This window comes from Eucyclogobius newberryi, unplaced genomic scaffold (assembly GCF_026437365.1).
Source record: "Eucyclogobius newberryi isolate DKJ021-1_F unplaced genomic scaffold, fEucNew1.0.hap1 SCAF_17, whole genome shotgun sequence".
Taxonomy (NCBI): Eukaryota; Metazoa; Chordata; class Actinopteri; order Gobiiformes; family Gobiidae; genus Eucyclogobius; species Eucyclogobius newberryi.
This window is the reverse complement of record NW_027315801.1, coordinates 34,806,848-34,939,347: the sequence shown is the minus strand read 5'-3', so window position 1 is coordinate 34,939,347 and position 132,500 is coordinate 34,806,848. Positions and strand designations below refer to the sequence as shown.

The following is a 132,500-nucleotide window of genomic DNA, read 5'->3' as shown; positions in this document are numbered from 1 at the left end:
CTCCAGCCATGACACCACCACGACACCACCACAACACCACCACAACACCACCACGACACCACCACGACACCACCACAACACCACCACCACAACACCACCACGACACCACCACGACACCACCACCACCACCACGACACCACCACAACACCACCACGACACCACCACGACACCACCACAACACCACCACGACACCACCACGACACCACCACCACCACCACGACACCACCACAACACCACCACGACACCACCACGACACCACCACAACACCACCACGACACCACCACGACACCACCACAACACCACCACCACAACACCACCACGACACCACCACGACACCACCACAACACCACCACGACACCACCACGACACCACCACCACCACCACGACACCACCACAACACCACCACGACACCACCACGACACCACCACCACCACCACGACACCACCACAACACCACCACGACACCACCACGACACCACCACCACCACCACGACACCACCACAACACCACCACGACACCACCACGACACCACCACCACAACACCACCACAACACCACCACGACACCACTACGACACCACCACCACCACCACGACACCACCACAACACCACCACGACACCACCACGACACCACCACAACACCACCACGACACCACCACGACACCACCACGACACCACCACAACACCACCACGACACCACCACGACACACCACGACACCACCACAACACCACCACTACCACGACACCACCACAACACCACCACGACACCACCACAACACCACCACGACACCACCACTACCACGACACCACCACAACACCACCACAACACCACCATGACACCACCACGACACCACCACCACCCCCACGACGTCATCACCACGACACGTAGTATAGGGTTGACCCTTGACCTTAAACCCTACAGAATGGCGCGCCGCGGTTCAAACCGCTGGGTCAATTATTCTGGAAATTTTCTGCTGCAAAACAGAAAATATACTGCCCGTCACGAGGGCCGCCATATTGGATTCTGTAACTTCCAAATTCGTCACTTCCGTGAGTTATGAGTGTATGATCTAGTGCTGACCCTAAACAAATTACTCTGGTACAACACTTTTACTTTTGTACTTTGTAACTTTCTGCCATGAACAAAGTCTTTTAAAACAGATATAACTCGATGAATCCAATCCAAGTCTTTTCTCTGTATTTTGAAATGAAAAAGTACAAATACATTAGATAAAACACGGTTGATGGATTACTCCAGTACTGCACACGAGGCCACTCACAGGATTTAAGGTGATTAGTGTGGGAGTGTGACCTCTGACCTCGCTAGGCCCGCCCCCGTCGAGCGAGGCTCCGCCTTTTCCCTAGAAAGCTCCAAACACGTCCAGGAGCTCGAGCCGCGACTCAAACACCCAAACTCCAGTCACTTCTCAAATCATCACTTTGTGCCTTTTAAACGTCTTCTTCATGTTTACAAATGAGTGAAGCTTGATTTTTTGTTGTGTTTTGGAGCTTTTTCAGGACATAATTCTGTTGGAGAAATTTACAAAGTACAAAAGTAAAAGAAGAATATATATACATAAAGATTGCAGTACTTTAAAAATCAGAAAATACTAGATAAATGAAGGAAGCTTCCTTTGACCAAAAATAGTCTTTCTCGCAATGACGATGTGGGTCTGTGGGCGGTCCGGGCCTGACGAGAGCACGAGGGGTCAAACTCCAAGGGGAGGGGTCAAGCGGCCCCTTGTGAGTGAGCGTGTTGGCCCTCAACCCGCCTAAGGCCCAAAGTCACTGGGATAGGCTCCAGTCACCCGCCTAAGGCCCAAAGTCACAGAGAACGGCTCCAGTCTCACGCGCCTAAGGCCCAAAGTCACAGAGAACGGCTCCAGTCTCACGCGCCTAAGGCCCAAAGTCACAGAGAACGGCTCCAGTCTCACCCGCCTAAGGCCCAAAGTCACAGAGAACGGCTCCAGTCTCACCCGCCTAAGGCCCAAAGTCACAGAGAACGGCTCCAGTCTCACCCGCCTAAGGCCCAAAGTCACAGAGAACGGCTCCAGTCTCACGCGCCTAAGGCCCAAAGTCACAGAGAACGGCTCCAGTCTCACCCGCCTAAGGCCCAAAGTCACAGAGAACGGCTCCAGTCTCACCCGCCTAAGGCCCAAAGTCACAGAGAACGACTCCAGTCTCACGCGCCTAAGGCCCAAAGTCACAGAGAACGGCTCCAGTCTCACCCGCCTAAGGCCCAAAGTCACAGAGAATGGCTCCAGTCTCACGCGCCTAAGGCCCAAAGTCACAGAGAATGGCTCCAGTCTCACGCGCCTAAGGCCCAAAGTCACAGAGAACGACTCCAGTCTCACGCGCCTAAGGCCCAAAGTCACAGAGAATGGCTCCAGTCTCACGCACCTAAGGCCCAAAGTCACAGAGAATGGCTCCAGTCTCACGCGCCTAAGGCCCAAAGTCAGATGTTTCTGCTTCTTCTTTCAGCTCTTTGACTTTGATTACCGTATTTTCCGGACTATAAGTCGCCCTTTTTTTCATAGTTGTGGCCGGGCTGCGACTTATACTTATATACTTATACTTATACTTATACTTATATACTTATACTTATATTTATACTTATATACTTATACTTATATTTATACTTATATTTATACTTATATACTTATTATTATATACTTATACTTATATACTTATACTTATATTTATACTCATATACTTATAATTATATACTTATACTTATAGTTATACTTCTATACTTATACTTCTATACTTATACTCATATACTTATATACTTATAATTATATACTTATACTTATATTTATACTTATATACTAATACTTATATTTATACTTATATACTTATACTTATAAACTTATAATTATAATGATATACTTATACTTATATTTATACATATATACTTATACTTATATCTATACTTATATACTTATAATTATATACTTATATTTATACTTATATACTTACACTTATATTTATACTTATATACTTATACTTATACTCCGGAGCGACTTATATGTGAGATTATTTGTTATTTTCACAGCCGCATTTCATCCTCCAGTGCAACTTATACTCTGGAAAATACAGTATTTAAGGTTCAAAAGGAACAAAAGTGACAAAAACATCGATTCAAACATGAAAAATGTCTAAACTTCGGGTGTTTTGCTCGATAACTCGCTCCAGAAGCCACATTTCCACCTTCACCTGGATAAAAAGACCCAAAAGAAATAAAGTCGAGTCGAAGGCGAGAAACGTCTTTGAGCTTTTCCTTCTGACAAAGAGCGCCACGTTCTAATCTCATAATCCTCTCAAGGCCCAAGTGTTACCACGACGACGCTTCTGTTTCCCACCAGAAAACACCACCACAGAAAATTTAGAATAAGAATTAAACTAAAGGATAAAAGTCGAGTTGTGGAGCAATTACAGCCTAATTATAAGATTTATAATGACAAGATTAGGCCTTTGTCATGAGAATGTGACGATTCATTTAATGAGGTTAAAGCTTATTTCAGACAAACAATGTTTTTAGTTTAATTTGTTTAAACTTATAAAAGAAAATATGTGACTTTTTAAACTCAATTATTTTAACCAGTTTTTAACAGAAAATATTTCAAACCGCCGCAAAATACAGGCTCATTTTTCTACAAATTATTTTTTATTTTAAAGATTTTTTAAACACTAATGATAATGATGATAATAAAATAATAATAATAAAATAATGATAAAATAATAATGATAATAATAAAATAATAACAATAAAATAATAATGATAATAATAAAATAATAATAATAAAATAATAAAAATAATGATAAAATAATAACAATAATAATTATAATAAAATAATAATATATAATCTAAAAAAAAAGAAGAAGAAAAAGCTCCGTTATAGTATTTATTCACTTGGAGCTGCTTAAACTAAAGAGTTTAAAGTTTAACATTTGCATCAAAAGCACTAAATGTCGTTAAGTGCGTGAAGAAGTCAGAGCTCTGAGGTAAAACTTAGACATCGGCTCCAAAGTGTCGCGCTCCGAGCTGAAGCCTTGACCTCACCTTGATGGTGTCCAGCGGGTGTCCGGCCAGCAGCAGGCACGCGCCCCCGAACCCTCCGGCCACGAAGTTCTTGAGCGGGGACACCGTGTCAGCCGCGCGTGTCTCCGGCGCCATCCTCACTGTCCCTCATGACCGACCGAACACGCGCGCGCTGTCCCAGGGCCCGAGCGGCGGAGCGACGGCTTCTGTCCCGGCGCGCGCGTCCCGGTCCGGCTCTTTACGCACAGTTTACGCACACTTTACGCACAGTTTACGCACACTTTACGCACACTTTACGCACACTTTACGCACAGTTTACGCACGCTTTACGCACACTTTACGCACACTTTACGCACACTTTACGCACACTTTACGCACACTTTACGCACGAGGGACAGTCTCTGGTCTTTGGTCTTTGGACTTTGGACTTTGAGTTGACGCACGTTCACGTCAAGAAAAAAAAAAGAAAAGTGTAAGATTTGTATGAGATTCTTTCACCCAAATGGACGCGGGCTGTTTACTGACAGTTTTACAGTTTATGACGCAGACACTGCCCTTATGTCATTAGATATTTTGCGATGCGCGTTCTGCCCAGCGCGTCCATGAATATTGTCCAAAACAAAGAAACAGCGCCCTCGTGCGGCGAGACACGGAAAGCGTTTTTAAAATGTAAATGTTTCTGTGTTTTTTTTTTGCTCTCACAGCGTTTAAACGTGCATTCTGCCCCAAACCATTTTCAAACCAAGTCTACTTTATTTTATTGGTTTATTCTACGTTTTATTCATGCTCTTTTTAATATGTTTTGGTGTTTTTAATATTCATTGTTGTGTCTTCCTGTTCCTGTTTGTGGTTCTGTTCACTGAGATACACACATTCCCCTCTCTATATGTGTTTTTAAATCTAAATTGTTAAAAACGGACAGGATGAACCCGCCTAAGGCCCAAAGTCACTGGAACAGGCTCCTGTCACTAGCGCCCCCTGAAGGAACAAGCGAGAACTCTGGACTGAAGCTCGAGCCGATCACAGAGCTCCGAGTCAGCTCTGCGGATGCTTTAGTCATGAAGGGTGATTTCAATGTTCATGTGGATAATAGTTTTTGACCGAAACCGGCCTCCTGCTGGTGCCAGAGTCAGCACTAAACATGGACCGGCCTCCTGCTGGTGCCAGAGTCAGGACTAAACATGGACCGGCCTCCTGCTGGTGCCAGAGTCAGGACTAAACATGGACCGGCCTCCTGCTGGTGCCAGAGTCAGGACTAAACATGGACCGGCCTCCTGCTGGTGCCAGAGTCGGCACTAAACATGGACCGGCCTCCTGCTGGTGCCAGAGTCAGGACTAAACATGGACCGGCCTCCTGCTGGTGCCAGAGTCAGGACTAAACATGGACCGGCCTCCTGCTGGTGCCAGAGTCAGGACTAAACATGGACCGGCCTCCTGCTGGTGCCAGAGTCAGGACTAAACATGGACCGGCCTCCTGCTGGTGCCAGAGTCAGGACTAAACATGGACCGGCCTCCTGCTGGTGCCAGAGTCAGGACTAAACATGGACCGGCCTCCTGCTGGTGCCAGAGTCAGGACTAAACATGGACCGGCCTCCTGCTGGTGCCAGAGTCAGGACTAAACATGGACCGGCCTCCTGCTGGTGCCAGAGTCAGGACTAAACATGGACCGGCCTCCTGCTGGTGCCAGAGTCAGGACTAAACATGGACCGGCCTCCTGCTGGTGTTTTTCAGGCTGTGAAGTAGTTTTTAGAGTTATATTTCGCTTACTTCACATTCCCAAATGTTACATAAAAACAACATCTAAAACCTTTTGTTTTCTCTGACACATTTGGCATAAACTGAGACAGAAATCAAAACCAAAAGACGATAATTCTGTTTAAAATCTGTATTTAAATATTGACTGTATCGGCTCACAGTAAACAACACATTTAACAACCAAAGACAAGTAATGACAAGGGAGGTCAGAGGTCATGGTGGGGGGGTCAGAGGAGATGACAGGGAGAGGTCATGACAGGAGGTCAGAAGTAATGACACACGGAGGTCAGAGGTCATGACAGCGAGAGGTCAAAGGTCATGACAGGTGGAGGTCAGAGGTCGTGACATGTGGAGGTCAAAGGTCGTGACATGTGGATGTCAGAGGTCGTGACATGTGGAGGTCAGAGGTCGTGACATGTGGAGGTCAGAGGTTGTGGCATGTGGAGGTCAAAGGTCGTGACAGGTGGAGGTCAGAGGTCGTGACATGTGGAGGTCAGAGGTCGTGACATGTGGAGGTCAAAGGTCGTGACAGGTGGAGGTCAGAGGTCATGACATGTGGAGGTCCAAGGTCGTGACGGGAGGTCAAAGGTCGTGCCAGGGGGGAAACAGATGAGGACAGACGTGGAATAATAACAACAGATAACTTACTTATAAATATACTTAAGAGCACAAAATAAAAACAATAGAAAAGTGTGACATGTTTGTACTTTTCACCGAGTTCAACCTGAGAGAATATTCAGCCTCAAACCGGGTCTTATAGTACTTTCCGCACTATAAGTCAGGCTCCAGTCTTGTTCTAATCAGCTGCATGGTGTCTCTTTGGCGTGCGTTACCATGTGCACCGTGAGACCATTAGTTCGTGTAAAAGCTTTGCCACAGATGGAACAGCTGAAGGGTTTCTCGCCTGTGTGTTTTCTGACGTGTATCTTGAGAGAATAGCGATCTATAAAACGATGCGTACACATTGGACAGCTGAAAGGTTTCTCGCCTGTGTGGACTCGATAGTGTATTTGCAATTTACTTTTACAGTTCAGTATCTTGTTACAAACGGAGCACTGGTGTGTATTCTGCGTGGGAGACGGTTCAGAGCTTGGTCCGTTCTGGACTTGGTCGCGGGGACAACAGCTGAAGGGTTTTTCACCAGTGTGAGTCCTTTCATGTGAAATGAGTGTGCACTTTTGGGAAAATGCCTTTTTACAGATTGAACAACTGTAGGGCTTTTCACCTGTGTGGACTCTGATGTGTTTTCTGAGATTATGTGTCGTTGTAAATGCTTTGTCACAGATAGAACAGCTGAAGGGTTTTTCACCTGTGTGCATTCTAGTGTGACTTTGTAAATAACTTTTATATTTAAATATCTTTTTACAAACGGAGCACTCGTGTTTGTCCTGCTTAAGTGACAGTTCAGAGTTGGTTCTGTGACTTAACATGTGCACCGCAAGACTATCACTCCGTGCAAATGCTTTACTACACACAGAACAACTGAAGGGTTTTTCGCCTGTGTGCGTTCTCATGTGTACTTTGAGAGCATACAAAGATGAAAAATGACTCGTGCAAGTTGGACAGCTGAATGTTTTTTCCCCAGTGTGAGTCCTTCCATGTAATATGAGTGAGCCTTTTCGGGCAAATACCTTTTTACAGGTTGGACAGCCGAAAGGTTTCTCACCTGTGTGCATTCCACTGTGCCTTTGTAATTTACTTTTATACTTGAATCTCTTTTTGCAAACCGAGCACTGGTATTTAGTCTGCTTGAGTGACAGTTCAGAGTTGGTTCTGTGACGCATCATGTGCTCCTCCAGACTATCACTCCGTGCAAATGCTTTACTACAGACAGAACAGCTGAAGGGCTTTTCGCCTGTGTGCGTTCTCGTGTGTACTTTGAGAGCAGAATGATTTGAAAATTGACTCGTGCACGTCGGACAGCTGAATGGTTTTTCACCTGTGTGACTCCGTCCGTGTAAAATGAGAGAGCTTTTTTGGGCAAATACTTTTTTACAGATTGGACAGCTGAAAGGTTTCTCACCTGTGTGCATTCTATTGTGCCTTTGTAATAGACTTTGATACTTAAATCTCTTTTTACAAAGCGAGCACTGGTGTGTTTTCAGCTTGAGATATGGTTTGGAGTTTGTTCTGATCTGGACTTGGTCGTGGAGGTCTTCGTCAGACTCGGTCTCCATCTGTGCTCCTGAACAGCTGAAAGGGGCACTCCAGTCATCATCATTGTCTGTGTCAGAAGACCCTCCCTCAGTCTGTGGGTGTAAATGTGGCTCTTCGTCGTCGTTCTCTCCTCGTGTTTCCTCTTCGTCCTCAGTTTGGTGAAACACTCTCGACTCTTCTTCCTTCACACAAACTGCACTGGACTCTGGAGTGACTCTGAAACGAAAATAGAAAACATCTAAAAACACAGCATCTGACGTTATGTAAGAATGAGAGTTGATGTTGGCCTGCTTAGCTCAGGCTGCTGTAGATTAGATATCTCAGCAGGAACATGGCCCGGCCTAATATATCAATAATACATTTAGTAAATTAATCTATAATGTAGAGTTGACCGATCACTGGACTTCAGTAGAAGAGGTCTTGGACGCTGCTTCGGGGCCGGTTTGGGGGCCAGCGAGCGACGTGACGGTCAAGCTTTATTTTCTCAGTTTTTGTTGGAAGTTTTAGATATTCATGGATCCAGGTCTCCATAAACTCGTGTGCAGATGTTCTCCAGGTTGTGCAGATGTTCTCCAGGTTGTGCAGATGTTCTCCAGGTTGTGCAGATGTTCTCCAGGTCGTGTGCAGATGTTCTCCAGGTCGTGTGCAGATGTTCTCCAGGTCGTGTGCAGATGTTCTCCAGGTCGTGTGCAGATGTTCTCCAGGTTGTGCAGATGTTCTCCAGGTCGTGTGCAGATGTTCTCCAGGTCGTGTGCAGATGTTCTCCAGGTCGTGTGCAGATGTTCTCCAGGTCGTGCAGATGTTCTCCAGGTTGTGCAGATGTTCTCCAGGTTGTGCAGATGTTCTCCAGGTCGTGTGCAGATGTTCTCCAGGTCGTGTGCAGATGTTCTCCAGGTTGTGCAGATGTTCTCCGGGTCGTGTGCAGATGTCCTCCGGGTCGTGTGCAGATGTTCTCCAGGTTGTGCAGATGTCCTCCGGGTCGTGTGCAGATGTTCTCCGGATCGTGCAGTTTGTCTGGACCATGAGTGTCGCCCCCTGCAGGACACTCTGTCCCCTGCAGGACACTCTGTCCACTCTGGAGAGCAGCTTCAGAGACTGATCCACCCTCGCTGTGTGAAGGAGACGTTTCACAGGTCTTTCCTTCTGCTGCTGTCAGACTTTACAACAAACACGGTCATACCCATGTGCAATACTGTCATGTGCAATACTGTCATGTGCAATACTGTCATACTCATGTGCAATACTGTCATGTGCAATACTGTCATACCCATGTGCAATACTGACTTAATCATGTGCAATACTGATATACCCATGTGCAATACTGTCATACCCATGTGCAATACTGATATACCCATGTGCAATACTGTCATACCCATGTGCAATACTGTCATACCCATGTGCAATACTGATATACCCATGTGCAATACTGTCATACCCATGTGCAATACTGATATACCCATGTGCAATACTGTCATACCCATGTGCAATACTGACAAACCCATGAGCAATACTGACATACCCATGAGCAATACTGACTTAATCATGTGCAATACTGTCATACCCATGTGCAATACTGTCATACCAATGTGCAATACTGATATACCCATGTGCAATACTGCCATACCCATGTGCAATACTGTCATACCCATGTGCAATACTGATATACCCATGTGCAATACTGACTTAATCATGTGGAATACTGTCATACCCATGTTCAATACTGATATACCCATGTGCAATACTGCCATACCCATGTGCAATACTGACTTAATCATGTGCAATACTGTCATACCCATGTGCAATACTGACATACCCATGTGCAATACTGACTTAATCATGTGCAATACTGTCATACCCATGTGCAATACTGATATACCCATGTGCAATACTGCCATACCCATGTGCAATACTGTCATACCCATGTGCAATAGTGACAAACCTATGAGCAATACTGTCATACCCATGTGCAATACTGACATACCCATGAGCAATACTGTCATACCAATGTGCAATACTGACATACCCATGTGCAATACTGACATACCCATGTGCGATACTGACATACCCATGTGCGATACTGACATACCCATGTGCAATACTGTCATACCCATGTGCAATACTGACATACCCATGTGCAATACTGACTTAATAATGTGCAATACTGACTTAATCATGTGCAATACTGACTTAATCATGTGCAATACTGACTTAATCATGTGCGATACTGTCATATTCATGTGCAATACTGTCATACCCATGTGCAATACTGTCATACCCATGAGCAATACTGACATACCCATGTGCAATACTGACATACCCATGTGCAATACTGACTTAATCATGTGCAATACTGACTTAATCATGTGCAATACTGACTTAATCATGTGCGATACTGTCATATTCATGTGCAATATTCTTACATAATGTCGATCATCCTGGTGCAATATTCTCTCTCCATATAACTGCTGTAAATAAGAGTGTTACTATTGTTATTATTACTTTTATTAAGAGTATAAGAGTTTTTTTTATAAGAATCTTTCTACAAGAGTGTTTTTTATAAGTTATCTGTTTTTTATTATTTACTTCTGTACCTACTGTGTTGCAACACTGAAATTTCCCCATTGTGGGACAAATAAAGGCTTATCTTATCTTTAAAAAAAAAACACTCGTCTGGTTTGCCAATTCAGCCACTTCGTGTCCATCTTTATGTCCACTGTCTGTAATATAAAGTCGCTCTGATCTGTAAAAGTGCAGTTCGATGTTTAAAATGGTTGATCTTACACTTGCAGCTGGTCTTCCTCTGGCTCTTCTTTCATTTCCAGCTCCAGACCGGGTCCAGATTTCTTCTGGTCAGTTCTGAGATCCTCTCTGACCAGCACACAATGTTCCTCTGGTTCTTTTTTAATATGAAGACTCTCTGTGCATTTCAAGTCCAGACCCTTTTCCAGATTCTGGTCTAGATCCTGGTCCGGACTCTGGTCCAGTCCCTGGTCCAGACCGGGTCCAGGACTGTCCGTAGTCCTGAGATCCGCTCTGAGCAGCGCGACTCTCGGGTTCAGCACCGGGTCCAGCACCGGGTTCAGCAGCTCTCCTTCTCCTCCTTCTTCTTCTTCTTGTTTGACGCGCGGTTCCTTTGGTTCTTCTTTCATCCTTGGACTGTCTGTGGTTTCAGGCCGCGCATTCACCAAAGCTCTCGGCCTCTGACCTGCGGACATTTTTACATTTTTACTGTTGTTTTTAGCTTTAGCTCCGAGCTAACCGCAACTGAGCGACGCGCTGAAAGGGCGGCCGAGTTTGACGTCATCAAAACGCGCCAAGCGCAGGGATAAAAGCGGAAGCTAAACAAGAGCTGACGGAAGCCGAGCAGCCGCTTCACTCTCAATATTACACAGAATAGAAAGGGCTTTTGTGGGGCCCTCTCACGCAGGGGCCCTCTCACGTAGGGAAATCAGAGGACGCCACTACTTTGCACTTAACAGTATGTGTGTTTGTAAAGAGAGGACTGTGGCCCCCATCAGCGTGGGTGTGTTTGTAAAGAGAGGACTGTGGCCCCCATCAGTGTGTGTGTGTTTGTAAAAAGAGGACTGTGGCCCCCATCAGTGTGTGTGTTTATAAAGAGAGGACTGTGGCCCCAATCAGTGTGTGTGTGTTTGTAAAGAGAGGACTGTGGCCCCCATCAGTGTGTGTGTGTTTGTAAAGAGAGGACTGTGGCCCCCATCAATGTGTGTGTTTGTAAAGAGAGGACTGTGGCCCCCATCAGTGTGTGTGTGTTTGTAAAGAGAGGACTGTGGCCCCCATCAATGTGTGTGTTTGTAAAGAGAGGACTGTGGCCCCCATCAGTGTGTGTGTGTTTGTAAAGAGAGGACTGTGGCCCCCATCAATGTGTGTGTTTGTAAAGAGAGGACTGTGGCCCCCATCAGTGTGTGTGTGTTTGTAAAGAGAGGACTGTGGCCCCCATCAATGTGTGTGTTTGTAAAGAGAGGACTGTGGCCCCCATCAGTGTGTGTGTGTTTGTAAAGAGAGGACTGTGGCCCCCATCAGTGTGTGTGTGTTTGTAAAGAGAGGACTGTGGCCCCCATCAGCGTGTGTGTGTTTGTAAAGAGAGGACTGTGGCCCCCATCAGTGTGTGTGTGTTTGTAAAGAGAGGACTGTGGCCCCCATCAGCGTGTGTGTGTTTGTAAAGAGAGGACTGTGGCCCCCATCAGTGTGTGTGTTTATAAAGAGAGGACTGTGGCCCCAATCAGTGTGTGTGTGTTTGTAAAGAGAGGACTGTGGCCCCCATCAGTGTGTGTGTTTGTAAAGAGAGGACTGTGGCCCCCATCAGTGTGTGTGTGTTTGTAAAGAGAGGACTGTGGCCCCCATCAATGTGTGTGTTTGTAAAGAGAGGACTGTGGCCCCCATCAGTGTGTGTGTGTTTGTAAAGAGAGGACTGTGGCCCCCATCAATGTGTGTGTTTGTAAAGAGAGGACTGTGGCCCCAATCAGTGTGTGTGTGTTTGTAAAGAGAGGACTGTGGCCCCCATCAGTGTGTGTGTTTGTAAAGAGAGGACTGTGGCCCCCATCAGTGTGTGTGTGTTTGTAAAGAGAGGACTGTGGCCCCCATCAATGTGTGTGTTTGTAAAGAGAGGACTGTGGCCCCCATCAGTGTGTGTGTGTTTGTAAAGAGAGGACTGTGGCCCCCATCAATGTGTGTGTTTGTAAAGAGAGGACTGTGGCCCCCATCAGTGTGTGTGTGCTTGTAAAGAGAGGACTGTGTGGTCCTTGTACGGTGTAGTTCCCAGTTCACCCAGAGAGGCAGTACTATGCCTAGGGGGCCCCAGACTGCCAGAAATCACAAGAAGAACAGTTCAATCTGGAACCATCTGAAGCTTGTTCAGCAAAACTATAAAACTCAGTCCCATTTTCTGAAAAAGAAGAACTCGAGTCATTGACGATCATAACTCCAAAAAGATCAATAAAAGTGTCTATAAAACACAGTCATTTAGTCTGGTTTAATAAATAAAAATACCAAGAAATTACACATTTAGTTACACAAGCTCAACTGACTAAAAGAAATGCTGGTTTTGAAATTAAGTGGCCCCGATCTGAACAGGGGCCTCGCTACGTTCATTCAGGGAGGGCCCCCCGCCATCTATAACATTATAAATCCAAATGGCCAGAACATAAACCATCCCTAAAACGCTCGTCGCCATCGCCAGCGCGGAAAAGTTGGAAAAAACAATCAAAAGATTCCGCTCTAGTGACGTGGACTAAGCACCAAACCACACCCTGTATCAGGTTTCATCCAATCACACGTCTCACTGAGATGAAAGCACGTGTTCTGCTTCTGTCATTCTGACATGTCTAAGGTCTAAACGCAGGATATTGACAATGACATTAGTGTCTCACTCTCTCGTCCTCTTGAGACTATCTCAATGTGGTGAGGGAGTTCTCCACTTTAGGGAGAATAAAGACCAAGTCAAAAGTCAATTCACTGTCAACAAAGAGACTGAGAACCTGATGCTCTTGGAACTGAAGGTCCCAATAACCCTGATAGTGCTGGAACTGAAGGTCCCAATAACCCTGATGGTCCTGGAACTGAAGGTCCCAACTGAAAGTCCCAATAACCCTGATGGTCCTGGAACTGAAGGTCCCAATGACCCTGATGGTCCTGGAACTGAAGGTCGCAATAACCCTGATGGTCCTGGAACTGAAGGTCCCAATGACCCTGATGGTCCTGGAACTGAAGGTCGCAATAACCCTGATGGTCCTGGAACTGAAGGTCCCAATAACCCTGATGGTCCTGGAACTGAAGGTCCCAATAACCCTGATGGTCCTGGAACTGAAGGTCCCAATAACCCTGATGGTCCTGGAACTGAAGGTCCCAATAACCCTGATGGTCCTGGAACTCAAGGTCCCAATAACCCTGATGGTCCTGGAACTGAAGGTCCCAATAACCCTGATGGTCCTGGAACTGAAGGTCCCAATAACCCTGATGGTCCTGGAACTGAAGGTCCCAATAACCCTGATGGTCCTGGAACTGAAGGTCCCAACTGAAAGTCCCAATAACCCTGATGGTCCTGGAACTGAAGGTCCCAATAACCCTGATGGTCCTGGAACTGAAGGTCCCAATAACCCTGATGGTCCTGGAACTGAAGGTCCCAATAACCCTGATGGTCCTGGAACTGAAGGTCCCAATAACCCTGATGGTCCTGGAACTCAAGGTCCCAATAACCCTGATGGTCCTGGAACTGAAGGTCCCAATAACCCTGATGGTCCTGGAACTGAAGGTCCCAATAACCCTGATGGTCCTGGAACTGAAGGTCCCAATAACCCTGATGGTCCTGGAACTGAAGGTCCCAATAACCCTGATGGTCCTGGAACTGAGGCCTGATCCTGCCTTGAGCTAAAACTGTACATATTTACATTAATGTGTATTATACAGTGTCCATTAGTAATACATTGAAATTACTATGTCTTTGTGTATATTTATCATTTCCATTAAGTTTTGGAAAGTCAATATTCTATGTATACACCATGTAATAGTGTGTTTAGACTTATACGCCATGTAATAGTGTGTTTAGACTTATACACCATGTAATAGTGTGTTTAGACTTATACACCATGTAATAGTGTGTTTAGGCTTATACACCATGTAATAGTGTGTTTAGGCTTATACACCATGTAATAGTATGTTTAGACTTATACACCATGTAATAGTGTGTTTAGACTTATACACATGTAATAGTGTGTTTAGACTTATACACCATGTAATAGTGTGTTTAGGCTTATACACCATGTAATAGTGTGTTTAGACTTATACACATGTAATAGTGTGTTTAGGCTTATACACCATGTAATAGTGTGTTTAGACTTATACACCATGTAATAGTGTGTTTAGACTTATACACCATGTAATAGTGTGTTTAGGCTTATACACCATGTAATAGTGTGTTTAGACTTATACACATGTAATAGTGTGTTTAGACTTATACACCATGTAATAGTGTGTTTAGGCTTATACACATGTAATAGTATGTTTAGACTTATACACCATGTAATAGTGTGTTTAGACTTATACACATGTAATAGTGTGTTTAGGCTTATACACATGTAATAGTGTGTTTAGACTTATACACATGTAATAGTGTGTTTAGACTTATACACCGTGTAATAGTGTGTTTAGGCTTATACACCGTGTAATAGTGTGTTTAGGCTTATACACCGTGTAATAGTGTGTTTAGGCTTATACACCGTGTAATAGTGTGTTTAGGCTTATACACCGTGTAATAGTGTGTTTAGACTTATACACATGTAATAGTGTGTTTAGACTTATACACCATGTAATAGTATGTTTAGACTTATACACATGTAATAGTGTGTTTAGACTTATACACCATGTAATAGTGTGTTTAGACTTATACACCATGTAATAGTGTGTTTAGACTTATACACCATGTAATAGTGTGTTTAGGCTTATACACCATGTAATAGTATGCTTAGACTTATACACCATGTAATAGTGTGTTTAGACTTATACACATGTAATAGTGTGTTTAGACTTATACACATGTAATAGTGTGTTTAGACTTATACACCATGTAATAGTGTGTTTAGACTTATACACCATGTAATAGTGTGTTTAGGCTTATACACCATGTAATAGTGTGTTTAGGCTTACACACCATGTAATAGTGTGTTTAGACTTATACACATGTAATAGTGTGTTTAGACTTATACACCATGTAATAGTGTGTTTAGACTTATACACCATGTAATAGTGTGTTTAGGCTTATACACCATGTAATAGTATGTTTAGACTTATACACATCTAATAGTGTGTTTAGACTTATACACATGTAATAGTGTGTTTAGACTTATACACATGTAATAGTGTGTTTAGACTTATACACATGTAATAGTGGGTTTAGACTTATACACATGTAATAGTGTGTTTAGACTTATACACATGTAATAGTGTGTTTAGACTTATACACCATGTAATAGTATGTTTAGACTTATACACATGTAATAGTATGTTTAGACTTATACACCATGTAATAGTGTGTTTAGACTTATACACCATGTAATAGTGTGTTTAGACTTATACACTATGTAATAGTGTGTTTAGACTTATACACCATGTAATAGTGTGTTTAGACTTATACACCATGTAATAGTGTGTTTAGGCTTATACACCATGTAATAGTATGTTTAGACTTATAAACCATGTAATAGTGTGTTTAGGCTTATACACCATGTAATAGTGTGTTTAGACTTATACACCATGTAATAGTGTGTTTAGGCTTATACACCATGTAATAGTATGTTTAGACTTATAAACCATGTAATAGTGTGTTTAGACTTATACACATGTAATAGTGTGTTTAGACTTATACACATGTAATAGTGTGTTTAGACTTATACACATGTAATAGTGTGTTTAGACTTATACACCATGTAATAGTGTGTTTAGACTTATACACATGTAATAGTGTGTTTAGACTTATACACCATGTAATAGTGTGTTTAGACTTATACACCATGTAATAGTGTGTTTAGGCTTATACACCATGTAATAGTGTGTTTAGACTTATACACCATGTAATAGTGTGTTTAGACTTATACACATGTAATAGTGTGTTTAGACTTATACACCATGTAATAGTATGTTTAGACTTATACACCATGTAATAGTGTGTTTAGACTTATACACCATGTAATAGTGTGTTTAGACTTATACACCATGTAATAGTGTGTTTAGACTTATACACATGTAATAGTGTGTTTAGACTTATACACCATGTAATAGTGTGTTTAGACTTATACACATGTAATAGTGTGTTTAGACTTATACACCATGTAATAGTGTGTTTAGACTTATACACATGTAATAGTGTGTTTAGACTTATACACATGTAATAGTGTGTTTAGACTTATACACCATGTATGTTTAGTTTGGACACCCCTGATATAGACCATATACGTTTAAGAAACAATTTAAAGCAATAACAACCAAAACCTGCTTGTTTAAACCAAAATGTGTTCTAGACCATCGTATGGCTACAACATATTTAGATATAAGTATTTTTCATGACTTCAATCACATACAAAATTGTGCAAAATTAAAAAAGCATTTTGACAATTTATTACTTGTAAAACAAACCAGGAAATACAACCGGTTATGTTCTAACTCCAAGAGCGAAGAGGAGAGAGGAGGAGAGAGAGGAAGAGGAGGAGAGAGGAGGAGAGAGAGGAAGAGGAGGAGAGAGGAGGAGAGAGAGAGGAGGAAGAGAGCGGAGGAGAGAGGAGGAGAGTAGAGGAGAGAGGAGAAGAGTAGAGGAGAGAGAAGAAGAGAGAGAGGAAGAGGAGGAGAGAGGAGAAGCGAGAGAGGAAGAGGAGGAGAGATGAGAGGAAGAGGAGGAGAGAGGATGAGCGAGAGGAAGAGGAGGAGAGAGGAGGAGAGAGGAGAAGCGAGAGAGGAAGAAGGGGAGAGATTAGAGGAAGAGGAGGAGAGAGGAGAGAGGAGGAAAGATGAGGAGAGAGGAGAAGCGAGAGAGGAAGAGGAGGAGAGAGGAGGAGAGCGAGAAGAAGAGGAGGAGAGAGGAGGAGGAGAGAGGAAGAGGAGGAGAGAGGAGAAGTGAGAGAGGAAGCGGAGGAGAGAGAGAAGAAGAGGAGGAGAGAGGAGGAAAGATGAGGGGACATGTGCATAACAATGAGACTCTAAATGACGTCCACACCTGAACCAAACAGAAGCCCACGTACCACAGTTTGAGAACGTCACATGACCACGAACAGCCTGGTTCTGTTCAGCTGTAAGGTTCCTCTTTTCTGTGAGTTCTCGTGTGCACCACAAGATTACTACGTTGAGTGAACGCTTTACCACAGATAGAACAGCAGAATGGTTTAATGCCTGTGTGAATACGTACATGTTGACAGAGAGCAGAATAGTCTGAAAACCTCTTTGAACACGTTGAACAGCTGAAAGGTTTCTCGCCTGTGTGAATACGAATGTGTGTCTTGAGAGCCGATGATATATTGAATGTTTTCGCGCACGTTGGACAGCTGTAGGGTTTTTCACCAGTGTGAATCCTTTCATGTAATTTGAGTGCGCTCTTTTGTGAAAATCCTTTTTTACAGGTTGAACAGATGTAAGGTTTCTCGCCTGTGTGCATTCTAATGTGTACTTTTAAATGACTTTTACATGTAAATGTTTTGTTACAAAATGAGCACTCGAGTGTATTCTGCTTGAGAGATGGTTTGGAGTTTGTTCTGATCTGGACTTGGTCGTGGAGGTCTCCGTCAGACTCGCTCTCCATCGGTGCTCCTGAACAGCTGAAAGGGGGAATCCAGTCATCATCATTGTCTGTGTCAGAAGACTCTCCCTCAGTCTGTGGGTGTAAATGTGGCTCTTCGTCGTCGTTCTCTCCTCGTGTTTCCTCTTCGTCCTCAGCTTGGTGAAACACTGTCGACTCTTCTTTCTTCACACAAACTGCACTGGACTCTTGAACGGCTCTGAAAATAAAATTGAAACAATCTATAAACTCGTCTGAAAAAAACACACACTGCGTAACATTCTGAGTTAAAATTAGAGAAGGGAAGGACTGACTGGACTGTGCCTCATAGAGACTATTTCTATTCTGAATGTGTAATATCATTTATTCACCTCAATTATGTCCAAAAGAATGGAACAAATACTCACAAACTGAATCCACAAAGATCAGAAAGGATTTATTACCAAACGACAAACACAAGACGACATGAGGCCATCTTTACACACAATGAAACAAAGATGTAATAATAAGTCTGGACGGTAATAAAGTATTTGATTCTGTAGCTGGACTTGTTTATTTAAAGTGTTAAACAAATTTCAAATCGATGATTTAAGAATAAAAAAAAACATTGCGCTCTTTACGATGGTCCAAAATCAAGAATTAAAATGAATGGCCACTAGACAGATCCACACTTTGGAGAGAAGGGTGAGACAGGGCTGTGCTTGGTCCCCCCTCCTGTTTGCTTCGTATTTGAAACCATTGTCCCAATTTATTAGACAATCAGAAACAATTCATGATGTCTCAGGAAATACGACCCACTATATTCTTACTCCAAGAGCGAGGAGGAGAGAGGAGGAGAGAGAAGGAGAGAGAGGAGGAGAGAGGAGGAGAAGAGAGGACCACAAACAGTCTCCAGTCTGGTTCTGTTCAGCTGTATGGTTCCTCTTTTCTGTGAGTTCTCATGTGCACCACAAGATTACTACTTTGAGTGAATGCTTTACCACAGATAGAACAGCAGAATGGTTTCTCGCCCGTGTGAATACGTACATGTTGACAGAGAGCAGAATAGTCTGAAAACATTTTTGAACACGTTGGACAGCTGTAAGGTTTCTCGCCTGTGTGAATTTGAATGTGTCTCTTGAGAGCCGATGATACATTGAATGTTTTCGCGCACGTTGGACAGCTGTAGGGTTTTTCACCAGTGTGAATCCTTTCATGTAATTTGAGTGAGTTCTTTTGGGCAAATCCTTTTTTACAGGTTGAACAGATGTAAGGTTTCTCACCAGTGTGCATTCTAATGTGTATTTCTAAATGACTTTTGCGCGTAAATATTTTTTTGCAAAATGAGCACTCGTGTGTATTCTTCTTGAGAGATGGTTTGGAGTTTGTTCTGATCTGGACTTGGTCGTGGAGGTCTCCGTCAGCCTCGGTCTCCATCTGTGCTCCTGAACAGCTGAAAGGGGCACTCCAGTTGTCATGATTGTCTGTGTCTGAAGGCCCTCCCTCAGTCTGTGGGTGTAAATGTGGCCCTTCGTCGTCGTTCTCTCCTCGTGTTTCCTCTTCATCCTCAGTTTGGTGAAACACTGTCCACTCTTCTTTCTTCACACAAACTGCACTGGACTCTTGAACGGCTCTGAAAAGAAAATTGAAACAATATAAAAACATGTATGAAATGATTTAAGAAAAAATAATAATACTGCGTAACATTCTGAGTTAAAATGATAAATAAAACCTGCTAAACGTCGCTTAAGCTGAGGACACAATATACATCTTTTCCAGTTGTGAGAAATTTAGAATGTTGAGGTCGACACGACACGACTGGACTGAGTTTGATTATAAAGTCTGAGGTCGACATGACTGGATGTGATTACAGAGAAGTTTCAGTAAACTGTCTTTTGTACTGGAGCATGGCCAAAATCAGGCTGTGACTGGAGTCTAGTCGCATCTTTCTGTCGTCCACACTTTGTGATTCAAAGGAGATTCCAGTTGAAACTGGTCCAAACTACGAGACTGAAGCAGCTGCAACTGACTTCAACTAGAGACGACTGAGAGTGACTGAGCACATCTGAAAATATTAAGAAAAACTGGAATAACTGACATTGAAATACAAAGTGCAATCAAAAGATTTCAAAACAATAAGTCCCCGGGAGCGATGGGTTCACCTCAGAGTGGTATAAAGCTCCTTTGCTTTTAACACCTTTATACTGGGCTCTTGAAAAAGCTCAGATCCTTCTGAGTTGAAAGAGATCATCATATCCCTGATACCAAAAGACGGGAAGGACTGACTGGACTGTGCCTCATAGAGACTATTTCTATTCTTAATGTGGAATTTCGTTTATTCACCTCAATTATGTCCAAAAGAATGGAACAAATCCTCACAAACTAATGCCACTAAGATCAGACAGGATTTATTACCAAATGTCAAACACAAGACGACATGAGGCCATCTTTACACACAATGAAACAAAGATGTAATAATAAGTCTGGACGCTGAAAAAACTTTTGATTCAGTAGCTGGTCATATTTATTTAAAGTGTTAAACAAATTTCAAATCGATGATTTAATAATAAAAAAAAATTACGCACTTTACGATAGTCCAAAATCAAGAATTAAAATGAATGGCCAATAGACAGATCCACAGACTTTGGAGAGAAGGGTGAGACAGGGCTGTGCTTAGTCCCCCCTCCTGTTCGCTTTGTAATTGGAACCATTGGCCCAATTTATTAGACGATCAGAAACAATTCATGATGTCTCAGGAAATACAACCCATCATCTTCTTACTCCAAGAGCGAGGAGGAGAGAGGAGGAGAGAGGAGGAGAGAGAAGGAGAGAGGAGGAGAGGAGGAGGAGAGAGGGCCACGTCTCCAGTCTGGTTCTGTACAGCTGTATGGTTCCTCTTTTCTGTGAGTTCTCGCGTGCACCAAAAGATTACTATGTTTTGAGAATGCTTTACCACAGATAGAACAGCAGAATGGTTTCATTCCTGTGTGAATACGTACATGTTGACAGAGAGCAGAATAGTCTGAAAACCTTTTTGAACACGTTGAACAGCAGTAAGGTTTCTCGCCTGTGTGAATACGAATGTGTCTCTTGAGAGCCGATGATACATTGAATGTTTTCGCGCACGTTGGACAGCTGTAGGGTTTTTCACCAGTGTGAATCCTTTCATGTAATTTGAGTGAGCTCTTTTGGGAAAAAAACTTTTTTACAAGTTGAACAGATGAAAGGTTTCTCGCCTGTATGCTTTCTAATGTGTATTTCTAAATGACTTGTACGGGTAAATATTTTGTTACAAAATGAGCACTCGAGTGTATTCTGCTTGAGAGATGGTTTGGAGTTTGTTCTGATCTGGACTTGGTCGTGGAGGTCTCCGTCAGACTCTGTCTCCATCGGTGCTCCTGAACAGCTGAAAGGGGGAATCCAGTCATCATCATTGTCCGTGTCAGAAGACCCTCCCTCAGTCTGTGGGTGTAAATGTGTCTCTTCGTTGTTCTCTCCTCGTGTTTCCTCTTCGTCCTCAGTTTGGTGAAACACTGTCGACTCTTCTTTCTTCACACAAACTGCACTGGACTCTTGAACGGCTCTGAAAATAAAATTTAAAAAAATCTAAAATCACGTATGCAATAATTACAAAAAAAACAAAACACTGCGTAACATTCTGAGTTAAAATGATAAATAAAACCTGCTAAACGTCGATTAAGCTGAGGACACAATACACATTTTTTCCAGTTGTGAGAAATTTAGAGTCCGAGGTCGACACGACACGACTGGGTGTGATTATAGAGAAGTTTGCATGGAAGTTTCAGTAAACTGTCTTTTGTACTGGAGCATGGCCAAAATCAGGCTGTGACTGACTTCAACTAGAGACGACTGAGAGTGACTGAGCACATCTGAAAATATTAAGGAAAACTGGAATAACTGACATTGAAATACAAAGTGCAATCAAAAGATTTAAAAACAATAAGTCCCCGGGAGCGATGGGTTCACCTCAGAGTGGTATAAAGCTCCTTTGCTTTTAACACCTTTAAACTGGGCTCTTGAAAAAGCTCTGATCCCTCTGAGTTGATACCAAAAGAAGGGAAGGACTGACTGGACTGTGCCTCATAGAGACTATTTCTATTCTGAATGTGGAATATCGTTTATACACCTCAATTATGTCCAAAAGAATGGAACAAATACTCAAAAACTGAATCCACAAAGATCAGACAGGATTTATTACCAAATGTCAAACACAAGACGACATGAGACCATCTTTACATACAATGGCACAAATACAAAAACAATGAAACAAAGAGGTAATAAGTTTGGACGCTGAAAAAACCTTTGATTCTGAAGCTGGACTTATTTATTTAAAGCGTTAAACAAATTTCAAATTGATGTTTTAATACAAAAAAAAAAAACATTGGGCTCTTTACAATGGTCCAAAATCAAGAATTAAAACGAATGGCCAATAGACAGATCCACAGACTTTGGAGAGAAGGGTGAGACAGGGCTGTGCTTGGTCCCCCCTCCTGTTCGCTTTGTACTTGGAACCATTGGCCCAATTTATTAGACAATCAGAAACAATTCATGATGTCTCAGGAAATACAACCCATCATCTTCTCACTCCAAGAGCGAGGAGGAGAGAGGAGGAGAGAGGATGAGAGGAGAGAGAAGGAAAGAGGAGAGAGGAGGAGCGAGGAGGAGTAAGGAGGAGAGAGGAGGAGAGAGGAGGAGAGAGGAGGAGAGAGGAGAAGAGAGGACCACGTCTCCAGTCTGGTTCTGTTCAGCTGTATGGTTCCTCTTTTCTGTGAGTTCTCATGTGCACCACAAGACTACTATTTTTTGAGAACGCTTTACCACAGATCGAACAGCAGAATGGTTTCATTCCTGTGTGAATACGTACATGTTGACAGAGAGCAGAATAGTCTGAAAACCTTTTTGAACATGTTGAACAGCCGTAAGGTTTCTCGCCTGTGTGAATACGAATGTGTGTCTTGAGAGCCGATGATACATTGAATGTTTTCGCGCACGTTGGACAGCAGGCAGGAGCTCAATGATCAACAAGTTGATCATTGAGCTCCGGCCTGTCTCTTGTTGTCACGTCATCTGACCTCCGGCTGCGTGACTCGGACACTCGGGTGAAGAGAGGGGCGGAGCTGTAGAGCACCACCTGGTGATGTGTTGGATCCGCTGGCGGAGGATGAAGCCAGACAGACTTGGAAGACCCAATCGCATTGTGAGGGTCTGTTGGGAACGTCTTGCGGAGCCCTCTGTCGGAAGTGTCTTCACCTCACACCTCCGGGAAAGTTTCTCCAGATTCCAGGGGGAGGCTGGGGACATTGAGTCCGAGTGGACCATATTCTCCACCTCCATTGTCAATACGGCTGCTCGGAGCTGTGGTCGCAAGCTCTCAGGTGCCTGTCGCGTGGCAACCCCCGAACTCGGTGGTAGACACCGGAAGCAAGGGATGTCGTCAGGCGGAAGAAGGAGGCCTATCAGGCCTATTTGGCTTGTAGGTCTCCTGAGGCCGTTGAAAGGTATCGGCGGGCCAGGCGAGCCGCCGCTTGTGCTGTTGCCGAGTCAAAAACTCTGGGCTGGGAGGAGTTCGGGGAGGCCATGGAGGAGGACTATCGGTTGGGCCCAAAAAAATTCTGGGAAACCGTCCAGCGCCTCAGGAGGGGGAAGCAGTGCTTCACCAACACCGTTTATGGTGTGGGTGGAGACCTGCTAACCTCGACTGGGGATGTCGTCGGACGGTGGAAGGAATACTTTGAGGACCTCCTTAATCCCTCAGTTACGTCTTCCAAAGAGGAAGCAGAGACCAGGGACTAAGAGGCTGGCTCGTCCATCACCCAAGCTGAAGTCACCAGGTTGTTCGCAAACTCCTCGGTGGCAGGGCTCCGGGGGTGGATGAGATCCGCCCTGAGTACCCAAAGTCTCTGGAAGTTGTAGGACTGTCTTGGATGACACGTCTCTGCAAAATCACGTGGCGGTCGGGGACAGTGTCTCTGGACTGGCAGACCCGGGGTGGTGGTCCCTCTGTTCAAGAAGGGGGACCGGAGGGTGTGTTCCAACTACAGAGGGATCACACTCCTCAGCCTCACATAAGGGGTATTCCAGGTCCTGGAGAGGAGAATCTGACTGATAGTCGAACCTCGGATTCAGGAGGAGCAGAGTGGTTTTCGTCCCAGTCGTGGAACACTGGACCAGCTCTAGACCCTCCATCGGGTGCTCGAGGGTTCATGGGAGTTTGCCCAACCAGTCCACATGTGCTTTGTGGATCTGGAGAAGGCTTTCGACCGTGTCCTCGGGGTGTCCTTTGGGGGGTGCTCTGGGTTTCTTTGTCCGGTCCCTGTATGACCGGAGCAGGAGCTGTGTTCGCATTGCCGGCAGTAAGTCAGATCTGTTCCCAGTGCATGTTGGACTCCTCAGGGCTGCCTTTTGTCACCGGTTCTTTTAAATTTTTTATGGACAGAATTTCTAGGCGCAGTCAGGGGTCGGAGGGTGTGTTCAGGGGTCGGAGGGTGTGGTCAGGGGTCGGAGGGTGTCCGGTTTGGGGACCACAGGATCTCATCTCTCATCTGTTTGCAGACGATGTTGTCCTGATGGCTCCATCAAACCCGGACCTGCAGCATGCACTGGGACGGTTTGCAGCCGAGTGTGAAGCGGCTGGGATGAGAATCAGCACCTCCAAATCCGAGGCCATGGTTCTCGACCGGAAAAAGGTGTCTTGCCCTCTTCAGGTGGGTGGGGAGTCCTTGCCCCAAGTGGAGAGTTCAAGTATCTCGGGGTCTTGTTCACGAGTGAGGGAAGGATGGAGCGTGAGATCGACAGGCGGATCGGTGCAGCGGCTGCAGTGATGCAGTCGCTGCATCGACTGTTGTGGTGAAGAAGGAGCTGAGTCCAAAGACAAAGCTCTTGATTTACCGGTCGGTCTACGTTCCTACCCTCACCTATGATCATGAGGGGTAATCACTGAAAGGGCAAGACCGTGGATACAAGCGGTCGAAATGAGTTTCCTCCACCAGGTGGCTGGGCGCTTCCTTAGAGATAGGGTGAGGAGCTCAGTCACACGGGAGGAGCTCGGAGTAGAGCCAAAAGAATGGAACAAATCCTCCCAAACTGAACTGAGGATTTATTACCAAACGACAAACACATGACAACATGAGACCATCTTTACACACAATGAGACAAATACAAAAACAATGAAACAAAGATGAAATAATAAGTCTGGACGCTGAAAAAACTTTTGATTCTGTAGCTGGACTTATTTATTTAAAGTGTTAAACAAATTTCAAATCGATGATTTAATAATTAAAAAAAAACACCCGGATCTTTACGATGGTCCAAAATCAAGAATTAAAATGAATGGCCACTAGACAGATCCACAGACTTTGGAGAGAAGGGTGAGACAGGGCTGTGCTTGGTCCCCCCTCCTGTTTGCTTTGTATTTGAAACCATTGTCCCAATTTATTAGACAATCAGAAACAATTTATGATGTCTCAGGAAATACGACCCACTATATTCTTACTCCAAGAGCGAGGAGGAGAGAGGAGGAGAGAGAAGGAGAGAGAGGAGGAGAGAGGAGGAGAGAGAGGAGGAGAGAGGAGGAAAGAGGAGGGGAGAGGACCATGTCTCAGTCAGGTTCTGTCCAGCTGCATGGTTCCTCTTTTTTGTGAGTTCTCGTGTGCGTCCCAAGATTACTACGATTTGTGAACGCTTTACCACAGATAGAACAGCAGAATGGTTTCTCGCCCGTGTGAGTACGTGCATGTTGACAGAGAGCAGAACAGTCTGAAAACCTTTTTGAACACGTTGAACAGCTGTAAGGTTTCTCGCCTGTGTGAATTCGAATGTGTCTCTTGAGAGCCGATGATACATTGAATGTTTTCGCGCACGTTGGACAGCTGTAGGGTTTTTCACCAGTGTGAATCCTTTCATGTAATTTTATTGAGCTCTTTTGGACAAACCCTTTTTTACAGATTGGACAGCTGTAAGGTTTCTCGCCTGTGTGCATTCTAATGTGTACTTTTAAATGACTTTTATGTAGAAATTTTCTTTTACAAAATGAACACTCGTGTGTTTTCTGCTTGAGAGATGGTTCGGAGTTTGTTCTGATCTGGACTTGGTTGTGGGGGTTTCCTTCAGCCTCGGTCTTCATCTGTGCTCCTGAACGGCTGAAAGTGGGAATCCAGTCATCATCATTGTCTGTGTCAGAAGACTCTCCCTCAGTCTGTGGGTGTAAATGTGTCTCTTTGTCGTTCTCTCCTCGTATTTCCTCTTCGTCCACAGTTTGGTGAAACACTGTCGACTCTTCTTTCTTCACACAAACTGCACTGGACTCTTGAACGGCTCTGAAAATAAAATTGAAAAAATCTAAAATCATGTCTGAAATTATTTAAGAAGAAAAAAACAAGAACACTGCGCAACATTCTGAGGTAAAATTATAAATAAAACCTGCTAAACGTCGCTTAAGCTCAGAATCAGAATAAAGTTTTTTGCCATTTGTCAATGAGCAGGGTTCACGAACATAGTCCTGGTGCAACACAAACATCAAACACTGAACAATGAATACAAAAACAATGGACAATGAATAGCTACCAGATATTAAAAATGGGTAAGTAGAGTTGAAAATAGACATGATATGTACATAAATAAAATATGTAGTGCAATAAAAAGTGAACAGTGCAGTGATTGCAAAGGGCTTAAGCAGTGTTCATGAGTACAACGGCAGAGGGAAAGAAACTGTTCCTATGACGGGAGGTTCTGGTCCGGATGGACCGTGTCCTCCTGTCTGAGGGGAGCGGGTCAAATAGTCCGTGTCCAGAGTGAGAAGGGTCTGTGATTCGACCTGCTCGTCCCAGAGCCCTGGAAACGTACAGGTCCTGCAGAGATGGAAGTCCACGGCCAATCACCTTCTCAGCAGAGCGCACAATGTGCTGTAGTTTCTGTTTGTCCCTGGCTGTGGCTCCAGCGTACTACACGGTGATGGAGGAGGTGAGGATGGACTCAATGATGGCCGTGTAGAACTGCACCGTCATCTCCGCTTGCAGCTTAGCTTTCCTCAGATGCTGCAGGAAGTACATCCTCTGCTGGGCCTTCCCGGTGAGGAAGCTGATGGTGAGCCCCCACTTAAGGTCCGGGTGATGGTGGTGCCGAGAAAGCGGAGGGAGTCCACAGTGGAGATGGGGGAGTCCGAGATGGTGAGGGGGGGCATTGCCTTTCCTGAAGTCCAATATAATCTCCACTGTCTTCTGGGTGTTGAACTCCAGGTTGTTACCGCTGCACCAGGACACCAGCCGGTCCCACCTCCCTCCTGTAGAGACTCATCCCCATCCCAGATGAGCCCAAAGAGGGTGGTGTCGTCCGCAAACTTGATTAGTTTTACGGAGTCGTGGCTGGAGGTGCAGCAGTTTGTGTACAGGGAGCAGAGCAGGGGAGAAAGTACACAGCCCTGTGGACCTCCTGTGCTGATAGTCCGAGTGTCTGAGACATTCTTCCCCAGCCGCACGCACTGCCTCAGATCCGTTAGGAAGTCAGTGCTCCCCCTGCAGGTGGAGTCAGTGCTCCCTCTGCAGGTGGAGTCAGCGCTCCCCCTGCAGGGGGAGTCAGGCACGTTGAGCTGGGAGAGCTTGTCCCGGAGCAGAGCAGGAGGATGGTGTTGAATGCCGAGCTGAAGTCCACAAACAGGATCCTGGCGTAGGTTCCCAGGGAGTCCAGGTGGTGCAGGGTGAAGTGGAGCACCAGGTTGATAGCGTTGTCCACAGACCCGTTGGTTCTGTAGGCGAACTGCATAGGTTCCAGCAGGGGGTCCAGCAGGGGGGAGGAGATGGACTTGAGGTGGGGGAGGACCAGGCGCTCAAATGACTTCATGACTACAGACGTCAGCGCCACAGGTCTGTAGTCATGAAGTCCAGTGATACAGGGCTTCTTGGGGACAGGGACAATAATGGACGACTTGAAGCTGGGACATGGCATGACTCCAGGAGGTGTTAAAAATGTCAGTGAAGACAGGGGCCAGCTCGCCTGCACAGTGTCTTAGGGTGGCCGGGGTGACACCATCTGGTCCAGCAGCTTTTCGCGGGTTGGATTTGCAAAATAGTCTGCACACATCCTGTTCCTGAACTGAGAGAGGGGTGGGGTAGTTGGGGGGACCAGGGTTGGGTTGGCAGAGGTGGCCACAGTGGGGGAGGGGGTGTCAGATCTGCAGCAGAAAGTATTTAGTCGTTGGGCCAGTTTTCTGTCATCTACAGAAGGGGGGGCTCTGGGCTTGTAGTTTGTGAGAAGCTGGAGCCCACTCCACACAGAGGCGGGGCCACTCCACACAGAGGCGGGGCCACTCCACACAGAGGCGGGGCCATTCCACACAGAGGCGGGGTTGTTGTATGAGAACTGCTGCTTCAGACGTGTGTTGTACTGGGCTCTACCTCCCTGCTAAACCCGTACTTTGCTGAGGACACACTACACAATTTTCCAGTTGTGAGAAATTTAGAATGTTGAGGTCGACACGACACGACTGGGTGTGATTATAGAGAAGTTTGCATGGAAGTTTCAGTAAACTGTCTTTTGTACTGGAGCATGGCCAAAATCAGGCTGTGACTGGAGTCTAGTCGCATCTTTCTGTCGTCCACACTTTGTGATTCAAAGGAGATTCCAGTTGAAACTGGTCCAAACTACGAGACTGAAGCAGCTGCGACTGACTTCAACTAGAGACGACTGAGAGTGACTGAGTGCATCTGAAAATCTTAAGAAAAACTGGAATAACTGACATTGAAATACAAAGTGCAATCAAAAGATTTAAAAACAATCAAAGCCGCTTTAGCGGCGATGATGCCGACCACCTTCCCCGCGCGACCGCCTTCCCCGCGTGTCCATGTTTTCTGCTGCGTTTTGCGTCAGACCAAACGAAGCTCAGTAATTCACAGTTGATGATTGTGTAGTTTGCAATTCAATTAGTAGTTTGTCCTGACAAATTGCAAGATTGTGCTGAACGCAGACCTGAGCAGGGAGAAAGGGAGAGAGCCTCGGTGACCCGGATGCACGCCCTAGCAACAGAGACCCGCTGCTAATGCTAATGCTAATGCTAATGCTAACGCTAACGCTAATGCTAATGCTAAGACCGAGGCACGAGAGGGAATGTCCCATCAAAATAAAAGAGAAAAAGGAAATGAGGACATTCATTGCGCCTCTGCTGGCCAATTGTGAAAATACACAATATCTGTAATACCCTTTTTGCGTCTCAAGGAGAATATAAACCATGAGTTTCAAACAAATCAGACAATGTTGAGTGTTTCACACAATGGGGGCGCTATAGAGTAAATTTGTTACATGGGTATTTATTTCCACTCAGATCATAAAAACGCATTAGTGAGTGAAATATGAGCTCCGTAGATCATTTCCAATGGGCGTGACTTGTCCTTGAAAAAACAGGAAATTAAGCCTTTTTTGAGACCGTAAAGAATATTTAAAAAAAAAATTGGCTGATTATTAAATTTCAATGTCTTTAGATGCCAAAAGTGTTGTTTTGAGCTTGATTGGACAAAAAACCTAGGACAAGTACAATTTTGGAAAAAAAAAAAGTCAAGCGTGGCGGTGCCACTTTGATTCGACATGGCTGACTTCCTGTTTATCATAGAGCGATGCTCCAGGTGTGTTTTACTTGTCAAAGGTCAGAGGTCAAAGGTAGCTCTATCACTGTCCCAAGTCTCACGTGCCTAGGCCAAAGATTAAGCGTTTCATGTTTTTAAATTTTTGCTCTAGGTGGCGTTGTTGCGTTCTCGCAGCCTCCTTTTTATTTTATTTCGAGCCGATCGCGTCTATGACCCCATGTCGGTGTAATCCCTCATTCGTCCAGGCGTGTTCCATAGTAGAAAAAGCTTCAGTTGTAGTCATCTGGACTCAGTTTGAAAAAATAGACGTTTCGACTCTCATCCAAGAGTCATTGTCAATAAAAGAATTTAGATCGAGAACTCCGATATTAATACTGTTCTGTGGTAAGACCCGCCCATTGGGAGGAGCCTTCCTGAAGTAGAAAGAGTTGTTTGTTTCAACAGAAACTCCCCCTTGTATCTACCGAGCCTATTCAGAATTTTAATGGGCTATTAGAATCCTCTTTGTCTTTGTGAGACCCTGGCTCAACCACCCTGAGTACCTGATTAGCATCTACATGTCCTGGTCCTGGTCCTCTACCTTTCCAGGGGTTCAGTATACCATTATAGATACCAGGGAGATAGAATCTGAGCCCTCCATTCCTGTTTAAAGAAGGTCTTTCTTTTTTAACAAAAATAGCTTCCTTGACTCCTCTTTCAAACCATCTTTTCTCCTGCTTAAAACCTTCACCTCACCGTCTTCAAACGAGTGATTAGAGGCTTCAAATCCCCTGGAAAGGTAGAGGACCAGGACCAGGACATGTAGATGCTAATCAGGTACTCAGGGTGGTTGAGCCAGGGTCTCACAAAGACAAAGAGGATTCTAATAGCCCATTAAAATTCTGAATAGGCTAGCTCGGTAGATACAAGGGGGAGTTTCTGTTGAAACAAACAACTCTTTCTACTTCAGGAAGGCTCCTCCCAATGGGCGGGTCTTACCACAGAACAGTATTAATATCGGAGTTCTCGATCTAAATTCTTTTATTGACAATGACTCTTGGATGAGAGTCGAAACGTCTATTTTTTCAAACTGAGTCCAGATGACTACAACTGAAGCTTTTTTCTACTATTCTTCTATGACCCCATGTGTGACCTATGACCCCATGTGTGACTTTTATCGATGTTCAGGGGGTTAAAAATGCCCGAATTGTGGCAGAAAACCATGAATAATAATAATAAGAAACCAGGGGAGAACAATGAATCCTCGCATTCCATGGAATTAATTCCATTCCATGGCTCGAGCCAATAAGTCTCCGGGGAGCGATGGGTTCACCTCAGAGTGGTATAAAGCTCTAAAGACACACTTACTCCTTTGCTTTTAACACCTTTAAACTGGGCTCTTGAAAAAGCTCAGATCCTTCTGAGTTGAAAGAGATCATCATATCCCTGATACCAAAAGAAGGGAAGGACTGACTGGACTGTGCCTCATAGAGACTATTTCTATTCTTAATGTGGAATTTCGTTTATTCACCTCAATTATGTCCAAAAGAATGGAACAAATCCTCACAAACTAATGCCACTAAGATCAGACAGGATTTATTACCAAACGACAAACACAAGACAACATGAGACCATCTTTACACACAATGAGACAAATACAAAATCAAAGATGTAATAATAAGTCTGGACGCTGAAAAAACGTTTGATTCTGTAGCTGGACTTATTTATTTAAAGCGTTGAACAAATTTCAAATCGATGTTTTAATTAAAAAAAAAGAAAAAAATGCGCTCTTTACAATGGTCCAAAATCAAGAATTAAAATGAATGGCCAATAGACAGATCCGCAGACTTTGGAGAGAAGGGTGAGACAGGGCTGTGCTTGGTCCCCCCTCCTGTTCGCTTTGTACTTGGAACCATTGGCCCAATTTATTAGACGATCAGAAACAATTTATGATGTCTCAGGAAATACAACCCACTATATTCTTACTCCAAGAGCGAGGAGGAGAGAGGAGGAGCGAGGAGGAGCGAGGAGGAGAGAGGAGGAGAGAGAAGGAGAGAGAAGGAGAGAGGAGGAGAGAGGAGGAGCGAGGAGGAGCGAGGAAGAGAGAGGAGAGAGGAGGAGAAAGGAGGAGAGAGGAGGAGAGAGGAGGAGAGAGAAGGAGAGAGGAGAGAGGAGAAGAGAGGAGGAGAGAGGAGGAGAGAGGAGGAGAGAGAAGGAGAGAGGAGGAGAGAGAAGGAGAGAGGAGGAGAGGAGGAGAGGAGGAGAGAGGAGAGAGAAGGAGAGAGGAGGAGAGAGGAGGAGAGAGGAGGAGAGAGAAGGAGAGAGGAGGAGAGAGAAGGAGAGAGGAGGAGAGGAGGAGAGGAGGAGAGAGGAGAGAGAAGGAGAGAGGAGGAGAGAGAAGGAGAGAGGAGGAGAGAGGAGAGGAGGAGAGAGGAGGAGAGAGAAGGAGAGAGGAGAGGAGCGAGGAGGAGAGTCTAGGACAGGGGTGGGCAAACTACGGCCCGCAGGCCACATGTGACCCGTTTGTAAAAAAAAAAAAAAATATTATATCATTTTTATTTTTTGCCCTCAGGCATCTGTCTGCACTTGAATCGTTAATAAATAGGATGTGAAATGAATTAAATAATAGATTCAACAGCCTATATTTGACAGAAAAGTGATGTTTTATTTGATATTTCATTTTGTAGATTTTTTTTTCACACCAACGATCGCGGGTCGGCTCCGCTACTTGCCTAGATTTGAATATGGCCCTAGGAGGAAAATAATTGCCCACCACTGGTCTAGGACCACGTCTCAGTCTGGCTCTGTTCAGCTGTAAGGTTCCTCTTTTCTGTGAGTTCTCATGTGCGCCACAAGATTACTACGTTTTGCGAATGCTCTACCACAGATAGAACAGCAGAATGGTTTAATGCCCGTGTGAATACGTACATGTTGAATGAGAGCAGAATAGTCTGAAAACCTTTTTGAACATGTTGAACAGCTGTAAGGTTTCTCGCCTGTGTGAATTCGAATGTGTCTCTTGAGAGCCGATGATACATTGAATGATTTCGCGCAGGTAGGACAGCTGTAGGGTTTTTCACCAGTGTGAATCCTTTCATGTAATTTTATTGAGCTCTTTTGGACAAATCCTTTTTGACAGATGGAACAGCTGTAGGGTTTCTCACCTGTATGCTTTCTAATGTGTATTTCTAGATGACTTTTACGCAGAAATATTCTTTTACAAAATGAGCATTCGAGTGCATTCTGCTTGAGAGATGGTTCGGAGTTTGTTCTGATCTGGACTTGGTCGTGGAGGTTGCTACCAGCCTCGTTCTCCATCGGTGCTCCTGAACAGCTGAAAGGGGCACTCCAGTCATCATCATTGTCTGTGTCAGAAGAGCCTCCCTTAGTCTGTGGGTGTAAATGTATCTCTTCGTTGTTCTTTCCTCGTGTTTCCTCTTCGTCCTCAGCTTGGTGAAACACTGTCGACTCTTCTTTCTTCACACAAACTGCACTGGACTCTTGAACGGCTCTGAAAATAAAATTGAAAAAATCTAAAATCACGTATGAAATGATTTAAGGGAAAAAAAAAACACTGAGTAACATTCCGAGTTAAAATGATAAATAAATCCTGCTAGTTGTGAGAACTTTAGAATGTTGAGGTCGACACAACTGGATGTGATTATAGAGAAGTTTGCATGGCCAAAATCAGGAGATTCCAGTTGAAACTGGAGACTGAAGCAGCTGCGACTGACTTCAACTAGAGACGACTGAGAGTGACTGAGCGCATCTGAAAATCTTAAGAAAAACTCAAATAACTGACATTGAAATACACAGTGCAATCAAAAGATTTAAAAACACTAAGGGATGGGTTCACCTCAGAGTGGTATAAAGCTCTAAAAGACCCTCTACTCCTTTGCTTTTAACAACTTTAAACTGGGCTCTTGAAAAAGCTCAGATCCCTTTAAGTCAGGGGTGTCAAAAATACGGCCTGGCAAACGTTTTAACTTGGCCAGCCGAACATTTCAAATTTATATTTATAAAAAAAAAAATCTATGGATTCATAGAACCATAGTTACATCCGTAACTTTCGTTTTTAACGCGACGCACAGGAGCGTGTAAAAGTAGATTTAGCATGTTTTGCATCGGTAGAACAGACGCTTCTAAGTGTGCAGCCTTAGTCACGTCAAAACGCGCTGGAGAAAATGTGGTAAACGGGTTTAAAAGGTGTATTTGCGATATAAATTAGTTAGCGCTGCGCCTAGTAGACAAGGAAACAGGCATGCGCGTCTTCTCATGCTCTTCCCGGGGCCGCGAGCAGGGACGGAGTCGCTTCGTCCCAGACTCATGTAGACGTTTGACGAAAAATTGCTTCACGCTCTCTTATCTTTTGACTTAATACCGCTTTATATATTTAATTTAGCGCTATTTTGCGCTACTTTATTAAACAAAAGATAATAATTTATTTTATTTATATTGCAGAAATCAATAATCTAAGTGCGGCGGATCCGTAAACCAAGTAATAAAATAACTAAGGCCTAACGACGCACGTTTGCGCACTTTACAGCACTTACGCACCTCAGAGCAGAGGTCTGAGTGAGGAAAGAGACGTGTGGCTTTGGGAAACACATGGAAGAAAGAAAGAAGACGGTTTTGTGGATGTTAGAGCTGTGCTAAAAGTGGAGCTAAAGTGGAGCTAACAACAAAAAAAGTAACTTCAGTGATGATGCTCTGTGAGGAAAACATCCTCAACAAACCTGGAAAGATCAGGAGCCACAGGTAAAAACACAGGTCAGAGTGTAAAGTCTGAACATGACTGTGTCCACACTAATGCGACTGTGAACACACTAATGCGACTGTGACACACTAATGTGACTGTGTCCACACTAATGTGACTGTGTCCACACTAATGTGACTGTGACACACTAATGTGACTGTGAACACACTAATGTGACTGTGACACACTAATGTGACTGTGTCCACACTAATGTGACTGTGAACACACTAATGTGACTGTGACACACTAATGTGACTGTGTCCACACTAATGTGACTGTGTCCACACTAATGTGACTGTGAACACACTAATGTGACTGTGACACACTAATGTGACTGTGACACACTAATGTGACTGTGAGCACACTAATGTGACTGTGACACACTAATGTGACTGTGAGCACACTAATGTGACTGTGTCCACACTAATGCGACTGTGTCCACACTAATGTGACTGTGACACACTAATGCGACTGTGTCCACACTAATGCGACTGTGTCCACACTAATGTGACTGTGACACACTAATGTGACTGTGACACACTAATGTGACTGTGTCCACACTAATGCGACTGTGTCCACACTAATGCGACTGTGTCCACACTAATGTGACTGTGACACACTAATGTGACTGTGAACACACTAATGTGACTGTGTCCACACTAATGTGACTGTGAACACACTAATGTGACTGTGTCCACACTAATGCGACTGTGTCCACACTAATGCGACTGTGTCCACACTAATGTGACTGTGAACACACTAATGTGACTGTGAACACACTAATGTGACTGTGAACACACTAATGTGACTGTGAACACACTAATGTGACTGTGAACACACTAATGTGACTGTGAACTGTGTCCACACTAATGTGACTGTGTCCACACTAATGTGACTGTGAACACACTAATGTGACTGTGACACACTAATGTGACTGTGTCCACACTAATGTGACTGTGAACACACTAATGTGACTGAGCACACTACTGTGACTGTGACACACTAATGTGACTGTGAACACACTAATGTGACTGTGAACACACTAATGTGACTGTGACACACTAATGTGACTGTGACACACTACTGACTGAACACACTACTGTGACTGAACACACTACTGTGACTGAACACACTACTGTGACTGTGAACACACTAATGTGACTGTGAACACAAACAAATGACCTCATTTGAGTCAATACATGAATCATTTGTCACTAAGATCAGCTTAAACTATGAAAATAATGAGCTCATATTGAGTTTGAGCAGAAACATGTCTGTGATATGAACATTTCACATCAGAAATCACATCAAAAGTCCATGTTCCTGTTGCTGCTGCTGCATGAATATGGACTCAGTCTTTCACCTGCTGCAGTCTCCACAACTATTACTAGGCTGTAAAAAAGCTATTTATTTCTTATGGTTTTATTTTGTACATAATATTTGGCCCAAGACTCAGCTTGAGCGTCGAAATTTGACAAGAGTTTGGTTTGATGGACACCATGTGGCTCATGCACTGAGAAACTTAACCTCGTTAAACGCTCCACGTTTGTTTTTATTTTGTGGTGTTTCAGTTCAGGGGTACAGAGAACCACAGAGAACCACAGAGAACTGCAGATGACTGCAGATGACCGCAGATAACTACAGAGAACTACACAGACGTGGAAATGTTTATTAGTACATTTAAAAGGTTTTTTAGATCTTGAGAAGTTTATTTTGTTATAAAGTCAAATACAATATTTTTCAGTTCCAAATTTTTATTTCTGTAGATCAACTGTGATTTGAAGTTGTAATGCACATAAACTGAAGCACATTGTTGGTGAAATTACACTTGTTTTTCTTAATACATTTCAGTTTATGAGAACAAACGTTTTGTCATTTCTTTTAATCGATCCAGTGATTGCTTCAAAAACAGCGTAGGCTACATAAAGCTATATATTTCTTATATTTTTTATCGTTTTATGTTTTACGTTATGTTCGGTCCGCGACCCAAATGAGTTGAAGGAAGCCGTCATATCCCTGATACCAAAAGAAGGGAAGGACTGACTGGACTGTGCCTCATAGAGACTATTTCTATTCTGATTGTGGACTATCGTTTATATAACTCAATTATGTCCAAAAGAATGGAACAAATCCTCCCAAACTGAATCCACAAAGATCAGACAGGATTCATGAGCAAACGACAAACACAAGACGACATAAGACCATCTTTACACACAATGAGACAAATACACACACAACAAACCAAAGCAGTAATAATAAGTCTGGACGTTGAAAAAGTATTTGATTCCGTTTGCAGGACATATTTATTTAAAGGGCAGAACAAATTTTAAATTGATAATTTAATAATAAAAAAATATTTACGGTGGTCCAAAATCAAGAATTAAAATGAATGGCCACTAGACAGATCCACACTTTGGAGAGAAGGGTGAGACAGGGCTGTGCTTGGTCCCCCCTCCTGTTCGCTTTGTACTTGGAACCATTGGCCCAATTTATTAGACGATCAGAAACAATTCATGATGTCTCAGGAAATACAACCCATCATCTTCTTACTCCAAGAGCGAGGAGGAGAGAGGAGGAGAGAGGAGGAGAGAGGAGGAGAGAGGAGGAGAGAGAAGGAGAGAGGACCACAAACAGTCTGGGTCTGTTCAGCTGTTTGGTTCCTCTTTTCTGTGAGTTCTCGCGTGCACCACAAGATTACTACTTTGTGTGAACGCTTTACCACAGATCGAACAGCTGAATGGTTTCATTCCTGTGTGAATACGTACATGTCGATTGAGAGCAGAATAGTCTGAAAACTGTTTTGAACACATTGAACAGCTGTAAGGTTTCTCGCCTGTGTGAATTCGAATGTGTCTCTTGAGAGCCGATGTCATATTGAATGTTTTCGCGCACGTTGGACAGCTGTAGGGTTTTTCACCAGTGTGAGTCCTTTCATGCAATTTGAGTGAGCTCTTTTGGGCAAATCCTTTTTTACAGGTTGAACAGCTGTAAGGTTTCTCACCAGTGTGCATTCTAATGTGTATTTCTAAATGACTTTTACGTGTAAATATTTTTTTGCAAAATGAACACTCGTGTGTTTTCTGCTTGAGAGATGGTTTGGAGTTTGTTCTGATCTGGACTTGGTCGTGGAGGTCTCCGTCAGCCTCGGTCTCCATTTGTGCTCCTGAACAGCTGAAAGGGGCACTCCAGTCATCATCATTGTCTGTGTCAGAAGAGCCTCCTTTAGTCTGTGGGTGTAAATGTGTCTCTTCATCGTCGTTCTCTCCTCGCGTTTCCTCTTCGTCCTCAGTTTGGTGAAACACTGTCGACTCTTCTTTCTTCACACAAACTGCACTGGACTCTTGAACGGCTCTGAAAATGAAATTGAAAAAAATCTAAACACGTCTGAAATGATTTAAGAAAAAAAAATATCTGCTAAAAGTCACTTGAGCTGAGGACACAATACAAATCTTTTCCAGTTGTGAGAAATGTAGAATGTTGAAGTCGACACGACACGACTGGACTGAGTTTGATTACAGAGTCTGAGGTCGACACGACTGGATGTGATTATAGAGAAGCTTGCGTTTAAGTTTCAGTAAACTGTCTTTTGTACTACCAAACGGCAAACACAAGACAACATATGACAATCTTTACACATAATGAGCCAAATGCAAAAACAACAAAACAAAGCAGTAAAAATAAGTCTGGACGCTGAAAAAGCATTTGATCCTGTTTGCTGGACTTATTTAAAGTGCAAAACAAATTTCAAATTGATGATTTAATAATAAAAAAAACATTGGGCTCTTTACGATGGTCCAAAATCAAGAATTAAAATGAATGGCCTCTTTGGAGAGAGGGTGAGACAGGGCTGGGCTTGGTCCCTCATCTTGTTCGCTTTGTACTTGGAACCATTGGCCCACTTTATGAGACAATCAGAAACAATTTATGGTGTCGCAGTTGGGACAGAACATAAAAGTGGCTGCTGCAGATGAAGTTCTATTGTTTCTGACTAAACCAGAGATTTCCATGTGATGCATTTCCATGATAATGTTGGTCCAATGTCTGGATACAAATTGAATGTACAAAAAACCTGAAATCCTCGCTTATTGGTGACCCTCTTTGACTGAAAGGCTTAACCATTAAAATGGCAAATCAAAACCCTAACAAAAATCTATCTCAAAGTTCAAAGAAATAATAGAGCCAATATTCAGTGACATGTCATGTGATCCTGCTGAGAACAGCTTTAGTCCAGGGTAGTCCATGCCCGAAACAACTCCCCTGCTCCCTGAATTCATCTAGAAATTCTGTCCTATAAAAACTATGAACAGAACCGGTGACAAAGCGCAGCCCTGAGGAGTCACTCATGCACTCGGAACAGGTCTGACTTGCTGCAGTGAACACAGCTCCTGCTCCGGTCAGACAGGGACCAAACAGCCCTGAGCAAAGGGCCCCGGACCCCGTACTACTGGAGCACCCCCTAAAGAACACCCCGAGTGGACTGGTTGGGCAAACTCCCATGAACCCTGGAGCACCCGATGGAGAGTCTAGAGCTGGTACAGTGTAGTCCTGAATCCGAGGTTCGACTATCGGCCGGATTCTCCAGTACCCTGGAATAGACCTTAGCGGGGAGGCTGAGGAGTGTGATTGGGGTCGACTGATAGTCCTCCTCCATGGCCTCCCCAAACTAATCCCAGGCCCGGGTTTTTGCCTCTGGGATAGCACGAGCTGCGGCCCGCCAGGCCCGCGCATACCTGTCAACGGCCTCAGGAGTCCTACAGGCCAAAGTGGCCCGATAGGCCTCCTTCTTCAGCCTGACGACATCCCTTACTTCCGGTGTCCACCACCGGGTTCGGGGGTTGCCGCAGCGACAGGCAACTGAGAACTTGCGACCAAATCTCTGAGCTTCCGCATCGACAATGGAGGTGGAGAACATGGTCCACTCGGACTCAATATCCCCAGCCTCCTCTGGGATATGGCAGAAGCTCTCCTGGAGGTGAGAGTTGAATACCCTACTGACAGAGGGCTCCACAAGACGTTCCCAACAGACCCTCACAATGCGCTTGGGTCTGCCAAGTCTGTCCGGCTTCCTCCTCCGCCAGCGGATCCAACTCACCACCAGGTGGTGATCAGTTTACAACTCTGCCCCTCTCTTCACCCGAGTGTCCAAGACACACAGCTGGAGGTCAGATGACATGACAACTTGTTGATCATTGACCCCCAGCCTGTGTCCTGGTGCCACGTGCACTGATGGACCTTGTGCCTGAACATGGTGTTCGTTATGAACAATCTGTGACTAGCACAGAAGTCCAATAACAGTATCAACGTGAGATCTAAGATATGGACAATATATGGACAAGATATGGAGTATTTGACCAGATTGTAAAAGATAATCACATGAAAAGCTTTGATTCGATTCAATTTATTTTTTTAACGCCCAAAATCACAACGACGGTTGTCTCGGAGAGCGACAGTGAAAAACGGATTAAACAATGTCTGTAGGGACGAGGCGCAATGTCCCATCATATTTGATATGTTGAAAGAATCCTTTGGCCTGGAACAACAGTATTTCTATAGTTTTTTTTTTACAAATAAGGAATTATTATAACAAAGAAATAAAAACGAGTAACAATAATTAAAGCCCTCAGACTGACATCTTTATCAAGGCTTATAAATCAGAAGAATGTTCTCATTATTCACGGGGAGGGGCTGAAAGTTGGAGAAACATTGGCACCAGGAGACAACCCATTATCATGTGCTTTGGGACGGACCGCTCCAACGAATAAGGATTGGACTGATATCATAACCGCAATACTTTACCAAATCTGGAAATCCTATTGTCGTTACTCCAGTGCATGAGAACAGGGTCTATGATCAAGTGTTTCCCCTAAGTCCTTTACACAGTATGAAGTGTTAAATCTGTTGCTCTTTAAAGATCCAAAAAGTCCACTGGAGCTGAGTCTTGATGGTTTTTACCTCACAAATAGAGGGCAAGCCGTTTCTGCTGATGGATCTGAATTTTCTTACCCGAGCAAAGGTGTTCCTCAAGCGTCCGTCCTTGGATCACTTCTGTTCATCTTAACTCAATTGGTCATAATCTAAACATAGTAGCATCCACTTGTATTCAAGTGATGCGATTCTATATTATTATATATTCTACAAGTGCGTTAACTAATTTGAATCAAACAAAATGTTTGTACAGTTTTGTACAGCAACAGTCCTAAAACCTCTGAACTAAATTTTTCACTCAGCGCCAAGGTCCAGCTCCGAGGTCCAGCTCAGAGGTCCAGCTCAGAGGTCCAGCTCAGAGGTCCAGCTAAGAGGTCCAGCTCAGAGGCCCAGCTCAGAGGCCCAGCTCAGTTATACTCTGAAGTCGGATGTGAAGAGTGTTTCTAAAGCTCTCACTGGGACTTTACCTGATTATTTAGGACATTCTTATTTTAGAGTCTCGCAGACTCAACACAGAGACAGGGACTGTTTGTGGAACAAAAATGAGGCTTTTTAAATTGGGAGTGTCCGCAGAGCCGCGGCGTGCTGCCGAAAAAGCCATGTTATTTTTGTGCTGACCGCGCGCCGCGGCTCCTGAAACTGCGCCGCTATTTGACCACGTTTTAGCGCCGTTTTAGACCGCGCCGAGTTAAGGTTAGGGTTAGCCATGAGGCTATAACGGGCTATAAGGGAAATGCCGCGGTCCCAGAAACTGCGGCCATTTGACCGCGCTGCGGCTCTCCAGCCATGGCCTTTTAAATTACATTATTTCCTGCCTTTTAATGAATTTAAAGCACTCGTTAAAGTGCTCTTGTTTTAAATATATTTTTTTATCCAAATTGTTTTATTGTCACTTTTGCTTGATATTCTGTTACTGTTTGTTTTCATTTTCTTGTGTGTTTAACAGGGTCCTCGTGTAAGTGTATATAAATAAAAACTACATTTCCAATCTATTTACATTAAAAAAAGAAGCTAAATGGGAGACAAAAACATTTTTTGTCAGTACTTCTCTGTAAAACAAATTGACCCATTTGGCATTAACCAAGACATTTCATTTGAAGACAGAAATCAAAACCAAAAGCCGGTTATTCTGCTTAAAATCTGTATTTGAGTATCGACTGTGGTCAGCTCACAATAAACAACACAAACATTTAAGAACAAAACAGGCTCAGCTTTGACAGAACTATAAACCAGGTCAAACACATCTGCTTTTGAAACAGATTCTAAACTACGTAACCTTTCAGCTAAACAGTAACATGTCTGTAGAGCACCATGTGACTGACCCTCCAACATAAACGTTATAAAATGCACTTTCAAAACGGGTCTAAAACGGGACTGCACCGGGTCAAAAACGGGACTGCACCGGGTCAAAAACGGGACTGCACCGGGTCAAAAACGGGACTGCACCGGGTATAAATATAGCATAAATATAACTACTGCATTTGTCCGGAAGATCTAATCAAGGAAAAATAGTGTCCATGAAAATGACTCTAAACAATGTTCACATTTGAACTACTGTCATGTGACCACAAACGGTCAGTCTTGTTCTGTACAGCTGCATGGTGTCTTCTTTGTGTGAGTTACCATGTGCATTGCAAGATTGTAACTTCGTGAAAAAGCTTTACCGCAAATGGAACAGCTGAAGGGTTCCTCGCCTGTGTGTCTTCTAATGTGTATTTTGAGAGAATAACGATCTATAAAACGGCGTGTACACATTGGACAACTGAAAGGTTTCTCACCTGTGTGCGTTCTTTTATGTACATTTAGATGGCTCTGTTGGGCAAACGCTTTTTTACATGTTGAACAGCTGTAGGGTTTCTCACCTGTGTGAATTCTTTCATGTCGTCTAAGATCAGAACAATTTAAAAAATGTTTCATACATATTGGACAAGTGTATGGTTTCTCGCCAGCGCGAACTCTGTGATGCTTGAGAGATGATTCAGAGTTTGTGCTGATCTGGTCTTGGTCGTGGGGGTCTCTGTCAGCCTCGGTCTGCATCTGTGCTCCTGACCAGCTGAAAGGGTCACGCTGGTCATCAGCTGACTCTCCTTCAGTCTGTGGAAGAACATGTGGCTCTTCGTTGTCCTCTCCTCGAGTTTCACAAACTGCAGCGGACTCTAGACAGTGAGTTCTCATGTGAACCACAAGACTAGAATTTCGTGTAAATGCTTTTTCACAGATTGGACATCCGTAGGGTTTTTCACCCGTGTGGATTCTAATGTGATTCCTGAGATTAGCTCTTGATGTGAATGTTTTAGCACATATTTGACAGCTAAAGGGTTTATCACCTGTGTGCATTCTAATGTGACTCTGTAATATACTTTTATACATAAATCTCTTTTTACAAAATGAGCACTGGTGTGTATTCTGCTTGAGGGATGGTGAAGAGTTTGTGCTGGTCTGGTCTTGGTCGTGGGGGTCTCTGTCAGCCTCGGTCTGCATCTGTGCTCCTGACCAGCTGAAAGGGTCACACTGGTCGTCAGAAGACTCTGCCTCAGTCTGTGGGTGTAAATGTGGCTCTGGACGGTGAGTTCTCATGTGAACCACAAGACTAGAATTTCGTATAAATGCTTTTTTACAGACTGGACACCCGTAGGGTTTTTCACCTGTGTGGATTCTAATGTGATTTGCGAGATTAGATTTGGATGTGAACGTTTTAGCACAAGTTTGACACCTGTAAGGTTTCTCTCCTGTGTGCATTCTAATGTGACTCTGTAATTTACTTTTACAGTTAAATATCTTGTTACAAAATGAGCACTCGAGTGTATTCAGCTTGAGAGATGGTGCAGAGTTTGTGCTGGTCTGGACTTGGTCGTGGAGGTCTCGGTCAGCCTCGGTCTGCATCAGTGCTCCTGTCCAGCTGAAAGGGTCACTCCAGTTTTCATCATTGTCTATGTCAGAAGACCCTCCCTCAGTCTGTGGGTGTAAATGTGGCTCTTCGTCCTCGTTCTCTCCCCATGTGTCCTCTTCGTCCTCAGTTTGGTGAAACACGGTCGACTCTTCTTCCTTCACACAAACTGCACTGGACTCTGGACTGTGAGTTCTCATGTGCACCGCAAGACTATAATTCCGTGTAAATGCTTTGTTACAGATGGAACAGCTGAAAGGTTTCTCGCCTGTGTGCAGTCTAATGTGACTCTGTAATTGACTTTTATATTGAAATCTCCGTTCACAGAAGGGGCAATGGAGAGTGTTCTGCTTGAGAGAAGGGTCAGAGTTTGTTCTGATCTGGACAGTTTGGTGAAACACTGTCGACTCTTCTTCCTTCACACAAACAGCACTGGACTCTTGAGCGGCTCTGAAAAGAAAATCGAAATAAATTGTATAAACACAGCGTCTGAAACGAGGTAAGAAAACAAAAGCTCCAACAACACATTACAACCATCTCAACTTGTGGGAAAAACTAAGGAAAATTAATAACTTCGAAAAATTAACCTCTCAGCTATACATCTATATAGCTGATCTGATATATTATACTGATCACAAACCTAAAAATAACAATAACTCTCCCAACAACCAAGTTGGAAAATGACTTGGCGTTCTCTCCCAACCCTGATTATTGGGAACAAATCTGCAATAAAAAAAAATTCCATGACCACTAACACAAACCTACAACTTATACAATATAAAGTCATACATAGATCTCACATCACTCAAAGTCAAATGTTTAAAATGGGCTTCACCAACACCGATATTTGTTCACAATGCACTTTAGGTAGCAAAGACGATTATCTGCACGCCACGTGGCTCTGTCAACCAGTCTACTCCTTCTGGATCACAATCACTCAGGTACTCTCTACCATCCTGGACTCCAGAATCCCTTTATCTCCAACACTCTGTCTCCTTAATGACATCTCTACAGTCCACATCATGCAAAAAACCTTGCTCATCTCTCGAACTGTCGCTAAGAATGTCGTCCTCCAAACTGGAAGGCCAAGAAATCCCACAAAAATAAAAAAAAGCTCCCTGTAACCTTTGGAGCAGACCATTGGAACCTTTGGAGCTGACCATTGGAACCTTTGGAGCTGACCATTGGAACCTTTGGAGCCGACCATTGGAACCTTTGGAGCTGACCATTGGAACCTTTGGAGCTGACCATTGGAACCTTTGGAGCCGACCATTGGAACCTTTGGAGCCGACCATTGGAACCTTTGGAGCCGACCATTGGAACCTTTGGAGCCGACCATTGGAACCTTTGGAGCCGACCATTGGAACCTTTGGAGCCGACCATTGGAACCTTTGGAGCCGACCATTGGAACCTTTGGAGCCGACCATTGGAACCTTTGGAGCCGACCATTGGAACCTTTGGAGCCGACCATTGGAACCTTTGGAGCTGACCATTGGAACCTTTGGAGCTGACCATTGGAACCTTTGGAGCTGACCATTGGAACCTTTGGAGCTGACCATTGGAACCTTTGGAGCTGACCATTGGAACCTTTGGAGCTGACCATTGGAACCTTTGGAGCTGACCATTGGAACCTTTGGAGCTGACCGACCCTCAGAGCGTCTTGACTCCGCGGAGCCGCTTCAGTGCACACTAGATTTACTTCCGTTTGCTTCACTTTTGTGTTGGTTCTGTTCACACACGCCGCTCCTCAGTCACGCCCCAAACGCTCAGCCATGTGAGAAAGTGATACAAGAGAAGTAACACAGAGAGGAACTGATAATAAAGAGCTCCACAAGAGGATCCTGGGATATGTAGTCATCCTTTGGGGTTTTATCACTGAAGCAACATTGTTACATCCCTAGTTTAGAGTTATGCGTTTCCCAGCAGTGAAGCCGCGTATCCTGGAAAGGTCAGTTTGTCGTGTTTGAGTTATTGAATCATTGGTTCCCTTGTTGAATGAGTTCTTAGTAATAAAAAGTGATAAAAAGCTTTAAAAGTCCTGTTCCTCATAACCAAATGATTCTTTCAACATGTCAAAGCTTTTCATGTGATACTCTTTTACATCTGGTGAAAAACATTTAGACCTTTTGTACTCCAGACCTTGAGTCTCAGGGTGTGATTACGACAGAAGTGTGATTACAACAGAAGTGCTGAATCGTGGCAAAAAGAGAAAAAGTGAAGGGTAAAGTAAGGTTAATTTGTCTCATTGTGTAAAGATGGTCTTCTGTCGTCTTGTGTTTGTCGTTTGTCATGAATCCTGTCTGATCTTTGTGGATTCAGTTTGGGAGGATTTGTTCCATTCTTTTGGACATAATTGAGGTGAATAAACGATAGTCCACATTCAGAATAGAAATAGTCTCTATGAGGCACAGTCCAGTCGCTCCCTCAAGATTTTAACTCATTCCTTTAAGATAGTTAAGCGTGATATCATCTCATGGCCATGTATTAATAACACATTTCACATGCCAGGTGTTTGTACTTTTCATAAAACGTACAACGCGAGAGAATATTTAGTCTTCCGAGAACAGCCAGATCCAAACCGGGTCTAAAACAGGACTGCACCAGGTCTAAAACGGGACTGCACCGGGTCTAAAACTGCACCGGGTCTAAAACTGCACCGGGTCTAAAACGGGACCGCACCGGGTCTAAAACGGGACCGCACCGGGTCTAAAACGGGACCGCACCGGGTCTAAAACTGCACCGGGTCTAAAACTGCACCGGGTCTAAAACAGGACCGCACCGGGTCTAAAACAGGACTGCACCGGGTCTAAAACAGGACCGCACCGGGTCTAAAACAGGACCGCACCGGGTCTAAAACTGCACCGGGTCTAAAACAGGACTGCACCGGGTCTAAAACTGCACCGGGTCTAAAACAGGACCGCACCGGGTCTAAAACTGCACCGGGTCTAAAACTGCACCGGGTCTAAAACAGGACCGCACCGGGTCTAAAACAGGACTGCACCGGGTCTAAAACTGCACCGGGTCTAAAACAGGACCACACCGGGTCTAAAACGGGACCACACCGGGTCTAAAACGGGACCACACCGGGTCTAAAACGGGACTGCACCGGGTCTAAAACAGGACCGCACCGGGTCTAAAACGGGACCACACCGGGTCTAAAACAGGACTGCACCGGGTCTAAAACAGGACTGCACCGGGTCTAAAACAGGACTGCACCGGGTCTAAAACTGCACCGGGTCTAAAACAGGACCGCACCGGGTCTAAAACAGGACTGCACCCGGTATAAATATAGCATAGATATAACTACTGCATTTGTCCGGAAGATCTAATCAAGGAAAAATAGTGTCCATGAAAATGACTCTAAACAATGTTCACATTTGAACTACTGTCACGTGACCACAAACGGTCAGTCTTGTTCTGTTCAGCTGCATGGTGTCTTCTTTGTGTGAGTTACCATGTGCATTGCAAGATTGTAACTTCGTGAAAAAGATTTACCGCAAAATGGAACAGCTGAAGGGTTCTTCGCCTGTGTGTCTTCTAATGTGTATTTTGAGAGAATAACGATCTATAAAACGACGTGTACATATTGGACAACTGAAAGGTTTCTCACCTGTGTGCGTTCTTTTATGTACATTTAGATGGCTCTGTTGGGCAAACGCTTTTTTTACATATTGGACAAGTGTATGGTTTCTCGCCAGCGGCAACTCTGTGATGCTTGAGTGATGATTCAGAGTTTGTGCTGATCTGGTCTTGGTCGTGGGGGTCTCTGTCAGCCTCGGTCTGCATCTGTGCTCCTGACCAGCTGAAAGGGTCACGCTGGTCATCAGATGACTCTCCTTCAGTCTGTGGAAGAACATGTGGCTCTTCGTTGTCCTCTCCTCGAGTTTCACAAACTGCAGCGGACTCTAGACAGTGAGTTCTCATGTGAACCACAAGACTAGAATTTCGTGTAAATGCTTTTTCACAGATTGGACATCCGTAGGGTTTTTCACCCGTGTGGATTCTAATGTGATTCCTGAGATTAGCTCTTGATGTGAATGTTTTAGCACATATTTGACAGCTAAAGGGTTTATCACCTGTGTGCATTCTAATGTGACTCTGTAATATACTTTTATACATAAATATCTTGTTACAAAATGAGCACTGGTGTGTATTCTGCTTGAGGGATGGTGAAGAGTTTGTGCTGGTCTGGACTTGGTCGTGGAGGTCTCGGTCAGCCTCGGTCTGCATCTGTGCTCCTGTCCAGCTGAAAGGGTCACTCCAGTTTTCATCATTGTCTATGTCAGAAGACCCTCCCTCAGTCTGTGGGTGTAAATGTGGCTCTTCGTCCTCGTTCTCTCCCCATGTGTCCTCTTCGTCCTCAGTTTGGTGAAACACGGTCGACTCTTCTTCCTTCACACAAACTGCACTGGACTCTGGACTGTGAGTTCTCATGTGCACCGCAAGACTATAATTCCGTGTAAATGCTTTGTTACAGATGGAACAACTGAAAGGTTTCTCGCCTGTGTGCAGTCTAATGTGACTCTGTAATTTACTTTTATATTGAAATCTCCGTTCACAGAAGGGGCAATGGAGAGTGTTCTGCTTGAGAGAAGGGTCAGAGTTTGTTCTGATCTGGACAGTTTGGTGAAACACTGTCGACTCTTCTTCCTTCACACAAACAGCACTGGACTCTTGAGCGGCTCTGAAAAGAAAATCGAAATAAATTGTATAAACACAGCGTCTGAAACGAGGTAAGAAAACAAAAGCTCCAACAACACATTACAACCATCTCAACTTGTGGGAAAAACTAAGGAAAATTAATAACTTCGAAAAATTAACCTCTCAGCTATACATCTATATAGCTGATCTGATATATTATACTGATCACAAACCTAAAAATAACAATAACTCTCCCAACAACCAAGTTGGAAAATGACTTGGCGTTCTCTCCCAACCCTGATTATTGGGAACAAATCTGCAATAAAAAAAAATTCCATGACCACTAACACAAACCTACAACTTATACAATATAAAGTCATACATAGATCTCACATCACTCAAAGTCAAATGTTTAAAATGGGCTTCACCAACACCGATATTTGTTCACAATGCACTTTAGGTAGCAAAGACGATTATCTGCACGCCACGTGGCTCTGTCAACCAGTCTACTCCTTCTGGATCACAATCACTCAGGTACTCTCTACCATCCTGGACTCCAGAATCCCTTTATCTCCAACACTCTGTCTCCTTAATGACATCTCTACAGTCCACATCATGCAAAAAACCTTGCTCATCTCTCTAACTGTCGCTAAGAATGTCGTCCTCCAAACTGGAAGGCCAAGAAATCCCACAAAAATAAAAAAAAGCTCCCTGTAACCTTTGGAGCAGACCATTGGAACCTTTGGAGCAGACCATTGGAACCTTTGGAGCTGACCATTGGAACCTTTGGAGCTGACTATTGGAACCTTTGGAGCCGACCATTGGAACCTTTGGAGCCGACCATTGGAACCTTTGGAGCCGACCATTGGAACCTTTGGAGCCGACCATTGGAACCTTTGGAGCTGACCATTGGAACCTTTGGAGCCGACCATTGGAACCTTTGGAGCCGACCATTGGAACCTTTGGAGCCGACCATTGGAACCTTTGGAGCTGACCATTGGAACCTTTGGAGCTGACCATTGGAACCTTTGGAGCTGACCATTGGAACCTTTGGAGCTGACCATTGGAACCTTTGGAGCTGACCATTGGAACCTTTGGAGCTGACCGACCCTCAGAGCGTCTTGACTCCGCGGAGCCGCTTCAGTGCACACTAGATTTACTTCCGTTTGCTTCACTTTTGTGTTGGTTCTGTTCACACACGCCGCTCCTCAGTCACGCCCCAAACGCTCAGCCATGTGAGAAAGTGATACAAGAGAAGTAACACAGAGAGGAACTGATAATAAAGAGCTCCACAAGAGGATCCTGGGATATGTAGTCATCCTTTGGGGTTTTATCACTGAAGCAACATTGTTACATCCCTAGTTTAGAGTTATGCGTTTCCCAGCAGTGAAGCCGCGTATCCTGGAAAGGTCAGTTTGTCGTGTTTGAGTTATTGAATCATTGGTTCCCTTGTTGAATGAGTTCTTAGTAATAAAAAGTGATAAAAAGCTTTAAAAGTCCTGTTCCTCATAACCAAATGATTCTTTCAACATGTCAAAGCTTTTCATGTGATACTCTTTTACATCTGGTGAAAAACATTTAGACCTTTTGTACTCCAGACCTTGAGTCTCAGGGTGTGATTACGACAGAAGTGTGATTACAACAGAAGTGCTGAATCGTGGCAAAAAGAGAAAAAGTGAAGGGTAAAGTAAGGTTAATTTGTCTCATTGTGTAAAGATGGTCTTCTGTCGTCTTGTGTTTGTCGTTTGTCATGAATCCTGTCTGATCTTTGTGGATTCAGTTTGGGAGGATTTGTTCCATTCTTTTGGACATAATTGAGGTGAATAAACGATAGTCCACATTCAGAATAGAAATAGTCTCTATGAGGCACAGTCCAGTCATTCCTTCCCTTCTTTTGGTCTCAGGGACATGCTGATCTCTTTCACACTAGAAGGGGAGGAGTTTTAAGTGCCAGCTAAAAGTTGATAAAAGTGAAGGAGTAAGTGTGTCTTTAGAACTTTATACCACTCTGAGGTGTGTCTTTAGAACTTTATACCACTCTGAGGTGTGTCTTTAGAACTTTATACCACTCTGAGGTGTGTCTTTAGAGCTTTATACAACTCTGAGGTGCGTCTTTAGAGCTTTATACAACTCTGAGGTGTGTCTTTAGAACTTTATACCACTCTGAGGTGTGTCTTTAGAACTTTATACCACTCTGAGGTGTGTCTTTAGAGCTTTATACAACTGAGGTGTGTCTTTAGAGCTTTATACAACTCTGAGGTGCGTCTTTAGAGCTTTATAAACTCTGAGGTGTGTCTTTAGAGCTTTATACACTCTGAGGTGCGTCTTTAGAGCTTTATACACTCTGAGGTGTAACTTTAGAGCTTTATACACTCTGAGGTGTGTCTTTAGAGCTTTATACACTCTGAGGTGCGTCTTTAGAGCTTTATACACTCTGAGGTGCGTCTTTAGAGCTTTATACACTCTGAGGTGTGTCTTTAGAGTTTTATACACTCTGAGGTGTAACTTTAGAGCTTTATACCACTCTGAGGTGTGTCTTTAGAGCTTTATACCACTGAGGTGTGTCTTTAGAGCTTTATACACTCTGAGGTGAACCCATCGCTCCTGGAGATTTATTGTTTTTTTATCTTTTAATTCCACTTTGAATATCAGTAGTTGTTATTTCAGCACCTAATTTTTTGTTTTGCTCTTCGGTCATGGCGAGTAAACTGAGAACCGTATTTTTCACAAGAAAAAGCGCAAGGCGAATCTGTCAATAAAGGGTCTATTTTGGATCATTGTTCATATATAAAGCGCATTAAGTGAAACAAAACGGACGGATCAGTCAGTTGAGCTTTATTAAACGCGTTCAATTGGTTCAGATCAACATTGTTCAAACGTTCATGACTCTCGGCCTCGTTCAGTTATAACAGTCAGATACAACACGATACACTCACTTTTTCACTTCATTCCTCCTCCACAATTCCCTCCTCTTCATCTTCAGTGTCGGACTTTAACAGTTGTGCCTGAGGCTGCACATCCCACATCCCGGATCCATCTGGTCATTATCCGAGCGTCGCTGCGGTAACCTTCTGATGATTCTGGCCTTGGTGAAACCTCTGACCACAGTTTGGACTGATACTTGAGCCCAGAGTTTAAAGTCCGCGTCGTAAGCATGTCTCTTGGCAGGAGCCATCTTGGGGTCCTTCGTTCGGGGTCCTTTATTTAGGTGTCCTTATCACAGCCGTAATGTTGTAGTAATAATGTAGTTTACATTTTCTGTACCACACAAAATGTCTTCGAGGTCAGTAAACACAATAGAATGAATCCATATATAAAGCGCACAGACGTTTTTTGAGTGCGCTTTATAGTGCAGATAGTACGGTATCTAGAAAAAGATTGTATTTCTTCCTCATTGATATTTTGGTGAAAGGTTTTTCTAGAAGAAATCAAGCGATGATTGTATTTGGTCTTGTTTGGTTAAAATTTATTCATTCTCTTATCATAAAAATAGTTCTCTGTGCTAATAACTTTGAACCATTTTCAGAATTTTTGATTTTATTTTAGGCCAGGTCATTAATCTCACTTCGTCTTATTATTTCTATTTCCAGTAACATTTGAGGATCCTCGTTTTCTGCATGTTTTGCCTCCAACAGCTTTGTTTTTTTTCTGTAAATCGCCTTTGTTTCTTTTTGGCCGAGGTGACAGCAACAACCCTGCCCCTTAAAACTGCCTTAGCTGCATCGCAGAGAATGGGAGGAGACAGTTCAGTGATGTAAACAGAAGATCAATTGGATCTATTGTACCTGTGTCTGCCTCTGTCACTTTGGACATGTCTTTGCTGAAAAAAAAAAAAAAAAAAAGAAGTCTATTCTAGTGTAGATCTTATGTGGGTTGTAAAATCTGTTCATATTCTAACTCCAGGTTATTATTTTGAGAACATTTTTAAATTTAAGTGATATTTGAAAAGTTTTACCTTTAACTCCCAGAGCAGTACTTTTTACTGCTCTTTTCATTTGTCTGATGGAAGTTCCTCCCCTCAAATGGAGTTCTAGTGTTTATCACTCTCCAGATATCAAATAATCCAACATTATGTAATAGATTCACCAGTACTTTGTGAGTTTGTGTTTAAAATTGAGACGAAAAATTGAAAACAAAATGGATTAATAGTTAACACTTATTATATGGTAATGCTGAGGGACGGGGCTTAAGACTTTGAGAAAGTCCATTTCCTTTGGCTCAGGTCAACAACAAACAAATTGTGAACAATAAAACAGTGTGTGCAGGTAAGACGACGCTCTGGCACCACCTGTCTCCTCTTCTCCTTCAGAGACGACCTACAGCGGGAAGAGACGACCTACAGCGGGAGTAGACGACCAAAAGGGGAGGAGACGACCTAAAGCGGGAGGAGACGACCTACAGCGGGAGGAGACGACATACAGCGGGAGGAGACGACATACAGCGGGAGGAAACGACCTACAGCGGGAGGAAACGACCTACAGCGGGAGAAGACGACCTACAGCGGGAGGAGACGACATACAGCGGGAGGAGACGACCTACAGCGGGAGGAAACGACCTACAGCGGGAGGAGACGACCTGCAGCGGGAGGAGACGACCTACAGCGGGAGGAGACGACCTACAGCGGGAGTAGACGACCAAAAGGGGAGGAAACGACCTACAGCGGGAGAAGACGACCTACAGCGGGAGGAGACGACATACAGCGGGAGGAGACGACCTACAGCGGGAGGAAACGACCTACAGCGGGAGGAAACGACCTACAGCGGGAGAAGACGACCTACAGCGGGAGGAGACGACCTAAAGCGGGAGGAGACGACCTAAAGCGGGAGGAGACGACCTAAAGCGGGAGGAGACGACATACAGCGGGAGGAGACGACCTACAGCGGGAGGAGACGACATACAGCGGGAGGAGACGACCTACAGCAGGCAGGAGACGACCTACACCGGGAGGAGACGCCCTACAGCGGGAGGAGACGACCTGCAGCGGGAGGAGACGACCTACAGCGGGAGGAGACGACCTACAGGGGGAGGAGACGACCAAAAGGGGAGGAGACGACCTAAAGCGGGAGGAGACGACCTACAGCGGGAGGAGACGACATACAGCGGGAGGAGACGACCTACAGCAGGCAGGAGACGACCTACAGCAGGCAGGAGACGACCTACACCGGGAGGATACGACCTACACCGGGAGGAGACGCCCTACAGCGGGAGGAGACGCCCTACAGCGGGAGGAGACGACCTACAGCGGGAGGAGACGACCTACAGCGGGAGGAGACGACCTACAGCGGGAGGAGACGACCTGCAGCGGGAGGAGACGACCTGCAGCGGGAGGAGACGACCTGCAGCGGGAGGAGACGACCTACAGCGGGAGGAGACGACCTACAGCGGGAGGAGACAACCTACAGCAGGAGACGACCTACAGCGGGAGGAGACGACCTGCAGCGGGAGGAGACGACCTGCAGCGGGAGGAGACGACCTGCAGCGGGAGGAGACGACCTGCAGTGGGAGGAGACGACCTGCAGCGGGAGGAGACGACATACAGCGGGAGGAGACGACATACAGCGGGAGGAGACGACATACAGCGGGAGGAGACGACCTACAGCGGCAGGAGACGACCTACAGCGGGAGGAGACAACCTACAGCGGGAGGAGACGCCCTACAGCGGGAGGAGACGACCTGCAGCGGGAGGAGACGACCTGCAGCGGAAGGAGACGACCTGCAGCGGGAGGAGACGACCTGCAGCGGGAGGAGACGACCTACAGCGGGAGGAGACGACCTGCAGCGGGAGGAGACGACCTACAGCAGGAGACGACCTACAGCGGGAGGAGACGACCTGCAGCGGGAGGAGACGACCTGCAGCGGGAGGAGACGACCTGCAGCGGGAGGAGACGACCTACACAGGGAGGAGACGACCTACAGCGGGAGGAGACGACCTACACCGGGAGGAGACGACCTACACCGGGAGGAGACGACCTACACCGGGAGGAGACGACCTACACAGGGAGGAGACGACCTACACCGGGAGGAGACGCCCTGCAGCGGGACGTCAGCCTCTCATCCATCAGCTGGTCAGATGACACTTAGGTCACTGCGCATGCGCTAAGAGCAGAAACACTTGAACAAGCTAAAGCCAGTCAGGTTCCTTCACTCACGAGGTAATAAAAAAAATTGCAGCACCGATTTTGACACTAAACGCCGACATTCACTTGAAGTCCAGAGCTCACGGACAGTTTCATTCAAGTCAGGAAATGACGATAAATGTACATAGTTGTGCCACGTGGGCTCAGGTATGCACGGTACATCAACACGGTACACGCAGTAAATAGAAATGTAGTAAATGTGTGTTTTGCATTTTTGTATCAGAATCAGGAAGATCATTTTGACTCGGCCGTTTTAGAAGTAGCTCTCGTGCTGAAGAAGTGTGAATACTCATGATCTACTGTGTTTGTTTAGTGCAATACAAGTGGAAACTTTTTTGACAGGCAGTGAATTCATGTAGAGATGAGAAGAGAGAGAGAGATGTAGAAAAGGAGAAATAAAATGGTTGAGCCTACATTTGCAGCAGCTCTTCTTTTTGAGCGATGCGATTTTCCTCTGGCTCTTCTTTTATCCGTGGACTCTCTGGGAGTTCAAAATTCGGATCCTGGTCCAGGCCCTGGTGTAGGCCTTTGCTCAGACCCTGGTGAAGATCCTGGTGCAGACCCTGGTCCCGGCCTTGGTTCAGGCCTTGGTGCAGACCCTGGTGCAGAGCTAGGCCCCGGTGTAGGCCCTGGTGCAGGCCCTGGTGCAGATCCTGGTGTAGGCCTTGGTGCAGATCTTGGTGCAGATCCTGGTCCAGACCCTGGTCCAGACCGGGTCCAGGACTCTCCGTAGTCTTGAGATCCGCTTTGAGCAGCGCGACTCTCGGGCTCAGCACCGAGTCCAGCAGCTCTTGTTTCCTCTGGTTCTCTTCTCTGGAGCGGCGCAGTTCCTCCTCAAACTCCGCTGTCGTTCTTTCAAACAGCGCAAATATCTCTTCCGCAGCCGCAGTCAGCCGCGCATTCACCAAAACTCTCAGTGTTTGGTTTTTAGACATTTTTAGAGACGTTTTTTTGTTTGTCGCTCTAGCCTCGAGCTAACGGAACACGGGAGCGGCGAGCTGACGGGGCGCCCTAGTGTGACGTCATCAGACCGCGCCGCTCAAGCTGCATCTTTTGTTCTCTCGGGTTGTTTTTTTTCTTCTTAAAATAATAATCAATTTACAACAATCGTTTCACTTTTCGACTGTTGCGATGCAAAGAGTTTATTGTTCTTGAAGTTTATTTCAAAAAAGGGGAAAAGAGTGTTGCAGTTTCAGACATTTCTGTTTGTGAATAAAAAATGTACCAACGAACATGAAGAACAAACAGTATCTTTTAATATTAGACGATAACATATTTGACTGTTTATAAAAATATAGTTACTCAAATCAGCCCTACATGTTTTAACAGCGCTACAATAAAAAATAAGTGATCCATAATTTCTTCGATCGTTTGACAGAATGAACATTTCAGTAAACGTGGAGACAAAAGAGTTGACTGGGTACATTTTATGTGGAATTCTATCATTTATTTTTATTCATTTTATTTTGAATACAATATTTGTACGGTAATAGCCCAGTATCTTGTATTGTGGAGCAGTAAAAGATTTTCCCTCAAATATTTGATGGCGGTTATTACATTTTTTCTCAAGTAAATTCATGCAATTTACTTTGAGTTCAATTTAATTATTACCTCTGTCAAGAGGTTTGTAAATAAAAAAGATCAGTTACATTTCATAAGATGAAGCAGGGGAATGGTTTATATGACTCAAAATGGAACTGGAAAATTATACTTCATCATAAACTGTTCAAAAGAGCCATGTTCGTCCAGTAGTGATACAATGTTAATAATAACCACTTAGGGAAAACAAGGAATGATTCTTCTCTAATTGTTATGCGCTCATTATTCCACCAAAGATATGATATATACACATTTTACAAAACCTTGATCATGAAACAACCATTTTAAGATTGTAACATCTTTGTTTAGGTTGTGTGTCTTGATTGGCTCTTTCCAGGCAATAAGAACAGATTTTACCCCAGGATTTTCCACATCCTCAGAATGACTCATCTGCCAGTAAGGCCTGTATAGGAACCCCCGGCACCACATTACTCTCAGTATAAGGCCTGTACAGGAACCCCCGGCACCACATGACTCTCAGTATAAGACCTGTACAGGAACCCCCTTCACCACATTACTCTCAGTATAAGGCCTGTACAGGAACCCCCGGCACCACATTACTCTCACTATAAGAACTGTACAGGAACCCCCTTCACCACATTACTCTCAGTATAAGGCCTGTACAGGAACCCCCGGCACCACATTACTCTCAGTATAAGGCCTGTACAGGAACCCCCGGCACCACATTACTCTCAGTATAAGGCCTGTACAGGAACCCCCGGCACCACATTACTCTCAGTATAAGGCCTGTACAGGAACCCCCGGCACCACATTACTCTCAGTATAAGGCCTGTACAGGAACCCCCGGCACCACATGACTCTCAGTATAAGAACTGTACAGGAACCCCCTTCACCACATTACTCTCAGTATAAGGCCTGTACAGGAACCCCCGGCACCACATTACTCTCAGTATAAGGCCTGTACAGGAACCCCCGGCACCACATTACTCTCAGTATAAGGCCTGTACAGGAACCCCCGGCACCACATTACTCTCAGTATAAGGCCTGTACAGGAACCTCCGGCACCACATTACTCTCAGTATAAGGCCTGTACAGGAACCTCAGGCACCACATTACTCTCAGTATAAGACCTGTACAGGAACCCCCGGCACCACATTACTCTCAGTATAAGAACTGTACAGGAACCCCCGGCACCACATTACTCTCAGTATAAGACCTGTACAGGAACCCCCGGCACCACATTACTCTCAGTATAAGGCCTGTACAGGAACCTCAGGCACCACATTACTGTCAGTATAAGACCTGTACAGGAACCCCCGGCACCACATTACTCTCAGTATAAGAACTGTACAGGAACCCCCGGCACCACATTACTCTCAGTATAAGACCTGTACAGGAACCCCCGGCACCACATTACTCTCAGTATAAGGCCTGTACAGGAACCCCCGGCACCACATGACTCTCAGTATAAGACCTGTACAGGAACCTGAAGCACCACATTACTCTCACTTTGAGAACTGTACAGGAACCCCCGGCACCACATTACTCTCAGTATAAGGCTTGTACAGGAACCCCCGGCACCACATTACTCTCAGTATAAGGCTTGTACAGGAACCCCCTTCACCACATTACTCTCAGTATAAGGCCTGTACAGGAACCCCCGGCACCACATTACTCTCACTTTGAGAACTGTACAGGAACCCCCGGCACCACATTACTCTCAGTATAAGACCTGTACAGGAACCCCCGGCACCACATTACTCTCACTTTGAGAACTGTACAGGAACCCCCGGCACCACATTACTCTCAGTATAAGGCTTGTACAGGAACCCCCGGCACCACATTACTCTCAGTATAAGGCTTGTACAGGAACCCCCTTCACCACATTACTCTCAGTATAAGGCCTGTACAGGAACCCCCGGCACCACATTACTCTCAGTATAAGGCCTGTACAGGAACCCCCGGCACCACATTACTCTCAGTATAAGGCCTGTACAGGAACCCCCGGCACCACATGACTCTCAGTATAAGAACTGTACAGGAACCCCCTTCACCACATTACTCTCAGTATAAGGCCTGTACAGGAACCCCCGGCACCACATTACTCTCAGTATAAGGCCTGTACAGGAACCCCCGGCACCACATGACTCTCAGTATAAGACCTGTACAGGAACCCCCGGCACCACATGACTCTCAGTATAAGGCCTGTACAGGAACCCCCGGCACCACATTACTCTCAGTATAAGGCCTGTACAGGAACCCCCGGCACCACATTACTCTCAGTATAAGGCCTGTACAGGAACCCCCGGCACCACATTACTCTCAGTATAAGAACTGTACAGGAACCCCCGGCACCACATTACTCTCAGTATAAGAACTGTACAGGAACCCCCTTCACCACATTACTCTCAGTATAAGGCCTGTAGAGGAACCCCCGGCACCATATTACTCTCAGTATAAGGCCTGTAGAGGAACCCCCGGCACCATATTACTCTCAGTATAAGACCTGTACAGGAACCTCCGGCACCACATTACTCTCAGTATAAGGCCTGTACAGGAACCTCCGGCACCACATTACTCTCAGTATAAGGCCTGTACAGGAACCTCAGGCACCACATTACTCTCAGTATAAGACCTGTACAGGAACCCCCGGCACCACATTACTCTCAGTATAAGAACTGTACAGGAACCCCCGGCACCACATTACTCTCAGTATAAGACCTGTACAGGAACCCCCGGCACCACATTACTCTCAGTATAAGGCCTGTACAGGAACCTCAGGCACCACATTACTCTCAGTATAAGAACTGTACAGGAACCCCCGGCACCACATTACTCTCAGTATAAGAACTGTACAGGAACCCCCGGCACCACATTACTCTCAGTATAAGACCTGTACAGGAACCCCCGGCACCACATGACTCTCAATATAAGAACTGTACAGGAACCCCCGGCACCACATTACTCTCAGTATAAGGCCTGTACAGGAACCCCCGGCACCATATTACTCTCAGTATAAGACCTGTACAGGAACCCCCGGCACCACATGACTCTCAGTATAAGGCCTGTACAGGAACCCCCGGCACCACATTACTCTCAGTATAAGGCCTGTACAGGAACCCCCGGCACCACATTACTCTCAGTATAAGAACTGTACAGGAACCCCCGGCACCACATTACTCTCAGTATAAGGCCTGTACAGGAACCTCAGGCACCACATTACTCTCAGTATAAGAACTGTACAGGAACCCCCGGCACCACATTACTCTCAGTATAAGAACTGTACAGGAACCCCCGGCACCACATTACTCTCAGTATAAGACCTGTACAGGAACCCCCGGCACCACATGACTCTCAATATAAGAACTGTACAGGAACCCCCGGCACCACATTACTCTCAGTATAAGGCCTGTACAGGAACCCCCGGCACCACATTACTCTCAGTATAAGGCCTGTACAGGAACCCCCGGCACCACATTACTCTCAGTATAAGGCCTGTACAGGAACCCCCGGCACCACATTACTCTCAGTATAAGAACTGTACAGGAACCCCCGGCACCACATTACTCTCAGTATAAGAACTGTACAGGAACCCCCGGCACCACATTACTCTCAGTATAAGGCCTGTACAGGAACCCCCGGCACCACATTACTCTCAGTATAAGGCCTGTACAGGAACCCCCGGCACCACATTACTCTCAGTATAAGAACTGTACAGGAACCCCCGGCACCACATTACTCTCAGTATAAGGCCTGTACAGGAACCTCAGGCACCACATTACTCTCAGTATAAGAACTGTACAGGAACCCCCGGCACCACATTACTCTCAGTATAAGAACTGTACAGGAACCCCCGGCACCACATTACTCTCAGTATAAGACCTGTACAGGAACCCCCGGCACCACATGACTCTCAATATAAGAACTGTACAGGAACCCCCGGCACCACATTACTCTCAGTATAAGGCCTGTACAGGAACCCCCGGCACCATATTACTCTCAGTATAAGACCTGTACAGGAACCCCCGGCACCACATGACTCTCAGTATAAGGCCTGTACAGGAACCCCCGGCACCACATTACTCTCAGTATAAGGCCTGTACAGGAACCCCCGGCACCACATTACTCTCAGTATAAGGCCTGTACAGGAACCCCCGGCACCACATTACTCTCAGTATAAGAACTGTACAGGAACCCCCGGCACCACATTACTCTCAGTATAAGAACTGTACAGGAACCCCCTTCACCACATTACTCTCAGTATAAGGCCTGTACAGGAACCTCCGGCACCACATTACTCTCAGTATAAGGCCTGTACAGGAACCTCAGGCACCACATTACTCTCAGTATAAGGCTTGTACAGGAACCCCCGGCACCACATGACTCTCACTATGTTTCCATTGAGCTTCACATTCAGGATCACACCAGCAATGCTCTGATTTGACCTGAAATTTTGCTTTTGATAATTGCAGAGTTTTGAATCGGATACAAGGTTTTTTACCATGTCATATAAATCTTGAGACTGTTTTGTTTCACTCCTCAAACACTAAATGTAAATCGGGAGATTCTGGAACATTCATTTTTATAGTTTTCATTTGACTTAGACATGGATCAGAGTCCATTGAGGTGTATTTTTTCTCCAAAATTGTTCATTGGTCTTTATGGAGTGCTACACCGAAATATCTAAGATATTCCATTTGGCAAAGTATTTCTAAAGGTCATTTAGGAAGGGGGATGCCAGAATTAGATAATTTCAGTTTTATGAACATTATATTTGTATTCATAAATTGGACAAATTTTTGAGGAAAATGGATATGGACATTTCTGCTTTGGTCAAATACAATAGAACATCTGCAGGCAATTTTATGTTCCGTCCCATCAATTGTAACGCAGTGAATTATTTTTGATTTTCTAGTAAATTTGGCCAATTGTTCAAGTACAAAGAGAACAGGAGGAGGGACCAGGCACAGCCCTGTCTGACCCCTCTGTCCAAATTCAGTGGCTCTGTCATGTGACCATTGATTTTAATTCTTGATGTTGGACCATTGTAAAGAGCCTCAATATTTTGTATAATTAAATCGTCGATTTAAAATTTGCTCAGTACTTTAAATAAATAAGTCCAGCTACAGAATGAAATCCTTCTCCTCGTCCAGACATATTCTTCCATCTTTGTTTAGTTGTGTGTATTTGTTTCATTTTGTGTAAAGATGGTCTTATGTCGTCTTGTGTTTGTCATTTGCTCATGAATCCTGTCTGATCTTTGTGGATTCAGTTTGGGAGGATTTGTCAATCAACACTGCAACTCCTCTCCTGTGTTTGTCTCTGTATAAGGTTTTAAAACTAAATATGGTCAGTTTTTGACGTTTAATGTCGTTCAAATGTGTCTCTCATAAATATATAATGTCTATTCTTTCTCTTTTAATTTGTGTTAACATTTTGGATCGATTGGGTTCAGTATGCTGTTTAAGTTAAAGGACGTCACTTGTAAAACCTCCGATGTCACTGGGTTGATTGCTTTTGCCATGGATCATTTTCAAACACAAGAACCACAGAAACAGGAAACAGACGAAGAGATAAAATCAAAAACACATGTATTTTTTTAATGTTCCCACAAATCCAATCACCTACATTTGGCACTCAAATGACTGGATGGAACTGGGCACAGAGTCCTAAAGCAGACAGCCAACATGAAGCATAAAGTCAACCAGTTCAAGTCGTCCATCATCGTCTCTGTCCCCAAGAAGCCCCGGATCACTGGACTTCATGACTACAGACCTGTGGTGCTGACAATTGAAGTCATGAAGTCATTTGAGCGCCTGATCCTCCCCCACCTCAAGTCCTTCACCTCCCCCTGCTGGACCCCCTGCTGGACCCCCTGCTGGACCCCCTGCAGTTCGCCTACAGAACCAACGTTGTGGATGACGCTATCAACCTGGCCTCTCCACTTCACCCTGCAGCACCTGGACTCCCCGGGAACCTACGCCAGGATCCTGTTTGTGGACTTCAGCTCTGCATCAACACCACCTCCTGCTCTGCTCCAGGACAAGCTCTCCCAGCTCAACGTGCCTGACTCCCCCTGCAGGGGGAGCGCTGACTCCACCTGCAGGGGGAGTAGTGACTTCCTGATGGATCAGAGTGTGTGCGGCTGGGGAAGAACACTGGAACCATCAGCACAGGAGTTCCACAGGGCTGTGTACTTTCTCCCCTGCTCTTCTCCCTGTGACAAACTGCTGCACTTCCAGCCACAACTCCATGAAACTGATGTCGTGGCAAAAATCTCTCGGTAAAACAAAGAAACAGAGTTGTCTTGTCTCAAAAGTAAAATGTTTAATCTTGTGATTGAATCAGAAATAAACTCTTGTCTGCTCCTTTGCTCCCCAAAATGTGTATATAAACAGATGGTCACATGACCCATTCCACATTTACAATTCACAGGCAGGTCTATATAGGCAGAGATGCAAATGGCACAGGCAAAAGGAGAACAAGAGATACAGGGTTTACATTTACATTTTGATCGCCGACACCTTAGAGAGACAACAGGCACGTCCTGGACACCCGTGGTTCCTTCTACTCGAATGGGGAGGCGGAAAGTTTACCGGCTCTGAAGAACAAAAGCAGCTTATTGCCCTGATGTGAAGGCCTGGCCCTGCCTGGGGTGACCAGGATGTCTAGACATGTACATTTCCAGGCACCGAGGGGTCTATGTCCCACTTGTCACAGCCTCAGAGGCAACAGCTGTTGTGACTGTTTGGGCGTTACAAAAATTAAATGAACTGAAATTGAAACAAGGCAGAAGGGCCAGATTATTATTATCATTTTTTCATAAAACTGATCAAGTTTGCGGATGACACCACCCTCATTGCCATGACGAGATCACACTCATCGGGCTCATCTGGGACGGGGATGAGTCTGCCTACAGGAGGAGGTGGACCGGCTGGTGTCCTGGTGCAGCGGTAATAACCTGGAGTTGAATGCCCAGAAGAGTGGAGATGATCGTGGACTTCAGGAAAGTCACAGCCCAGCGAGCTGCTCTCTCTGCCTCACACAGACACGTGTAAAGCTGCTGCTCGGAGCTGCAGGTGATGAAAACCAGCAGCGTCCTGAGTCCTGTTTAAAGCTGACAATGTAGTGAGGCATTTTAACTCATTTGACCTCATTACCAAACTGAATATGTAAGTACTGAAGAACAATAGATCTATAGTTATAACATATTTGAAAATAAATATAAAATAGAAGACTCAATAAATACATACAATGTTAATAAACCCTTATTTATTCAAAATCACATTTTGTTTACATTGTTGAACAGGTATAAAAAGAAGAATTAAAGGGGCAGTGGGAGAGCGAGGGGTCCGGGACTCTGGACCTGAATGTTAGATTCAGACTATCAGCGTACCACACTTTGAGAACCACTGACACAATGAACTGACCACAAGTCTTCAGTCTTGTTCTGTAAAGCTGTATGGTTCCTCTTTTATGTGTGTTCGCATGTGCTCAGCAAGACTATAACTTCGTGTAAATGTTTTATCACAAATAGAACAGATGAAGGGTTTCTCGCCTGTGTGACTTTTCACATGTCGTGTTAGAGAGGAACCACAGGAAAATCGTTTTGGACATGTTGGACACTCGAATGGTTTTTCGCCTGTGTGTTTTCTGATGTGTATTCTTAGACCGGAACGATCTACAAAATGACTATCACACATTGGACAGCAGAAGGGTTTTTCCCCTGTGTGAATCTTTTCATGTGAATCTAGGTTTTTCTTTTGGATAAACCCTCTTTTACACGTTGAACAACTGTAGGGTTTCTCGCCCCTGTGAATTCTTTCATGTCGTCTGAGTGCAGAACAATCTGAGAATTTTCTCGTACATATTGAACAGCTGTAGGGTTTTTCGCCAGTGTGAACTCGAATGTGCTTCTTGAGTGTCGATGCTAATTTGAATGTTTTCGTACACGTTAGACAGCGGAAAGGTTTCTCGTCTGAGTGGACTCTTTTGTGTATTTGTAAATAACTCTTGTACTTGAATATCTTCTTACACACTGGGCACTGATGTGTATTGAGAGATTCTTCAGAGTTTGTGCCGATCTGGACTTGCTCGTGGAGGTCTCCGTCAGCCTCGGTCTCCATCGGTGCTCCCGACCAGCTGAAAGGGTCACACTGGTCGTCCTCATTGAGTGTGTCAGAAGACCCTCCCTCAGTCTGTGGGTGTAAATGTGGCTCTTCGTCGTCGTTCTCTCCTCGTGTATCCTCTTCGTCCTCAGTTTGATGAAACACGGTCGACTCTTCTTCCTTCACACAAACTGCACTGATCTCTGGACTGTGAGTTCTCATGTGCACCGCAAGACTATAATTCCGTGTAAATGCTTTATTACAGGTAGAACAGCTGAACGGTTTTGAGCCTGTGTGAGTATTTACATGCCGTCTGAGGACAGATAAATCTGAAAATGGTTTCATACACGTTGGACAGCTGTAGGGTTTTTCACCCGTGTGAATTCTAATATGTACTTTGAGGGCAGAAGAATTTGGAAAACGTCTCGTACATGATGGACAGCAGTACGGTTTTTCACCTGTGTGTTTTCTCATGTGTACTTTGAGGGCAGAACTACCTGGAAAGCGACTCAAACATGTTGGGCAGCTGAAGGGTTTTTCACCAGTGTGAGTCCTCTCGTGTGAAATGAGGGCGCCTTTTTGGGTAAATGCTTTTTTACAGGTTGAACAGCTGTAGGGTTTCTCACCTGTGTGGATTCTAACGTGCGTCTTGATCTGTGATACTGAGCTGAATTTTTTCTTACAGATTGGACAGCTCAAAGGTTTCTTGCCTGTGTGCATTCTATTGTGCCTTTGTAAATGACTTTTGCACTTAAATATCCTCTTACAAACCGAGCACTCGAGTGTATTCTGCTTGAGAGATGTTTCAGAGTTTGTGCTGATCTGGACTTGGTCGTGGGGATCTCCGTCAGCCTCGGTCTCCGTCTGTGCTCCTGAACAGCTGAAAGGGGCACTCCAGTCGTCATAATTGTCAGAAGACTCTCCCTCAGTCTGTGGGTGTAAACGTGGCTCTTTCTCGTTCTCTCCTCGTGTTTCCTCTTCGTCCTCAGTTTGGTGAAACACTGTCGACTCTTCTTCCTTCACACAAACCTCACTAATCTCTGGAACGGATCTGAAAAGAAAATAGAAATAAAATGTAAAAACACAGCATCTGAAATTATGTAAATCACCCCACTCTTGGATCGAAAGCCCTTTTACGGTAACCTAATTGATGGCAGTTGGAGGATATCCATTTTTAATAACGTCTTACCATCATACGCTCGCTCGTTTTATTATGCCACTAAATGCACAGACAACCAAGCGAACGCTTAACCGCAAAGAGGCTCTCTGTCTTTTGACTTGCTCAGTCTAATTTTTCCAATTCAAGAACGATCCCAGCTTCCTCAGACACAGTGTATGAAAGCGTGAGCGGCTCCTGGACCTAAAGGGCTCGAAATGTGACCTACGCTGCCCTACGAGACACTATAAGATAAGATAAGCCTTTATTTGTCCCACAATGGGGAAATTCCAAAGTTGCAACAGAAAGTAGTTACAGAACTGAACACGATAATGTGCAATGGCTGAAGCAATTGCTAGTGTCTTCATTCTTGTGTAAAAGTACTACATGTGTGTAAGAGTACTACATGTGTGTAAGTAGTACTACATGTGTATAAGAGTACTACATGTGTGTAAGTAGTACTACATGTGTATAAGAGTACTACATGTGTGTAAGTAGTACTACATGTGTATAAGAGTACTACATGTGTGTAAGTAGTACTACATGTGTATAAGAGTACTACATGTGTGTAAATAGTACTGGTAATACTACTGAGAAACAAATTACATTAAAGCCGCACTAGCAGCAATGATGGCTCTCGCCTTCCCATCCGTCCATGTTTTCTGCTGCGTTTTGCGGCATACTCAGTAATTCTAATGCTAACTAGCATTAGCAGGAAATCAAGCCTTTTTTAAGGGTATGTTACGGAATATACATTTTTTTAAAAAAAATTTAATTAATTTTCAATGTATCTAGATGAAAAAAGTGTTGTTTTGAGCTCGATCGGACGGAAAACCTAGGACAAGTACAATTTTGAAAAAGAAAGTCAAACGTGGCGGCCTTAATGCACCATTAATTTAAATGGGAAAAAGTATTGATACTTCTGCAAATAGTGAAAAAAGTACAAGTTGTTCAAATGTGAAAAATAATAGCACCCCTAAGACAGTTAAAGCGACCGTACAGAGGTATAACTTGTTGAAATCTTCAAGGAAACGGCTGCTGTGATTTCAGACGTTGTAAAGTGAAAAGCCAAGTAAACATCACAGGACGTGAAGGCTAAACGGATGTAAGACTTCAAAGCGCGGCTCGAGCTAAAGTGGGCGTGTCAAATTAGATATGTGCACATATTCTTATTATTTTTATAATCAACATAATGTCAGGTTCATATCCACTTGTTGGGAACCTTTAAATAAACTTCAGGTTCTTTGTAATACATAAAGTTCATTATTTTGAGGCCTCATTTGTGCTGAGACTCTCAAGACGCTGCAGTACCAAAGGACTGGCCACTGGGGGGCGACTCACGACCATTAAACTAACAACAGTAGATATTTTAATGGATCCATGGTTTACACAGGTCCACTTCTGCCAAGAGGAATAATGAGAAGGTTAATACAGCAGAGAGGAGGTCCTGAGGGAGCACGTCACCCATCAAAGGGGGAAAAGCTTAAAACTATATTTATGTGCACAGAAGATTTGTTAATATGAATGTTTCAAGAAGTAGGTCTATTTTAAAGTAGGAAAAAATATGAATGTAAATTGCTTTAACGGGCATTTAAAGAAGAGGACACAAAATGGCCTCTTGAATGAGTGCGATTTTTTTTTCTTTTTTCTAACGGTAAAGTGAGAATTAAAATGGTTGCGCCTACACTGGCAGCAGCTGCTCTTCCGGCTCCTCTTTAATCCAAGAACTCTCTTTGATTTCTAAATCCAGTCCCTCGTCCAGTCCCTGGTCCAGACCGGGTCCAGGACTCTCCGTAGTCCTGAGATCCGCTTTGAGCAGCGCGACTCTCGGGTTCAGCACCGAGTCCAGCAGCTCTTGTTTCCTCTGGTTCTCTTCTCTGGAGCGGCGCAGTTCCTCCTCAAACTCCGCTGTCGTTCTTTCAAACAGCGCAAATATCTCTTCCGCAGCCGCAGTCAGCCGCGCATTCACCAAAACTCTCAGTGTTTGACCTGCGGACATTTTAACGCTGTTGTTTTTAGCTTTAGCTTCAGACTAACGGCACAAGAGAGAGCTGAAAGGGCGGCCCAGTTTGACGTCATCAGAACGCGTCGATGCGAGTCTACATTGTCCGGAAGTTGGATTTGGAACATCCGCAAAACAAAACAAAACAAGACTTATTTTAGATTTTTTTTGTCGTGATATTTTTGAATTGTCCAGCCAAGATGATATTTATGAACGTATATCCCAAAATGCGGAACCATACATATATATAAGAACAAATAAATAAAACAACAAAATCACAGACTTTAATGGGATTTCCGGGGCTGTTTATTACATGAGTGAAACAGCCTCTTTCAGCTTCACATTAGTTAAAACACAAAACATGCTCTCTATTTTATCAAAATCACGTCATTTTAATAATATCAGAATATGTTATATGTACAGGATTTTATGATGAAGTGTATTTCTCAAAACCTTTTTTTTATTACACTAAAAAGTGGAGGGTAAATCAAATGCCCAGTTTTCAGATTTTGGGCAGAGTTCTTCAAAAGCACTCGGACCACGTGAGGGTCCAAATGTTCAATCGGATTTGGTTTTAAGATATTTTACTTACAGCTTGAATTAAAAAAAAACTCCAAAAGGGCTCTTGCCATAATCGCAGTGTCTTCCCTGCTGGAGCGGCGACCTCTGCACATTTAGACACGTGGGTGGAGCTACATTCATGAGTCTCAGTCATTTTGACATCTACACATGCTGTTGCCTCGCCGCTGTTGGTCATGAAAAACAGCACGGAAAACTGAAAATGAAAAGGACAGAACCTGAGATGGAAATGAGTTGGAAATACCGGCAAGTAGGCTAACGTTTATCAGCATAGCCGCTAGCATTAGCCAGCTGCTAACGACCTGAAACAAACAGCTCAGCTTCAGTCTGGAGTGAGTTCTGTGAGTCCACTGGTCCCTCCTGACCAGTCACACATTTCTGGACAAACAAGGTCTTTGGGGGCGTGACAGAAGAGAAAGAATACTTTGTTTTGAGACATCCCACGGTGAACATGCAGCTTTTGTCCTCTAGATGGCAGGAGAGTGTGTCACGTCACTTCAGACTCAAGGATAGGTTAGAATCTGTTGATGTCATGATCTCAGTGGCAGAACGCCGATGTAACTCTGCAAAGACCTTTCAGCTGAAAACAGTCCCATCTTTGGAGTTGAATGGCACCGCTTGAATCATATACACGTGTTCATAAACCATAAACCAGGTCAGCAAATCTGAAATCTGACAGTTAAACAGCAATTTCCAACATTGAAATCTGACCAGCTCGAACTCTGTTTTAAACTCGGAATTCTAGAATGTCACGTGAACACAAGCCATTGCTAAAACACACACAAAATGGAGGACATGGACATTTGAACACGACTTGGATGACGTGGATGCCTTGCCACGCCCAGCTCAGACCAAGGCCATGTCTATAACTGGACTATACCAGGTCTAATCTGGGCCTAAAGCAGGTCTAAAATACGACAACCAGAGGTTCTTCACAAGGAGGATAAAAATGTGCATAAAATGGACTGTAAATTGAACGTACCACCAGAACAAACTCTCGTAACAAAAGTGGTACACATACCATTCTGAGAACCATCGCTTTAGAACGTTAGTGTATCACTTGAACACAACCAGTTCTGTTCAGCTGTGTGGTTCCTCTTTTGTGTGAGTACTCATGTGCGCCGAACGATGATGACCTCGTGAAAATGTTTTATTACAGATTGAACAGCTGAAGGGTTTCTCACCCGTGTGAACTCTTAAATGACGTTTGAGGTCAGAACCATCGGAAAATTGTCTCGTACATATTGGACAGCTGAATGGTTTTTCACCAGTGTGAACTCTCATGTGTTTCCTCAGATTCGACGTTGATATGAATGTTTTTGTACAGATTGGACAGCTGAAAGGTTTCTCATCTGAGTGGATTCTTTTGTGTATTTGTAAATAACTTTTGTACTTGAATGTCTTTTTACAAATTGAGCACTGGTATCTATTCTGCATGAAAGTTGGTTCAGAGTTTGTGCTGATCTGGTCGTGGGGGTCTCCGTCAGCCCCGGTCTGCATCAGTGCTCCTGACCAGCTGAAAGGGGCACTCCAGTTGCCATAATTGTCAGAAGACCCTCCCTCAGTCTGTGGGTGTAAAAGTGGCTCAGTTTGGTGAAACACTGTCGACTCTTCTTCCTTCACATAAACTGCACTGGACTCTGGAACGGATCTGAAGAGAAAATAGAAATCAAATGTAAAAACACGGCGTCTGAAATGAGGCAAGAAAATAAAACCCACCTCTAACATCGAGTTGAAATTATAAATGAAACCTGCTTAGAGCATTTTCTTGCGGCATGCACACACATATATACACATATATAATTTATATATAATATATACATGTGTATATTATAGCTGGGGTCCTCTGGGAGTTTGAGAGTTCTTCAGTATCTTTGCTGTTCCTGTACTTTTCTGGACCGAGATGTCTAATGTTTTTCCCGGATCTGCTCAAGCCATTCCTCCAGTTTGGGGGTCACACCTTCAGTTTGGGGGTCACTGCCCCGAGTGCTCCGGTCACTACGGGCACCACTGACACCTTCACGCTCCAGACCTTCTCCAGCTCCTCTCTGAGGCCTTGGTATTTCTCTAAGGTCTCATGTTCCTTTTTCCAGATGTTTCCATCCCATGATGCACTGCAATGTCCACCACCACGGCTTTCCTCTGACCCTGGAGACCACCACTATGTCCGGTTGGTTCTCCACCACCATGCGGTCTGTCTGTATCTGGAAGTCCCAGAGGACCTTGGCTCGGTCGTTCTCCACCTTTGGAGGTGTGTCCCACCTGGTCCTTAGGGTCTCCAGCCCGTGCTCTGCTCAGATGTTTCTGTACACTATGCCAGCCTCTAGGTGGCGCTCCATGTATGCTGTCCCTGCAGCATCTTACACCTGCAGTTGGGAGGAGCCTTTATGCTGATGATGGCGCTCTATGGGTGAGAGGGAGGAATCTCCGGTTTTACGAGGCGAAACTGCAAAGGGCAATACAGCAGGTGGAGCAGTGGGCCCTGAAGTGGGGGATTAAACTGTCCGTACGGAAGTCTCAAGTGATCTGTTTCTTCAATGGGCATAGGGACGTCTCCCTTCGACTGCATGGGCAGGTGCTCGAACAGGTCAGGGAGGTGAGGTTCTTGGGGGTCACCTTTGACGAGAGGCTTAGTTGGCGTCAGCACATTGATGAGGTCAGTGGTAAATGCAAAAGGGTGAATAACTTGCTTCGTTGTCTATCCGGCCAGGACTGGGGGGCCAGCAGAAGGTCGCTCCTGGGTATTTATCGGGCCGTCATGAGGGCGGCTATTGATTATGGCTGTATAGCCTACATGTCTGCGGCTGAGACTAACTTAAAGAAGCTTGATGTGGAGCAAGCCCAGGCCTTGCGCATCTGCTGTAGGGCTTTTAGGACCTCCCCTGTCTCGGCGCTGCAGGTTGAGTTGGGGGAATTGCCGTTACGGCTCCGGAGGCTAGAACTTCTGTTGGCTTACTGGGTGAATGTGCAAGGTCATACGAGCTCTCACCCGGTGAGGGACTTTCTCAGGGTTGATGAGGGGCAGAATGAGGCTGGCAGTATGGTTTTCAGCCAGGTAGGAAATGCGAAGGCGCGGCTTGCGGGGGTTGGTGATCTGCGTGTGAGCCCGTCGGTGGCTTTGTCTGCTATAGCTCCGTGGAAGTTTGTCCCGGCTCCTGTTGATGTTAGCTTGCATGGCAAGCTTAGAGGAGTCGCTGGGAGGGCACCGCAGTTTGCCGTTCAAGCGCTCATCGATAAGCACTCAGGTGATGTGTTTATTTATACCGACGGGTCTAGGGATCCTGAGAGTGGGCGTACTGGCGCCGCTTATTTTGTGCCTGACCTGGGGCTGGCGGTCAAGAAGAGGTTGACAGATCGCCTTTCTGTTTTCACGTCGGAACTTATAGCGATACGGTTGGCGTTGGAATGGGCGGAATCTGCTTTGCAGTGTTGCGGCATTGTGGTGGCCTCTGACAGCCTTTCTGCATTGCAAAGCATTAAATCTGGGAAATCGGATTGCAGACAGGATGTGTTGAATGGCATCTTCTGTCTGATGCTCTCCCTGTCCAGGAAGGATGTGAGGGTTTCCTTCATTTGGGTCCCTGCGCATGTGGGGGTGGATGGTAACGAAATGGCTGATGCACTGGCTAAACGTTCCCTTCGGCGGCCATCAATTGATGTGGCGGTTGAGTTGGGCAAGTCTGAAATCAAGCCCGTTATCAAGAGTCATGTGGTCGGCCTTTGGCAGGAATTTTGGAGCCACTGTGTTACTGGACGGCATCTCTATCACATACAGGGTAGTGTGGGTCCTTGCGGGTCTATGGGCAGGAACGCGTGGGAGGAAAGGGCCTTCGCCCGCATGAGGATTGGCCATACTGGACTCAATTGGTCACTGAGTAGAATAGGCAAACATCCGACCGGTCTGTGTGGTCACTGTCGGGTGCCAGAGACTGTCGAGCATGTGCTGATTTGCTGTGAGGCTTATGATAGAGAAAGGGCCGGGTTGGCCTTGTGGTTTCGGAATAATGGGCGGGAGTTCAATCTGCGGAACGTTCTGGCGATCCAGTCACAGGGTTTGTGTCAGGCTGTGGTTGCTTACTTATGTAGCACAGGGCTGGGTAAACGTTTATAGAGTTGGGGGGTGTCGGAGACTGAGCCGAGGATGAGGAGCAAGAGGATGTTCTAACGCGCTTTGGCTTCATGGGCCTAGAAACGACAAAGTGATGGAAGAAGGACTTCTAAAGGATAAAACGACAAAGACGTCCCATGACCTCATGGGCTTTGTACTCCCAAAGCAATGGAATAAGATTTTTTAAAGGACTACGACAAAGTCTGAGGGGAGGAAGAACTTCTATAGGATACAATGTTGTTGTTGTTGTTGTTGTTTTATGGCGGTTGGCATCCAAGTGTTGCATTACCGCCAGACTTTATTCCTCAGACTTTGTCGTAGTCCGTAAAAGTACTCCTTCCATTGCTTTGGTGTTACAAAGCCCATGAGGTCATGATATGTCTTTGTGACTAGAATGTTGTTGTTGTTGTTTTATGGCGGTTGGTATCCAAGTTGTTGTTGTTGTTGTTGTTGTTTTATGGCGGTTGGCATCCGAGTGTTGCATTACCGCCAGACTTTATTCCTCTGTGTTACATCACTGCCACCTACTGTAGTTGTACATCTTAGACTTTATTCTTTAGGCTTTGTTCTTTAGGCTTTGTTCTTTAGACTTTAGACTTTATTCTTTAGACTTTATTCTTTAGACTTGGTTGTTGTTGTTGTTGTTGTTTTATGGCCAATTGTTGCATTACCGCCAGACTTTATTCCTCAGACTTTTCGTAGTCCTCAGACTCTGTCGTAGTCCGTAAAAGTACTCCTTCCATTGCTTTGGTGTTACAAAGCCCATGAGGTCATGATATGTCTTTGTGACTAGAATAGTTGTTGTTGTTTCAGAGACCAACCGGCTTTATTCCAGGGAGACTCTTCTTCATCTTCCTCTCCTTCTTTGACGTTCGGTGCTTCCACCGTACAGCTTTATTCTTCAGGCTTCATTCTATAGGCTTTAATATGTCCACTGATGTCGCCGCTTGGTAGCCGTGCGTCTACGAGACTGGGCGAGGACAGGAGACCACCCCCACCCCCATCTCGTCACTCTGACTCCCCACAAGCAGACCCCCATCACTCCGACTCCCATTTAGCGCCTTTAGCCTGTTTTCTATATCTGCCCAATCAAGTTCCTTTGTTCCAAGGAATCTCCCTGCAGCTTTAGCAATGATCCTGATCCTTTCAGTTCTGCTTTGAGTCTGAGCAGCACAGTTTACAACATCCACCATAAAGAGTACAAAATCCTCTCTATCCACAACCAGGGTATTCTCATTAATTCTGGAACCTGCACACTTGGGACCTCCACTCTTGAAACCTTCACACTTCTTGGGAGCCACGCTGGCCTCTCTCATTTCGCCCTGGCTGGGAGCAGCGCTGGCTCCTCTCTCTGTATTTACTCTAAACTCGTTACTTGAAACTTTCTTGACTGCATCTGCATAGGATATACCTTGAGAGACCTTTATTTTCTGCACCTCAGCAGCTCTTTTGCTAAACCTGCATCCCCCGTAGGCAGAGCTATGTTCTTCCTCACAGTTACAGCACTTCAGTTTTGCACCCACGTCACACTTCCCATGCTCATGATCTCCTGCACATTTACCACATCTTTGCTTCCCTCTACAGACCGCTGCAATATGCCCAAAGCGCTGGCACTTAAAGCAACGCAGGGGCGGTGGAACATATGGCCTGACGCTATAGCACATGTACCCAATGAACACCTTACTAGGCAGGCACCTCCCTTCAAGTGTTACCATTACCGACAAGCTGTCACATCTTACCCCAAACCGGGTCACCTTCAAACGCCTAGCGTCCACCACCGTAACTCCCGTCAAATTCTCCTTAACTTCATCCACAGACGTCGCCGTAGGGACACCTACGATAACTCCTCTGACCGTGTTTCTTTCAGCATCAGACACAAGAATGTCCTTTCCACCCAGACGTTTAGTTCCAATCGCCTTCCGTTGCTGAGCCGCGTCCTTGCACACGACCAGCAGCGAGCCATCTCTAAGGACACTCGCACTCTTGATCACTCCCACAGCTACAGTTAGGCTCTTTGACAATGCCACTGAATTCCACTCCTTAAAGGATGCACTATCCTGTGCAAGCTTTATGATCACCTTACAGTCTCTGCTCTCACCCCGGATATCAATAGCTTCAGCCTCATCCTGCTGCTCATTCCCAGAACCCTCGGACGAGCTAAGGGACTTTTTACGTTTCCGGGCCCGTGCAGGCAGAAAAGGCTGCTCCTCCACGCCGTCCAGAACGTCTTCCATCCCCGATCCACTCTCCTCCGCCATCTCCCGTCTCTCCAGACCGGGTGTTGAGCAAGGTCTCCTCACAGTTTTAGTCCAGGGCTTGTTCTTCCTGCGGCGGATAGTGTTTACAATGACAAAGGCATCTCATGACCTCTTGGGCTTTGTCAAAGCACTGGAGGTCAAAGCACTGGAAGAACAACTTTTAGGACTATGACAAAGTCTGGGGAATAAAGTCTGGCGGTAATGCGACACTCGGCTGTCGACTGCCATAAAACAATAACAACAGCAACAACAGTCTAAGGAATAAAGTCTAGCGGTAATGCAACACTCGGATGCCAACCGCCATAAAACAACAACAACAACAACAACCTGCAGTTATGTGCGGGATTGTCTCAGGGACCCCTTTGCACGGCCTACACCTTGGGTCTTGTCTAGTGTAGTATTTATAGATCGATATGTATACGATAGGTTCCTCCTTCCAATGTGCACCGTCCTGTCTCAAATAAATATAACACACTTATAATTTGATCGCTCACTGCACAGTTCACTTTCTGCACTACATCTGTAAATTGTATTGTAAATTATGTGTACAATGCATGCCATATTTTCTTTGATATTGTTCAAAGAACAATTGTTGTTCATTTTGCATCGAATCACCAAAGTCAGTTCCAGTTCTGTACATTTTGTTCACTGACAATGGCAAAAAAAAACTTCTAGTCCTAATAAAACTACTCAGCATCCACCTCCTGCTGGTCCTCCTCCTCTTACACAACAATGTCAGTAAAAGTGCAGTTAGATGTTTGAAATGGTTGAGCTTACACTTGTAGCAGCTCTTCTCTTAGCTCCTCTTTAATTTCCAGGTCCAGTCCCCGGTTCAGTCCCTGGTCCAGACCCTGGTCTAGTCCCTGGTACAGATCCTGGTCCAGTCCCTGGTCCAGACCGGGTCTAGGACTCTCCGTAGTCCTGAGATCCGCTTTGAGCAGCGCGACTCTCGGGCTCAGCACCGAGTCCAGCAGCTCTTGTTTCCTCTGGTTCTCTTCTCTGGAGCGGCGCAGTTCCTCCTCAAACTCCGCTGTCGTTCTTTCAAACAGCGCAAATATCTCTTCCGCAGCCGCAGTCAGCCGCGCATTCACCAAAACTCTCAGTGTTTGACCTGCGGACATTTTTACAAACGGCTTTGTTTTTAGCTTTAGCCTCGAGCTAACGGAACACGGGAGACACGAGCTTGTTTTTCCGGCAGACGAGGCGCGGCTTGCGCACTGCTGCCCTCTGCTGGTCAGGCGATAAAACACTAAAATACTTCAGATTAGCTGCACTTTCTAGATTTTATAATATCCTTCAGCTTCTCTCAAAATATATATATATATATAAATAGCCCTCTCTGTTTGGAATTTCTTAATATTGTATTCTCTAGTTTTTAAGTTTTTAAAGACTTCTAATTCAGAAAGCCCTGAGAACAAAAAACAGAGCTGACTACTTCCTGTACAATTCCAATCTGGTACAAAAAGTATGACAAATGACACAAAAAGATATTTTAAAATATTTGAAGATTTATGTTAATGTTTGCCATGTTTTTTTTTGTCTACCATATTTATTATCAAACCAAAACAGTTTCTCGTTTTTATTTTATGAACAGCAAAATGGATCATTTGCATTAATTTGTAGTGAAATCAAAAGCACTTTTTCAGTTTTAATTCTGTAAATGTTTTACAAAGGCTCAACTGAAAAAACACAAAAATCAACTTTTATATGTATTTACAAATGAGTTATTAAAATCAAGCAATTAAGCAAAACAAGGACCACAGTAACCACCTGACTAAAATGTTTATTGAAGTTTAAAAATCGTTCAAGAGAAATAATATTTAAATTATATAAATGCATGGATTAAAATAAGTAGGAACAAGAGGGTTATTTTATTTTGACAGATGAAGGGGAGAAATGTACATCCAGAGAACCACAAAGTCTCTGCCAAGTAGTCCACATTACCAAGTGGCCCACATTACCATGTGGCCCACATGTGATTTGGGCCTGTCCTGTTGGAGTGAGAGCAATAGAACAATGTTTTTAACCATAAACCAGGTCAACGAGTCTGACAGGTCAAAGAGCACAGGTTCTGTTCACTATTTGATGTCATAATCTCAGATGGAGACTAACCCATGTCATAGGTTAGGGAAAAACAGATCATCCCCATGGAGAACATCCCCGTGGAGAACAACCCCGTGGAGATCATTCCTGTGGAGATCATTCCTGTGGAGATCATTCCTGTGGAGATCATTCCCGTGGAGAACATCCTCGTGGAGACCATCCCCGTGGAGATCATTCCTGTGGAGATCATTCCGGTGGAGAACATCCTCGTGGAGAACTTCCTTGTGGAGAACTTCCTCGTGGAGAACATCCCCGTGGAGAACATAAAGACTGGAACAAGACTTGAATGACGTGGATGCCTTGCCACGCCCAGCTCAGACCAAGGCCAGGTCTATAACTGGACTAAACCAGCTCTAAAATAGTTCGACGAGAGGTTCTTCAAAAGGAGTCCATGTACCAACAGAACAAACTCATGTAACACAAGTGGTACACACACCATAGTTTGAGAACCAACACTTTAGAACATTAGAACGTTGCATAACCACAACCAGTCTTGTTCTGTTCAGCTGTCCGGTTACTCTTTTGTGTGAGTTCTCATGTGCTGCGTGTGACGATAACTCCGAGAAAATGTTTTATTGCAAACAGAACAGCTGAAAGGTTTCTCACCCGTGTGAACTCTCAAGTGTCGCATGAGGCTTGAACGGATCGAAAAACAACTCTTACATGTTGGACAGCTGTAAGGTTTCTCACCTGTGTGGATTCTAATGTGGCTCCAGAGAGTTGATTTAACTGCAAATGTTTTCATACATGTTGGACAGCTGTAAGGTTTTTCACCTGTGTGTTTTCTCATGTGTGCATTAAGGCCAGAATGATTCGAAAATTGACTTGTACACATTGGACAGCTGTAAGGTTTTTCACCTGTGTGTTTTCTCATGTGTGCATTAAGGCCAGAACTATTTGAAAAACAACTCGTACACATTGGACAGCTGTAAGGTTTTTCACCTGTGTGAGTCCTTTCATGTAATATGAGTGCGCTTTTTTGGGAAAATGCTTTTTTACATGTTGAACAGCTGAAGGGTTTCTCACCTGTGTGGCTTCTAATGTGACTTTGCAATTGACTTTTATACTTAAATCCCCTTTTACAAATTGAGCACTGGTATTTGAGACATTGTTGAGAGTTTGTGCTGATCTGGACTTGGTAGTGGGGGTCTATGTCCGACTCGGTCTCCATTTGTGCTCCTGAACAGCTGAAAGCGGCACTCCAGTCATCATCATTGTCCGTGTCAGAAGACCCTCCCTCAGTCTGTGGGTGTAAATGTGGCTCCTCGTCATTCTCTCCTTGTGTTTCCTCTCCGTCCTCAGTTTGGTGAAACACTCTCGACTCTTCTTCCTTCACACAAACTACACTGGACTCTGGAGTGACTCTGAAAAGAAAATAGAAAAAAATCTAAAACTACAACTTCTGAAATTACTGTAAGAAAATAAAACCTTTAACATTGATTTGAAATTGTAGAAAAAGCTTCAGTTGTAGTCATCTGGACTCAGTTTAGAAAAAATAGATGTTTCGACTCTCATCCAAGGGTCATTGTCAATAAGCGAATTTAGGCCGGGAACTCAGATATTTATACTATTCTGTGGTAAGTCCAGCACATTGGGCGGAGCCTCCTGAAGTGGAAAGAGTTGTTTGTTTAAACAGAAACTTCTTTGTTTCTAACGAGCTACACCATTTGTCCTTTAATGGACTATTAGTATCCCCTTTGTCTTTGTGTGTCCCAGGCTCACGCCCTGAGGACCTGATTAGCATCCGAATGTCCTGGTCCTCTACCTCTCCAGGGCTTCAATATTCCATTATAGATTACAGAAGGTTGAATCTTAACCCTCCATTTCTGTTTAAAGACGGTCTTTCTTTTTTTTTTTAAACAAAAATAGCTTCCTTGACTCCTCTTTCAACCCATCTTTTCTCCCTGCTTAAAACCTTCACCTCACCGTCTTCAAACGAGTGATTAGAGGTTTCAAGATGAAGGTTCACGGCGCTCTGTGGTCCTGAACTTGTATTTCTTCTGTGCTGAAAAAGCCTCTTGTGCAGAGGCTGTTTAGTCTCTCCTATGTAGCGTTCTTTACAACATTTTTTTCTAAACTGAGTCCAGATGATACAACTGAAGCTTTTTCTACAATGGAACACTCCTGGACAAATGAGGGATTACACCGACATTGATTTGAAATGATAAATTTAATTGTCTGTGATGGTGAGGGTGTAGTTCAAGTAGTACAAACAATCTTGAAGCTGACACCATGCCATTATATCAGACCCAAGCAAAAGCTTTATAAACTATATAAAACGCAGTGAAACTGTGGAAGGAGGAGCTCAGCTACAATACAAAACAACAAGCTCCTGTTTAGCCTATTTTTCCCCGTTTGCACCAAATAAAGACCTTGAGAACGATCCTCACCTCTTGCAGTCGGTTATAGACTAAACATCGACACGAGAAACCTCGAATCTCAAAAATGACTTTATTTCAGGTCAAATCAGAGCATTGCTGGTGTGAGCTTGAATCTGAAGCTCAATGGTCTCATCCTGAGAGTAATGTGGTGCCTGAGGTTCCTGTACAGGTCTTATACTGAGAGTAATGTGGTGCCTGAGGTTCCTGTACAGGCCTTATACTGAGAGTAATGTGGTGCCGGGGGTTCCTGTACAGGCCTTATACTGAGAGTAATGTGGTGCCGGGGGTTCCTGTACAGGTCTTATACTGAGAGTAATGTGGTGCCTGAGGTTCCTGTACAGGCCTTATACTGAGAGTAATGTGGTGCCGGGGGTTCCTGTACAGGCCTTATACTGAGAGTAATGTGGTGCCGGGGGTTCCTGTACAGGCCTTATACTGAGAGTAATGTGGTGCCGGGGGTTCCTGTACAGGTCTTATACTGAGAGTAATGTGGTGCCGGGGGTTCCTGTACAGGTCTTATACTGAGAGTAATGTGGTGCCGGGGGTTCCTGTACAGTTCTTATACTGAGAGTCATGTCGTGCCTGGGGTTCCTGGACAGGTCTTATACTGAGAGTCATGTGGTGCCGGGGGTTCCTGTACAGGCCTTATACTGAGAGTAATGTGGTGCCGGGGGTTCCTGTACAGGCCTTATACTGAGAGTAATGTGGTGCCGGGGGTTCCTGTACAGGTCTTACTGCAGATGACAGACACTTGAGTCTGACGGAGGAAGTGAAGAATCCCTGGGTAAAATCTGTTCTTACAACATGGAAGGAGCTGATCAGAACTAAACTAAACACAGATGGTACAATCTTAAACTGGTAAATATGACCAAAGGTTTTGTACCAAATAGAACTGAGCTGAGACTCAAGGTCTGGAGGACAAAAGGTCTAAAGGTTTTTCACTTTTATAGGTATGTATAGGTATTTACACACAAGGAGTTATTATAAAAATGAAATTAGAGTAAGTCATGACCATTAAAACCCTCTGACTGAGGGTTATAATGGTCCTCCACCAAGATCCCCAGACGCTTCACTTCAGCTTCATCTCGTAAAATTTACTACAAATGTTTCATCACGTGACTTTTTCATTCTTAAATCGATTAATCAAAAGAATCATGGTTAGACTAATTGATTAGTAAAATGATCGTTAGTGGCAGCCCTGAAGAAAAGTCAAATGAATATAGACCAATAGATATTGATCATAAGGAATTAGTGAATGTTATTCTTTCTTTTTTGTTTCTTTGTCCCATCGCCCCGCCCACAGGCAGACAATTACAGTCACTTTGATGTTTCAAATGGTTCAGCTCACATTTGCAGCAGCTGCTCCTCTTGTTTGACGAGCTGTTCTTCTGACTCCAAGTCCAGATCCTGGTTCAGTCCCTGGTCCAGACCGGGTCCAGGACTCTCCGTAGTCCTGAGATCCGCTCTGAGCAGCGCGACTCTCGGGCTCAGCACCGAGTCCAGCAGCTCTTGTTTCCTCTGGTTCTCTTCTCTGGAGCGGCGCAGTTCCTCCTCAAACTCCGCTGTCGTTCTTTCAAACAGCGCAAATATCTCTTCCGCAGCCGCAGTCAGCCGCGCATTCACCAAAACTCTCAGTGTTTGACCTGCGGACATTTTAACGCTGTTGTTTTGAGCTTTAGCCCCGAGCTAACATGAGCTAACATGAGCTAACATGAGCTAACTGCACAGCGGAGAGACGGAAGCTAGTTTTACTACTTCTTCTTCTTTTTCTTGGGGTTTGCGGGTTGCAAACATAATAAATTGCATTAGCGCCACCATCTGGAGCTGAAGATGCTTCTTTGTGAATTTTACAATCTCCGAAGTGAAAAAGTACGGAAGCCTCGAGCGGCCAATGGTGCTTGAATCGGTCTAAAATATATTATTATTTTATTTATTTTAGTCAGTTTCATGTTTCAACATGAACACACGATTTAAGAAAAATATAATGATAAAAATAACTTTTTAAAAATGAAGTTAAAGTTATTATAACAAAAACAAGTTTTAATGTTAAACGGGGAAGGATCAGTCACTTCTGTTTGAACAAATGTGGATCTTCTATGTAGTACTAGTACTAGTACTGTATTAGTATTCTTTTGGGTGAAAGTTGATTATTCACAGGTTAGTAGTCGTTGGGACTGCATGTCCTCCCTTCTCTTGTCCCCATTTCACACTAAACTGTCCGGTCTAATAAAGGCTTCAGCCACAACAATCCTTTAAAGAAAATTATAATAAATAATAAAAATGTGTCAAACGACACTAAACATAAACTGTATCTGAAACAAGAATGAATTGAATATATGTTATTGTTTGCCAAGTTTTAATTTGACATATTAACATATTTAATTTGTGGTGAAATCCAAACCAAAAGCAGTCGGTGAGTTCGGGACGAGCCAAAACTGCACCGGCCCGGCTCGTTCCATCAACGTAACAGTCACATTTTCACTTGGGCCTGAAAATCAAAAAGCTCTCGCAGCAGAGCCAGTTACACGCCACAATCACTGGATAAACACGCAAAAGAGACTTTATACATTTTTAGTGATTCATTTCATAACCTTTCATCGATCAATCTTATGTCTGATCATGTGACTTTGGTTTATTTCTAAAACAGAAACATTTTGAACTTTGTGCCAGTTTTTTGTTTCATGGAGAGAACATAAATCAGGTCTAATCTGGGCCTAAACCACATACCAACAGAACAAACTGATGTAACACCAGCTGTACACACACCACAATTTGAGAACCAACGCTTTAGAACGTGAACACACACAACACATGAACACAACCAGTCTTGTTCTGTTCAGCTGTAAGGTTCCTGGTTTGTGTGACTTCCCATGTGCAGCTTGAGTTGCTGACTTAGTGAGAATGTTTTATTACAGAAAGAACAGCTGAAAGGTTTCTCTCCTGTGTGAACTCTTAAATGTCGCTTGAGGGTTTCAGGAACTGCAAAACCTCTCTGACATGTTGGACAGATGTAAGGTTTTTCACCTGTGTGTGTTCTCATGTGTATTTTGAGGGCAGAACCATTTGAAAAACGACTCGTACACGTTGGGCAGCTGTAAGGTTTCTCACCTGTGTGGGTTCTCACGTGTCTCGAGAGGGCTGATGGATCTGCAAATGTTTTCTTGCACATTGTACAACTGCAAGGTTTTTCGCCTGTGTGCGTTCTCATGTGTAAATTGAGGCGAGAACTAACTGAAAAACAACGATTACACATTGGACAGCTGTAGGGTTTTTCGCCGGTGTGCTTTCTCATGTGTACTTTGAGGGCAGAATTAATTGAAAAACAACTCTTACATATTGGACAGCTGTAAGGTTTTTCGCCAGTGTGCGTTCTCATGTGTATTTTGAGGGTATTCCTAGTTGAAAAACAACTCGTACACTCTGAACAGCTGTAGGGTTTTTCGCCTGTATGAATCCTTTCATGTATTTTGAGTCCGCACTTATCGGAAAATGTTTTTTTACATGTTGAACAGCTGAAAGGTTTCTCACCTATGTGGGTTCTAATGTGACTCTGTAAATTACTTTTACGTGTGAATCTCTTTTTACAAAACGAGCACGGATGTGTTTTCTGCTTGAGAGATGGTTCAGAGTTTGTTCTGTCCTGGACTTGGTCGTGGAGGTCTTCATCAGACTCGGTCTCCATCGGTGCTCCTGAACGGCTGAAAGGGGCACTCCAGTCTCCATCATAGTCTATGTCAGAAGACCCTCCCTCAGTCTGTGGGTGTAAATGTGGCTCTTCGTCGTCGTTCTCTCCTCGTGTTTCCTCTCCGTCCTCAGTTTGGTGAAACACTGTCGACTCTTCTTCCTTCACACAAACTGCACTGGACTCTGGAGTGACTCTGAAAAGAAAATAGAAAATATCTATAAACCTGTGCAGGCCTTACTGGCAGACGACAAATGCCTGAATCACTTGGAGGAAGTTGAGAATCACTGGGTGAAATCTGGGCTTAAGATCAAAACATATTAATTGAACAAAGATTTAAAAAATTTAAAATATAACCAAAGCTTTAAGCCAAACGGCATCGAAATGAGATGCAAGATTTGAATAACAAAAGGCCTTTTTTTTTTTACCACATTCAAAGAAAATCTCATGAAAAGCTTCGATATGTTGAAAGAATCCTTTGACTTGGAGAAACAGAACTTTTATAGGTTTTTACAAATAAATTATTATAACCACGAGATTAAACAAATAAACAGCCGTTATAACCCTCTGAATTAAATCTTTATCAAAGCATTAAATATCGTAACTTTCAAGGGGAATAATATCGACAGCATCGATGTGTCAATGACGGCCAAACTAAATATATTCAAATTAAATGGGAAAAGGAAGTAATTTTGTTTTGACGGATGAAGAGTGGGAAAGTGTGTGCACATCATGGTCACATGTTTGGAGAGAGTTCTGTTGGAAGAACGTGACCCGTTTTTTCATATCACCAGGTCAAAGAGCTCAAATGTCTAATATATGTATATAGATATATAGATATGTGACATGTCAAGGTGTGGGCACCTTTAAGGTTCTTTGGGGGCGGCGTGCACGCTACCCTCAAATGCAGGTACGTGCAGCGCGCACGTGCAAACCCACCTGTGTCTCGAGTGGGCTTTGCGGTGGCAGACGTTTCCCATCTAGTGTGCGCGTTGACAGTTTTTAATCAGGTTGGTCTCCACGGTTTCTCGTGCGTTGTTTAAGTTTTTGCCCTAGTTAACCCCATCTCCCGTTCAGGGCCGTACCCGCCTGGCGCTACTGCGCCCGTTCCCCTCCGTGTCGGGAGGGTGTGTGCCTTGGGCACGCTTGTGTGGTCTTGGGGCTCTCTTCGGGTGAGTATACACGTTGTTCCGCTGGCGCGTTGATCTATGGGCCGCGACTCATTAATTATTCTGATACAGACCCTGGGCTGTTGGGATCAAGCCGCAGGTAATCTGCGGCTCTTCCCCTTTTTGCTGCCCGGGGGTGCGCGCTCCTCTGCCCGACAGGTAAGCCCAGTCTACACCGTAGCCTATGCACTGCTTTCATTAACGCCTTTGTGTAATTTTTAGGCACGAGACGCTTGGCGCGCGGCCGCCCTTCAGGCTGCCACCTCCTGTGGGAGGCCGTTGTTTTGTCCACTGTTAAAATACATCTACTTCTTGTTGTTACCCACCTTTTTAGTAATTCAAATTAGACCGTTTATAAATGCATGGGCATAGGCACAACGCACTTTAAACGAAAGGGATTTCACAAATAACACTGCTGTGTGTCTCCACTTACATCTGGTTAAGTCCCGCCTGTGTGTGTTGCATGTGTTTTATCATCTATTTTGTTGCTTTGTTTTGATTTTGTTTGCCTATTTTTCATGGCTTGCCGTGTTTGTTTGCGTTGTTTGAATTTTGTTTAATTAATTTTGTTTGATTTACATGTGTGCTTGTCCCATTCACTGAATTTGTCTAACTTGCATTTTAACCTGTTTTACTATGTCTATTTTTAACTTTTGAAATATTTAAATAAAACAATTTTACTCTGTAATAAATCTACCTCTCTCATTGTCCAGACCTAGCGTGGCCTTATTTTAGTTAAATCTGTAGTTTAATTTGTGGTCCCAGGGCCCCATTCCCTGGGTGGCGTTGTTGGTTCCACTAGTTTAGCACTGCTATCTACCGCTCATTATATTATATTTCATTATATTATATTAAAATATATATATATATATATATATATATATATATATATATATATATATATATAACAGTCACTTTGATGTTTCAAATGGTTCAGCTCACATTTGCAGCAGCTGTTCCTCTTGTTTGACGCGATGTTCTTCTGACTCCAAGTCCAGACCCAGTCCCTGGTCCAGTCCCTGGTCCAGACCCTGGTCTAGTCCCTGGTACAGATCCTGGTTCAGTCCCTGGTCCAGACCGGGTCCAGGATTCTCCGTAGTCCTGAGATCCGCTTTGAGCAGCGCGACTCTCGGGCTCAGCACCGAGTCCAGCAGCTCTTGTTTCCTCTGGTTCTCTTCTCTGGAGCGGCGCAGTTCCTCCTCAAACTCCGCTGTCGTTCTTTCAAACAGCGCAAATATCTCTTCCGCAGCCGCAGTCAGCCGCGCATTCACCAAAACTCTCAGTGTTTGACCTGCGAACATTTTAATGCTGTTGTTTTGAGCTTTAGCCCCGAGCTAACACGAGCTAACACGAGCTAACACGAGCTAACCGCACCATGAACCACACGTAAGATGGTTGTTTTGGATCAACCCCCCGCTGCCTCACGGAAGTGACGCAGCGGAAGTGGACAACGAACAATTCCAAAATGGCGCGGATGCAAACGTAAACAAAGCAGGTTTTGGTCCGGCTGATGACCGCATTCGTGATTTTTTGTGCTTTCTATTTGAATTCCTGTAATATACTTGTATTACGTATGATTAGCCGAGCCAGGTACGAGGCGAGAGTGTCTTCAGACTTGGTTTATTGAACCCCGAAAGTACGGGTACGGATAGCAGTAGGGACCTAATAGGCGATTGCGCAATTGACAATACATTACAATCCCCAATGATTATGAGTTTGATATTGATGTTAACCCGAGATCATAAAGGCTAATGACAGAACAGACACAGAACTACCACCGGTCACTTTGTCCTACACGAACAGGCCCTACTCACTTTGTCACTTTAACCTTTAGTTTCGATTATAGTATATATTCGAGTCGATTAGTATCGGCTGATCAAACTAAAATGAACCAAGATTACTTTAAAAAAGGGCCTGGTCTGGGTCAGCTTACTTTTGTAACAATAATTGTCAGGCCTACAATTTTATGACATTTCACTGCACATATATACAGTATTGCACATGGGTATGACAGTATTGCACATGGGTATGACAGTACTGCACATGATTGTGTCAGTATTGCACATGATTATGTCAGTATTGCACATGGGTATGACAGTACTGCACATGGGTATGACAGTACTGCACATGATTATGTCAGTACTGCACATGATTGTCAGTATTGCACATGGGTATGACAATATTGCACATGATTATGTCAGTACTGCACATGGGTATGACAGTACTGCACATGATTATGTCAGTACTGCACATGATTATGTCAGTACTACACATGGGTATGACAGTATTGCACATGGGTATGACAGTATTGCACATGATTATGTCAGTACTGCACATGATTATGTCAGTACTGCACATGATTATGTCAGTACTACACATGGGTATGACAGTATTGCACATGGGTATGACAGTACTGCACATGATTATGTCAGTACTGCACATGATTATGTCAGTACTACACATGATTATGTCAGTACTGCACATGGGTATGACAGTACTGCACATGATTATGTCAGTACTACACATGGGTATGACAGTATTGCACATGGGTATGACAGTATTGCACATGTTTATGTCAGTATTGCAAATGAGTATGATAGTATTGCACATGATTATGTCAGTATTGCACATGGGTATGACAGTATTGCACATGGGTATGTCAGTATTGCACATGGGTATGACAGTATTGCACATGGGTATGTCAGTATTGCACATGATTGTCAGTATTGCACATGGGTATGACATTATTGCACATGGGTAGGACAGTGTTTGTTATAAAGTCTGACAGCAGCAGAAGGAAAGACCTGTGAAACGTCTCCTTCACACAGCGAGGGTGGATCAGTCTCTGAAGCTGCTCTCCGGAGTGGACAGAGTGTCCTGCAGGGGACAGAGTGTCCTGCAGGGGGTGAGACTCATGGTCCAGCCTAGATGTGAGTTTAGCCAGGACCCTTCTGTCCCCCACCTCCTGCACCGAGTCCAGAGCACAGCCCAGGACGGAGCTTTGTCCAGCTTCTTCCTCTCCCTCTCTGTGATGCTGCTGCTCCAGCAGGCCACACCCTACAGGAGTTGATGCCACCACAGAGTCGTAGAAGGTCTTCAGGAGTGGCCCTGTCACTTCAAAAGACCTGAGTCTCCTCAGGAGGTAGAGCCGTCTCTGGCTCTTCCTGTACAGTGCGTCTGTGTTATGAGTCCAGTCCAGTTTGTGGTTCAGATGAACACCCAGGTACTTGTATGAGTCACTCTCTCAATATCCCGTCCCTGGATGTTCACTGGTGAGGGGGGCAGCAGAGTGGCCTCTGTGGAAGTCCACTACCATCTCCTTGGTCTTCCCCGCGTTGATGAGGAGGTGGTTCCGCTGACACCAGCCCACAAAGTCCTGCGCCAGTCCTCTGTACTCCGCATCATCGTCTTCCGTGATGAGTCCGATGATGGCAGAGTGGTCAGAGAACTTCTGCAGGACAAAGCTGTCCGTGTCGTGTCTGAAGTCTGCAGTGTAAAGAGTGAAGAGAAAGGGCGCGAGGACAGTGCCCTGGGGCGCCCCCACACTGCAGGTCCGAGTGTCAGATACACAGTCCCGGGCTCTCACAAACTGGGGTCGGTCTGTGAGGTAGTCCAGGATCCACTCTGCAGGTTGTACTCCACACCAGCCGTCTCCAGCTTGTCCCTCAGGAGCTGCTGGTGTTGAAGGCGCTGGAGAGATGAAAGAACAGGATCCTCACAGAGCTGCCAGGTTTCTCCAGGTGAGAGAGAGCGGTGCAGCAGGGAGATGAGGGCGTCCTCCACTCCGATGCCAGGACGGTATGCAAACTGCAGCGGGTCCATGGCTGAGCTCACGGTGGAGTGGAGGTGGTCCAGGACCAGCCGCTCCAGTGTCTTCATCAGGTGGTACGTGAGAGCCACCGGCCTGTTAATCGAAAGTTGATCGAAAGTTAGGCCGACTTGAATGGGCCCTAGTGCCTCTTATCCAGTCATATCCAGCAGGCATAATAGATTATGCCTACTTATTAATCACAATCATGAAATAATACAGAAATAAATTAGACAACACTTAATGTTACAGTCATTGAATAATTCTCTATTGTTTTTAACCCACATGGGACGAGAGCTTTCTTTTCTCTTTGAGTGATTTCCGGTGGGCCGTACGCAAGAAAGAGAAATGCTGCCACCCACAGGCAAGATCAGTTACTACCAGTAAACGCTTAAATTCTTGACTCGAGGTCTGTGGAGAAAAGCAGCTTCTGTAGCATTCTGTCAATGAGCGAGAAGCAACTGATTCAGGGAACATTGTGGTCTTTGAAAAGCTTTAAGCCTCAAGTCCTTCAAGTCCTTTGTGTCCTTCAGGTCCTTCAAATGAGGTGCAGGAACAGGAGTGCCCTAAACGCACCGCTGCAGCTTCTCAGCGCTCTTGTCTGGACTTCTGCCCCATAAACTAAGTGTGCAAAAGTGTACCAAAGTGGGTAAGTGTGCTAAAGGGTGTGCAAAAGTGTGTCAAAATGTGAGAATGTTCACATTAAACTGTCCGGTCTAATAAAGCCTTCGACCAAAACAATCCTTTAACCTGTTATCCACCTATTTGGCCTTGCGCACAATTGTTGGACCCAAAGGGCATTGCTTATTAAAAGAGGATCTTACAGCCCACATGCAAGTGTGATGCATCATTAGAAAGCTTAGGCCTTCTAGCTTCTGCAGATGTGCATATGACATATAACTCTCACTACAGAAGCCCAAACATAAACAAAACATCCTTTTTTTAGTCTTGCCTGAATATTGTCAATTTGTAATGGTCCTGAGCATGACATATTTCATTGTGTGCTTATGCTGTTCACTGTTCATGATGTTTATCTTGTTGACAACAACTGTGTAAAGTTTCAGATCTCTAGGAACAGGCATTTTGCTGCTGTTGACCTTTTTGTATCAAAAAGTATATTCGGAACAAGTGATCAAAATATGTGCCAACTGTGCCAAACTGTTTTATTACAATTTTAGCTCCTATGATCATAAAACATACATTTTGATGTTTTGTAGGCCACTAATACCTATTATAACTGGTAAAAACCATGTATGTGAAAATGTGTAAATATGAGTTTACCCATGAATTTCCCATATAGAGGTAAAAAAAAAAAAAAAAAATATATATATATATATATATATATATATATATATATATATATATAGTTTATTTTTATCCTCTCCTTGAACCGACACCTTAACGTGGTGGAGGGGTTTGAGTGCCCTAATGATCCCGGGAGCTTTGTTGTCGGGGGCTTCAAGCCCCTGGTAGGGTCTCCCAAGGCAAACAGGTCCTAGGTGATGGGTCAGACAAAGATCGGTTCAGAAGCCTCTTATGATGACTACAAGAACAAGGCAGTTTACGTCGCCCGGATCGGCGTCACCGGGGCCCCATCCTGGAGCCAGGCCTGGGATGGGTGCTCCATGGCGAGCGCCTGGTGGCCGGGTCTTACCCCACGAGGCCCGGCCGGGCACAGCCCGAAAGAGCGACGTGGGGCCGCCCTCCCGTGGGCCCACCACCCGCAGGAGGATCCATAAGGGGCCAGTGCAGAGAGATCTGGGCGGCAGTCGACGGCAGGGGCCTCGGCGACCAGATCTCCAGACACAGAGACTAACTCTGGGGACATGGAATGCCACCTCGCTGGGGGGGAAAGAGCCTGAGCTTGTGCGGGAGGTTGAGCGATACCGACTAGATATAGTCGGTCTCACCTCCACGCACAGTTTGGGCTCTGGAACCCATCTCCTCGAGAGGGGCTGGACGCTCCACTTCTCTGGTGTTGCCCGCGGGGAGAGGCGGCGGGCTGGTGTGGGCTTGCTTATAGCCCCTCAGCTCAGCCGCCACGTGTTGGAGTTTACCCCAGTGAACGAGAGGGTCGCGTCCCTCCGCCTTCGGGTGGGGGACAGGTCTCTCACTGTTGTGGCGGCCTACGGGCCGAACAGCAGTGCAGAGTACCCGGCCTTCTTGGAGTCCTTGGGAGGGGTACTGGACAGTGCACCGACCGGGGACTCCGTTGTTCTACTGGGGGACTTCAACGCCCACGTGGGCAATGACAGTGACACCTGGAGAGGGGTGATCGGGAAGAACGGCTTCCCCGATCTGAACCCGAGCGGTGTTCAGTTATTGGACTTCTGTGCTAGCCATGGATTGTCCATAACGAACACCATGTTCAAGCACAAGGGTGTCCATCAGTGCACATGGCACCAGGACACCCTAGGCCGGAGGTCAATGATCGACTTTGTTGTTGTGTCATCTGACCTCCGGCCGCGTGTCTTGGACACTCGGGTGAAGAGAGGGGCAGAGTTGTCAACCGATCACCACCTGGTGGTGAGTTGGATCCGCTGGCGGAGGAGGAAGCCGGACAGACTTGGCAGACCCAAGCGCATTGTGAGGGTCTGTTGGGAACGTCTAGTGGAGCCCTCTGTCAGTAGGGTATTCAACTCGCACCTCCGGGAGAGCTTCTCCCATGTCCCGGGGGAGGTTGGGGACATTGAGTCCGAGTGGACCATGTTCTCCGCCTCCATTGTTGATGCGGCTGCTCGGAGTTGTGGTCGCAAGGTCTCCGGTGCCTGTCGTGGCGGCAACCCCCGAACCCGGTGGTGGACACCGGAAGTAAGGGATGCCGTCAGACTGAAGAAGGAGGCATATCAGGCCACTCTGGCTTGTGGGTCTCCGGAGGTCATCGACGGGTATCGGCAGGCCAAGCGAGCCGCGGCTCGTGCTGTCGCAGAGGCAAAAACCCGGGCCTGGGAGGAGTTCGGGGAGGCCATGGAGGCCTGCTGACCTCGACTGGGGATGTCGTCGGACGGTGGAAGGAATACTTTGAGGATCTCCTTAATCCCTCAGTCACGTCTTCCGAAGAGGAAGTAGAGACCGGGGACTCGGAGGCTGGCTCATCCATCACCCAAGCTGAAGTCACTGAGGTTGTTCGCAAACTCCTCGGTGGCAGGGCTCTGGGGGTGGATGAGATCCGCCCTGAGTACCTAAAGTATCTGGATGTTGTAGGACTGTCTTGGTTGACACGTCTCTGCAACATCGCGTGGCGTTCGGGGACCGTGCCTCTGGACTGGCAGACCGGGGTGGTGGTCCCTCTGTTCAAGAAGGGGGACCGGAGGGTGTGTTCCAACTACAGAGGGATCACACTCCTCAGCCTCCCGGGTAAGGTCTATTCCAAGGTACTGGAGAGGAGAATCCGACCGATAGTCGAACCTCGGATTCAGGAGGAGCAGAGTGGTTTTCGTCCCGGTCGTGGAACACTGGACCAGCTCTATACCCTCCATCAGGTGCTCGAGGGCTCATGGGAGTTTGCCCAACCAGTCCACATGTGCTTTGTGGATCTGGAGAAGGCTTTCGACTGTGTCCCTCGGGGTGTCCTTCCGGGAGTACCGGGTCCGGGGCCCTTTGCTCAGGGCTGTCCGGTCCCTGTATGACCGGAGCAGGAGCTGTGTTCGCATTGCTGGCAGTAAGTCAGACCTGTTCCCAGTGCATGTTGGACTCCGCCAGGGCTGCCCTTTGTCACCGGTTCTGTTCATAATTTTTATGGACAGAATTTCTAGGCGCAGTCGGGGGCCGGAGTGTGCCCGGTTTGGGGACCACAGGATCTCATCTCTGCTGTTTGTAGACGATGTTGTCCTGATGGCTCCATCAAACCCGGACCTGCAACATGCACTGGGACGGTTTGCAGCCGAGTGTGAAGCGTCTGGGATGAGAATCAGCTCCAAATCCGAGGCCATGGTTCTCGACCGGAAAAAGGTGGCTTGCCCTCTCCAGGTGGGTGGGGTGTCCTTGCCCCAAGTGGAGGAGTTCAAGTATCTCGGGGTCTTGTTCACGAGTGAGGGAAGGATGGAGCGTGAGATCGACAGGCGGATCGGTGCAGCGGCTGCAGTGATGCAGTCGCTGCATCGGACTGTTGTGGTGAAGAGGGAGCTGAGCCGAAAGGCAAAGCTCTCTATTTACCGGTCGGTCTACGTTCTGACCTCACCTATGGTCATGAGCTTTGGGTAGTGACCGAAAGAACAAGATCGCGGATACAAGCGGTCGAAATGAGTTTCCTCCGCGGGGGGAGCTCGGAGTAGAGCCGCTGCTCCTCCACGTCGAGAGGAGCCAGCTGAGGTGGCTCGGGCATCTGTTCCGGATGCCTCCTGGGCGCCTCACTCGGGAGGTGTTTCAGGCATGTCCCACCGGGAAGAGGCCCCGGGGAAGACCCAGGACACGCTGGAGAGACTATGTCTCTCGGCTGGCCTGGGAACGCCTCGGGATCCCCCCGGAGGAGTTGGAGGAAGTGTCTGGGGAGGAGGAAGTCTGGGAGTCCCTGCTCAGACTGCTGCCCCCGCGACCCGGCCCCGGATAAAGCGGCAGAAAATGGATGGATGGATGTTTATTTTATTTTTGTATTGGTATAATAATACATACAGCTAACAAAATGCGCGTCCAAAAGGCTAATAAAATCAGAAAACGTGATGCGTAAAATCTAGGCTCTGACAGCCTTTACGCGCGTGAATAGAGACGATTCTGTGTGTGGGACCCCTAAGTCCCACCCACCATTCTAAAGCTATTCTTATTGGCTAGAATAATGTGTCAATCAAAGTTTTCTACGTCACCGCATGCTAGCGCTATCTCGATGTAAACAGAGGAATTTCGTGCGTTGGAAGCGGCGCATTCTTTTTGCGGAGGCTGTAAAATGGATGGCTCATTCTGTAGGTAACAGTCTGAAGAAAAGATCGATGCCAAACACCATCTTATAAGTCAAAAAGGTCATTTGTTATGGACGGAGAAATGCACCGGACGAGCTTTCATGTGAATATTTTCACTGAAGAAAACTTTGTTTACTTGACAATATCTCTAAATTGGATAACTTCAGGAAAAATACAAGTGGATATTGTTGTTCAATGATTCCTTAAGGGCAGACTGAGTACAAGAATGTACAGATTGAAAGCCGTTTCGTCCGTCATAAAAAGCAAACAGGTAGGACATGCGTTTGTAAAAGTTGAGACTTTTACAAACTGTTGGTAATTGCTTATTGGGGCATATTAGTCAATGTAAATCAATGACATATTCGTTTTGTTGAGAAAATAACCTTTAAATTTATGTATAACTTGCGGGTATTGACCACGGAAATAAAAGTGATGATGTAAGAGAGCTTTTCTAATTTGGAAAATGCGCGCCGGCGCACAGGTGGATGGTAACAGGTTAAAGAAAATTATAATAAACAATAAAAATGTGTCAAACGACACTTAACAGAAACTGTATCTGAAACAAGAATGAATTGAATATATGTTATTGTTTGCCAAGTTTTAATTTGACATTAATTAAACCAAAACATATTTAATTTGTGGTGAAATCCAAACCAAAAGCAGTCAGTGAGTTCGAGACGAGCCAAAACTGCACCGGCCCGGCTCGTTCCATCAACGTAACAGTCACATTTTCACTTGGGCCTGAAAATCAAAAAACTCTCGCAGCAGAGCCAGTTACACGCCACAATCACTGGATAAACACGCAAAAGAGACTTTATACATTTTTAGTGATTCATTTCATAACCTTTCATCGATCAATCTTATAATGTGACTTTTTTATTATATTATTTGCGCTGACAGAAATGTTGAACTTAAATAGTTTGAGCAGAAGTTCTTCACAGAAGTCCACGTACCAACAGAACAAACTGATGTAAAACCAGCTGTACACACATCACAGTTTGAGAACCAACGCTTTGGAACGTGAACACACACAACACATGAACACAACCAGTCTTGTTCTGTTCAGCTGTAAGGTTCCTCATTTGTGTGACATCTCATGTGCTGCTTGAGTAGCTGATTTCGTGAGAATGTTTTATTACAGATAGAACAACTGAAAGGTTTCTCACCCGTGTGAATTTTTAAATGTGAAGTGAGGGTTGCAGGAACTGCAAAACCTCTCTGACATGTTGGACAGATGTAAGGTTTTTCACCTGTGTGTGTTCTCATGTGTATTTTGAGGGCAGAACCATTTGAAAAACGACGCGTACACTCTGGACAGCTGTAAGGTTTCTCACCTGTGTGTGTTCTCATGTGTCTCGAGAGGGCTGATGGATCTGCAAATGTTTTCTTACACGTTGTACAGCTGCAAGGTTTTTCGCCTGTGTGCGTTCTCATGTGTAAATTGAGGCTAGAACTAATTGAAAAACAACGCTTACATATTGGACAGCTGTAGGGTTTTTCGCCGGTGTGCGTTCTCATGTGTACTTTGAGGGCAGAATTAATTGAAAAACAACTCTTACACATTGGACAGCTGTAAGGTTTTTCACCCGTGTGCTTTCTCATGTGTATTTTGAGGGTATTACTAGTTGAAAAACAACTCGTACACTCCGTACAGCTGTAGGGTTTTTCGCCTGTATGAATCCTTTCATGTATTTTGAGATCGCCCTTATCAGAAAATGCTTTTTTACATGTTGAACAGCTGAAGGGTTTCTCACCTGTGTGGGTTCTAATGTGACTCTGTAAATGAGTTTTACGTGTAAATGTTTTTTTACAAAACGGACACTCGTCTGTTTTCTGCTTGAGAGATGGTTCAGAGTTTGTTCTGTCCTGGACTTGGTCGTGGAGGTCTTCATCAGACTCGGTCTCCATCGGTGCTCCTGAACGGCTGAAAGGGGCACTCCAGTCTCCATCATAGTCTATGTCAGAAGACCCTCCCTCAGTCTGTGGGTGTAAATGTGGCTCTTCGTCGTCGTTCTCTCCTCGTGTTTCCTCTTCGTCCTCAGTTTGGTGAAACACTGTCGACTCTTCTTCCTTCACACAAACTGCACTGGACTCTGGAGTGACTCTGAAAAGAAAATAGAAAATATCTATAAACCTGTGCAGGCCTTACTGGCAGACGACAAATGCCTGAATCACTTGGAGGAAGTTGAGAATCACTGGGTGAAATCTGCGCTTAAGATCAAAACATATTAATTGAACAAAGATTTAAAATTTTTTAAATATAACCAAAGCTTTAAGCCAAACGGCATCGATCTGAGATGCAAGATTTGAATAACAAAAGGCTTTTTTTTTTTTTACCACATTCAAAGAAAATCTCATGAAAAGCTTTGATATGTTGAAAGAATCCTTTGACTTGGAGAAACAGAACTTTTATAGGTTTTTACAAATAAGTTATTATAACCACGAGATTAAACAACTGCGAAACGTCTGAGGAATAAAGTCTGGCGGTAATGCAACACTCGGATGCCAACCGCCATAAAACAACAACAACAACAACAACATTAAACAAATACACAGCCGTTATAACCCTCTGAATTAAATCTTTATCAAAGCATTAAATATCGGAACTTTCAAGGGGAATAATATCGACAGTATCGATGTGTCAATGACGGCCAAACTAAATATATTAAAATCAGTTCTGTTGGAAGAACATGAGCCGTTTTTTCATACATACATACACATACATATATAATATTTGATATATATTATTATAATATTAGATATATATAAGATAATAAGATAAGCCTTTATTGTCCACACATGGGGAAATTTCATTGTTGCAACGCAGGTAGATACAAAGGAAAAGGACAGATCACTTATAGGAAGTTTGAAAAACACTCTCAAAAGAAGATCTCTTATAAACAAAAACTCATATAGACAAAATCTCCCATTTCCCAACAAGGGATGGAGGGGAAAAATAAAGATAAAAATAAATAAAAAAATAAATACAATTGCATGTGATCACGACAGTAATTGCACATAATTTGCAGTTACTAATATATATATATATATATATATATATATATATATATATATATATATATATATATATATATATATATATTAGAAAAAGCTTCAGTTGTAGTCATCTGGACTCAGTTAGAAAAAATAGACGTTTCGACTCTCATCCAAGAGTCATTGTCAATAAAAGAATCTAGGTCGAGAACTCCGATATTTATCCTATTATGTGGTAAGTCCAGCCCATTGGGCGGAGCCTTCCTGAAGTAGAAAGAGTTGTTTGTTTCAACAGAAACTCCCCCCTTGTATCTACCGAGCCTATTCAGAATTTTAATGGGCTATTAGAACAACTCTTTCTACTTCAGGAAGGCTCTGCCCAATGGGCTGGACTTACCACAGAATAGGATAAATATCGGAGTTCTCGACCTAAATTCTTTTATTGACAATGACTCTTGGATGAGAGTCGAAACGTCTATTTTTTCAAACTGAGTCCAGATGACTACAACTGAAGCTTTTTCTACTATGGAACACGCCTGGACCAATGAGGGATTACACCGACTAATATATTATATATATATATATACATATACATATATATACATATATATATATACATATACATACATACAATTACAGTCACTTAGATGTTTCAAATGGTTCAGCTCACATTTGCAGCAGCTGTTCCTCTTGTTTGACGCGATGTTCTTCTGACTCCAAGTCCAGACCCAGTCCCTGGTCTAGTCCCTGGTCCAGATCCTGGTCCCGATCCTGGTTCAGTCCCTGGTCCAGACCGGGTCCAGGACTCTCCGTAGTCCTGAGATCCGCTCTGAACAGCGCGACTCTCGGGTTCAGCACAAAGTCCAGCAGCTCTTGTTTCCTCTGGTTCTCTTCTCTGGAGCGGCGCAGTTCCTCCTCAAACTCCGCTGTCGTTCTTTCAAACAGCGCAAATATCTCTTCCGCAGCCGCAGTCAGCCGCGCATTCACCAAAACTCTCAGTGTTTGACCTGCGAACATTTTAATGCTGTTGTTTTGAGCTTTAGCCCCGAGCTAACACGAGCTAACCGCACCATGAACCACACGTAAGATGGTTGGTTTAGATCAACCCCCAGCTGCCTCACGGAAATGACGCAGCGGAAGTGGACGACAAAAAAATCCAAAATGGCGCGGACGCAAACGTAAACAAAGCAGGTTTCGAGTGTAGTCGAGACTTGTCGAGTCGATTAGTATCGGCTGATAAAACTAAAAAGAACCAAGATAACTTTAAAAAGGGGCCTGATCTGGGTCAGCTTACTTTTGTAACAATAATTGTAAGACCTACAATTGTATGACATTTTGTTTCTCCAGTTAATCGAAAGTTAATCTAAAGTTAGGCCGACTTCATTGAATAGTCCCTAGTGCCTTTTATCCAGTCATATCCAGCAGGCATAATAGATTAGGCCTACTTTTTAATCACAATTATGAAATAAAACAGAAATAAATTGGACAATACTTAATGTTACAGTCATTGATTAATTCTCTCGTTTTTATTTGTCGTCTGCTTCTGCTGCGTCACGGGGGCAGCGGGGGTTGATCTAAACCCAACCCACATGGGACGAGAGCTTTCTTTTCTCTTTGAGTGATTTCCGGCCACAGGCAAGATCAGTTACTACCAGTAAACGCTTAAATTCTTGACTTGAGGTCTGTGGAGAGAAGCAGCTTCAGTAGCATTCTGTCAATGAGCGAGAAGCAACTGATTCAGGGAACATTGTGGTCTTTGAAAGTCTTTCGGGTCCTTCAAGTCCTTCGGGTCCTTAATGTCCTTTTGGACCTTCAAGTCCTTCTGGTCCTTTGTGTCCTTCGGGTCCTTCAGGGACTTCAAGTCCTTCGGGTCCTTCAAATGAGGTGCAGGAACAGGAGTGTCCTAAACGCATCGCTGCAGCTTCTCAGCGCTCTTGTCTGGACTTCTGCCTCATAAACTAAACTGCCATTGCTCTGTGTATGATGAGCATTTTTGGCCTTGTGTGCAAAAGTGTGTCAAAATGTGCGAAAGTTCACACTAAACTGTCCGGTCTAATAAAGGCTTCAGCCACAACAATTCTTTAAAGAAAATTATAATAAATAATAAAAATGTGTCAAACGACACTAAACAAACTGTATCTGAAGAAGAATGAATTGTTATTGTTTGCCAAGTTTTAATTTGACATATTAACATATTTAATTTGTGGTGAAATCCAAACCAAAAGCAGTCAGTGAGTTCGGGACGAGCCAAAACTGCACCGGCCCGGCTCGTTCCATCAACGTAACAGTCACATTTTCACTTGGGCCTGAAAATCAAAAAGCTCTCGCAGCAGAGCCAGTTACACGCCACAATCACTGGATAAACACGCAAAAGAGACTTTATACATTTTTAGTGATTCATTTCATAACCTTTCATCGATCAATCTTATGTCTGATCATGTGACTTTGGTTTATTTCTAAAACAGAAACATTTTGAACTTTGTGCCAGTTTTTTGTTTCATGGAGAGAACATAAATCAGGTCTAATCTGGGCCTAAACCACATACCAACAGAACAAACTGATGTAACATCAGCTGTACACACACCACAATTTGAGAACCAACGCTTTAGAACGTGAACACACACAACACATGAACACAACCAGTCTTGTTCTGTTCAGCTGTAAGGTTCCTGGTTTGTGTGACTTCCCATGTGCAGCTTGAGTTGCTGACTTAGTGAGAATGTTTTATTACAGATAGAACAACTGAAAGGTTTCTCTCCTGTGTGAACTCTTAAATGTCGCTTGAGGGTTTCAGGAACTGCAAAACCTCTCTGACATGTTGGACAGATGTAAGGTTTTTCACCTGTGTGTGTTCTCATGTGTATTTTGAGGGCAGAACCATTTGAAAAACGACTCGTACACATTGGACAGCTGTAAGGTTTCTCACCTGTGTGTGTTCTCACGTGTCTCGAGAGGGCTGATGGATCTGCAAATGTTTTCTTACACATTGTACAGCTGCAAGGTTTTTCACCTGTGTGCGTTCTCATGTGTAAATTGAGGCTAGAACTAACTGAAAAACAACGCTTACATATTGGACAGCTGTAGGGTTTTTCGCCGGTGTGCGTTCTCATGTGTACTTTGAGGGCAGAATTAATTGAAAAACAACTCTTACATATTGGACAGCTGTAAGGTTTTTCACCCGTGTGCTTTCTCATGTGTATTTTGAGGGTATTCCTTGTTGAAAAACCGATCGCACACTCGGGACAGCTGTAGGGTTTTTCGCCTGTGTGAATCCTTTCATGTATTTTGAGTCCGCACTTATCGGAAAATGCTTTTTTACATGTTGAACAGCTGAAAGGTTTCTCTCCTATGTGGGTTCTAATGTGACTCTGTAAATTACTTTTACGCGTAAACGTTTTTTTACAAAACGGACACTCGTCTGTTTTCTGCTTGAGAGATGGTTCAGAGTTTGTTCTGTCCTGGACTTGGTCGTGGAGGTCTTCGTCAGACTCGGTCTCCATCGGTGCTCCTGAACGGCTGAAAGGGGCACTCCAGTCTCCATCATAGTCTATGTCAGAAGACCCTCCCTCAGTCTGTGGGTGTAAATGTGGCTCTTCGTCGTCGTTCTCTCCTCGTGTTTCCTCTCCGTCCTCAGTTTGGTGAAACACTGTCGACTCTTCTTCCTTCACACAAACTGCACTGGACTCTGGAGTGACTCTGAAAAGAAAATAGAAAATATCTATAAACCTGTGCAGGCCTTACTGGCAGACGACAAATGCCTGAATCACTTGGAGGAAGTTGAGAATCACTGGGTGAAATCTGGGCTTAAGATCAAAACATATTAATTGAACAAAGATTTAAAAAATTTAAAATATAACCAAAGCTTTAAGCCAAACGGCATCGAAATGAGATGCAAGATTTGAATAACAAAAGGCCTTTTTTTTTTTACCACATTCAAAGAAAATCTCATGAAAAGCTTCGATATGTTGAAAGAATCCTTTGACTTGGAGAAACAGAACTTTTATAGGTTTTTACAAATAAATTATTATAACCACGAGATTAAACAAATAAACAGCCGTTATAACCCTCTGAATTAAATCTTTATCAAAGCATTAAATATCGGAACTTTCAAGGGGAACAATATCGACAGCATCGATGTGTCAATGACGGCCAAACTAAATATATTAAAATTAAATGGGAAAAGGAAGGTTGTTTTGTTTTGACGGATGAAGAGTGGGAAAGTGTGTGCACATCACGGTCACATGTTTGGAGAGTTCTTGGAAGAACGTTTTTCATATCACCAGGTCAAAGATATATATATATATATATATATATATATATATATATATATATATATATATATATATATATATATATATATATATATATATATATATTACAAACACAAACACACACACACACACACACACACACAATTACAGTCACTTTGATGTTTCAAATGGTTCAGCTCACATTTGCAGCAGCTGCTCCTCTTGTTTGACGCGATGTTCTTCTGACTCCAAGTCCAGACCCAGTCCCTGGTACAGATCCTGGTTCAGTCCCTGGTCCAGACCGGGTCCAGGATTCTCCGTAGTCCTGAGATCCGCTCTGAGCAGCGCGACTCTCGGGCTCAGCACCGAGTCCAGCAGCTCTTGTTTCCTCTGGTTCTCTTCTCTGGAGCGGCGCAGTTCCTCCTCAAACTCCGCTGTCGTTCTTTCAAACAGCGCAAATATCTCTTCCGCAGCCGCAGTCAGCCGCGCATTCACCAAAACTCTCAGTGTTTGACCTGCGAACATTTTAATGCTGTTGTTTTGAGCTTTAGCCCCGAGCTAATACGAGCTAACATGAGCTAACATGAGCTAACCGAACCATGAACCACGCGTAATACGGTTTTTCTGGATCAACCCCTCGCTGCCTCACGGAAGTGACGTAGCAGAAGCGGACAACGAAAAAATCCAAAATGGCGCGGACGCAAATGTAAACAAAGCAGGTTTTGGTCCAGCTGATGACCGCATTAGTGATTTTTTGTGCTTTTGATTCGAATCCCTGTAATATTCTTGTATTGCATATGATTAGCCGAGCCAGGTACGAGGCGAGAGTGTCTTCAGACTTGGTTTATTGAACACGTAGGGGAACCCGGAAGTACGGGTACGGATAGCAGTAGGGACTTAATAGGCGATTGCGCAATTGACAATAAATTACAATCCCCAATGATTATGAGTTTGATATTTATGTTAACCCGAGATCATAAAGGCTAATGACAGAACAGACACAGAACTACCACCGGTCACTTTGTCACTTTAACCTTTAGTTTCGAGTGTAGTCGAGACTTGTCGAGTCGATTAGTATCGGCTGATAAAACTAAAATGAACCAAGATGACTTTAAAAATGGGCCTGGTCTGGGTCAGCTTACTTTTGTAACAATAATTGTCAGGCCTACAATTTTATGACATTTTGTTTCTCCAGTTAATCGAAAGTTAATCTAAAGTTAGGCCGACTTCATTGAATAGTCCCTAGTGCCTTTTATCCAGTCATATCCAGCAGGCATAATAGATTAGGCCTACTTTTTAATCAAAATTATGAAATAAATTGGACAACACTTAATGTTACAGTCATTGATTAATTCTCCTGTTTTTATTCGTCGCCCGCAGTGATGCAGCGGGGCGTCGATCTAAACCCAGCCTACGAGAGCTTTCTTTTCTTTGCAAAAGAGACAAACTTTATAATTTTTTAGTGATTCATTTCATAACCTTTCATCAATCAATCAATCAATCAATCAATCTTATGTCTGAGCATGTGACTTTGGTTTATTTCCAAGACAGAGACATGTTGAACTTTGTGCCAGTTTTTGTTTCATGGAGAGAACATACATCAGGTCTAATCTGGGCCTAAACCACATACCAACAGAACAAAGTCATGTAACACCAGCGGTACACACACCACAGTTTGAGAGCCAACGCTTTAGAACGTGAACACACACAACACATGAACACAACCAGTCTTGTTCTGTTCAGCTGTAAGGTTCCTGGTTTGTGTGACTTCTCATGTGCTGCTTGTGACTATAACGTTGTGAAAATGTTTTATTGCAGACAGAACAGCTGTAAGGTTTCTCACCCGTGTGAACTCTTAAGTGTCGCTTGAGGGTTGCACAACTTGAAAAACAACTCGTACACATGGGACAGCTGTAAGGTTTCTCGCCTGTGTGGATTCTAATGTGTATTTCTAAATTACTTCTACAGTTAAAGATCTTTTTACAAACGGGGCACTCGTGTTTATTCCGCTTGAAAGACGGTTCAGAGTTTGGTCTGAACTGGACTGGCATCAGTTCTCCTGACCAGAGGAAAGGGGCAATCCACTTGCCATAATTGTCAGAAGACCCTCCCTCAGTCTGTGGGTGTAAATGTGGCTCTTCGTCGTCGTTCTCTCCTTGTGTTTCCTCTTCGTCCTCAGTTTGGTGAAACACTCTCGACTCTTCTTCCATCACACAAACTGCACTGGACTCTGGAACGGATCTGAAAAGAAAATAGAAAGAAATTTAAAAGACAAAACAGTGTCTGAAATGATTTTAAGAAAATAAAACCTCCCTCTAACGTAGAGTTCCAACTGTAAATAAAGCCGGCACACCAGCAAGAGGCCGGTCCATGTTTAGTGCTGACTCTGGCACCAGCAAGAGGCCGGTCCATGTTTAGTCCCGACTCTGGCACCAGCAGGAGGCCGGTCCATGTTTAGTCCTGACTCTGGCATCAGCAGGAGGCCGTTACAGTCTAATCTCATGGACTTTTGATGTTTTTTTTAGACGGTCAAGGTCATATCTCAGAATGTGGCGCTGGGGAGATGTTTGCATTTTTCCATACGTCAAAGACAAATTTAACAAAAAAAGTCAAAGAAAATGTTTATTATTTCTTTTAGATTTATATAATTAAAGATAAGTTCTAGCTTTACAGACCACATAACAATCAATGACCTTGATCTTGAACTATTAGTCGGTAAAAGTGCAGTTCGATGTTTAAAATGGTGATCTTACACTTGCAGCTGGTCTTCCTCTGGCTCTTCTTTCATTTCCAGCTCCAGACCGGGTCCAGATTTCTTCTGGTCAGTTCTGAGATCCTCTCTGACCAGCACGACTCTGGGGCTCACCACCGAGTCCAGCAGCTCTTCTTCAGGCTCCACACAATGTTCCTCTGGTTCTTTTTTAATATGAAAACTCTCTGTGCTTTTCAAGTCCAGACCCTGGTCCAGATCCTGGTCCAGACCGGGTCCAGGATTCTCCGTAGTCCTGAGATCCGCTCTGAACAGCGCGACTCTCGGGCTCAGCACCGAGTCCAGCAGCTCTTGTTTCCTCTGGTTCTCTTCTCTGGAGCGGCGCAGTTCCTCCTCAAACTCCGCTGTCGTTCTTTCAAACAGCGCAAATATCTCTTCCGCAGCCGCAGTCAGCCGCGCATTCACCAAAACTCTCAGTGTTTGACCTGCGAACATTTTAATGCTGTTGTTTTGAGCTTTAGCCCCGAGCTAACATGAGCTAACACGAGCTAACATGAGCTAACCACACGTGAGACGCTCGAGTTATACGTCATCAGAACGCGCCTAGTCCAGCGGGAATTTGACTGCTCCGGAAAATGCGTTTTGTTCACCTTTTGCCTCCGATTTCGGTCAAAGTTTCTCTATAACCAGGTAATAATCGATTAATATCCCACCTAGAACAACTTTACACCTTTTAAACTGCTTGGCCCGTGTCGTCTGAACGTAAAACAATCGACACCGCCTCTTCCTTTTTATTCTGCGCCTTTTTTTTTTCAAATTTAAACCTTTTTTTTTGTTCCTCGATCACATTTCAGCTTGTGCCAGTCCGACTCGACCATGTCCCAGAGGAAAAGGGTGTCGGCCTCGCAGGGTCAAAACAAGGTACGAAAGTGGCGGGAGTGTTTTGGCGATTGTCCCGCGGTTCCGCTAAAGCCAGTGCGGCGCTTTTTTCTTTTGTCGTTTTAGAGACGCGCGGATCCTCTGGGAGATGATGATGATGATGGCGACGCGACGTTCACTCAGCCGAGCTCCTCACAGGCCCAGAGAGGGATGGAGAGGCTCACCAGCTCTCAAGTGGACCAGAAGGTGAAGGACGTGGACTTTTGGGGGGTTCCGTGTAACAACAAGACAAGGAATCTATTTGTGACGTCACAGATGAGCGTTGGCCTTTTGTTTTACTCATATTAAGTGTTCTGACTCTATTTCAAACTCTGTGCACGTTTAGCGCACACACCGGCAACAAACATGATAACGGACGTTTGTGGTCACATGTTGCAGTCGTTCTAGAGTCATGAAAAACAGAGCGTAGAAGTGAAAGGTCAAAGTTCAAATCTGCTCTTCCACCTTTAAACTCTGCGCCAGACACGCCCTCTGAGCTGTCAAGAGCACGGACTTTGTGTCTGATCCTAAAATATAAACACCCGCACAGTTGGAAATGAGGCTCCTTAAAACTGTCTGCAGTAGGCTAACTTTTATTAGCATAGCCAATAGCATTAGCCGGCTGCTAACGACCTGAAACAACTCATCCTCAGTCGTGAGTGATCTCTGTCAGTCCACTGGTCCCTCCTGACCACAGGGACACAGTTCTGGACAAACGGGCTCTTTGGGGGCGTGACAGACGAGAAACAGCCCAGATTGAACATGCAGCGTTTGTCCTCCAGATGGCAGTAGACACAGTGGACATGCAGCGTTTGTCCTCCAGATGGCAGTAGACACAGTGAACATGCAGCGTTTGTCCTCCAAGTTTAAAATGACAGGAAGTAGTAGCAAGCCCTCCGTCTACGTCATCAACAAGCGACTTTCCGGCAAACAAAGGATCGGGCACATTTTTCCGTCCGTTCAAACCGTAATTTGACAAAAGAAAAGCGTTGTCGGGTTTTATTAATTATCAAATCATAACCTAGAAGCACGTCTCACCTGTTCTTGTCCAATCAGGAAGTCCCATCATGCACTGCATCAAACTGGGTGCATGATGGGACTTCCTGGAAGTTATTTACGCAACACGTAAATAACTTCAATACGATCTTGTTCTCGTATGGCTGAAACGTTTGTACAGACGGCGGAGGTGATTCAGTTCATCCTGGTGAAGGACCAGAAGAAGGTTCCTGTTCGCAGAGCGGGTGAGCGCACAATGACACGCCTCCGGCTCACGCACAATGACACGCCTCCGGCTCACGCACAACGACACGCCTCCGGGTCACGCACAACGACACGCCTCCGGGTCACGCACAACGACACGCCTCCGGGTCAAATACTGGAAATACATCTCTTTAATATTTAGAGGTTGAAGAATAAAACGTTTAAATTTGTGCATTTTAGAAACTTCACGTCAAAAGTTTGTAGCTTCAGCATTTTATCTGGTAATTGTGTGGATTAATTGGATATTGACTTTAATCATTGTATTTGGCGGAGGAAACTTTAAATTGAATTATGAAATATTAGTATTTTTAGGAGAATTGCTGAAGGAGTCGGCAAGTTTCACCACTCGAAACCAAACTCTTGACATTTTAAAAGATGAATAATTCGGCACATCTGGGTTTTGTTTGTCTTTATGCTCTGTATAAACGAAACTGTTGCATTTATTAAAATTCAATCAATTTAATATAATATTTTAATCAATGAACGACGAAAAATAACATTTCTGCAGCCTATACAAATATTTTGAACAATGAAGAAAAAGCACTGAATGTTCTTAGTATTCTCCATTTTCACCATCTGCACTTTGGGGGGTTTGACGCTTATTAAGAGATGTTTATGTAGATGAAGATGACAATAAAGTACGAGCTCAACGTTTCCTAACGACACAAACGACTCTTCTTTTCAGATCTGGTGAAACACGTGTTCAAAGAATACAGAAACGTTTACTCCGAGATCATGGAACGAGCGCGCCTCACGTTTGACCAGGTGAGTCCACATGGGGCGGGTCCACCACACGGGGCGAGTCCACCACACGGGGCGAGTCCACCACACGGGGCGAGTCCACCACACGGGGCGAGTCCACCACACGGGGCGAGTCAGTCCACCACACGGGGCGAGTCAGTCCACCACACGGGGCGAGTCAGTCCACCACACGGGGCGAGTCAGTCCACCACACGGGGCGAGTCAGTCCACCACACGGGGCGAGTCAGTCCACCACACGGGGCGAGTCAGTCCGCCACACGGGGCGAGTCAGTCCGCCACACGGGGCGAGTCAGTCCGCCACACGGGGCGAGTCAGTCCACCACACGGGGCGGGTCCACCACACGGGGCGGGTCCACCACACGGGGCAGCAGCGCCTTTAATCCTGTTATTCATCCGGTCGGGTGTTTTGTTTTGCTCTATGAAACATTTATGTATTTGTTTCTCTCCTTTAACCTTAAACCTGATGAGCTGAAACTCGAGGGCGATAGATAAAGTTTCTCATGACGTTTCCAGGTTTTCGGTCTGAAACTTGTGGAGATCGACACCAAAAACCACCTGTACATCCTGATCAACGGCCTGGAGCCCAGCGACGGAGCCACGCCCACGCAGTGAGTTTAGTTTCTTCTGAGTTTAGTTTAGTTTCATCTGAGTTTAGTTTAGTTTCATCTGAGTTTAGTTTAGTTTCATCTGAGTTTAGTTTAGTTTCATCTGAGTTTAGTTTAGTTTCATCTGAGTTTAGTTTCATCTGAGTTTAGTTTAGTTTCTTTTGAGTTTAGTTTAGTTTCATCTGACAGAAGAACAGATTTAGCTCCAGAATAATCTTTGCATTGGAAAAGATGAAATCGTTCCTCATGTGTCCTAAAGAAGAGATGATCTGATCTGATCTGGTTTGTTTGTTTGTTTGTGTTCCCAGGGGCCCCGCGAGCCCAAAGACCGGCCTCCTCTTCATCATTCTGAGCGTGATTTTCATGAAACGCGGAGCCGTCAAAGAAAGTGAGTCTGCTGCACGTTTATGACAGCGTCGTCCCGTACGTCAGAGGCCCTCCCACAGCCTCATCCTCGTCCCGTACGTCAGAGGCCCTCCCACAGCCTCATCCTCGTCCCGTACGTCAGAGGCCCTCCCACAGCCTCATCCTCGTCCCGTACGTCAGAGGCCCTCCCACAGCCTCATCCTCGTCCTGTACGTCAGAGGCCCTCCCACAGCCTCATCCTCGTCCTGTACGTCAGAGGCCCTCCCACAGCCTCATCCTCGTCCTGTACGTCAGAGGCCCTCCCACAGCCTCGTCCTCGTCCTGTACGTCAGAGGCCCTCCCACAGCCTCGTCCTCGTCCTGTACGTCAGAGGCCCTCCCACAGCCTCGTCCTCGTCCTGTACGTCAGAGGCCCTCCCACAGCCTCGTCCTCGTCCTGTACGTCAGAGGCCCTCCCGCGGCCTCGTCCTGTACGTCAGAGGCCCTCCCGCGGCCTCGTCCTGTACGTCAGAGGCCCTCCCACAGCCTCGTCCTCGTCCTGTACGTCAGAGGCCCTCCCACAGCCTCGTCCTCGTCCTGTACGTCAGAGGCCCTCCCACAGCCTCGTCCTGTACGTCAGAGGCCCTCCCACAGCCTCGTCCTCGTCCTGTACGTCAGAGGCCCTCCCACGGCCTCGTCCTCGTCCTCTACGTCAGAGGCCCTCCCACGGCCTCGTCCTGTACGGCAGAGGCCCTCCCACAGCCTCGTCCTGTACGTCAGAGGCCCTCCCACGGCCTCGTCCTCGTCCTGTACGTCAGAGGCCCTCCCACGGCCTCGTCCAGCCTCGTCCTCGTCCTGTACGTCAGAGGCCCTCCCACAGCCTCGTCCTGTACGTCAGAGGCCCTCCCACAGCCTCGTCCTCGTCCTGTACGTCAGAGGCCCTCCCACGGCCTCGTCCTCGTCCTGTACGTCAGAGGCCCTCCCACGGCCTCGTCCTGTACGGCAGAGGCCCTCCCACAGCCTCGTCCTGTACGTCAGAGGCCCTCCCACGGCCTCGTCCTCGTCCTGTACGTCAGAGGCCCTCCCACAGCCTCGTCCTCGTCCTGTACGTCAGAGGCCCTCCCACAGCCTCGTCCAGCCTCGTCCTCGTCCTGTATGTCAGAGGCCCTCCCACAGCCTCGTCCTCGTCCTGTACGTCAGAGGCCCTCCCACAGCCTCGTCCTCGTCCTGTACGTCAGAGGCCCTCCCACAGCCTCGTCCTCGTCCTGTACGTCAGAGGCCCTCCCGCGGCCTCGTCCTGTACGTCAGAGGCCCTCCCGCGGCCTCGTCCTGTACGTCAGAGGCCCTCCCACAGCCTCGTCCTCGTCCTGTACGTCAGAGGCCCTCCCACAGCCTCGTCCTCGTCCTGTACGTCAGAGGCCCTCCCACAGCCTCGTCCTGTACGTCAGAGGCCCTCCCACAGCCTCGTCCTCGTCCTGTACGTCAGAGGCCCTCCCACGGCCTCGTCCTCGTCCTGTACGTCAGAGGCCCTCCCACGGCCTCGTCCTGTACGGCAGAGGCCCTCCCACAGCCTCGTCCTGTACGTCAGAGGCCCTCCCACGGCCTCGTCCTCGTCCTGTACGTCAGAGGCCCTCCCACGGCCTCGTCCAGCCTCGTCCTCGTCCTGTACGTCAGAGGCCCTCCCACGGCCTCGTCCAGCCTCGTCCTCGTCCTGTACGTCAGAGGCCCTCCCACAGCCTCATCCTCGTCCCGTACGTCAGAGGCCCTCCCACAGCCTCATCCTCGTCCCGTACGTCAGAGGCCCTCCCACAGCCTCATCCTCGTCCCGTACGTCAGAGGCCCTCCCACAGCCTCATCCTCGTCCCGTACGTCAGAGGCCCTCCCACAGCCTCATCCTCGTCCTGTACGTCAGAGGCCCTCCCACAGCCTCATCCTCGTCCCGTACGTCAGATGCCCTCCCACAGCCTCATCCTCGTCCTGTACGTCAGAGGCCCTCCCACAGCCTCATCCTCGTCCTGTACGTCAGAGGCCCTCCCACAGCCTCGTCCTCGTCCTGTACGTCAGAGGCCCTCCCACAGCCTCATCCTCGTCCTGTACGTCAGAGGCCCTCCCACAGCCTCATCCTCGTCCCGTACGTCAGATGCCCTCCCACAGCCTCATCCTCGTCCTGTACGTCAGAGGCCCTCCCACAGCCTCGTCCTCGTCCTGTACGTCAGAGGCCCTCCCACAGCCTCGTCCTCGTCCTGTACGTCAGAGGCCCTCCCACAGCCTCGTCCTGTACGTCAGAGGCCCTCCCACAGCCTCGTCCTGTACGTCAGAGGCCCTCCCACAGCCTCGTCCTCGTCCTGTACGTCAGAGGCCCTCCCACAGCCTCGTCCTCGTCCTGTACGTCAGAGGCCCTCCCACAGCCTCGTCCTCGTCCTGTACGTCAGAGGCCCTCCCGCGGCCTCGTCCTGTACGTCAGAGGCCCTCCCACAGCCTCGTCCTCGTCCTGTACGTCAGAGGCCCTCCCACAGCCTCGTCCTCGTCCTGTACGTCAGAGGCCCTCCCACGGCCTCGTCCTCGTCCTGTACGTCAGAGGCCCTCCCACGGCCTCGTCCTGTACGGCAGAGGCCCTCCCACAGCCTCGTCCTGTACGTCAGAGGCCCTCCCACGGCCTCGTCCTCGTCCTGTACGTCAGAGGCCCTCCCACGGCCTCGTCCAGCCTCGTCCTCGTCCTGTACGTCAGAGGCCCTCCCACGGCCTCGTCCAGCCTCGTCCTCGTCCTGTACGTCAGAGGCCCTCCCACAGCCTCATCCTCGTCCCGTACGTCAGAGGCCCTCCCACAGCCTCATCCTCGTCCTGTACGTCAGATGCCCTCCCACAGCCTCATCCTCGTCCCGTACGTCAGAGGCCCTCCCACAGCCTCATCCTCGTCCTGTACGTCAGAGGCCCTCCCACAGCCTCATCCTCGTCCCGTACGTCAGATGCCCTCCCACAGCCTCATCCTCGTCCTGTACGTCAGAGGCCCTCCCACAGCCTCATCCTCGTCCTGTACGTCAGAGGCCCTCCCACAGCCTCGTCCTCGTCCTGTACGTCAGAGGCCCTCCCGCGGCCTCGTCCTGTACGTCAGAGGCCCTCCCACAGCCTCATCCTCGTCCTGTACGTCAGAGGCCCTCCCACAGCCTCATCCTCGTCCCGTACGTCAGATGCCCTCCCACAGCCTCATCCTCGTCCTGTACGTCAGAGGCCCTCCCACAGCCTCGTCCTCGTCCTGTACGTCAGAGGCCCTCCCACAGCCTCGTCCTCGTCCTGTACGTCAGAGGCCCTCCCACAGCCTCGTCCTCGTCCTGTACGTCAGAGGCCCTCCCGCGGCCTCGTCCTGTACGTCAGAGGCCCTCCCACAGCCTCGTCCTCGTCCTGTACGTCAGAGGCCCTCCCACAGCCTCGTCCTCGTCCTGTACGTCAGAGGCCCTCCCACAGCCTCGTCCTCGTCCTGTACGTCAGAGGCCCTCCCACAGCCTCGTCCTGTACGTCAGAGGCCCTCCCACAGCCTCGTCCTCGTCCTGTACGTCAGAGGCCCTCCCACGGCCTCGTCCTGTACGTCAGAGGCCCTCCCACAGCCTCGTCCCGCCCTCCCACGTCGCTTAAAGGTTGAATGGACGATTTTTTTTTACCAAAATCTGAGTCTTATTTCCTCGTGGCGTGGACGGCCGATTAGTCCTGCCACATATCAATCAGAAAACGCACCTACCGCTCACCTGCAGCCGCGTGCGGATCGTACCAAATTTCCGTGTGTCTAAGCGCATTGATCTATCATAATATAGTTCCCTCAGTGTACGGGACAAAATGAAGATGGAGAAAAACTGTTCGAGCTCAGAAGAGACGGAAATCTACGGGAGACGAGAGATGCAATGAGATCCGTTGTGCTGATAAACAAACGCACGCGTGTTGTATCAGTCCACACGGGGGAGTGGCATGTGCACGGGGGAGTGGCATGTGCACGGGGGAGTGGCATGTGCACGGGGGAGTGGCATGTGCACGGGGGAGTGGCATGTGCACGGGGGAGTGGCATGTGCACGGGGGAGTGGCATGTGCACGGGGGAGTGGCATGTGCACGGGGGAGTGGCATGTGCACGGGGGAGTGGCATGCGCACGGGGGAGTGGCATGTGCACGGGGGAGTGGCATGTGCACTTCCGCCTGCGTTCTCAAATCGCCAAAAAAAATTTCATTGCACCTTTAAGGGTTAAAAACAAACGAGTGAAACTTCCTCTGTTGTTTATCCACGTAAATGTAGCAAAGAAATGTAATAAAACTCTCGGACAGAGACAGATTTATATCTTACTTCATTTAGTTTCCATGTAACTATTCAAAAACATTTACTAACGACATTTAGGATTTGATTTAAAGTCAATTTGATTGAAAACTGGCATTTATTTATTTTTATTTTTTTTATGAAATTTTATTTATATATATATATATATTTAATTTAATTAGTTTGTTTGTTAAAACTTAAATAAAAAAGTTGAACCAGGGCCCAGGATTATGAAGTTCGAATTATGAAATAATAATAATTTGACTGAACCTTTGCTGTTGTGAATTCTTATTATTTATCTTTAGAATCGTGTCTTAAATGGTTCGTGTGACGTTTCAGGTGTCGTTTGGAGCACGTTGAAGAAGCTGCGCGTGGATCCTGGGTACGACTCTGGACTCTAAACTCTGGACTCATCCAAGACTCGGACTGAAACAAAGTCGATATAGAAATATTGATTGTTTTTTTTTTTTTTTGTCGTTTTATTACACATTTTGACTTGAGATAATATTTAAAAATGTATCATTTAATATTTATAAAAGACGTGAAAATCGTAGTTTATTATCGATCTCGGGGCTGATATTGCAAATTGGAATAATCACAACTAATTTTCCGTCTTTGTTTCTGTCAGGAAACCAAACATTGCTCTCAGACATATCAAAAAGTGAAACTGAGACGAACAGATTTGACTCTTTCTGTTCTTTCCAGAGAACGACACGAACAGTTCGGCGACGTGAAGAAGCTGTTGACGGACGAGTTTGTGCGTCAGAAGTGAGTGTGGCTCAGTGGGTTGAGCCGCTCGGCCCGCGACCGGGAGGCGGCCGGTTCAATCCTCGGTGTGTTCAGAGCCAGTGTCTGTCAGACCATAGACTCAGGTTTATACCACACCGCAGAGGAACAGGAGCGTGGACTCGACAGGGCGCTAAAGAGGCGTGTCTGGATCCACCCACTCCTCACAGTCATAAGTTGCATCTAGAGTCGTTTGTTTGTTTGCGGGAGATTTATTCTTCTGCATTTGCCCGTTTTACGCTACGCTAATTCTGTTTTTGTTTGTTTATTTTCAAAGGTAAATCAAGATTACTTCCTGAATAGAGTTGCGATTACTTCCTGTTTAGAGGCATGATTACTTCCTGAATATCCCTGCAATTACTTCCTGAATAGAGCCGCGATTGCTTCCTGTATTGCGTGATTGCTTCCTGTATTTCGTGATTGCTTCCTGCTGTTCACACTTGTAACCGTGACGTTGTCCGTAACTCTCGGGCGTGGCAGATACCTGGAGTACGTGCGGATCCCTCACACGGAGCCGGTGGAGTATGAGTTCCACTGGGGCCAACGCGCCGAGATCGAGGTCTCCAAAGACAAGATCCTAGAGTTCATGGGAGAGGTAAGTCATACTGTCGGGGGTCAGTGCCTGGAGCGGGGGTCAGTGCCTGGAGCGGGGGTCAGTGCCTGGAGCGGGGGTCAGTGCCTGGAGCGGGGGTCAGTGCCTGGAGCGGGGGTCAATGCCTGGAGCGGGGATCAGTGCCTAGAGCGGGGGTCAGTGCCTAGAGCGGGGGTCAGTGCCTAGAGCGGGGGTCAGTGCCTAGAGCGGGGGTCAGTGCCTAGAGCGGGGGTCAGTCCCTGGAAGGGGGTCAGTGCCTGAACTTTCCAAGATGGCGAACCACTCTGAGGGAACCCAAATCTGTGGCGGTGACTTTAACCTCCACGTACAGCTGACATTCGAGGTCTTAAATTCACCAAGCATTAGTAAAACGATGAATAATACATTTTGCAAATTAATTAAACAACCCTTTGTTCGATCACGTTGTGAGGAAAGCCAAAGCAGTCTTGAGAGGTAAAATTATTGCCGTAGCCAAAAAGAAACAAAGGCAGAAAAACTAAATGATCTGCAGGACAAACTGAACCAAATGTTACAGGACATAAACCTGATAAACTGATAGTTTTGTGGTACAGGTGGTTGGGTGGGCATGTGGGATGGTTTGATGTTAATTGTTACATTTTATGCACGAAAAGCACTTCATAAACATGGATTTCATTGAATATCCTGTGCTGTATGTCTCACTGTTCAGGGGCCTCTCCAGGGGCCTCTCCAGATGTAAAGACGCTCTGTTTTTTAATGGTCGGTTTGTGTATTTCAGCTTCATGGGCAGGACCCGCAGACCTGGAGCCAGCAGTACAGGGAGGCCCATGCTGCCCCCGCCGCCCCAAGTACCTCACAACCACACGCCAGCCCCTCCCAGCCCCGTCCCAGCCCCTCCCAGACCCGTCCCAGTACCTCAAAACAACGTCTCAGCGGCTCACAGTCTCGTCTCAGCCAGAGATGAACCTCCTTGGCCTCCAGCCCCTCTCTTCCTCGTCCCAGTACTTCAAACCCTCGTCCCAGCTCCTTACAGCCTCGTCCCTGTACTTCAAACCCTCGTCCCTGTACTTCAAACCCTCGTCCCAGCTCCTTACAGCCTCGTCCCTGTACTTCAAACCCTCGTCCCTGTACTTCAAACCCTCGTCCCTGTACTTCAAACCCTCGTCCCAGTACTTCAAACCCTCGTCCCTGTACTTCAAATCCTCGTCCCGGTTCTTCAAACCCTCGTCCCAGCTCCTTACAGCCTCGTCCCTGTACTTCAAACCCTCGTCCCTGTACTTCAAACCCTCGTCCCTGTACTTCAAACCCTCGTCCCTGTACTTCAAACCCTCGTCCCTGTACTTCAAACCCTCGTCCCTGTACTTCAAACCCTCGTCCCTGTACTTCAAACCCTCGTCCCAGTACTTCAAACCCTAGTCCCTGTACTTCAAACCCTCGTCCCTGTACTTCAAACCCTCGTCCCAGTACTTCAAACCCTCGTCCCAGTACTTCAAACCCTCGTCCCTGTACTTCAAATCCTCGTCCCGGTTCTTCAAACCCTCGTCCCAGCTCCTTACAGCCTCGTTCCAGTACTTCAAACCCTCGTCCCTGTACTTCAAACCCTCGTCCCAGTACTTCAAACCCTAGTCCCTGTACTTCAAACCCTCGTCCCTGTACTTCAAACCCTCGTCCCTGTACTTCAAACCCTCGTCCCTGTACTTCAAACCCTCGTCCCAGTACTTCAAACCCTCGTCCCAGTACTTCAAACCCTCGTCCCTGTACTTCAAACCCTCGTCCCAGTACTTCAAACCCTCGTCCCTGTACTTCAAACCCTAGTCCCAGTACTTCAAACCCTCGTCCCTGTACTTCAAATCCTCGTCCCGGTTCTTCAAACCCTCGTTCCAGTACTTCAAACCCTCGTCCCTGTACTTCAAACCCTCGTCCCAGTACTTCAAACCCTCGTCCCTGTACTTCAAATCCTCGTCCCGGTTCTTCAAACCCTCGTCCCAGCTCCTTACAGCCTCGTTCCAGTACTTCAAACCCTCGTCCCTGTACTTCAAACCCTCGTCCCTGTACTTCAAACCCTCGTCCCTGTACTTCAAACCCTGGTCCCAGTACTTCAAACCCTCGTCCCAGTACTTCAAACCCTCGTCCCAGTACTTCAAACCCTCGTCCCTGTACTTCAAACCCTCGTCCCTGTACTTCAAACCCTCGTCCCTGTACTTCAAACCCTCGTCCCAGCTTCACTTGTGCTTTCGTTCTGGATTCAGAATGTTTTGTTGAGTGTATTTTATATTATATTAATTTCATTTTTTACCGTGTGATGTTTTGTTCATCAGAAACAGTGTCTTAAATATCAGCGCTGACAGCTATTGCTTTTAACCTGATTCCACTGACTCCACTTGTTGCAGCGTGTGGAGTCCTTGCGCCTCCTGCTGGCGTCTCTGTACAAAGTAATAATGTTGTTTTTTTACAGACGTTTGAATTCACAATAAATATATTTTAGAACACGTTGTCACATTTATTTTATTGCACGTCACATTTATGAAACATGAAACATTTATCTCCAGTTTTTCTAGGAACAGAAGTCGGGATCAATATTGCACTGTTTAGTCCTGGTTTAGTCCTAGTTCAGACCTGCTTTAGTCCTGGTTCAGACCTGGTTCAGTCCTGGTTTAGTCCTGGTTCAGTCCTGCTTTAGACCTGGTTCAGTCCTGCTTTAGACCTGGTTCAGACCTGGTTCAGTCCTGGTTTAGTCCTGGTTCAGTCCTGCTTTAGACCTGGTTTAGACCTGGTTTAGACCTGGTTTAGTCCTGGTTTAGTCCTGGTTCAGACCTGGTTTAGTCCTGCTTTAGTCTTAATTTTTCTAACTCCTGAGGACGTATTGCTTCTCATAAATCTACAAACGACATAAACGTCACGTGAACAAAGATAGTGCACTTGACCAGGTTTTCGCTGATTCTTTTTGTCAAAATGTTTAACAAAATAAATCTAAAATGGATTAAAACGGGTAAAAAAGAATCGTTCACGCCCTGTGCAAAGATTGTCTATTGTGCTGTTTGTGAACGAGGCACAAGTTGGCGTTTTGGACTTTTAAGGAACCACTTTGTTTTATCATGTGTCTTACGTCATAACATCGAGACTATTGCACCTTAGTTTATCTGCGCCGAAAAGAGAAGACGTCGAGCTTTGAGTCAGTTTTTGTTTCATGTGGATCGGCCCAGCGATTACGGAACCGTGAACTGTGAACCGTGAACCGACGTCAGCATTTTTAACGGTCCAAATCTTCCTCAGAGACGCACTTTTACGCTGGACCGGCCGCGGAACGATTGTGAGAACGTGATTTTGAACGGTTTTGAAAGAATACATGGAGGCGCGGTTTCGGTGGCGTCGAGCCCAGCGTCGCCATGGAAACGAACACTTTGAGGTCACAGTTCGGGAGGGTGGGGTCAGATGTGTTCCGGGACCGTCTCCAGGGCCTCCTCGGGCTCTCGGTCCACGTCCACGTTCTGGAAGCAACAAGAACGATACGGAAGTCAGAGAAAGCACGAGAATCCAGAACGTTCTACACTTTAGACTCAGATGTTTATGTGTATGAACGTGTTTAAACTGTGCACTTTAAACATGCTTAAAACATGTTTAAAACATACTTAAAACATGCTGAAGATATACTTAAAACATGTTCAAAAACATGCTCAAAACATACATAAGACATGCTCAAAACTAGAGCTGGGTTGAAATAATCGATTTTCTGATTTTTAATCGATTCGCATATTAATGACCGATTATCGATTCGTTCGTCCAAAGATCGATTTTTTTTATTATTATTTTTTTATTAAAAAAAATACAAAAATAATAATTATTATTTTTTTATTAAAATTATTTTCTACATTTCCCTCAGTGAACTTCAATCTACTTTCAAGAAAGATAATTTAGGACTCCTGGATTATCTTTCTTGAAAGTAAATTGACCCTTAACCTTTTCATCAGTCTTCCATCAGTAACTACCAATACTTGTAAGATTTGCTGTTTAATATTGATAAAATACTAGTTTGAATATGTTGCTTCTCTACACAGTCATGAAGTGAAGGAAACGGTTCAAATACATTTTTCATTTTTAATAACATTAACCCCCGGATCGAATCGAAATCGGATCGAATCGGAAATCAGATCGAAATCCGAGCGAATCGGATGGGATCTGAGAAATCGGAAAAAAAATATTTTGAAACTTAAAAATCGGAATCGAATCGATTCTCAAAATTTGAATCGAAACCCAGCTCTACTTAAAACATACGTATGTTGAAGACATACTTAAAACATGCTTAGAACATACTTAAAACATGCTCTAAAACATGCATAAGACATGCTTAAACATACTTAAAACATGCTGAAGACATACTTTAAACATGCTCAAAACATGCTGGACATACTTAAAACATGCACAAAAACATGCTCAAAACATACTTAAAGATGCTTAAAACATGCTCAAAACATTCATAAAACATGCTTAAAACATGCTTAAAACATACTTAAAACATGCTCAAAACATACTTAAAACATGCTAAAAAAATACTTTAAACACTTAAAACATAAAGCGCTAAACTCAATGTCTATTTGTGGACTACATGTGTCAGAGGAGACTTGAACCAGCAACCTTCCACCTCATAGACCAACACTTAATCTACTAACTACAGCAGCAGTGGTGGAGCAAAGTACATCTGTACTTTACTTAAGTACATTTACTTCACTCTAGTTAAAAGACTGAACAGCTGAAAGTACTTTTCTGTCGGTTTTCGAGAGCTTTTTGTGCATATTTATGATGATGTTCTGATGAAAGATTTTGAGTTTAAGTCCTAGGTTTGAGCAGACGAGAAAATCTGAACAAAAATGAAAAAATCAATGTCGTCACTTTTATGACTCTCGAGAGCTCTTGGACTCGCTCTTGGTCTCCAGAGCTCTTGGACTCCAGAGCTCTTGGACTCGCTCTTGGTCTCCAGAGCTCTTGGACTCGCTCTTGGTCTCCAGAGCTCTTGGACCCGGTCTTGGTCTCCAGAGCTCTTGGTCTCCAGAGCTCTTGGACTCGCTCTTGGTCTCCAGAGCTCTTGGACTCGCTCTTGGTCTCCAGAGCTCTTGGACTCGCTCTTGGTCTCCAGAGCTCTTGGACCCGGTCTTGGTCTCCAGAGCTCTTGGACCCGGTCTTGGTCTCCAGAGCTCTTGGACCCGGTCTTGGTCTCCAGAGCTCTTGGACCCGGTCTTGGTCTCCAGAGCTCTTGGACTCGCTCTTGGTCTCCAGAGCTCTTGGACTCCAGAGCTCTTGGACTCGCTCTTGGTCTCCAGAGCTCTTGGACTCGCTCTTGGTCTCCAGAGCTCTTGGACTCGCTCTTGGTCTCCAGAGCTCTTGGACCCGGTCTTGGTCTCCAGAGCTCTTGGTCTCCAGAGCTCTTGGACTCGCTCTTGGTCTCCAGAGCTCTTGGACTCGCTCTTGGTCTCCAGAGCTCTTGGACTCGCTCTTGGTCTCCAGAGCTCTTGGACCCGGTCTTGGTCTCCAGAGCTCTTGGACCCGGTCTTGGTCTCCAGAGCTCTTGGACCCGGTCTTGGTCTCCAGAGCTCTTGGACCCGGTCTTGGTCTCCAGAGCTCTTGGACTCGCTCTTGGTCTCCAGAGCTCTTGGACTCGCTCTTGGTCTCCAGAGCTCTTGGACTCGCTCTTGGTCTCCAGAGCTCTTGGACTCGCTCTTGGTCTCCAGAGCTCTTGGACCCGGTCTTGGTCTCCAGAGCTCTTGGACTCGCTCTTGGTCTCCAGAGCTCTTGGACTCGCTCTTGGTCTCCAGAGCTCTTGGACTCGCTCTTGGTCTCCAGAGCTCTTGGTCTCCAGAGCTCTTGGACTCGCTCTTGGTCTCCAGAGCTCTTGGACTCGCTCTTGGTCTCCAGAGCTCTTGGACTCGCTCTTGGTCTCCAGAGCTCTTGGACCCGGTCTTGGTCTCCAGAGCTCTTGGACCCGGTCTTGGTCTCCAGAGCTCTTGGACCCGGTCTTGGTCTCCAGAGCTCTTGGACCCGGTCTTGGTCTCCAGAGCTCTTGGACTCGGTCTTGGTCTCCAGAGCTCTTGGACTCGCTCTTGGTCTCCAGAGCTCTTGGACTCGCTCTTGGTCTCCAGAGCTCTTGGACTCGCTCTTGGTCTCCAGAGCTCTTGGACTCGCTCTTGGTCTCCAGAGCTCTCGGACTCGGTCATTACGTGTTTTTGCTCCTGTACGTTTGCTTGAGGAAGACCGTTGAGTACTTGTCACGGTCCTGCTCTGCTCTTTTCTCCTGCTCTACATAAATGAGGTGCTTGGACTCACCACAGGCCGGTCCCGGTGCGTGTTCACCGCTTCCACGTTCAGATAAACCGACTCCACTTTACAGCCTGAGAAAGAGCGAAAACACACGGTCAGAAAACACACGGTCAGAAAAACATACGGTCAGAAAACACAGGGTCAGAAAACACACAAGGTCAGAAAACACGGTCAGAAGACACAGGGTCAGAAAACACACGGTCAGAAAAACACAGGGTCAGAAAACACACGGTCAGAAAAACATACGGTCAGAAAACACAGGGTCAGAAAACACACACGGTCAGAAAACACGGTCAGAAAACACAGGGTCAGAAAAACACAGGGTCAGAAAACACACATGGTCAGAAAACACAGGGTCAGAAAATACACGGTCAGAAAACACACATGGTCAGAAAACACACGGTCGGAAAAACACACGGTCAGAAAACACACGGTCAGAAAAACACAGGGTCAGAAAACACACATGGTCAGAAAACACAGGGTCAGAAAACACAGGGTCAGAAAAACACAGGGTCAGAAAATACACGGTCAGAAAACACACGGTCAGAAAAACACAGGGTCAGAAAACACACGGTCAGAAAACACACGGTCAGAAAAACACACGGTCAGAAAACACAGGGTCAGAAAACACACGGTCAGAAAAACACACGGTCAGAAAACACAGGGTCAGAAAACACACATGGTCAGAAAAACACAGGGTCAGAAAACACACGGTCAGAAGACACAGGGTCAGAAAACACGGTCAGAAAACACGGTCAGAAGACACAGGGTCAGAAAACACAGGGTCAGAAAACACAGGGTCAGAAAAACACAGGGTCAGAAAACACACGGTCAGAAAAACACAGGGTCAGAAAACACACTGTCAGAAAAACACAGGGTCAGAAAACACACAGGGTCAGAAAAACACAGGGTCAGAAAACACAGGGTCAGTCGAGGTGCCGGACGAGCGGACGAGGAGCTTGAACGCACCGTAAGCCACCGGCGTGAGCTTCAGGACCGTGTGGAGCGGACACTTCAGGTACGGGAGCTCGTCTGCCACAAACACAACACAAGGTTAAAGCCAACGAGAGGACGGAGAGCGGGGAGAGACATTCGGCGACGCGCGCAACAGACAATTACTGTGCGACGAGGTTCTTTCTGAGCAGTTTTCTAACAAAGTAACTCCTTGTGTCGTGTTTAAAATGTGACCAAAGTGTTTAGTAGTGGTATTCTTAGTAGTAGTGTAGTATTCTTAGTAGTAGTGTAGTATTCTTAGTAGTAGTGTAGTATTCTTAGTAGTAGTGTAGTATTCTTAGTAGTAGTGTAGTATTCTTAGTAGAAGTGCAGTATTCTTAGTAGCGGTGTAGTATTCTTAGCAGTAGTGCTGTATCGTTAGTAGTAGTGTAGTATTCTTAGTAGTAGTGCAGTATTCTTAGTAGCGGTGTAGTATTCTTAGCAGTAGTGCTGTATCGTTAGTAGTAGTGTAGTATTCTTAGTAGTAGTGCAGTATTCTTAGTAGCGGTGTAGTATTCTTAGCAGTAGTGCTGTATCGTTAGTAGTAGTGTAGTATTCTTAGTAGTAGTGCTGGTCTCACCGGCGCTCTTGTCCAGGAAGTAGGCGAGTAGACACCTCATCACAGCCTGATGACAAACCACCAGAACGTTCTCCTGCCGCTCCAGCTCCATGATCACGGGCTCCAGACGGTGCACCAGGTCCTCGTACGACTGAGGGACACGACATGGGCTCATGAGCCAAGGAACCGAGGAACCGAGGAACCAAGAAACCAAGGAACCGGGGAACCGAGGAACCAAGGAACCGGGGAACCGAGGAACCAGAGACATGTTGTAACAAAGCCAGTGTGAATGTGGTGCAGACGGTGGACGCTCACCTCTCCTTTGGGATATCGATATCGATACTTGTCCTGGTCCCTCAGAGCGAACTCCTCTGGATGATGCTCCTGGATCTCCTCGTAGGTCATCTCCTCACACACGCCCTGAACATCAAAACCAGGTCTAAACCAGGTCCAAACCAGGACTAAACCAGGTCTAAACCAGGACTAAAGCAGGCCTAAACTAGATCTAAAGCAGGTCTAAACCAGGACTAAACCTGGTCCAAACCAGGACTAAACCAGATCTTAACCAGGACTAAAACAGTTCTAAACCAGGACTAAACCAGTTCTAAACCAGGACTAAACCAGGACTAAACTAGGACTAAACTCACCGCGTCGATCTCGTTGAGCGCCTTCCACTGCTCGTACGGCACGCCCAGCGCCTCGGCCGTCTGAATGGTCCTCTTCATGTGACTCGTCCAAACCTTCAGGTCCGAAATGTTCTGACCGCTCATGTACTTCCCCAACGAGTGAGCGTACTGAGCAGGAGAAGAGGAGAGGGTCAGAGGAGAGGAGGAGAGGGTCAGAGGAGGAGAGGGTCAGAGGAGAGGGTCAGAGGAGGAGAGGGTCAGAGGAGAGGAGGAGAGGGTCAGAGGAGGAGAGGGTCAGAGGAGAGGGTCAGAGGAGGAGAGGGTCAGAGGAGAGGAGGAGAGGGTCAGAGGAGAGGAGGAGAGGGTCAGAGGAGGAGAAGGTCAGAGGAGGAGAGAGGGTCAGAGGAGGAGAGGAGAAGGTCAGAGGAGAAAAGAGGAGAAGAGGATGAAGGTCAGAGAAGAGGGTCAGAGGAGAAGAAAGAGTCAAAGGAGAAGAGAGCGTCAGAGGAGAAGAGAGGGTCAGGGGAGAAGGTCAGAGGGTCAGAGGAGAGGGTCAGAGGAGAAGGTCAGAGGGTCAGAGGAGAGGGTCAGAGGAGAAGGTCAGAGGGTCAGAGGAGAGGGTCAGAGGAGCATGGGAGCAGAGGTCAGTGCCATGTTAGGACTGGAGTTCGGTACCTTGGCTCCTCGCGCTGACAGCCCCGTGTCTCCTCCGATGCGTCCGAGGAGGTTGAGCTCGCTCTCGCCGTGGCGACTGAGGAAGATGGAGCGCGGCGTCACGTGGATGTTCATCAGGTAATACACAATCCGGCTCTGGACGTGGTCCTGGATGCGGTTGACCAGGTAACGACTGCCCACGTTAAAGATCTTAATGTACGAGAGACTCCTGAGGAAAGAGCTGAGTTTAGTCTTCTCTGCACCTCCTCAGTAAGTCTGTGGTGATGACAGAACTTTGTGTGGAGGTTAAGAAGACTAAATCAGGCACCAGAACCAGGACTGAACCAGAACCAAACTAAGACTAGAACAGGAAGTAAACCAGGACCAAACTAAGACTAGAACAGGAACTAAATCAGGACTAAACTAAGACTAGAACAGGAACTAAACCAGGACCAAACTAAGACTAGAACAGGAACTAAACCAGGACCAAACTAAGACTAGAACAGGGACTAAACCAGGACTAAACCAGGACTAAACCAGGAATGAACAGGACTAAACCCAGTAAAACCCTCGGATGCTGACCTGTCCTTCTGGTCGTTCAGAGGGACATAGTTCTGTTTGTAACACTCGATCCTCTTCAGAAAGTCCTTCACAGCTTCTTCTTTGTCACAGTCCACGTAGTCTGGGCTGCTCAGCTTCACCTGCTGTTTGACCAAGCACCACAAGACTTCGTTAGACCTCATTAGACCTCATTAGACTTTATTAGACTTCGTTAGACCTCATTAGACCTCATTAGACTTTATTAGACCTCATTAGACTTTATTAGACCTCATTAGACCTCATTAGACCTCATTAGACTTTATTAGACCTCATTAGACCTCATTAGACCTCATTAGACTTTATTAGACCTCATTAGACCTCATTAGACCTCATTAGACCTCATTAGACCTCATTAGACTTTATTAGACTTTGTTAGACTTTGTTAGACTTTGTTAGACTTTGATAGACTTTGATAGACTTTGTTGGACTGTCAGTGACTCACTTTAATGTTTTCCTCGATGATTTCGGGATCGTCACAAACCGACTCCACGAAGAAAACCTGCAGCAGAAACAGTCAATATTGACCCGGTCAGAGTTAAAGTGCAGATGACCGCCAGAGTCTGGACCTTGTATCCGTTTTCTCTGGCAAAGCTGAGGATCAGGTCTCTGCGTTCTTGGGTCGTGTTGGTGGCGTCGAACACCTGAAAGAGTCACAAGTTTAGACTGGAGTTGGTATGAACACCTGAAAGGGTCACACGTTTAGACTGGAGTTGGTGTGAACACCTGAAAGGGTCACACGTTTAGACTGGAGTTGGTGTGAACACCTGAAAGGGTCACACGTTTAGACTGGAGTTGGTGTGAGTGTGAGGTGTTTGTGCGACTCACAGCGACTTGGCCCAGGTCGCGGCTGAAGTACTCGTACACGTCCTCCAGAGCCGAGATGGCACAGGCCCTGAAGACACAAGAATGAGACTTCTGAAGACACAAGCGTGAGACTTCTGAAGATACAAGCATGAGACTTCTGAAGACACAAGAGTGAGACTTCTGAAGACACAAGCGTGAGACTTCTAAAGACACAAGAGTGAGACTTCTAAAGACACAAGCGTGAGACTTCTGAAGAAACAAGCGTGAGACTTCTGAAGACACAAGCGTGAGACTTCTGAAGACACAAGCGTGAGACTTCTGAAGATACAAGCGTGAGACTTCTGAAGACACAAGCGTGAGACTTCTGAAGATACAAGCGTGAGACTTCTAAAGACACAAGCATGAGACTTCTGAAGACACAAGAGTGAGACTTCTGAAGACACAAGCGTGAGACTTCTAAAGACACAAGAGTGAGACTTCTAAAGACACAAGCGTGAGACTTCTGAAGAAACAAGCGTGAGACTTCTGAAGACACAAGCGTGAGACTTCTGAAGACACAAGCGTGAGACTTCTGAAGACACAAGCGTGAGACTTCTGAAGACACAAGAGTGAGACTTCTGAAGACACAAGAGTGAGACTTCGGAAGACACAAGCGTGAGACTTCTAAAGACACAAGCGTGAGACTTCTGAAGACACAAGCGTGAGACTTCTGAAGACACAAGCGTGAGACTTCTGAAGACACAAGCGTGAGACTTCTAAAGACACAAGAGTGAGACTTCTGAAGACACAAGCGTGAGACTTCTGAAGACACAAGAGTGAGACTTCTGAAGACACAAGAGTGAGACTTCGGAAGACACAAGCGTGAGACTTCTAAAGACACAAGCGTGAGACTTCTGAAGACACAAGCGTGAGACTTCTGAAGACACAAGCGTGAGACTTCTGAAGACACAAGCGTGAGACTTCTAAAGACACAAGAGTGAGACTTCTGAAGACACAAGCGTGAGACTTCTGAAGACACAAGCGTGAGACTTCTGAAGACACAAGCGTGAGACTTCTAAAGACACAAGAGTGAGACTTCTGAAGACACAAGAGTGAGACTTCTAAAGACACAAGCGTGAGACTTCTAAAGACACAAGCGTGAGACTTCTAAAGACACAAGCATGAGACTTCTGAAGACACAAGCGTGAGACTTCTGAAGACACAAGCGTGAGACTTCTAAAGACACAAGCATGAGACTTCTGAAGACACAAGCGTGAGACTTCTGAAGACACAAGCGTGAGACTTCTGAAGACACAAGCGTGAGACTTCTAAAGACACAAGCGTGAGACTTCTGAAGACACAAGCGTGAGACTTCTGAAGACACAAGCGTGAGACTTCTGAAGACACAAGAGTGAGACTTCTAAAGACACAAGCATGAGACTTCTGAAGACACAAGAGTGAGACTTCTGAAGACACAAGCGTGAGACTTCTGAAGACACAAGCGTGAGACTTCTAAAGACACAAGAGTGAGACTTCTAAAGACACAAGCGTGAGACTTCTGAAGACACAAGCGTGAGACTTCTGAAGACACAAGCGTGAGACTTCTAAAGACACAAGCATGAGACTTCAGAAGACACAAGAGTGAGACTTCTGAAGACACAAGAGTGAGACTTCTGAAGACACAAGAGTGAGACTTCTAAAGACGCAAGCGTGAGACTTCTAAAGACGCAAGCGTGAGACTTCTGAAGATACAAGCGTGAGACTTCTGAAGACACAAGCGTGAGACTTCTGAAGACACAAGCGTGAGACTTCTGAAGATACAAGCGTGAGACTTCTGAAGACACAAGCGTGAGACTTCTAAAGACACAAGCGTGAGACTTCTGAAGACACAAGCGTGAGACTTCTGAAGACACAAGCGTGAGACTTCTAAAGACACAAGCGTGAGACTTCTAAAGACACAAGCGTGAGACTTCTGTAGACACAAGCGTGAGATTTCTGAAGACACAAGCGTGAGACTTCTGAAGACACAAGCGTGAGACTTCTGAAGACACAAGCGTGAGACTTCTAAAGACACAAGCATGAGACTTCTGAAGACACAAGAGTGAGACTTCTGAAGACACAAGAGTGAGACTTCGAAAGACACAAGCGTGAGACTTCTAAAGACACAAGCGTGAGACTTCTGAAGACACAAGCGTGAGATTTCTGAAGACACAAGCGTGAGACTTCTGAAGACACAAGCGTGAGACTTCCGAAGACACAAGTGTGAGACTTCTGAAGACACAAGCGTGAGACTACCGAAGACACAAGCGTGAGACTTCTGAAGACACAAGCGTGAGACTTCTGAAGACACAAGCGTGAGACTTCTGAAGACACAAGCGTGAGACTTCTGAAGACACAAGAGTGAGACTTCTAAAGACACAAGCGTGAGACTTCTAAAGACACAAGCGTGAGACTTCTAAAGACACAAGCATGAGACTTCTGAAGACACAAGCGTGAGACTTCTGAAGACACAAGCGTGAGACTTCTAAAGACACAAGCGTGAGACTTCTGAAGACACAAGCGTGAGACTTCTGAAGACACAAGCGTGAGACTTCTGAAGACACAAGCGTGAGACTTCTGAAGACACAAGCGTGAGACTTCTAAAGACACAAGCATGAGACTTCTGAAGACACAAGCGTGAGACTTCTGAAGACACAAGCGTGAGACTTCTAAAGACACAAGCATGAGACTTCTGAAGACACAAGCGTGAGACTTCTGAAGACACAAGCGTGAGACTTATGAAGACACAAGCGTGAGACTTCTGAAGACACAAGCGTGAGACTTCTGAAGACACAAGTGTGAGACTTCTGAAGACACAAGCGTGAGACTTCTGAAGACACAAGCGTGAGACTTCTGAAGACACAAGCATGAGACTTCTGAAGACACAAGAGTGAGACTTCTGAAGACACAAGCGTGAGACTTCTGAAGACACAAGCGTGAGACTTCTAAAGACACAAGAGTGAGACTTCTGAAGACACAAGCGTGAGACTTCTGAAGACACAAGCGTGAGACTTCTAAAGACACAAGCATGAGACTTCTGAAGACACAAGCGTGAGACTTCTGACGACACAAGAGTGAGACTTCTAAAGACACAAGCGTGAGACTTCTAAAGACACAAGCGTGAGACTTCTGAAGACACAAGAGTGAGACTTCTGAAGACACAAGCGTGAGACTTCTGAAGACACAAGCGTGAGACTTCTAAAGACACAAGCGTGAGACTTCTGAAGACACAAGCGTGAGACTTCTAAAGACACAAGCGTGAGACTTCTAAAGACACAAGAGTGAGACTTCTAAAGACACAAACGTGAGACTTCTGACGACACAAGAGTGAGACTTCTAAAGACACAAGCGTGAGACTTCTGAAGACACAAGAGTGAGACTTCTGACGACACAAGAGTGAGACTTCGGAAGACACAAGAGTGAGGCTTCTGAAGACACAAGCGTGAGACTTCTAAAGACACAAGCGTGAGACTTCTGAAGACACAAGAGTGAGACTTCTGAAGACACAAGCGTGAGACTTCCGAAGACACAAGCGTGAGACTTCTGAAGACACAAGCGTGAGACTTCTGAAGACACAAGCGTGAGACTTCTGAAGACACAAGCGTGAGACTTCTGAAGACACAAGCGTGAGACTTCTAAAGACACAAGAGTGAGACTTCGGAAGACACAAGCATGAGACTTCTGAAGACACAAGAGTGAGACTTCGGAAGACACAAGCATGAGACCATCAACTGTTGGACGCTCTAAAGCTCAAATGGTGGTCAGTCTCGTGGCCGGTCAAAATTGGTTAGTCCAAGTTGAGTTCAACTTAGGAAGTCCTGAGTGAGACGAACCAGACTAAGTCTCATGTGTTGAGGCTCAATCATGAGACGGACTCGAGACAGTGAGTCTGGATTTACTGAGGTTTTGTGGGACTGCTCTCTGATTAAAGCCTGAGTCAGACGATCCAGTCCTGGTTTAGTCCTGGTTTAGTCCTGGTTTAGTCCTGGTTTAGTCCTGGTTTAGCCCTGGTTCAGTCCTGGTTCAGTCCTGGTTTAGTCCTGGTTTAGTCCTGGTTCTGTTCTGGTTCTGTCCTGGTTTAGTCCTGGTTTAGTCCTGGTTTAGTCCTGGTTTAGTCCTGGTTCTGTCCTGGTTCAGTCCTGGTTTAGTCCTGGTTCTGTCCTGGTTCTGTCCTGGTTTAGACCTGGTTTAGTCCTGGTTTAGTCCTGGTTTAGTCCTGGTTTAGCCCTGGTTCAGTCCTGGTTCAGTCCTGGTTTAGTCCTGGTTTAGTCCTGGTTCTGTTCTGGTTCTGTCCTGGTTTAGTCCTGGTTTAGTCCTGGTTTAGTCCTGGTTCTGTCCTGGTTTAGTCCTGGTTCTGTCCTGGTTCAGTCCTGGTTCTGTCCTGGTTTAGTCCTGGTTTAGTCCTGGTTCTGTCCTGGTTCTGTCCTGGTTTAGTCCTGGTTTAGTCCTGGTTTAGTCCTGGTTCTGTCCTGGTTTAGTCCTGGTTTAGTCCTGGTTCTGTCCTGGTTCTGTCCTGGTTCTGTCCTGGTTTAGTCCTGGTTCTGTCCTGGTTCTGTCCTGGTTCTGTCCTGGTTCTGTCCTGGTTCTGTCCTGGTTTAGTCCTGGTTTAGTCCTGGTTCTGTCCTGGTTCTGTCCTGGTTTAGTCCTGGTTTAGTCCTGGTTTAGTCCTGGTTCTGTCCTGGTTTAGTCCTGGTTTAGTCCTGGTTTAGTCCTGGTTCTGTCCTGGTTCTGTCCTGGTTCTGTCCTGGTTCTGTCCTGGTTCTGTCCTGGTTTAGTCCTGGTTTAGTCCTGGTTTAGTCCTGGTTCTGTCCTGGTTCTGTCCTGGTTCTGTCCTGGTTTAGTCCTGGTTTAGTCCTGGTTTAGTCCTGGTTCTGTCCTGGTTTAGTCCTGGTTTAGTCCTGGTTTAGTCCTGGTTCTGTCCTGGTTCTGTCCTGGTTCTGTCCTGGTTCTGTCCTGGTTTAGTCCTGGTTTAGTCCTGGTTTAGTCCTGGTTCAGACCTTCGTATCTTCATGGCCTCAGAGTTTTCTGGTCTGAAGAACTCAAAGCTGTTGTAAGTTCTCGTAGCGTCTCTTCGATATTGGCCCACGTTAAACACTGAACACAAACACAGAAAGTAAAGACAATATTATGTTTTGGACCTAAAGATTACACTTAAAACTTTATTTAAACTTTAGTGAAAACAAAACACCAGTTACACGTGTAACCGTGGTTCTATGAATCCTGTGGCAGTGGAACAGATCTGACTCTTACAGGTTTGTGACTTTTAGTGACGTATAAAACATTATCAGAGCTTTTCGGTCATCGATTTGTCTGAGATTATAAACAATCAGTATCGACCATGAACAAAAAACACATTTTTTGTTTTTTGTAAACAGCTGAAGAATAAAAATATAAAATAAACTTTACACATTTTTTCAGTTTTTGGCTCTGAATAAAACAGATGCAATCATTTGTCAAATTTAAGACTTGAGTTTAATACATTTACCGGCGAGTGATATTTTTTTATTGTCCCAATTTCATTTATTTGTTGGTATCTCTTAAAACTCTTCATTAAATGTGCTTTAAAAAAGACTTAAACACGGCCAGGATCTTTAACAATGTGGGAGAAAACTGAAACACAAACATGCAAGAACCACACGCGCTTAAGAACACGTTCGCAGATGTCCAAACCATCCGGATCGTCCCCTGCGCAGACTTCGCCGCGCTCTCTCTACGCTCGCTTCTGCCGTACCTTTGGTGGAGACGCCAATCCAGTTGAGGTACCGCGTGAGCTTCTTGGAGATGTAGGTCTTTCCTCGCGCCGGCAAACCCACCATCACGATCAAGGTTGGCGAGTTGGTGAACTGAGGCACCGACGCTGAAAACACACGAAAGCCGCAACCGTCAACAAGGAAGGCCAACGAGGAAGGCCAACGAGGAAGGCCAACGAGGAAGGCCAACGAGGAAGACCAACGAGGAAGGCCAACGAGGAAGACCAACGAGGAAGGCCAACGAGGAAGGCCAACGAGGAAGGCCAACGAGGAAGACCAACGAGGAAGGCCAACGAGGAAGACCAACGAGGAAGGCCAACGAGGAAGGCCAACGAGGAAGGCAGACGAGGAACGCCGACGAGGAAGACCAACGAGGAACGCCAACGAGGAAGACCAACGAGGAACGCCAACGAGGAAGGCCAACGAGGAAGGCAGACGAGGAACGCCGACGAGGAAGACCAACGAGGAACGCCAACGAGGAAGACCAACGAGGAACGCCAACGAGGAAGGCCAACGAGGAAGGCCGACGAGGAAGGCCAACGAGGAAGGCTTAACGAGGAAGGCTCAACGAAGAACGCCAACGAGGAAGGCCAACGAGGAACGCCGACGAGGAACGCCAACGAGAAAAGGCCAGTTCTACTGGTCGAGCCTCATCGGTCGCATTTAGTTTAATTTATTACAATTCTTTTTAAAGTATAAACACAAGACACACAAGTAGACATCGACGGAAACGAAAATTGCAATTAAGAAAGTCCCGTTTAGTCCAAAGTCGATCACATTTGTTACATTCCAAAAGTATCCATGTGTCGTGTCCATGGCAGGAGTTCATAGTTCTGAGATCTAATGCGATGGAAATGTCAAGTACAGTCTGTAGCTTGGTGTTGTTTTCAGTCCAGTATTTGTGAGCGACAGGACAGTCCCAGAACACGTGGTTTGCCTCCAGGTGGCGCTGTTTCTCCTGCAGTTGCATTTCCCTGTGAATAATGAGCACTTTGACCTGGAGTTATGAAGAAACCAGACACATTTTCACAACAGAATTCACTCCAAACATGTGACTTTGAGCTCCTCCTCTGGGATGGACACATGTTCCCACTCTTCATCTGTCAAAACAAGATGATATTCTCTGTCTTATTTGTTTTTAAATATATTTAGTAGAGTATTTGTCCAGATTAGAAATGCACTGATATTATTACAATCTGGTGAAAAGCGTTTTATCCGTCTGATTTTACACTTAAAATTATGATCAATTTCAATTTGAAGTTGAGCATGTTTTTTCTGAGGCTTTAAAATGTTGTGATTTAATTTCTACAGTTTCGTGAAATCAAACTTTCTCAACGATAAACTAAAGTTAATAGAAATAAAAACAATAGACTTCCAGGGACTGAATTGAAATGATCTAGTTTTACATCTGGAATTGTCCCAAGAATCGCTTTTTTTGTTGCTTCTTGCTGTGACACCGTGACCTGAATAATCACTATTACTGATTAACTACGACGTTGACCCGGGTCATAAACCTAAATGAGTCGTTAAGAGAAAGTGCCTCAGGTAACAGGTCAGACTTCCACAGATCAACCAAAGTCTCTTGCCTTTGAGTTCATTCAGTTAATTAAGAGCAAGAGGAGTTCATGAAGACGTTTGGACATTATTTCTAAACCGCATTTGACACAGAACGACCTTAAAATACAATACAAACGATTAAAAGCAATAACAGGGTAAATGCACGATAAAGCAGGCCAGTGTTTTTCAAACGGTGGTGCGCAGGTTCCTCTACAGACATTTTACTGCACGTTTTTGTGAAGTGTGTGTAAACTTCGTTTAGTCCTGATTTAGACCTGGTTCAGTCCTGATTTAGACCTGGTTTAGTCCTGATTTAGACCTGGTTTAGTCCTGATTTAGACCTGGTTTAGTCCTGTTTTAGACCTGGTTTAGACCTGGTTCAGTCCTGATTTAGACCTGGTTTAGTCCTGATTTAGACCTGGTTTAGTCCTGGTTTAGTCCTGGTTTAGTCCTGTTTTAGACCTGGTTTAGACCTGGTTCAGTCCTGATTTAGACCTGGTTTAGTCCTGATTTAGACCTGGTTTAGTCCTGTTTTAGACCTGGTTTAGACCTGGTTCAGTCCTGATTTAGACCTGGTTTAGTCCTGATTTAGACCTGGCTTAGTCCTAGTTTAGACCTGGTGTAGACCTGGTTTAGTCCTGGTTTAGACCTGTTTTAGAAATGGCACATTCACAGATGAAGTACTCACAGCCTCTTCTCTTGCTCAGCCGGCTCTTCATCCAGGGGACCCAGGTTTTCTCCAGTGGGTTTTGAGTGAGTGACACGTGTCCCTCTGACATTTTGACAGATTTAGTGTTTTCTTTACTCTGAGAATGTTTTTAGAGCTAAAACGGCGGCAGCAGGAGAAACTTTGAGGAGAAACTCTGAGGTTTTGAACTTTTCACAATCAGGAGGTCAAAGGGGCGGGGCTTTGGATAAGAGATGACGAGACCGGCTGCGATTGGACGGAGAGTTTACCAGTCACCAAAGGACCAATCACGGACGGCCTGAAGTTCCTGGTCTGATCCGACCCCGAGAACAGGGTCAAACCGCAGCAGACACAGGCAGAACATGCAAAACCAGGCCAGAGTACCAACCTCTGCACCACCGTTTGACTCTGACTCAACTGATCAAGGAGAAGAAGAGTGAAAAACAACTGTCGGATTATCGTTCTTAAGAGTCAAACAACAGCTCCATCTAGTGGCCATGACGTGGAGCTGCGTTACAGACGGACAAAGTTATAATTATTATTTTTATAGTTGTTTTAAGGAACTGTAATGTGTTTTTAAATGTAATATATCACGACGACAAAGCTGGAAATGAGGCTCATTAAAAAGGTCTGCTGTAGGGTAACGTTTATTAGCATAGCCACTAGCATTAGCCAGCTGCTAACGACAGAAGAGAAACAGCCCACAGTGAACATGCAGCGTTTGTCCTCCAGATGGCAGTAGACACAGTGAACATGCAGCGTTTGTCCTCCAGATGGCAGTAGACACAGTGAACATGCAGCGTTTGTCCTCCAGATGGCAGTAGACACAGTGAACGTGCAGCGTTTGTCCTCCAGATGGCAGTAGACACAGTGAACATGCAGCGTTTGTCCTCCAGATGGCAGTAGACACAGTGAACATGCAGCGTTTGTCCTCCAGATGGCAGTAGACACAGTGGACATGCAGCGTTTGTCCTCCAGATGGCAGTAGACACAGTGAACGTGCAGCGTTTGTCCTCCAGGTGGCAGTAGACACAGTGAACGTGCAGCGTTTGTCCTCCAGGTGGCAGTAGACACAGTGAACGTGCAGCGTTTGTCCTCCAGGTGGCAGTAGACACAGTGGACATGCAGCGTTTGTCCTCCAGATGGCAGTAGAAACAGTGGACATGCAGCGTTTGTCCTCCAGATGGCAGTAGACACAGTGAACATGCAGCGTTTGTCCTCCAGATGGCAGTAGACACAGTGAACATGCAGCGTTTGTCCTCCAGATGGCAGTAGACACAGTGAACATGCAGCGTTTGTCCTCCAGATGGCAGTAGACACAGTGAACATGCAGCGTTTGTCCTCCAGATGGCAGTAGACACAGTGAACATGCAGCGTTTGTCCTCCAGATGGCAGTAGACACAGTGAACATGCAGCGTTTGTCCTCCAGATGGCAGTAGAGCATGTCACGTCGCTTCAGACTCATGAATAACAGGGTCAGTGAGAATTCCAAAGCTGCAATACTAATGTGTAACGCACAAGTACTTTCCGGTAGTAGTTGAATCACTGCTTTGCCGTCATCACCGTAGCAACGAGTAAACAAATGCTCAACTGCTGTGAGGGGCTAGCTTCACGTTAAACCCAGAAAAGAACTGAAAGAGCCGCCATTTACAGACAGAGAACACAGTTTGTAAAGTTTATAATTGTACTTCCTGGTTGGACACAAGCACAAATATGACACAGCTGTTACCATAGCAACCAGACTGTAAACAAGAGCCAAACTCCACCTGACACACAAAACACCGTCATTTAGTCCAACCATGGTTTAAACTGTCTCTGTGTCGCACACTGATGACATCACAGAGGGACTCAGCTCCACTTCCTGTCATTTTAAACTCTTATTTGTCATACTTCCTTCACCAACTCTGACTTACACCACCAAACCAAGTCAGAGTCAGAAGAACAGGAGGTTCCATGAGGACTTTAAAGCTTACCGGGGCCAGTGGTTCCCAAAGTGGGGGTCGCGTCACATGATTTACAGCTCGAATGTATGGATTAAAAAACAGTGAGTTTGAGTGAAACTGGGTAAAAGAAAACACAATAAACTAGAAAAATAAATACAAATGAGCCTCATTTTCAAAGCTACAAACAGCTTTTCCTGTGACCCTTTGACCTTTGAACTCTGCTCTCTCACCCGTGTGCTCTCTCTCTCTCTCACCCGTGTGCTCTCTCTCTCTCACCCGTGTGCTCTCTCTCTCTCACCCGTGTGCTCTCTCTCTCTCTCACCCGTGTGCTCTCTCTCTCTCACCCGTGCTCTCTCCCTCTCTCACCCGTGCTCTCTCTCTCTCTCACCCGTGCTCTCTCTCTCTCTCTCACCCGTGTGCTCTCTCTCTCTCACCCGTGTGCTCTCTCTCTCTCTCACCCGTGTGCTCTCTCTCTCTCTCACCCGTGTGCTCTCTCTCTCTCTCACCCGTGTGCTCTCTCTCTCTCACCCGTGTGCTCTCTCTCTCTCACCCGTGTGCTCTCTCTCTCACCCGTGTGCT

General features: G+C 45.6%; 11 protein-coding genes across 15 annotated transcripts in view; 1 reads left to right on the top strand and 10 right to left on the bottom strand.

The window, feature by feature from the left end:
* Positions 1–4,228, bottom strand: part of LOC140363565 (mitochondrial carnitine/acylcarnitine carrier protein) — a 13,597-nt gene extending 9,369 nt beyond the window's left edge. Inside the window, exon 1 of the mRNA XM_072450199.1 lies at positions 4,061–4,228. Coding sequence (XP_072306300.1) covers positions 4,061–4,174 — 114 coding nt within the window. The 5' untranslated portion in view covers positions 4,175–4,228. The remainder of the gene's footprint in view (positions 1–4,060) is intronic.
* A 1,761-nt stretch (positions 4,229–5,989) lies between these two features.
* Positions 5,990–11,175, bottom strand: LOC140363559 (uncharacterized). Of its 2 annotated transcripts, XM_072450193.1 has the most exons (3): positions 10,733–11,175; positions 8,140–8,167; positions 5,990–8,091 (listed from the first exon to the last, which is right to left on the bottom strand). In XM_072450193.1, the coding sequence occupies exons 1-3, from the start codon at positions 11,164–11,166 to the stop codon at positions 6,595–6,597; spliced, it is 1,959 nt and encodes a 652-aa protein (XP_072306294.1). In that variant the 5' UTR covers positions 11,167–11,175; the 3' UTR covers positions 5,990–6,594. The 2 variants fall into 2 exon arrangements, with proteins under 2 accessions (XP_072306294.1, XP_072306293.1); XM_072450192.1 differs by having other exon boundaries at positions 5,990–8,167; positions 10,733–11,173.
* Positions 11,176–18,839: 7,664 nt separating this feature from the next.
* Positions 18,840–27,271, bottom strand: LOC140363626 (uncharacterized). Its single transcript, XM_072450256.1, has 5 exons — positions 27,216–27,271; positions 26,311–26,539; positions 22,997–23,178; positions 21,093–21,362; positions 18,840–19,560 (listed from the first exon to the last, which is right to left on the bottom strand). The coding sequence occupies exons 1-5, from the start codon at positions 27,269–27,271 to the stop codon at positions 19,131–19,133; spliced, it is 1,167 nt and encodes a 388-aa protein (XP_072306357.1). The 3' UTR covers positions 18,840–19,130.
* A 3,866-nt stretch (positions 27,272–31,137) lies between these two features.
* Positions 31,138–80,060, bottom strand: LOC140363625 (uncharacterized). Its single transcript, XM_072450255.1, has 3 exons — positions 79,723–80,060; positions 32,938–33,284; positions 31,138–31,193 (listed from the first exon to the last, which is right to left on the bottom strand). The coding sequence occupies exons 1-3, from the start codon at positions 80,025–80,027 to the stop codon at positions 31,138–31,140; spliced, it is 708 nt and encodes a 235-aa protein (XP_072306356.1). The 5' UTR covers positions 80,028–80,060.
* On the bottom strand, positions 36,954–55,119 carry LOC140363562 (uncharacterized). Its single transcript, XM_072450197.1, has 2 exons — positions 54,534–55,119; positions 36,954–37,880 (listed from the first exon to the last, which is right to left on the bottom strand). Exons 1-2 carry the CDS (start codon positions 55,052–55,054, stop codon positions 37,175–37,177), a joined length of 1,227 nt encoding a protein of 408 aa, XP_072306298.1. The 5' UTR covers positions 55,055–55,119; the 3' UTR covers positions 36,954–37,174.
* Positions 41,706–43,817, bottom strand: LOC140363561 (uncharacterized). 2 transcript variants are annotated; one of them, XM_072450195.1, is made up of 2 exons: positions 43,506–43,817; positions 41,706–43,457 (listed from the first exon to the last, which is right to left on the bottom strand). In XM_072450195.1, the coding sequence occupies exons 1-2, from the start codon at positions 43,539–43,541 to the stop codon at positions 42,030–42,032; spliced, it is 1,464 nt and encodes a 487-aa protein (XP_072306296.1). In that variant the 5' UTR covers positions 43,542–43,817; the 3' UTR covers positions 41,706–42,029. The 2 variants fall into 2 exon arrangements, with proteins under 2 accessions (XP_072306296.1, XP_072306295.1); XM_072450194.1 differs by having other exon boundaries at positions 41,711–43,813.
* On the bottom strand, positions 63,002–68,385 carry LOC140362538 (uncharacterized). The gene is made up of 3 exons (XM_072448625.1): positions 68,377–68,385; positions 66,629–66,975; positions 63,002–64,838 (listed from the first exon to the last, which is right to left on the bottom strand). Exons 1-3 carry the CDS (start codon positions 68,383–68,385, stop codon positions 63,119–63,121), a joined length of 2,076 nt encoding a protein of 691 aa, XP_072304726.1. The 3' UTR covers positions 63,002–63,118.
* On the bottom strand, positions 68,603–75,061 carry LOC140363564 (uncharacterized). The gene is made up of 2 exons (XM_072450198.1): positions 74,668–75,061; positions 68,603–69,175 (listed from the first exon to the last, which is right to left on the bottom strand). The coding sequence occupies exons 1-2, from the start codon at positions 75,009–75,011 to the stop codon at positions 68,605–68,607; spliced, it is 915 nt and encodes a 304-aa protein (XP_072306299.1). The 5' UTR covers positions 75,012–75,061; the 3' UTR covers positions 68,603–68,604.
* Positions 80,061–80,766: 706 nt separating the features above from the next.
* Positions 80,767–102,445, bottom strand: LOC140363624 (uncharacterized). Its single transcript, XM_072450254.1, has 11 exons — positions 101,923–102,445; positions 100,914–101,410; positions 100,585–100,598; positions 99,372–99,727; positions 97,577–98,615; positions 96,730–96,792; positions 95,590–95,969; positions 92,993–94,029; positions 84,841–84,887; positions 84,168–84,559; positions 80,767–82,252 (listed from the first exon to the last, which is right to left on the bottom strand). Exons 1-11 carry the CDS (start codon positions 102,372–102,374, stop codon positions 81,211–81,213), a joined length of 5,319 nt encoding a protein of 1,772 aa, XP_072306355.1. The 5' UTR covers positions 102,375–102,445; the 3' UTR covers positions 80,767–81,210.
* A 41-nt stretch (positions 102,446–102,486) lies between these two features.
* On the top strand, positions 102,487–112,597 carry ndnl2 (necdin-like 2). Its single transcript, XM_072448591.1, has 11 exons — positions 102,487–102,569; positions 102,734–102,800; positions 102,885–103,004; positions 103,975–104,038; positions 104,743–104,822; positions 105,333–105,427; positions 105,733–105,812; positions 110,403–110,445; positions 110,769–110,831; positions 111,330–111,444; positions 112,199–112,597. The coding sequence occupies exons 2-11, from the start codon at positions 102,756–102,758 to the stop codon at positions 112,382–112,384; spliced, it is 891 nt and encodes a 296-aa protein (XP_072304692.1). The 5' UTR covers positions 102,487–102,569; positions 102,734–102,755; the 3' UTR covers positions 112,385–112,597.
* A 2,236-nt stretch (positions 112,598–114,833) lies between these two features.
* LOC140363558 (6-phosphofructo-2-kinase/fructose-2,6-bisphosphatase-like) overlaps positions 114,834–132,500 on the bottom strand; it is a 20,920-nt gene continuing 3,253 nt past the window's right edge. For 2 of the 3 annotated variants that reach the window (XM_072450191.1, XM_072450189.1), the window contains exons 2-14: positions 127,715–127,840; positions 126,981–127,077; positions 121,987–122,053; positions 121,728–121,802; positions 121,604–121,660; positions 121,144–121,265; positions 120,583–120,790; positions 119,929–120,075; positions 119,597–119,701; positions 119,303–119,432; positions 118,699–118,761; positions 117,736–117,800; positions 114,834–114,908 (exon numbers count right to left, since the gene is read on the bottom strand). In XM_072450191.1, coding sequence (XP_072306292.1) covers positions 114,849–114,908; positions 117,736–117,800; positions 118,699–118,761; positions 119,303–119,432; positions 119,597–119,701; positions 119,929–120,075; positions 120,583–120,790; positions 121,144–121,265; positions 121,604–121,660; positions 121,728–121,802; positions 121,987–122,053; positions 126,981–127,077; positions 127,715–127,840 — 1,322 coding nt within the window. In that variant the 3' untranslated portion in view covers positions 114,834–114,848. Of the gene's footprint in view, positions 114,909–117,735; positions 117,801–118,698; positions 118,762–119,302; positions 119,433–119,596; positions 119,702–119,928; positions 120,076–120,582; positions 120,791–121,143; positions 121,266–121,603; positions 121,661–121,727; positions 121,803–121,986; positions 122,054–126,980; positions 127,078–127,714; positions 127,841–129,978; positions 130,105–132,500 lie in introns of those variants that run through there. The other variant, XM_072450190.1, reaches the window with a different exon arrangement.

What these genes read in the sequence shown, in the direction of transcription:
- LOC140363561 (XM_072450194.1), bottom strand. Translation starts at nt 43,541, where the DNA reads ATGAGAACTCACAGTCCAGAGTCCAGTGCAGTTTGTGTGAAGGAAGAA.
- LOC140363624 (XM_072450254.1), bottom strand. Translation starts at nt 102,374, where the DNA reads ATGTTCGCAGGTCAAACACTGAGAGTTTTGGTGAATGCGCGGCTGACT. An exon ending in GAGGAAGACCAGCTGCAAGT is followed by an intron (nt 101,411 to 101,922) that starts GTAAGATCACCA and finishes TTTTCTTTTCAG; the next exon opens with ATCCGTTCCAGAGTCCAGTG. An exon ending in GAGGAGCAGCTGCTGCAAAT is followed by an intron (nt 98,616 to 99,371) that starts GTGAGCTGAACC and finishes TTTTCTTTTCAG; the next exon opens with AGTCACTCCAGAGTCCAGTG.
- ndnl2 (XM_072448591.1), top strand. Translation starts at nt 102,756, where the DNA reads ATGTCCCAGAGGAAAAGGGTGTCGGCCTCGCAGGGTCAAAACAAG. An exon ending in CCTCGCAGGGTCAAAACAAG is followed by an intron (nt 102,801 to 102,884) that starts GTACGAAAGTGG and finishes TTGTCGTTTTAG; the next exon opens with AGACGCGCGGATCCTCTGGG. An exon ending in GCTCTCAAGTGGACCAGAAG is followed by an intron (nt 103,005 to 103,974) that starts GTGAAGGACGTG and finishes ACGTTTGTACAG; the next exon opens with ACGGCGGAGGTGATTCAGTT.
- LOC140362538 (XM_072448625.1), bottom strand. An exon ending in GAAGAGCAGCTGCTGCCAGT is followed by an intron (nt 64,839 to 66,628) that starts GTAGGCGCAACC and finishes TTTTCTTTTCAG; the next exon opens with ATCCGTTCCAGAGATTAGTG.
- LOC140363559 (XM_072450192.1), bottom strand. Translation starts at nt 11,166, where the DNA reads ATGTCCGCAGGTCAGAGGCCGAGAGCTTTGGTGAATGCGCGGCCTGAA. An exon ending in GAGGAAGACCAGCTGCAAGT is followed by an intron (nt 8,168 to 10,732) that starts GTAAGATCAACC and finishes TTTTCGTTTCAG; the next exon opens with AGTCACTCCAGAGTCCAGTG.
- LOC140363625 (XM_072450255.1), bottom strand. Translation starts at nt 80,027, where the DNA reads ATGTCCGCAGGTCAAACACTGAGAGTTTTGGTGAATGCGCGGCTGACT. An exon ending in GAGGAGCAGCTGCTGCAAAT is followed by an intron (nt 33,285 to 79,722) that starts GTGAGCTGAACC and finishes TTTTATTTTCAG; the next exon opens with AGCCGTTCAAGAGTCCAGTG. An exon ending in ACACATTAGAAAGCATACAG is followed by an intron (nt 31,194 to 32,937) that starts GTGAGAAACCCT and finishes CTTTCAACTCAG; the next exon opens with AAGGATCTGAGCTTTTTCAA.
- LOC140363564 (XM_072450198.1), bottom strand. Translation starts at nt 75,011, where the DNA reads ATGTCCGCAGGTCAAACACTGAGAGTTTTGGTGAATGCGCGGCTGACT. An exon ending in AGAGAAGAGCTGCTACAAGT is followed by an intron (nt 69,176 to 74,667) that starts GTAAGCTCAACC and finishes TTTTCTCTTCAG; the next exon opens with ATCCGTTCCAGAGTCCAGTG.
- LOC140363562 (XM_072450197.1), bottom strand. Translation starts at nt 55,054, where the DNA reads ATGTCTAAAAACCAAACACTGAGAGTTTTGGTGAATGCGCGGCTGACT. An exon ending in AAAGAAGAGCTGCTGCAAAT is followed by an intron (nt 37,881 to 54,533) that starts GTAGGCTCAACC and finishes TTTCATTTTCAG; the next exon opens with AGCCGTTCAAGAGTCCAGTG.
- LOC140363626 (XM_072450256.1), bottom strand. Translation starts at nt 27,271, where the DNA reads ATGTACTTCCTGCAGCATCTGAGGAAAGCTAAGCTGCAAGCGGAGATG. An exon ending in CAAGCGGAGATGACGGTGCA is followed by an intron (nt 26,540 to 27,215) that starts GTTCTACACGGC and finishes TTTTATTTTCAG; the next exon opens with AGCCGTTCAAGAGTCCAGTG. An exon ending in ACTCACAGAAAAGAGGAACC is followed by an intron (nt 19,561 to 21,092) that starts ATACAGCTGTAC and finishes CAAGAAGAATAC; the next exon opens with ACACGAGTGCTCATTTTGCA.